Genomic DNA, 104,416 nt, shown 5'->3' on the forward strand with positions numbered 1-104,416 from the left:
TTCCTGCTCCTCTGATGCTGCTTGGCCTGCTGTGTTCATCCAGCTCTACACCTTGTTATCTCAGATTCTCCAGCATCTGCAGTTCCTACTATCAGCTGTTCTTTTGCTCTTTTAAACAAATATGGGAGATTCCAGCCTGTTTGCTGGTAGTATATTTGACTGTGAATGTATCACAATTGAATTGGGGTTAGAGCTGCTCATGATGACTCTCCAGAAACTTTCCATTGGAAATGTTGATGATGCTGGAAGTCTAAAACTAAAACAAATTGCTGGAGAAACTCAGATGGTCTGGCAGCATCCATAGTGGGATACAGAGTTCGAGTCCAATGACCCTTCTTCATATTGATGTATAGATGGCTCCAGGAGAGTTTCCAATTGAGATAACAGATTGTAGAGCTGGATGAACACAGCAGACCCAGCAGCATCATAGGAGCAGAAGGGTCTAGGCCCGAAACGTCAGCCTCTCTGCTCCTATGATGCTGCTTGGCCTGCTGTGTTCATCCAGCCCTGCACCTCTACACAATGGGAATTCACCTTTGGTGCTCTGATAGTTCGTATCTGTATTTTAATAGCCAACAGTATATTTGATATGTCAGTCCAGGGGAAACAACGGTATTTTCAGATTTTGACCCCTGAAAATATTACAACTCCTAATTACATTTGGCGTGCGTGGATGTAACTTAAATAAACAAGGGTGGTCGTGAAAATAACCCCGCCCTGATGTTGAGCAGCATTATCCTTCGGGCTTTAGCACAAAAACAGAAATTGCTGGAAAAGCTCAGCAGATCTGGCAGCATCTGTGAAGAAAACAAAAATCAGAGTTAACGTTTCGGGTCCGGTGACCCTTCCTTAGAACTGGACCCGAAAAGTTAACTCCGATTTTTTTTTTCTTCACACATGCTGCAAGACCTGCTGAGCTTTTCTAGCAACTTTGTTTTTGCTCCTCATTTACAGCATCCGCCGTTCTTTCGGGCTTTAGCACTTTCGGTGGTTTGGAGTGGGTCAGTTCCGATATATATGTCAGACTCGAAATCAGCTCTTCGCACACGCAACAAAGTGCTGCGTTGTAGCGTTCCCACTGAGTATCCTTTACATAAATAGAACTGGCAGCGGGGAGGGTTTTAGTTCCTTTCTGCCTCCGCGGCGCGGCTGGTCTTTGCAGACAAACAAGAAAATGAGGTGTTGTCATGTGTAGTGTATGTGAGTGTGAGTGACCTCAGTGTGTGCAGACAGGATACAATGCAGTGAGGGTGGAATGGGGATGGGAGAAGGGACGGTGCTCTCTGGGAGCGGTAATAAAAATGCAGCAGGAACTGGCCCTGCAGCGGCTCATGTTGCTGTTCACACGGTCCCGCCGCAGACCCGCAGTCGCCCGGAGCGAGTTGCTACTTTGCAGTCCGCGCCGCCGCCGCCGCCGCCGCCACTTTCCCACGCTCCCCACCAGCTGCGCGCGCGCGCGCGCACACACGGGCTTGCGTTCTCTCCCACACCGCGGCCGGCGGCGGCGCGCGCGCGTCCCCCCACCCACCCACCCTTGACGGGGGCGCGCGAGCTGTCAATCAGCGCCCCTGGTGGAGGGGGGCGGGATGGACAGGTCACTGAGGGCCGAGCTGGTAAGCGCGGTACCGTGGGAAAGCCAGTCAGTACAGCCCAGGCAAGCGAGCGGGCAGGATCTGCTGGCAGCCCCATTCATTCATATGTTACACCGCGACAACTGAGAGCAGCATGAAGAGGACTCACGACTACAGCTCGTCGGACAGCGAACTGGACGAAACGATCGAGGTGGAGAAGGAAAGCGCCGATGAAAATGGGTAAACCGTGGCCAGTAGAATTTCAGTGTGCAAATGTAATCTGCAGATTACAACTCTCATTGCAACTCTCGGAGCTGATAGCTAACAATGACAAAAGTCCTACTGCCGCTGCACATTCACTTCTAGGACTTGCATTTTGTTAAACAAACTTGGGTTTATGCACAGACAAAAAGTGAGGTTGCTGGAAAAGCTCAGCAGGGTCTGGCAGCATCTGAACTGTTCTGAGGAAGGGTTACACGACCCAAAACCCAAAACGTTAATTCTGATTTCTCTCCACAGATGCTGCCAGACCCTGCTGAGCTTTTCCAGCCCTTTCTATTTTTGCTTCTGATTTACAGCATTCACATTTCTTTCAGTTTTTACACATTTCCGATTGAAGTAAACTTTCTGTAGAACTTTCCGTTTTGTACCTGACTGCTGATCCCAATTTGTGGATTTCAGGAACTTCAACGCAGTCACAGGCTCCATGTCCCCCAGTCCATCCTCTCAGGTCCTGGCTAGGAAAAGGAGGAGAGGGGTAAGTTTGACGCAGCCCTGCTGAGAACTGTTTTGTTTTGTTGCGTGTAGCCTAAACGAAAATTGTTTCCCCTCACTTTGCCTGGCTCATTGCTCAGAGGAAATCTATTTCGTTTTAAACAGATCATCGAGAAGCGCCGCCGGGATCGTATTAACAACAGTTTGTCAGAACTACGCAGACTGGTTCCGAGTGCTTATGAGAAACAAGTATGAAAACAAGTCCTTAATTAAAACATAATTTGAACGTTGAGAAATAAACAGCTTGCTTAATTAAAAAAAAGTTCAAGTATTTATTAGAGTTAAGTAAATTTAAATCGCAATGAAGCCAACTCTATTCTATCAGAATGCAAATCACATTTTGTGTCGTGCTGGGACACAATTGACTGGGAAAGGTCGGTCTCACACGGGTCTTTAATTGTGATTCGTTGTTGCTGTTGGCAGGGCTCCGCCAAACTGGAAAAGGCAGAAATTTTGCAAATGACTGTTGATCACTTGAAGATGCTGCATGCGGCCAGTGGCAAAGGTAACATTTTGTTGGCATTTCTAGAATAGATCGCTTGGAAATGTCATTGGTTCGGATATACTTTATAAAAGTTAGGAGGTACATAAAAAGTGTAGGACCACTCCCCCACCAAATTATTAAAAGGCTTTAATTCTGAAATTGAAGTGCTGAGTGATCTGAAGAATCTAAAAATTTTAACCCTGTTTCTCTCTCTACAGATACTGCAAGGCCTACTGAGTTTCTGCAGCAATATCTGTGTTTGTTTTAGTTGATTTCTAAATTTGTTCCATCATGGCTTTTCAGTTGTGAAAATCTCAGGGAACAACATCATCCTAAGCCATGTCTCAGATCAATCATCTGTCAAAGATTCTTCAATATGGTATCTCACCATTGTGCAGTTTAGCTGTTGTGTAAACATTAATTGGTTTTACATTCCATAAAACATAGCAATGAACTTCCACTGTGTGTGATGACAAAGACTATTTTTAGATTGAGAAGATGGAAATGTTTAAAGTTTAATTTTATGTAATTAACCAAAGATAAATAAACCTCAGATCTAGAGGTTTATCTTTATGAGCTATCTCCATCACTGTAAGATGCCTTTAAAATCTTTCTGTTTGATCAAGCCCTCCTGGTAGCTATGTTTTTTGGTTCTGTGCCAGTTTTTATGTGTTTACTCTTGTGAAGACTTGCTACATTAAAGGCACTACATACATGCAGTTTGTTGCTCTAAGATGTTGCACAGAAGACCCCTTTTATAAGCTTGACATTTTTATAAAGTAGAACTTTGAAGGTTGCCTTAAACTGACTTCACAGTTGCTACAGTATTTGTAACTTTCAAATTAAATTTATTTTAATTTTATTTAATTTAATAGGTTATTTTGATGCTCAGGCTCTAGCTATGGACTACCGTAGCCTGGGATTTCGAGAATGCTTGGCTGAAGTGGCTCGGTATTTGAGTATTATCGAAGGCCTGGAGAACACTGACCCTCTCTGTGTGCGTCTGGTCTCTCACCTCAATAACTATGCATCTCAGAGGGAAGCTGCAAGTGCTGCAACCCCTAACATTGGACACCTTTCCTGGGGAACTGCCTTCAGCCAGCACCCACATCATCATTTGCACCCGATCCTCCTGCCACAGGCTGCCCACAGTAACAATAGTACTACTGCCTCGACGGAGCTGCACCATCAGAACAGGATTGGCACATCCTCGCATGCAGATACCTCTCCACTTAGAATGGCTCCTAATTGCAGTGTCGGTCCAGTCATCCCAGTGGTCACCTCCTCCACCAAACTGTCCCCACCTTTGTTCTCAATGTCATCCTTGTCTGCATTCCCTCTGTCTTTTAGCACTTTCCCCTTGATTTCTCCCAGCAGCTTCAGTTCATCAGCTCAGACTCCAACAAACAGCATTGGCAAGCCCTACAGACCTTGGGGGACAGAGATTGGGGCTTTCTAAAGACTCTTCTACAGGATTGTCATGCCTTATGAAATGCTGAATTCTCAGCTGAGCTGAGGTATTACCAACATAATTGCCATGGAATATTCAGGATGTGCTTCCAATCACTGCAGACAAATAATGTACAATGGCAAATCAATCTGAAATCCTGTGAATGTGGCTACATAATTGGCCTCTTTGGCTCAAAATTATACAACAATGTTCTTATATGAGCGGTCTGACTCTTTCATTCTTGAAATTGTCAGTATTCAGACAAAAAAAATTTCTAGAAGTTGATTTTATTAGTGAGACTAGTCAAAACAAGCAGTATGCCAGCTTGCTTCAAGGCTCCAGAGACCATTTCAGACAGTTTTATCAGTTTTCTAGGAGCTTTGAGTATAAAAGTTATTCATTTGTTTAAGAGATGTCTAATATAAAATTGGATTAAATTTATTTGTCTTAAATTCTTATTCTTTATTCCATAAAGGAATAAGCAGTGGTATGTTTAAAAAGCTGCATTTTTAAATTAATGCAGGTTGTGCTTAGATATGGTATAAAGTCTTCCTGTTACAAAGGCCTGTGTAAGTAATTGTGGCATTGTACACAGCCTGTGGTTAGGCAGTTAAATTTTCCATGTCTTTGTTATTTGGTTAGCTAAATATTGCCTGAAACTGTTAAGTTACTACCTTTCAACTGTTTCAAATGGAACAGATTTATTGTTAATCACAAGTGGCACCATCCATCTATTTATTTTGTGCTAACATCTGTGCCGTGCATGACTATCTACAAAGTCAACATTACATGCCTTATACTCGACAAAAAATATAAAAATAACAAGATCAACATGTAAAGACCAATACACTGGTGTCCCGAATTACTAAAAATGCCTAAATAGTGTAAATATCTTTTTCAGTGATATTTTATATTATTAATGTTGCTGAATGGAGCGATGACAAATCAGATTTCCAGCTTTTTTTTCAGCGAGTGTTAGATGCTAAAGATTTTTCAATGCTGAAACTGTTAATTTTTGCAAGGTAATAGCAGGTGCAGTGTTCAATTACTGTGTATTGGTTTGTGCTGACTTTACTAAACAGGAGAAGTAATAAACTATAAGTGCAATTGAGTATAATTCAATTACATGTGTTTTCTCTGAGAATTGTTGCTGTTTGTGATTTGCAATTATGTACAGTATTAAAGTTTATAGACTGGTTATTTAATGGTGATCTTCAGCAGTTTTCATCGTAATGCTGCAACTGTAATTTAAAAACATGTAGACAAAGGAACAGCTTATAATTCTTTTTATCTTTAATGAACAATGACCCTGTGGCCCTATAGAAATAAATTGCATTCATTTAGCTGCTATATTTTCCCTAGCACTGAGGAGTAAGTTCATACCAATGACAGAGTTGATACAGATTAGTTTGTATGCATAACAACATTTGGCAGTCAACAGCACACTGCTCTTTGGATTCAAATGTTTCCTGAACAGGGTTAAAATTCAGTATTGCATCTGCTGATGAACAGAATACTTAAGATGTGTAACCCACAAATGGGAATTTTGTGTGTGTGAGTGAATATCTGTCTAGATATTACCTCGTTTTTTGGAAATGGATGAGTATCTTTATCTATGTGCAACCTCTGCTCATGCTGGAGGTGGGCCTCTTGGGTATATTTCCATTTGAGCACTGGAGGAAGGTGCCCCAGCTTCTGCTGCCATCTAATGCTAGACAGTTGGTGGAGACTTTCTGCTTGAACCAGGGGAAAGGTGACCACTGAGTAGCCTGCAAAAACATCTTTATTGGATATTGATAAGGCCTGAGTAGGCTATGTTACAGGAGACCATGGCAGACCATGACCATTTTGATATTGTAATCCTGGACCCCAACATCCAGTGGTCATTCATGACCATCAGGAGTAATTATTGCCAGAGACTACATTTTCCTTAATCCAATTGACCGATGTCTGTCCCATACGGGTAGACATATTTGGAGTCCCTGGATTTAAGTCCTGAAGGATTAGACCATGCAAACATGCTTCTGGCCATGCCTGCCTGTTAGATACTTTCAAGTACTGTATGACATTTGGAATCTGTCTAACGTATGAGAGGTAAAGGTTTATTATACAGCATTTGAAAGTGTCTGTAGCAATTTTTAACTAAGAAGAGAAACCTTTCGCAATCTGAGGTCATCCCAAAGCAGTTTTCAAGCAAAGAATTTCACTTCTCATAGTCACTATTAGGAAACACAGCATCTAATTTGTAAACGTAAATGGCTCACAAATAGTTAAGTGATAAAATCAGCATCGTTTATTTACATAGTGCCCCTAATGCATTCAATTTTACACCAATCACTAAAAATTATACCATAGGTTTGCAAGACCAAATCAAAGCAATCAAACCTTGATTATGCCGTACTTAATGTACCATGTGCTGTTCTGGTCACCATATTGCAAAAGAGGATAGAGACATTGGAGAGATTGTAGAGAAGATTTATAATAATGACACTAGATATACATGAGCATATATATCCGGAAATAATTGACAGGCTGGGAATTATTTCTGCTGGAGGAGGTGACCTAATAGACATGTTTTAAAATTATAAAAGTTTTTGTTAGATTGAATACAGAGAAGTGTTCTTATTGCAAGTGGATTTAGGGATGAACAAATGCTGACCTATTAGCAATGATCCATCTCATGAAAAGGCAGGAAAGATTAATTTGATATAGACACCAAAAAATCAATAGGGAATTTGGAAGAAACCTCTATCCAAGAGTGGTGAGAGATTGAACCTTATTACCACTAGGAGTGGTTGAAAGGAATCATACCGATGCATTAAAGTGGAATCTAGACAAGCATCTGCAGGAGAAGGGAATGGAACATTACAATAGTGGATTTAGGTGGAAAAATATAGCGGGAGGCTTGACTGGTGTGTAAACAGAGGCATGGTCAGGTTGGGCTAACATCTGTTTCTGTGCTGCATATCATCTGTAATCAGGAAAGATATTGGAGAATGTGCATTAGAAACACATCTGGTAGATGGGTGAGTCAGGGAATCACAGAGAGTATGGTTCCATTGGAAACCCATTTCATGCAATACCGTTTGATCTGATTGTAACCTCAAATTCACTTTTCCTGCCTACCCCTGAAAACCTGTCACTCCATTGCCTGACAAGAATCTATCTACCTCTAACTTAAAAATCTTCAAAGACTTTGCTCCCATCATCTTTTCAGGAAGAGAATTCCAAAGACTGAATACCCTTCAAGAGTTAAAACTAGCCAAACCTGTTTTAAATGGGTAACTATGATTAATGATCCCTAGGTCTAAACTCTCCCATGAGAGGAAACATCCTTTCACATCTACCAAGACCTCTCAGGATTTTTAATGTTTCAATCAAGTCACCTCTTACTAATCTAAACTCCAGAGAATATAGACCTAGATTTCCAGGCAGCTTGCCTGACATTGGTACTGGAGAAGCAGGAACTTCAACTAAAGACTGGGAAAACCAAAGCCATTCAATCCACTAGGTACTGAACCTGCTCCTGTCTGATCTCCAATATTTAAGTTCTGATGCAGGGTCAGTATCTATAAAATAATCCTAGCAGGCCAAGCAGCATCAGAGGAGCAGGGCCCTCTGATGCTGCTTGGCCTGCTGTGTTCATCCAGCTCTACACCTTGTTATCTCACATTCTCCAGCATCTGCAGTTCCTACTACCTCTATAAGAACGTTAGTGCAGTTACTACACAAGGTAGCGTGCGCCCTCTGGTGGCCAAATCCATTTCTTTTCGCGTGAATAAACCTGTACTTTGCAATTGACGTCAGTGGGGATAGAAAACTTGCACCTGGGACTGTGCACAAGAAGAATTTGCATGGAATTACTTAGAATATGCAGCACAGAAACGGGCAATTCATCTTAAATAGTCTGTACTCCACACAAGCCTCCTCCTATTGTATCTACTTCATCTCAATAGTAATATGGTGCCGTTATTTAAGAAAGGCTGTAAGGAAAAGCCAGAGAGCTATAGACTTGTGAGCCTTACGTCAGTGATGGGTAAGTTGTTGGAGGGGATTCCGAGATTCCTCCGTCTGCTTCAATGGCCTTTGTTGTGGTCAGTGGGAAGAGGTCTGACATTCTGTCTGACACCCTGCCCATTGGCACCTTGAAAAATTTCTCTAGGAAATGGGGAGCTAACTTATTTTTTCTTCTGTGACATGAGTTAGAGAGGTGAGCACCCAAGTGTGACAGATCATGGCTTGCAACCAAACTTTAAATATAACACAAAAGCTTCGGAAGCCTGGAAATCCTAGCAGTAATAACTACTTAAGTTTCATTTGCCATCTGAATCACTGAGTAACATGCCCAGCATCTCGCATAAATAATGTGGTGAGGAATGATGCTATGGAATCCTCTCACCACCATCATTTAACTACAAATGAGTAAAATCCTGGTCAGTATGTATTTTGGATCCCGACTGTAGATTTTCCCATAAGTCATCTATCTGGCCAGTCTAAATTTTTCTCCTTACTGAAGGAGCAAAGGCCCCACCTGTTCATTCTTGCCCAGCAGTTATATTCTTTCTGTTGTAGTATCCAGGAGGCCCGGTTTAATTCCAGAGTTTTGCTCCAGAGGTATCCCCAAGCAGGTTGGTTAGAAAGTATCTCCTTATAAATCTTCGTTGTATTTCCACCACAACAGTAATATCCTTTCTATGACCTGGAGACCAGAACTTACACAGCTCTCTGAAGTGTATCTTAACTAGGATCCTACAGTCATAGAGTCATACATCACATAAACAGATCCTTTGGTCCATCTCATCCGTGTTGACCAAGATTTTTTTCTCTTTCTTTCACTTCTGCTCTTTCTTTTTCTTCCTTTCTCAGCAGCAGTGGTCCCCCAGAGTCTCGGCAGCAGCACGAGTGGTCCCCTACCTGGAGTTCAGCAGCAGTGGGAGTGGTCTCCTTTCCGATGTGGTTCCTGGGTGTGTTGGCAGCGGCGGGAATGGTCCCCTTTCCAGGGGGTTGACAGCGGAGAGTTCTTTGCTGAAATGGTCCTAGGAGGCGCGCAGACTCATTGGGGTGACAACGTCGGTGGAGGCAAGATGGTGCCGAAGAATGGTGACGCGGTTCCACTGGCGCGGCTCCAGGATATGGCTGGGCCTGGGTACCAGATATCGGAGGCAGTGGTGTTCCAGTGGTGGCAGTATGCGGGGACTTGGGGCACTTCACTGTTTGCCGACGGAGGGATGGACTTTGTGGCTTTGCTTTGCTGGCAGTGAGAACTCGGTGTGGAGGCAGGGGGAGTGATCTGGACGTTTCCTTTTCTTTTGGCTGTTTCTTTTATTTCTGCTTCTGTTTTTAATCCTGTCTTTTGTATACCAAAGATGGCACAGAGATTGGCTACTTTGTACACTTTTCACTGTACACCTGTATTCCTGTACTTGAGTACTCGTGACAATAAAATCCAAATGTAAATTTAAATCTAAATTAAATCTGAACCTAAATCTAAATTTAAGTTTCCCAAACTAAACTAGTCCCACTTGCCTGTGTTTGGCCCATATATCTCTAATCCTTTCCTATTCATGTACCTGTCCAATGTCTTTTAAGTGTTATAACTGTACCTACACGTATCACTTCCTCTGGCAGTTCATTCCACATACAAGCCACCCTCTGTGTGAAAAAGTTTCCCCTCGGGTCCCATTTAAATCTTTCTCCTCTCACCTTAAAATTATGCTGTCTAGTTTTGAACTTCCCTACCCTTTGCTATTCTCCTTATCTATACCCCTCATGATTTTAGAAACCTCTATAAGGTCACCCTTCAACATCCTGTGCTTCAGTGAAAAAAGAGTCCCAGCCTATCCAGCCTCTCCTTATAACTCAAACTCTCTATTCCCAGTAACATCCTGGTAAATCTTTTCCACACCCTCTCCAGTTTAATCATATATTTCCAATAGCAGGGTGACCAGAACTGTACACAATACTGCAAAAGTGACCTCACCAGTGACTTGTACAACGGAGACATGGCATCCTAACTCTTATATTCAGTGGTCTCAGCAACGAAGGCAAGCATGCTAAACACCTTCTTTACTGCCCTGTCTACCTGTGGCACAACTTTCAAGGAACTGTGTATCTGAACCCTTTGGTTTCTCTGTTCGGCAACACTCACCAGGACCCTACCATTAACTGTATAATCCTGCCCTTGTTCATCTTATTAAAATGCAACACCTCGCTTTGCATAAGTTTAACATACCTTCACTACTTTTTAATTCTGTCATCCGGGAATAAATTCCATTCCTTAGTTATAAGTTGCATTGTGGACCTCTGATGCTGCATTTAAGGATTTGCTCACTGAATACCATTCACTTCCTTCTCTTTTTAAGATACAGGTGATGTTTCAATTATTTCCCACCATAGTGTTCCACCTCATATTTAACAATGCTAATGTTCATCTACCCATCAATAGCCCAGTCTGCACATCTTTAAACATTATTTTGTATTACGTTATATTCTTCTTCCCTTGGCAGCTATGTGTACAAATTTGATCTACCTGCAAATTTTGACTTTCAGTTACTTGTTTCTAAGTGTAAATCATTGATGTACATTATGATTAACTGTGGTCCCCGCACTGATCCCTGTGGAACATTAGTTTCCACTGTCCTCAAATCTGAAGAACTACTCCTCACCACTACTACCACAAGCCAATTTAATAACCATTCCAATATTCCACATGTCCTAAACTTTGTCTTGAACCTACGGTGTGTTAGTAAAGCTCATGTCATAGAGTCATAGAGTTATACAGTGTGGAAACTGGCCCTTCGGTCCAACTAGTTCATGCCAACCAAATGTGACATCTGTGCATTCCCCAAATCTACTTTCTGGTACCTCTTCGAATAATTTTAATAAATTGATTAAAATGACTTAGTGGTTCAGAATCCATGTTTCCTTTTTTGTTCATTTTGTCTCTGGATTCTGTTCTGTGCTTTCTTCTCGTATAGATTCCAATATCTTTCCTACCATGCACAGTAAGTTGACTCATCTATTGTTCCCACATATTGTTCAATCTCTATTTTGGTACTTCGAATGAAAATAAGCTGTGCCTGAGAATTCTGGCATAATACCACCTCTGTGGAACTTGTGTACATGAGTAAATCAGTGACCATTTCCTCTCCGATGGAATTGGTTTTGGGTGAGTTTGCCATCTGGAGCTGGAGTTCAGCCTTTTGTACTTTTGCTCACTTGAAATTATTTTATTCCTTTCTGTCTCAACTCCATTAACATTCTTTTTAAGATCATTGTCTAGTCAATGGTTCTCCCACTCCTGGCAGGGACTGACGGGTGCTTTAGTAAAAATTGAAGTGAAGTTGTTATCCATATTCTGGTAAGTTTATTCATTAACACACTGAAGGCTTTGGGATCTTTAAACAGCTTTTCAGTGTTAATGAGATAAGAGGGTTGGCATGGTGACAGTGTGGTTAGGGTTGTTGGGTTGAAAGGTTGATTTAGGTCAGTTTGGTGGGGAGCTGGAGAGTTGGTATGAATGGGATGGCTTGCAGGACTTGGAGAATGGCTTTAATGCCTTGGGGTTGGGTTGGTTATAGGGTCGGGGAGTTGGTATAGTTGGAGAAGTTTGGAGGCGAAGTGGAGAGTTGGGGTGGGATTGGCATTGGGATGCCAGTTAAATAGTTACCCAGGAATTAGGACTGTTTTCTTATTTATCGAGCATTCACTAGGCAACTTGACAGTTAAGCTCTGAGGTCTCTAACTGTAGCTCAGTGTTGGATAGATTTTCAGAGGGTTCTGGATTTAGGATAAATACCCATCAGAAGTCTAAACTGTACTAAGAGTTGTCTGCAGCTGGTATTTGGATGTAATAGAATCTTTGGATAGTGATGCAGTCACCAACCCTTCTTTTAATATTTGTCAACAGGACCTACTAGTGTTAAATACTTATGGATTAACCACTAATAGGTCTGGCAGAAGAGACACATGAACTTGACAAACAAGAAAGAGTTTATTACACAACGGTCTGGATATTTTGATGGCCAGACAATTGGTGGGGCACCACAGATTATAGTTGTAGTCAGGACCCTGTGGAATCCCAGATGCAGTGAACTGGAACCTTCTGAAAGAATCAATTAAAAGGTAGAGAGTTCAGAAAGATCAGCTTCAGTTAAGGTAATTATTCCCGGGAAAGTTTAGATAATTAAAAACCACTCTCACTCCTGATTAATAGTTAACCTTACCCCACCAACTCACCTGTCCCACCCTGGACACCCACTCCCCAAAGTGATCCCTCACAGCCCCCACTCCTGGGCTAAAACCCCAAACCAATATATTTCCACCCACTCACTGGAACTTGAGACCAGCCCCTGCTGCTGGCTTGGACTCTCAAGACCCAACATTTCCCCTTGGCCAGGCCTTTCAATCCGTCCTTTGCTGGATCTGATGTTGGTCCCCCAATGGATCCAATACGCTCTTTCTACCCTCTGCTAGACCTGATATCTCCCCTCCTCCATTCCTGGACCTGATCGCAACCCCAATCCCGGCTGGAACCGACAGCCTGCTGAACATGAAAGATGCAATCTCCTATTCCAACCTGTCCTAAGCACGCCATCACTTAGCATCCTGGGCACCCTACCCACATGGCACACTAGCACCCTACAAACCTGGGAAATATCCACCTTACAGACTACTTACCTGTTATTCCAACCACTATGCACCCTACTTACCTAGCACCAACATTCCCTCTAAACTGCAGTGTCGATGATTGCACAATGTTCACACCATTTGCAACTCCTTAGTGTTATGGATCAGAGCAGACCAGAACCCCCTCAACATATTTTAAGAAGGTAGCCTAGCCCCTAACTTTTACTTATTTTAAAGGTAGATATGAAGTGGGTGTTTCAGGTATGATGCAACTGGTCAAACCACTCTACTTTAAGCAAAACAAAATTTATTTAAACTCTACAGTTGAAACATGAACTAAAGAAAGCAGAATTTAGAGTAGCTTAACTATTGGAAAATCTAACCGACCCTATCCAGCAACTTAACTAATTAACTGTTCCAATATGGTAACATCCCAAAAACACTCCCCTTGACAAAAAATTCAAACACACATTCTTACAGCAGAAGGGATGAATATCTAAAGAGAGATTTCAGAGAAAGTCAGAGGAATTCTTTACTGAAGCTTGCAACACTTCTGGTACTCAAAACATCTTGTGACTGCTACAGCTTAAAAAAAACTACAAAAAACCCGAACTGGCAGAACTGACCGCTCCCCTTCCTTTGTTAAACTGTTACTCCCTAGACTGTTTGGCATCGCTGCCTTTACACCCTCTCTTCAATAAAACCAAGGACAAAATAACCTTTTTAACATGACAGCATCATCACATCAGATACTGAAACAGTTCATGTCCAAATGCAGCAGACTCTAGAAAATATCCAGGCTTGAGGTGACAAGTGGCAAGTAACATTCAAGTCCGAACAAGAGGGAATCTAACCATTGCCCCTTGACATTCATAACATGAACATCACTGAATCCCCTCACTATCAAAATCCTTGTGTCAGCACTGACCAGAAACTGAACTGGCTAGGTATATAAATACTATGGTTACAAGAGGAGGTCAGAGGCTAGGAATCCCGCAGTGAGTAATACACCTCCTAACACCCCATCGCTTGTCTACTGCTTGCAAGGCACACATGGTGGGTGTGATGGAATACTCCCCACTTACTTGGATGACTGCAGCTGAAACAACACAGGATGCAGTGACAATATCCAGGACAGCCTGCTTGATTGGCACAAAATCCACGAACATTCACTTGGACCCATCACCAACATCCATCAACAGCCTTGTGTACCATATTCAAACTGCATAGCAGTCAGTCAGCAAGACTCCTTAGACAGCGCCTTCCAAATACATGATCACTACCATCTAGAAGGAGCAGCTACATATTAACACCATCATTGCCAAGTTCCTCTCCAAGCCACTCACCATCCAGGCTTGGAAATATATCACCGTGAAAATACGAGCCTTACTTCGATTGTGGGTAAAGTGTTGGAAAGGATTATAAGAGATAGGATTTATAATCATCTAGAAAGGAATAATTTGATTAGGGATAGTCAACACGGTTTTGTGAAGGGTAGGTCGTGCCTCACAAACCTTATTGAGTTCTTTGAGAAGGTGACCAAACAGGTGGATGAGGGTAAAGCGGTTGATGTGGTGTATATGGATTTCAGTAAAGCGTTTGATAAGGTTCCCCATGGTAGGCTATTGCAGAAAATACGGAGGCATGGGATTGAGGGTGATTTAGCGGTTTGGATCAGAAATTGGCTAGCTGTAAGAAGACAGAGGGTGGTGGTTGATGGGAAATGTTCATCCTGGAGTTCAGTTACTAGTGGTGTACCTCAAGGATCTGTTTTGGGGCCACTGCTGTTTGTCATTTTTATAAATGACCTGGATGAGGGCGTAGAAGGATGGGTTAGTAAATTTGCAGATGACACCAAAGTCGGTGGAGTTGTGGATAGTGCGGAAGGATGTTGCAGGTTACACAGGGACATAGATAAGCTGCAGAGCTGGGCTGAGAGGTGGCAAATGGAGCTTAATGCGGAAAAGTGTGAGGTGATTCACTTTGGAAGGAGTAACAGGAATACAGAGTACTGGGCTAATGGTAAGATTCTTGGTAGTGAGGATGAGCAGAGAGATCTCGGTGTCCATGTGCATAGATCACTGAAAATTGCCACCCAGGTTGATAGCGTTGTTAAGAAGGCGTATGGTATGTGAGGTTTTATTGGTAGAGGGATTGAGTTTCGGAGCCATGAGGTCATGTTGCAGCTGTACAAAACTCTGGTGCGGCCACACTTGGAGTATTGCGTACAGTCCTGGTCGCCGCATTATAGGAAGGATGTGAAAGCATTAGAAAGGGTGCAGAGGAGATTTACCAGGATGTTGCCTGGTATGGAGGGAAGGTCTTATGAGGAAAGGCTGAGGGACTTGAGGCTGTTTTCGTTAGAGAGAAGAAGGTTAAGAGGTGACTTAATAGAGACATACAAGATGATCAGAGGATTAGATAGGGTGGACAGTGGGAGCCTTTTTCCTCGGATGGTGATGGCTAGCATGAGGGGACATAGCTTTAAATTGAGGGGTGATAGATATAGGACAGATGTCAGAGGTAGGTTCTTTACTCAGAGAGTAGTAAGGGCGTGGAATGCCCTGCCTGCAAAAGTAGTAGACTCGCCAACGTTAAGGTCATTTAAATGGTCATTGGATAAACATATGGATGATAATGGAATAGTTTAGGTTAGATGGGCTTCAGATTGGTTTCACAGGTCAGCGCAACATCGAGGGCCGAAGGGCCTGTACTGCGCTGTAATGTTGTATGTTCTATGTTCTATGTTCCTTCAGCGTGACTGGGTAGAAATTCTGGAACTCCTCCTTAATGATATTGTGGATCTACATACACCACAGAATTGCGCTTCGGCCCATCAAGTCTGTACTACCAAAAATATACTACTTATTTTCACTTTCTCGCACTAGCCCTATAGCTTTGTTATGGCACTTCAAGGGCTCGTCCAAGTAATTTTTAAGGGTTGTGAGGTTTCCTGCTTCAACTACCCTCCCAGGCAATGCGTCCAGAGCCCCATCATCTTCCGAGTGCAAAAGGTTTTCCTCAAATCCCCTCTAAACCTCCTGTTTTCCATTTTAAAATTATGCTTCCTTGTTATTGACCTTTCAGCTAAGGGGAACAGCGGCTTTCTATTCACTCTGTCCATACCCATTATAATCTCATTCACCTCTATTAGGTCCCCTCCCAGCATTCTCTACCCCAAAGAAAGCAACTTGAGCTTATGCAGCCTCTCCTCATAACTGGAATGCTCCATCGCAGGTAACATCCTGGTGAATCTCCTTTGCACCACCTCCAGCCCAGTCACATCTGCCCGAGAGTGTGGTGACCAATCAAGACCAGTCAATTCTAAGAACGCGAGATAGTAGGAACTGCAGATGCTGGAGAATCCGAGACAACAAGGTGCAGGGCTGGATGAACACAGCAGGCCAAGCAGCATCATAGGAGCAACGATATGAGTATAGACGTTAATGTTACAACCTAAACTGTAGTGATTGTAACCAGGTGAACCGGGTGGATGTCATAGAATGTGAGTTAAAAGCCTAAAGGACTGTGGATGCTGTAAATCAGAGACAAAAATAGAAGTTGCGGGAAAAGCTCAGCAGGTCTGGCAGCATCTATGAAGAGAAATCAGAGTTAACGTTTCGGGTCTGGTGACCCTTCCATCAGAACTGATGGTTTATATGCAGAAGATAGGGTTGAGGTGGGGGTGTTAAGTGGGATGGAGCCCAAAGACAGAGAGGAGTAGTTGAACAGACAAAGGAATGGAAAACGATCTGGCTCGGAGTGTGAATAGCTGTTAATGGGGATTGTTAGTGACTAATAATGGATCATGTGTAATAGCAGACAATGTGATAACAAGGTAATAACAATATGAGCTCCCTGATTGGGGCTGTCAATCTAGTCCAATCAGGAAGCCCTGACTGACAGATAAAAGTATAAGCATCAGACATCCAGGTCACTCTGAGAGCTGGCTCTGAGGGAGCTGGATTGGTGTCAAGGACTTTCCACATATAAATAAAGGGTGTCTTCGTGACAGCATAATAGCTTCAATGGCATTATTTCACCAACATCCAAATCATTGTGTTCCATAAAGGACTTAGTCAGTTATACTGCACAAAGCAAAATGAAACAGGAGAATATAAGGCAATTTATGGACTTGCACATCCTACAGGGGAGAAGAATGTAAGTTTAACATTTTTGAATGGATCATGTGTTAATGAGCTATTAACACAAGGAAGGAAGCAGGAACATTACTTCACAATTGCAATCTGGTGTGTGTGTGTGTGGGGGAGGTAGTGCAGGGAGATTGCATCATTTTTGCTATTTCCCAAATGCTGAAGATGCATTAATTAATTAAGCAAAATACCAATGTGTTCTCAGCAACTGTTAATATGGATGTGATGAAGTAAAGTTAGATAAATTGGTAGTTTTAAATGAGTTTCTGCAAAATATTTTAGGCCCAACTGATTGTGAAGATCGCCAGCATTTCATTTTTTCCACACCGTGTCCACCTTCTAGAAATCTGGATAATCAGTTTTCCTCTGGGAGTGCTGTTTGGTTTTTGTTTTGTTGAGGAAGGGTGGTAGCAATGGGGGAATGACAGACAAACATGGGAGAATACAACATCAGAGAAATACGCTCAGTTGCCACTTCCCACCACCTAAAAGCATTGGCATTAATGTATGTTTCCATGGGAAGTTTGTAGGGTGTGATTTTCAAATGAAATCCCGACATTAACATTGACCTCTTGATGACTACTTTCTAAGGTCAACCTCTTTCTATTAACACATATCCTTCTCCGGGATAACAAGGTATAGAACCGGATGAACACAGCAGGCCAAGCAGCATCAGAGGAGCAGGAAGGCTGACGTTTCGGGCCTAGACCCTTCTTCAGTTGCTTTTTGGGACTGCAGCGTTTAAAAATAAGCAGCAATTTAAAGGGGCTCACATCATGAAATTGTTTTTGCCCGGTAAGGGAAGAATGCCAGGAGAGCAGCGGAGGTTCTATTGCACAAAATGAGGCAGCATGTTAGGTAGGGCACCCTGCTGCTTCTCTGCTGTCTGATGGGAGTCTGTACGATGGAACGACAAACTATGGCACTGCAGTGCACATCACAGGGAGTTTGAAGGAGCAGGACGAGACCTTCCTCAATGAGCTAAGGTTCGGATTAATGGACATTAAGAAAAACGAGGTTCAATCTCCAGGAGCCATGTTGCAGGCAGTTATTGAAGGGAAATGTGGGAAACAGCAGAAATGTCCAGCAGATTGAAAGCAAATAGCACAGTGCTACCTGACTGATATCTTTACTACTTATACCACTTTGCAAACTGGCATTGCCAAGCAGGTCTGAATGCTGCCTTGGGACAAGCATTGGTTCAAGGAGTCAGAGCTCAAGCCACCGCTCAGCAAAGTGGGACAAAGTGCTGCCTCCCTGTTGTTATTTACATTTGTTGTGGCAAGCAAGTGGTGCACAGTGTGGGCACTGCTCCCTGGGCATGGCTGACCATCATTTACTGAGGCCATCTAATACCCAGTCCACCTCACAACATTCTGTCAGAAAAAGAAGGTGGAAGGGGAAGGAAAGTTAGGTGCAATAAAGAGAAAGATTGGATAAACAGTCTGGATCTTTTTGATCTGCAATGAATGAATTTTTAGTGTATAACAGAGATTTGATAGTGGTAGCTGGAATGTCCAAATTTCTGACTTATTCCTCACTAAGGTCGTGGCAGGAGAAAGTTATGATCTTGAAATTGCCTCCTATTTAGTCATCAAACTTTTGGCGTATAACATGCCATGACTTGGCTCGACACTGCTATTGTGGTAGTTGAGACGCCCTGGTCCCAAATGTAGTAGCTAAAGGAGTAAGCGATAGTTGGAGATGGAACCCAGAGGGAGAGAAACATAGTTAGACAAAGGGATGGTAATGGTAAGCCAGGGAGAAAGAAAAGCTGATAATGGGGACCATAAGGAGGTGAAGATGGTTGGCTGGGCTGAAAGCAGGCCAAGTGATAGCAATGCCTAGGGTCTGGGGGTGAGTAACAGACACGGAAGAAAGTGTTCAGGTTCCAAAATTATTGAACTTGACGTTCAGTCTTAGAGGCTGCAAGATTGCCAGGTGGAAAATGAGTTGCTGTTCATTTAACTTGTGCTGAAGCTGGCCAGAGCACTACAGCAGGCCTGAGACAGAGGTGTCGGCCAGGTAACATGGTAGCGTTGAAGTGGCAAGCAACTAGAAGCTCGGGGTCATGTATGTGGACAGAATGTTGGTGTTCTGCAAAGCAGTTGCACAGTCTGCATTTCATCTTCCCAATGTAGTGGAGATCATATTGTGAGCAGTGAATGCAGTAGACTAGATTGAGCAAAGTGCAGACAAAGCGCTGCTTCACCTGGCAGGTGTGTCTGGGGCCTTGGATAGTGAGCAGGGAGGAGGTAAGCGGGCAGTTGTTACTCCTGTGATTGCATGGTAAGATGCTTTGGGAGCATGGAGAGGTATTGGGAATGGAGGAGGAGTGGAGGAGGATGTCCCAGATGAAATTGGCCCTGTGGAAGGTTCAAAAGGGAGGGTAATATATGTCTAGTGGTGGCATCCCACTGGAGGAGGCAGAAATGGTGGTTAATATCCTTTGGATGTGGATGCTGGTGGCGTAGAGAGGGACGATCAGGGGAACCTTATCACCATTGTAAGATGGAAGTAGTGAAGGTAAAAGTGTGGGGCATGTGTTCAGACCTGGCTGAGGACCCTGTCAATAGTGGTGGAGAATCCTCAGTTGAGGAAAAACATGGACATTTCTGGTGTCTCCTCATTGGAAGGTGGCATTGTCAGAACAGACGTGATAGAGACAGAGAAACTGGGAGAATGGATTGGAATCTTTACAGGAAGCTGGGTGTGAAAATGCTTAGTTCAGCTAACTGTGGGAATTGGTGGGTTTATAGTGGATATTGGTGGGTAGCCTATACCCAGAAATGGAAACAGAGATGTCGAGGAAGGGAAGGGAGGAGTCAGCGATGGACTAATTGAAGCTGAGAGTGGGGTGGAAATTGAAAGCGAAATTGATGCATTTTTCCAGTTCCAGATTACAGGGAGAAGCAGCACTGATGATGTCATCAATATTCTGGAGAAACTTTGCTGGGGAGGGACCCGAGTAGGATTGGAACAAGGAATGTTCCTCGTACTCCATAAAGAAACAGGCATAATTGGAGCCCATGTGGATACCCATGGCCACCCCTTTGACCTGAAGAAATTGAGAGCATTTAAAGGAGAAGTTGTTCAAAGTGAGGATGAGCTCGGCCAGGTGGAGAAGGATTGTGGTGTGTGGGGATGGTTTAGGCCTTTTTTTCCAGGCAGAATTGCAGAGCGCTGAGACCATCCTGATGGGGGATGGATGTGTAACGGGATTGCACATCCATGGTAAAGAGGAGGTGGCCGGACCCTGCAAACTGGAAATTTTAAAACTGACGTAAAGCATCAGAAGAATTGCAGATGTAAGTGGTGAGGGGCTGGATAAGGGGAGAAAAAAAATTGAGCCAAGGTAGGAAGAGATATATTCAGTGGGGCAAGCACAGGCAGAAACAATGGGTTTGCCTGGGCAGTCCTTTTGTGGAATTTGGGGAGAAGGTAGAAGCGGGTTGTATGGGGTCTCTGAGCTTGGAGGCTATGTGGAGATGAATTAGTGATCATTGTGGACTCAAGAGTGTGGTGTTCGATGATGGGGTCATAATCCAGGGGGAGATAGGAGAACGTTTTCAAGAGCTGGCACTCAGCCTCTGCAATGTAGAGGTGAGTATGCCAGACAACAGCAGCCCCACCCTTGTCACCCTTGACCTCTGTTACTTCTTTGCATTGAGCTCTTGTAATTGCCAATACCCAGAGGCACTCATGCTTAGGACATATAATCAGCAGGAAATCTGCTGCATGACACTATCATGCTATTTACATTTTTGACAAAGTTTCATTTTTGGTTGACATATATCTAGGGCAGAGAGGTGTTTTGCTACTCTCCTATTCCTACAATAAACTTGCATTACCAGGTGTTGTTGAGAAGGGGAAAATTTGAGATTCCTGTCCTTACACTGAGACTGACCTGATACCTGAGCGGGAATGTTTATTATTCACATTACATTTGAGGCATATAGACCAGTAATGTTCCCAGGTTTGTTTTGTGACATGCTAATAACCTTGGCTAGGACGTTAATGGCAGCACCACTTTTAGCCTTTTGTATTAGACAACAATCAAATTGGTCAAGGTTTCCACACTTGATTGTTGTTGAGGAAAGTGCATGAGATAACATCAGACAAAACAGCATTGCCTTTGCTTGTGCTACACTCTGTCACTGAATAGGCTATCGCAATCACTTTCTAGACATGTACCAAAGGAGATGAAGGCTGCTGCCCCTCAGCAGGCGAGCAGAGGGACGAACATGGGGAGGCATTGTTTACACAATTTGTTATAAATATTTCAGCTTGAATTCTAAAGACAAGGTTGCTGAGCAGGGAATATTGATAGGATAGGAGGTAACATTTGTGAGCCTTTTTGCCACTTCTTTCTTTATGCTATTACTGAAATAATAACTACTCGTGTAAGTTTTGTAAGTGAATAAGAACCACTTCCTTGGAACTAGGTTAATACAATTAAGCAGAACATATGAAATGGAAATACAATTTGAAGGAAGTGACATGGGTGTGGGAATCTGTGAGTGTCTGGTTCACGTAAACAGTCTGAACATGTAACGGGAAGTTTTGGTCACTTTTGAATGTATTGTCTTCGATCTGTATGTATGGTGCAAGTTTGAACATTATTTTATAAACCTTTAGAACTGCTTAGATCTACGCAAATTACACATTTGAACCTAAGTTAAAAATGAAATGAATAAACTTTCCCAATGCCTGATACCTCCTTCACTGGGTATCTGTGTTGCCGGTTTTGTTGAGCTCTATGATTTAGAGATGCATAAAGTTTGATCCCCATTCTGTGTTCGGTTAGCTGATCTTTTCTGATGTGCCCTTTTCCTGGATAGACACACAACATAGGGAGGTGGTGTGGGGGAACCTTCAGGAGTTCAGATATTTATTCACTGCCCATATCACCTCATGATGGAAAGCTTTGTGTCCATATAGGAAAAGGGCAGGATAACAGTCAGATTGGCTGCAATGATTGTAAACAGCCTGTTCTTGTTTACTATGAGTGGCTGTATCCATAAGATACTTGATAGAGGTCACCGTTGCCACGTGATAGAATGTGAGTGACCAACTTCAGGGAGTGGAAGAGGTAACTAAAGAAATGAGGAAACATTAATTTGTATACTCAGAAAATGCTCATAGGCTGTGACAGAGATTTCTATTCCAATGCCTTTGCTGCTTTTCCCATTCTTTTTCCAACCAAAGAATCTTCCTGTGAGATTCCCCTTTGCCCTAGCCACCTCTTTCTTTAGTTTCTCTCTCATCTCTCCTCTCTGAAAGCTCATCCACTTCACGTGACTTACCTCCTGCTCTTTTAACTTAATTCCACTAAATTATTTCACAGGACAAATGTCTGCACCACTTCTAACCTTGTTTTCCTGTCCTGAGCCATGTTCAAAAATTCTTGCTCATCTTGACATGTTTGACTTTATCTAGTTAGGTTTCTGTTCATGCCCAAGCATCAAAAAAGTTCCAATGAAGATTGAAAGTCATATTCTCTGTGATGTTTCCCCTGGTGCACTGTTCCTTTTTGCTGTCATAGAGTCATATAGCACAGAAACATGGCCTTTGCTCCAACCAATCTGTGCCGACTATAGCTATCTGTAACTTCTGACTGAGTTGACTACACCATTCTTTTCCAATGCCTTTCCTTTGTTGCACAGTTCAGTGGGACTGCCTGAGCTTTCTTCAATTTTTAACTAATCAATCGTTGCTAGAGAACACCCAGCAATCTCACTTTCTGTCTCAGCAGCATTCAGTCTAGAATTACCCAAAGATCTAGTTCAGAACCCACTTCTTCCTCATCCATTTGATGCCCCTTGGCAACATCGTCCACTGACATGGCATCAGCTTCCACATGTTCACTCTTGGCACCGAACTCTATCTCTCCACCAGCTTGCTCAATCCTGTTGCTGCATAGGTTGTGTTGCTCGACTGGATATCCAATATTGCGTTTTGGTTGAGTCACTATTTATTCGATTGGGAAAACCAGACTTATTAACTTCTGCTCCCACTGCAAATACCAAACTCAACCCAGTGATACAGCCCTCCTTTCCTGTTATTGCTTTGGGTTGAACCAGATTATTTGCAATTTTTGTATTAAATTTTACTTTGAGCTGGACTCCTGACCTCATATTTTCTTTATCTTGAAGACTATTTCCATCTCTATAAAGTCACCCAGCATGTTCTACCTCAGAGCTTCTTCTACTGAATTCCTCATTGTGTTATCGTCACTGCCAGGTTTGCCTGTTCCAATGCCCAGGTGGAGCCAAACATCCCTCACTGTCTGTAAACTTCCAAATCCGACTCCCTTTATGTAACTCTATACCCGGTCCCGCTCACGCATCAAACCCGACTTGCTGATCTATGTTGATTCCTGACCTTCTAACATTTCAAATTTTAAATGTTCAACCTTCTGAGCAAATATTTTCTTTGTCTCACGTTCATCCTGCCAGGAAACCAAACTCCCTTGACCCTCAAAAATTTTCCATTGCTTTGAATCCTGTCTCTTGAGTAGTAACTCTGCCTTTACCTGGTCAATGCAGCCACTTAAAATTCAAAATCATTCCCTAGTCCCACTTTCTTATACACCTCTGAAGCCCCTCCCCCATTAAAAATCCATCTACTTACCAAGGTTTTTGTCGTCTTCCTTAATATCTCTACCTTTCTATTATTTTCAGATAATGTTCTTGTGAAACACCTTGGAATTTTTTTTCTATGACAAATGTGCTACTAAATGTAAATTATTGTTGTTGAAAAGAACCAAAAAGAGTTTAGATAGTTCCTTTATTGTTTGGAGATATCTCTCTGTTGTACTAATCATATCTTGCTACATGTTTCTGTTTCTCCGTAAATCGTTGAATGCTGCAGTGCAGAAGATGTAGCACATCATTTGGCCCATCAAGCATTTCTCTTTTCAAGTCACATTCTAATTTCCTTTCAAAATAATTTATGGATTCTGGTGTTTATTATTTTTCAAACTCGAATAGACAACATGATGGGCTTGATTTCTGGTGATTGTACTCTGGTTAAGGGGCAGTTGTCAGTCTTATTGTATGCTATCCCACACCATGAGGAAAGAGAATTGTATTGATAAAAGGAAGACACAATAATTGAATCTGCCTTCTTGTTGTTAGCGCAATCCAGAACATGGGAAGCCCAATTGATTGGCAGCACATTCTCAAATATCCATTCCCTTTATCCAATAGCACACACAACCCAGAGTTACATGGGCTTCCAATCCCTGTTCTTGTATATTCTTGAAAGGGGAACATTTAAAACAAGTATCTCACCCAGTTTGCTGTCTTTTCTCCCATCCTGTTCACAATCTGAGCTAACGTCCAGGAGCTTACAGTTCTTGTATTGCATTCCTCCCTTTTAAGTCCATCCCTTATTTAAATGTCCAAGATACTCAGTATTCCCAAAGGATAGACAAGTAGGAGCAGGAGGTGGAGTTCCTTCATTGGTTAAGGATGACGTTAAGGCTGTATTAAGAAATGATATTGGCACCACAGACCAAAATACTGAATCATTCCGAGTGAAAATAAAAGGCAGGGCAAGAAATACCTCAGTAGGAGTAATTTACAGGTACACAGTACTTCCAAAGCAGGGCATAGTATAAACCAGGAAATAACGAGGTCATTTGAGAAGGGCACATTGGTAATTATGGATAATTTAAACATGCATATTGACTGGATTAGTCAACTTGGCAAAGGCAGCCTCAAAGAAAGGTTCATAGAGTGTATGAGGAATTGTTTTTTTCAAGTAACATGTCATGGAGCCAACTAGAAAACTGGCTATTTTAGATTTGGTGTTATGTAATAAGAAAGGATTGATAAATGGTCTTGTAGTTAAGGATCCTCTTGGAAGGAGTGACCACAACACGCTAGAGTTTCAAATTCAGATTGAATGAATGAAAACAGAGTTGCATACAAGAGTTTTAGGTTTGGGCAAAGGCCTGACGAAGGAATTGGTCCTGGTGGACTGGGCAAAAATACTAAAGGGCAGGACAGTTGAAGAGCTGTGGCAAATGCTAAGGGAGATACTAAACACCTCTCAATTAAAGTATATTCCTGAGAGGAAGAAGAATTGTAAAAAGGTGAAAAATCATCCATGGCTTAACAAGGAAGTCAAGGATAACATAAAGGCAAAAGCTAGGGCATATCATAGTGCAAACGTTCGTGGCAGTCTGGAGGATTGGGAGAACTTTAAACGTCAACAAAGCGTTACTAAAAATGAAAGAGTGAAGATGAACTATGAAAGGAAACTAGCAGAAAACACTTGCACTGATACCAAAAGCTTCTATAAGTATATAAAAAGGAAGAGAATAGTGAAAGTCAGAGATAGTAGGAACTGCCAATGCTGGAGTCTGAGATAACGAGGTGTAGAACTGGATGAACACAGCAGGCCAGGCAGCATCAGAGGAGCAGGAAAGCTGATGGTTTGGGTCTGGATCCTTCTTCAAAAATGGGAGAGGGGAAGGGGACTCTGAAAGAAATAGAGAGAAATAGAGCTCCCCTTCCCCATTTCTGAAGAAGGGTCCAGACCCGAAACGTCAGCTTTCCTGCTCCTCTGATTCTGCCTGGCCTGCTGTGTTCATCCAGCTCTACAGAATAGTGAAAGTAATGTGTTGGCCCTTTCGACGACTAAATTGCAAGTTAATAATGGGAAACTCAGAAATGGCAGAGGCACTAAACCAATATATGTCTGAATTTTCACAGTGGAATATAATAATTTCTTCCCAAAAACTGCAGTTACTGCAGAGAAGCTTGGTGAAATTACTGTAACTAGGGAGAGGGTATTAACTAAACCGATGGAATTAAAAGTTGATAAGTCCCTGGGGTCTGATGGCCTGCACCCTAGGGTATTAAAAGAGGTGGCAGCGGTGACAGTGGATGCATTAATTATAGTATTCAAAAATTCCCTGCATTCTGGAAAGGTAGCATTGGATTGGAAACATGCTGATGTGACACCCTTATACAAAAAAGGAGATGGGCAAAAAGTGGGAAACTGTAGACCAGATAGTTTAACATCTGCAGTGGGGAAGATGCTGGAGTCAATCATAAAGGAGGAGATAACTGAACACTTGGAAAAACAAATTGCAATTCACCAGTTTCATGATTTCATGCAGAGCAAGTTGTACTGGCCAAACTTGCTTGGAGTTCTTTGAGGATGTATCCAACAAAGTGGATAATGGGGATCTAGTGGATGTGGTATATCTAGACTTCCAGAAGGCATTTGTTAAGGCGCCACATAAAAAATTGAAGCAGAAGGTTAGATCCTAGGGGATTAAGGGTAGACTATTGGTTTGATTAGAGGATTGGCTGACTGACAGAAAGCAGAGTGTCGGGTTATATGGGTCGTTCTCTGAATGATGAACTGTAACTAGTGGGATGCTGCAGGGTTCAGTTCTTGGACCTCAAATATTTACAATTCACGTGGATGATCTGCAAGCAGGGACAGAGTGTGACATAGCAAAGTTTGCGGATGGTTAATAAGTGGAAAAGCAGACTGTGATGAGGGGATAAAGAGTTTAGAGATGGATATTGATAGACTTTGAGAATGGGTCAGAATCTGGCAGATGGATTTTAATGTGGACAAGTGCAAGATTGTCCATTTTGGCTGGCAAAATAAAGAGCAAGTTATTATTTAAATGAGAGTCAGATTCAAAGTGTGTCAGTGCAGAAGGATCTGGGTGCCTTTATACAGGAATCATAGAGAGTGGGTATGTTGGTGCAACACATAATAAGAAAAGCATATGAAATCCTGGAATTTATTGCAAAAGAACTGGATTGTAAAAGTAGAGAAGTGTTGTTACAATTATGTGAGGCATTGGTGAGACCACACCTGGAGGATTGTGTCCAGTTTTGGTCTCCATACTTGAAGAAGAACGTGGTGGATGTAGTTCAGAGGAGGTTCACCAGATTGATTCCAGGGATGAAAGACTGTTGTAGAAGCAGCTGTTGAATAGTTTGGACTTGTAATCACTAGAGTTCCGAAGAAATAGGGTGGATCTGATTGAGGTATATGAAATGATAAAGGAGATTGAAAAGGTGGATGTTGGCAGATGTTCCTACTTGTGGGACAGTCTAGAACAAGAGATCATAGAATTAGAATGGGAGGAGGTAGGTTCAAAACTGAGATAAGGAGAAACTAATTCTCCCAGAGGGTTGTGAATCTGTGGAACTCACTGGCCCAGAGTGCAGTGGAGGCAGAATCAATCATCAGATTCAAGAAAGAAATAGATATGTTTCTGATGAAAAGTGGGATAAAGGCTTATGGGGAGCAGGCAGGAAAGTTGAGACCAGGATAAGATCAGCCACGATCATGTTAAATGCCAGAGCAAGCTTGAAGGGCTGAGTTGCATATTCTCACTCTTAATTTCTGTGCTCCTATGTTATCCCTTTGAGGCTTCCTTGTCAACCATGACACTTCAGAACTGAAATAATATGCGCAGTCATTTTGTTTGGCCATAACAGTCCTCTTTTAAAAAAAAAACTATGTAAGAATTAAAAGTTCAATGTGTCCGTAGGTAATTGTGTGTAAAATCTAATCCACAGTCATGACACTTCACGTTAACTTTTCTTTACAATCTAAAATTGTTCGCCCAAATAATGCAGAATATTTTGTTACAAATGTGCATTTGCAGAATCAAATAGAAACTATTTACATAGCTCGCTTCTGCGGAAAGGCGGCCAACATCACTGAAGATCCATTGCACCCCAGTAATAATCTCCTACAACCTCTTCCGTCAGGCAGAAGATACAGAGGCCTGAACACACGCACAAACAGATTCAGGAGTAGGTTCTTTCCGGTCATTATCAGACTGTCGAATGGACTCTAGCTTCAAATAATGTAACCTGCAATGTAACCTGTATGCCTTTAAGTCTTTTTGATCTATACATCCTTTGTTTGCTGTGATCTGCCTGTATCGCTTTACACTGTTTTTCGGTAAAGTGACAATAAAATCAATCAATCAATCAATGAAACTTGACAGCAAAAGTTTTCTGTTGTAGAACTCACTCTTTTTTATTTCAATGGCCACCAGCAAAAATGTTACTTGTTCAGTTTTCTTGTGTGGTTCATTCTGGAGAATTTTATTACCTGCCTGTCAGAAAGTTGGCCTCTTAGACGTCGCCTGAAATCATGTTCACTCATACTTTCAAGTCATTTAACAGTCACTTATCCATGCAGTTAAAAGCGTTAATCCTACTCTCAACTGCAGGAAACTACAGGAAATTAAGCAGAACAGAAACATTGCATTGACAGTCACTTCCTGACCTTGAAAGGCTGAGTTACAAGATCTGGAGACATTTTCTGTTAAGTGTGTAATTAACCACTATGTTTGAAAGCAGTCTAGCTTAAGCTACAATTAAGTTCTTAAAGATTGAGTGCATCTTCTGCTTGTGTGGCTTGTATTAAAAATAATCTCCTGGAATTTCCGTCGAGGGTTCTCCAGATCTCTGGCTGTAACTTTAGTGGAGGATCAAGAGCATTTGATGGGAATTGTATCCCTTTATTTAAACGAATATAATTTCCTAGTCTATTTCACAAGTGTTGTATTTTCAATAACTAAACAAACAAGTTTTGAACCTCTTTATTTTCAAGATATTTGAGCAGGACATAGAAAATTTGGAGTTTGTTTAAAGTGCCTGTGTGTGAAGAGCTGTCAAGTTGAATAAATTACGAGTCATTGTGGTCTAGTAAGGTCTTTGAAAACAGTCCTTGTTGGAAGGGATGGCTTGAGTGGAATCCTGTGTCCTTTGGAAATAATGGGGGATGGGTATAGAGGCCAACCCTTTGTCCCAATTCTGAATGTGTCAGAGGTGTGCCGAAAGATGTTAAACTTGAAAGGGTTCAGAAAAGATATACAAGGATGTTGCTGAGATTGGAGGGTTTCAGCTATAGTGAGAGGCTGAATAGGCTGGGCCCTTTTTCCCTGGATGGTTGAAGGCTGTGGGGTGACCTTGTAGAGGGGCATGGATAGGGTGAACAGCCAAGGTCTTTTCCTCAGGGCAGGGGAGTCCAAAACTAGAAGGCATAGGTTTAAGGTGAGAGTGGAAAGATTTAAAAGGGACCTGAGGTGTAACTTTTTCATGCTGAGGTTGGTGCATCTATGGAATGAGCTGCCAGAGGAGGTGGCGCTGGTTGGTACAATTATAACATTTAGAAGGCATCTGGATGGGTACATGAATAGGAAGCGTTTAGAGGAATATGGGCCGAATGCTGAATCAGTTTAGAATATCTGGTCAGCATGGACAAGTTGGCCCAAAGGGTCTGTTTCTGTTCTGTATAACTCTATGACTCTATTTGAGAGACAGTTACCTAACAAGCCTACCTGTACTTGCTGTCCAATTACCGCAAAGGCACCTGAAATTGGATGCACTGTCTCAAGCAGCACGAGAGTTTTAAGTGCTCACAATTGTCAGGAAAGCAATTGCACTTCACAGGATTGCTTGAAGCTAAAGTGGTGAATTTCTTATCCCAGAGGATCCTTGATTGAGTGATGAAGAAGGGTCTCCCATCCTCCTGTAGCTGCCAGATGAAGCCTCCTATAGGAGGCCCATCCAAATTTGGGAAAATGCAGATGGGTTCTGGAAATTTAGTTGTCTTGGTTCGCAGTATCTGATGTGCAGGTTGCCAATTCCTTCAGCAGCCCATCTCTAGCAACAGTGAATGGAAGACTTTAACAGGAATATCTGATTTTTCAGGAAGCAGAAACAGAAGAACCTAGCGAACAGATATCTGGCAAATGACATTTAATGCAGAAAGGTAAAAAGCGATGCATTTTGATGGAGGAAGAAGATATATATTATCAAATGATATAACCTAAAAAAAATGCAGGTAAAGAAAGTCTTGGGCATAAAACTCCAACAGGCAGTGCAACACAGCCAATTCTCCATTGTAGAAGCAGTGGCGTGCAGGCACAGTTGGATGGTCCTACAAAGGACATGCCAATTATGATGGGGCATGAAGATTAATGTCCTGCAGGTGCCCAAACAGGTTGAAAGGGTATGATCTGGATGGGCAGATGCAACACTTGAATGTTAAAAATGGCAAACGAATGTACACTCCTAAGCCAAAAGTGTTATGAAATAAAATTGGCTCTATTCTGGGACTAAGAATTTACCTGATAATTGGCATCTGAGGTGATTGTGACTTATCTGCAGTCAGGGAAAGTCAATGGAAACACTGGGATGAACAGCTGGAGAAACTTGAAACTTTCTACTGACCACAGAAATGCTGAAAGATTGATTTAACCTTTAATCAGTATGGGTTACCATGCCACCTATTCCAAGAGCCGAGAAATCAAAGGAAGAGACAGACAGAATATCTGCACACAGAGAGAGGCATGAGGAGAAGGATGACTGTTTAAAGGCTTTACCCAATAGAGAGTCCCACATTACCAGAGCAGGGGCTGTGTCTTGGGAGACTTCACTTTAAGGAGAAGTAAATAAGGAGAAACTGCTTCTACCAGCAATGAAGAGCTAATTTCAAGGCACAGATTTAACTTTCTGCTAATATAAATAATCAGCAATAGTAGCACTCATCACTACAGACAACATGGGCATTCAACAGATCTGTACAGCTCAGCAGTGGTACCTTAGAATTCTTGAACCATTTGACCCTTCCCGTAGAAGGGAATGAGGATTACAAGCAAAAAAAAGGGCTTGTTATTCACTTGAGGTTTTAAAGCACTGTATTGACAAGGTTTAATTCCAAATTTTAGCTACATTTTACCGCTTTCCTTTATGCTATTTCTTGTGGCTGGATAGTTGCTTTAGGGTAGTCTCAGATGTATTCGGCAGTCAATGACTTAGTGACATGTGCAACACTGCAAATCTCTTCTGGCACGGGTAGTGTTGCCAGTTCAAGTTTTAGACTTGCTTCACTAAGATGAGCAGATTTTATAGAACATGAAACTGCAGATTTTTGTTTTTCCCGTTGCTTTAGGCTCACCTGCTTTGTTTATCCTCTTAGGATGAGCATCAATCCCTTGTATAGTCTGCGCTTTATGGCCAAGGGCTACATTTATGGGTCATAATCTTGAGCTACTTCCCTCAACAGTTCGAAGCTCATGATGTTGCTTGAAGCATGGTTACCAGCTAACATTTCACTTTCACTTGATGCTCTCCTTCTGCAGTCATCAAACTCACATTCACAAACTATCTCTCACCTCTATCACTACATCCACCTACTGTTTAGTGTGAAGTGACTTGTCATAATTATTTCCAAACATCTCTCAGCTTTATAGACTTGCTTTGTTTCTTTCCAGCTAAACGCTTGAGTTCAAAATGATGCAGCTTCTTGGAGTTAACGTGTTGCTTTCCACATGCTGGATGTTTTTCTTAAGTGGTGATCTGTGCAATATTTATAACCTATACACTGGCCTTGATATTTCTGCTGGTCCTTATGCAAATATTTCTTTCTTTTCCATTATATTGCTCTTGTTAGGCCTGGAATGTTTCTCAGTATAAAGCAAAGCCTCATCTTTTCTCCCACTGATACTCTGTATCTGATGGGTGACCACTTTAGAGCTTCCACACATTGATAGCTCTCTTTGCGAGTAAGTTTCTCCTCTCAAAGTAAGTGTGCTCTTATAAAATGAACTCTAATGCTTAAGACAATCCTGTTTCATTCATTTGCAGGATGTGGGTGTCACTGATCAGGCCAGTATTATTGCCCAAAGGGCAGTTAAGTGTCAACCACATTGCTGTGTGTCTGGAGTCACATGTTGACCAGACCAGGTAAGGATGGCAGTTTCCTTCCCTTAAAGGGTATTAGTGAAGCAGATGGATTTTTCCTGACAATCAACAATGGTTTCATGGTCATCATTAGACATTTATTGAATTCAAATTCCACCACCTGCCATGGCAGGATTCGAACCAGGACATTGCCAGGGTCTCTGGATTAATAATCTGGCAATAATACCAATAGGCCATCACTGTCTTTGACGAGATAATGTCCAATCTCTCAGGTTTCAGCTAGGTGTCTGTGCTCTCACATAATGCTTAATATTCTCCTTCTCCCAATGATGTCTGATGTTGAACAGATACCACTCATAAGTAATGTTAATAGAGGGTTCAAAATGCATCTTCAAGATTTCTCCAATCTGGCTATTCTGTTCCTCGGAGAGATCTAGAATGCCAACAGCTTGTAACACTCCTCAGTATTGATAACAGAGTTGCATCTTCTACTTGTGCAGAAATTTTATTCAATTCCCTAGCTACTTTATAGGTATGCCACTGAGACTGGTAGAAATTCCAAATCAATCGTCTATCATTTATATATCATCACATGTATATTTTCATTTCCACAGCACCAAAGACTGGAAATTTCACAAAAATTCTGATTCACCCAGTAGTTCAAAGCCACAGACTGTTGTTCTAATGCTTCCTTGTCGCTTCTTACAGTAGCTGTCTCTCTTACAGCTACAATTTCAGCTGGACATGTTTCATGTAACTGTTATTGTTTTGAAAGTGAAAGCATATTACAGTTGAGTTTATGTGACTATGGTACATCACAGATTTCCTTGAAAGCATGTGCTCACTTGTAAGAGCTTGGACTGCACTTCTATATGCAAAGGGCAGTCAAGGTCTGGAACTCTCTTCAACTAGTTGATGCTAGATCAGTTGTTAATTTTAAATCTAAGATAGACACATTTTTGTTAAGCAAAGGTATTAAGGGATATGGGTCATAGGCTGGTATACTGAGTTAAACACCAATCAGCCATGATCTTATCAAATGGAAAAACAGGGGTGGCACAGTAGCTCAGTGGTTAGCACTGCTGCCTCACAGCACCAGGGACCCAGGTTTGATTCCAGCCTTGGGCAACTGTCTGTGTGGAGTTTGTACATTCTCCCTGGGTGCTCTGCTTTCCCCCCCACAGTCCAAAAATGTGCAGGTTTGGTGGATTGGCCATGCTAAATTGCCCATAGTATCAAGGGATTTGCAGGTTACGTGGTTTAGCCATAGGAAAAGTAGAGGTACAGGGTAGGACTGTGAATCAGTGTGGTCTTGTTGGGCCGAATGGCCTGTGTCCACACTGTATAGATGTTATAAACAGGCTTGAGGGGCTGAATGGCCTACTCCTGTTCCTATATTCTATGCAATAATAGTGGTGCTGTCCCTGGAATTTGAATAGGTTGTCCAATCTAGGAGGTCTATGTAAATGGGGAGCCTGCTTATTTTTTGAGAATAGAATGAATTGAATTTCAGCAGCTGATTTACTAATTAAGTAATCATTTCTTTCATCCTGTATCAAAAACTCTGGAAGAATTGACTCTTCCCAGTGTACCCTTTCACAAATGTTGGTTGTTCTTTGGCACCCGGGGTGTAAATGTTTGAATTTTGGCAGCTTTTCAATCACAGTGACCATCATTGTGTGGCCTATCCAAACATTTCCTCACCAACAACAGTCTTGTGTAAAAGTAAAGTGTGCAAACTATGATGAACTTTCTCTCTGGTTCTCTGCAAAACCTGAGGCTTATTGCATTTTCATCCTTCTCAGCTTACAGTTTTTCATCTCTTAGCCTCTGTACTTAGTGATTTCTCAACGTTTGTGAATTCAACTTCTCTTTCAACTTGTGTTTTCTCTTCACTGCCCTCTTATCCTTCAGGGAAACACTCCAGGTAAACACTCCAACCCATATTCATCACCATCCCCTTTGATCTTTCCATCTGTCACATCCTCACTTCTTCCATTGTGTCAGTCACAGGTGATGTTACCTCTGATCATATTCTGGGCCACTCTTCAAAAATGTAAGAACATAACAGCTAGGAGCAGCAATAGGTAATTTAGCCCCTTCAGCCTACTCCGTCATTTGATATGATAGTGACTGATGTGATTTCGGCCTCAATTCCACTTTACTGCCCACTAACCCTTAACACATTGCTAATTAAAAATCTGTCTCTCTCCTCCTTACATTTACTCAATGTTCCAGCATCCATTGCACTCTAGGGTAGTGAATTCCACAGATTTGTGACTTTTTAGAGAAATAATGTCTCCTCAGCTCTGTTTTAATTCTGCTACCCCTTATCCTAAAACTATGCTTCTCGTTCCAGATTGCCCCACATAAGGAAACATCTTTTCTACATCTACTTTGTCAATCCCCTTTAGTATCTTATATGTCTCAGTTAGATCTCCTCTCATCCTTCTAAACTCCACACAGTATAGGCCTAAAACTGCTCAATCTCTCCTCCTAAGACAAACCCCTCATCTCTGGAGTCAGAGTGTAGCTGCTTCCGTGTTCCAGGCTTATTTCTGTGCCAGTACACCACAGGATCAGAGTTTTGTGTCCCATTGCTGCTGAATTTGGAGGCAGAGGTACGGCTGGAGTATCTGTAAAATTCCCCAGCTGGTCTTTCACCAGTCTCATATCTGTCCCCTTCTCTCTGTAATTTTATGTTGGGACAGTGGACGCTTCGGCCAGTCATCCTGCCATTTCCCCACTTAATGCCCTTACATAACTGATTAATGACTTACAGGCTATACACCATTCATCCTCAATTTTCAGGCAAGCAGGAGGGGTTCAGGGCTAGCAGGTAAGCTTGTGAAGTGACCCTACTCAGACCTTAGTCTGGAAAGTGGTAGGTTGGAGCCTTCACAAATGGTCTGCTTTCAACATTGAGTGCACCTGTAATGATCTGATCCCGTTGGATGCTCCTGCATCTCATGGTCTCTGCAGCATCTGCCAACCACTGAGCCTCACCCTGCTCCTCTGCCCTGAGACCCTACTTACCTGGTCATGCACTCTGAGAATGCTTGAAGTCCCGCTCCTGGCCACTGCAGCTTCTGCTGCTGCTGGGAGTTGAGATCTGCTGGTCAATCAGATTGGCTGATACCCTTCTGAGGGTAAGGGATGGGACACCCAACTCCAGCCCAATTAACATAACTTGGAGCATTAAATGATTGCAGGAAAGTGCCTGCCACTGACTCTTAAGTTCGAGGAAGGCAAATGCTACCATTCTAAAACTCCTAGCCCTAGACAACATTCAGCCTTGGGCTGGTAAATGGCAAGTAACATTTGTGCACTGCACAATTGCCAGACAATGACCATCTGCAACATGAGATAATCTAACCATCTCCTCTTGATATACAACATCATTACAAACACCAAATCTCCAATTGACAATATCCTGGAGTTACCATTGACCAGAAAATGAACTAGACCAGACATATAAATACAATGGCTATACAAACGGGTCAAAGACAAGGAATTCTGCAGTCAATAACTCACCTCCTGGCTATCTGTAGTCTGCCTGCCATCTACAAGACACAAGCCAGGAGTGGATGGAATACTTCCCATTTGCCTGAATGAATGCAGCTCTAACAACACTCAAGAAACTTGACACCAAGCTAGATATCACCTTCCAAACCCTCGACTAGCTTGATGGGAAAGGGTGGCAGACCATAGGCTACATTCTAAGTAAGCAAGTATATTCTAAGTCACAAGTTTTCTTTTTCTGCACTGTCACTATATCAAATTATGGGAACTCCTTTTCTAAAAGCATTACCCCACTTAGAGTCAAAGATTCATACATAGACTGCAATGGTCGAAGGCCACTCACCAGCACCTTGTCAATGGTGATTAGGGATGGTAGCAAAGTCACTCACATCTCACAAAATAAATGAAAAACGTCAGTAACCTCTGTACCTCTGAATATGGTAGCTCATTGACTCTTTCTGTACACAGCTATTATTGATCTTCAAGAGATGTGGAATAAAGGCAGACAAATTAAGGTTAAGTAAAGATCAGCCATGCTCTGGGTGAATGGTGGAGCAGCCATAGGGTTGTATGTCCTTGGACTACATTCAGCTGAACCATCAGGGAGTGCTTTGCTGATGCATTTGGAGAAGAAAACTGATTCCGTCTCCAGATGAAATACCTGTCATTGAAAACAGCCATGTCCAGAGCAGAATAAGGCAATGAACAGACTGTACATTTTACAGTTCACAGAACTCCATTCTTTATTATCACAGCTTGCTCACAATGACATACATGAAAATACCACTAATGAAGATTAGAATAAACAGGCAGCAACCTTCTTCGGTAATAACTTTAACAGCTGGAACTAATTGTCAGGTCGTGGGTGCTCTCAGTGACCTTACTTGGCACAACCCCACCCCCCTCCCCCACCCCCAAAAGACCAGTACAACGCCCTGCTCACAGATCAATGGGATTTGAACAGAGTAAAAAAATACCATGTTGCTTGAGAGTGAAGGGTCAAGGCCAGCATGTGTTGTGGAATACAGAACATGGAAGTTCTGGGTTGACGTGTATGCAGGAATCACTAGCACCATTGACTATCTGACCTTGATATTCCTTAGGTTCTCCCTTTATACTGATGAGTACAGAGCTTCTAAAGAACAGATTCAGCAACGTTAAATCAGTGAAAGAAGACAACATAAAAGAACCTGTTGCAGGACGTAGTAAGATATGAAACAGCTTGTATAATGAATGATTGTTAACAAAAAGTTGGTACTTATAAAACAAGACCCAAGTTGTGTTTCCACATCAAGCAAATCATTTTGCAAATTGATTGGTTCACTTTCCTTTGTGTATTTTTTGAACTAAAAGTTTGATTATATTAACTGACTTATTGATTTTATTTTAAACCATGTCTTATGACACTCATACTAATGTATCACTATCCAGAATATACGGGCGGAAGGCTTTGTTCAGGATGGCGAAATGCATTAAACATTATCTCTCAGCCGGAGATTCCCTCCCGAAGTTCCTTGTTCCTACGGACTTCTGTGGCATGTCTCTCCTGCGAAGATAAAACAAAGATAATAAGATATTTACAAAATCTGGTGCTGCAATGGTCTCATGGAAGTTCGCTGTGTGACTAATAATATGTGATTATGGTGTGATCTAATCATTCCTTGTTGAAAAGTCCAGGGCAGCAGACAATTCATCATTCTCTGCTGACCTCATCGTAAGAGGCAAACTGTGTTCCACGTCTAAGTAGACTCCGAGAAAAACAAAGCAAAGTAGATGTCAAACAAAACTAACCTGAAGCAAAGAATGATGAATACAGTCACCTCAATGGAAAATTCAAAACATTCAGTAATATTTAAGTTTGACCACTGTATTATCAGTAGCACTGCTAATATTGCTAATTTATATATCTATTAAATATTCAAAAGAATAGGTGGGTCACAATGTTCTATTTCGAAATGCATTGAGAACTCTGATTTAGACCTGCTTCCCTAGAAATTTCACAGTAAAAATGGTTCCAGATAGCCGCAATACCCAAAACACCTTTAGATGGCACAGTCAGAGAGGTTTTGAGAGGTTTGGTTAGTATTGTATGACGCTTCATCACAGAATGAAGGTAGTAGTGATTTTCGCAAATAGTGTAAAATGTACCACCCATGATATCTACATTTTCATTTCTGCTGTTGTGTACTGAGGCAGGAGCTCGTCTGATATAGCTCATTTTAGACTATTCCTCAAAATACATATCACCTCTAAGGAAAAGCATTAGTTCTTTATTATATCATCTTTTTTGGAAATAGAGGTGGTGATGTGGTCAATTTGCAACTGATAGATGACCATTTTCATCTCAAAATGGAGGGAGGGTCATATCTTGGCCAGCCCATTAATGCTGAGTCCTGCCTGATGCAATTTCTTGCAGCCTGTCCAGCTCAAATAGAAAGGAGGCTGCACAAATGAGGCATCTGTATTGGTTCAAACACAGGGAATGCCAGAGAAACTTCAGCAGGTCTGGCAGTATCTGTGGATGGAGAAACACAGTTAACATTTTGACTCTGGTATGAATTTTTTAGAACTGATGTAGGCTACTTATAGTTATGAAAGTGTGAAACATCCATAGTGTCTACTCTACACATCCACATCTAGCATAAGGCTGTAGCGTAACCTCAACAGCTGTCCTTTGAGGTTTGCTCTGAAAACAGCCTAAAGCTTTGTAGGGTGACTGGTCCACCACTTTCTTTACCCACTCTCCATAACGTGGTAGACACTGAAATCACCACCCTGTCTGCCATTTTAAAAAAAAACATCAATGGGAAATTGAATGTGTTAACAAGCCAATTGGCTCGAATATTATGCTGCCTGTGTCATAATGCCATTGGCATGCGCATTGGAGCAAAAGTGAGAAGAATGTTTTTTAAACAACTTTATTGAAAAGGTGTGAAGGAAATTTGTGGTGACCTGTGTGCATTGGGACACATATCCTGCCAAAAGTATTACCCACCCTTTGTATCTCTCTGCGTGGCCTCCAAACACCTTCCCTTTCCAAGTTCCCCTGCACCAATTAACTCTTCTTATTTGATGGCCTTTTTTTAAAACATTCATTGCTGTGCCATCTTGTAATGGCAGGGGCAAGGAATACACCCTTTTCTCCTCCCACCTGTTCACCTACTAAAATTCAGCCCTCACTTATTTATACCTCTATGTTCCTCCAGACACCCTTTCTTCTGCTCTGGCACTGATAGACAAATTTTCTGCTCCATGGCCCTGAAGAGTTGTTTCCAAAATGAGACATCACCTTCTTATCCCATCTTCAGTGTTTTGACAAAACCTCCCACTTCATCCACAGCTTTGACCACTCTCTTTACCACTTCCTGCTCTTTCCCAGAACTTTTCTATAAAGTGACTGTTATGTGGAAGGTACTATATCGTGGAAGTTGCTGAGTAAATTTGAAGGTGGACCATCTCTTGAGACCACACTAAGGAATGAAGAACCTCCTGAAATTTATAAGCACATGCTAATGGTGATAACAACATTGGAAGGATTATACTGCTGTTCAAAGATTTTAACGGTTTTTAAAATTATTGTGAAGTGTTTATGTTTAAATATGAGCAACGTTTTGACCAGACGGATAATTTTCAATTGCACCTGCTGGGTGATAATATGGGAGTGGATTGACTACCCATTATACAGCTCATCATAATGGGATGAAAATCACATTGGTTTGATAACAAGACAGTTGACATACTCTGCTATACTTATGCAGTGAAGATGAACATAACCCCTGAATGTTTGAAAGTCTAGATATTGCTGGCAATAAGGAAATCTCTGCTCAATATTTACCCTCTCGCGGAGACGTTCCATAAGAGCAGCTAAATGAGCCTCACGGTTTTCCTTGTTCAGTTCCATCTTTATGATCAGTTTCTCCTCTGCAGTTTTGCTGAAATTATTATTCTCTTCCACGGCCTTTTGCAAGACCTCTCGCTCGTGCTCTCTCTTCTCTGCAAGCTGCTTAAGTACCTGGGCCTCCTGAGACTGCAAACAACAGAATATATACAAAACTATAGCAGCTTTGTTTGACTGTGCGTTTACGAGTACATGTCATTAAAGCGATCCTGCGAAGAGCTATAAGATAAACAAGATTTAATTCTACTTTTCTATTAAAATGATCACTTCAAAATCAATGGGTGATTTACTGGATTTATTCAGTTTTCTGATCATATAGCTTGATTTTGAAGAAACATCAACATATCGATTAGAAGGCATTCATTTCATTACACTGCAGCTATTAACAGTTAATGTAAGACATTGTTATAGAGGTGAAGGCACATTCATTAACAGACATGCAAAAAAACAAAAGGAGTCTGATTAGGAGAACTGTCCTCTTAAATATACGAGCAATCAGAAATGTATAATCAGTAAATCCGTCTCCAAATAAACTGATTCAAATTCATCCATAATTACATGCATCTTACAATAAGGTGCTGGTGAAAATCCTTTTCGTTGGTTTATGACGAATTAAAAATAAACAAGCTTGTTAATCCCTTGTTTGGCAGTGACCACAACTACGCTCTTTATGAGAATAGAGAAAAGAAAAGCAAGAGACTAGATTTGCCAAAGCCAATTATATGGAATTTTTTTTTTAAAGAAAGCACCTTTCCTCGAGCCTGGATTAAATGGTTGGAGAACTGGTAAACAGAGCAATAATGTGAGGTATTTAAAACAGCAGTTGGCAATGTGAAAATCAAGAATATTTGAATAGGGAGTGACGAGGAATACTGTGAAGGGCCTAATAAGTAAGAAGAGTATCACAAAATAAATGGAAGGATGAATCAATATAAAGTATATAGGAAACTGTAAAACAGGAAAACTATAAAAGGAGAGAAAACAGAGAACAATAAAGCTCTTCTCCAGCAGAACATTACTAATATAAAGAGATAGTTGAGTAAAGGTAGAACTGATAAAAACAAAGGAAGCTGAGGGCTAACCTTATGGAATTTTATAAAGTCATGAGGGGCAGGGATAGGGTGATTAGCAAAGGTCTTTTTCTTAGGGTGGGGGAGTCCAAAATGAGAAGGCATAGTTTTAAGGTGAGAGGGGAAAGATTTAAAAAGGACTTGAGGGGTAACATTTTCACGCAGAGGGCGATGTGCGTATGGAATGAGCTGCCAGAGGAAGTGAAGAGGTGGGTAGAATAATAACATTTAAAAGGCATCTGGATGGATATATAAATAAGAAGGGTTTAGAGGGATATGGGCCAAATGGTGGCAAATGGGACTGGGTCAGATTGTGATGTCTGGTCGGCACAGATGAGTTGGACTGAAGGGTTTGTTGCCCAGGCTGTATGACTATGATTCTATAAGTGGGCAGTTTGTAATGGAGCATGAGAGAGTAGTGAAAATACTAAATAAAACTGGAGGCGAATTTCCTCAGAGATTCTCCAGTTGAGTCATGGAAACACCAGGAAAACAACATTTACACCAGTAAATATGACATTCCCTTTAAAAGGAAGTGAAGGATAAAGTGGGAAGCTATAGGCTAGTTTTTACTTCATTGCTCTCCAGTACAGTTGTAGGAAAATCATTGTCTTTGACTAAACAGAATTGAGTAACAGGAACTTAATTTCCTATCGATTCTTCCAATCCATGTAGAATGATACTTAGGGTCCCTGATGCAATTAGTAATGTTGTTAAATTGGTCAGAACACCTAAATGTTCTGCTTCTCTGCTTATGTAACAGATTAGTTGATCTTTATGGGGAGCTGAAAATTTTGTAAGAACAGTAGTATTATAAAAAGTTGAATTTCCAGCACTACGGGAGGGGTCCTTATTGTCATAAACCATGTGTTACAAATGAGTGGGTATTGAATCTGTATAAACAATGTATCATATTGAGGGGATACTGCATTCTTATTAACAATGTATCACATTGGGGAGCTATTGTAACATATGTTACAGTGAGTGGTATTGCAATTAGTATATGTTACAGCACAGGGTAGTTTATTCCTATGCTATCCTTCAACGATTCAAACTGTTCTTTAAAGTCAGACTGACAAATTATTGCAGTGTGTGAAGTTGCATGGGGTCCAGGGTGTACTAGCTAGATGGATAGAGAACTGGCTGGGCAACAGGAGACAGAGAGTTGTAGTGGAAGGGAGTTTCTCAAAATGGAGAACTGTGACCAGTGGTGTTCCACAGGGACCCGTGTTGGGACCACTGTTGTCTGTGATATACATAAATGATCTGGAGGAAGGTATAGATGGTCTGATTAGCAAGTTTGCAGATGACACTAAGATTGGTGGAGTAGCAGATAGTGAAGGGGACTGTTGGAGAATGCAGCAGAATATAGATAGATTGGAGAGTTGGGTGGAGAAATGGCAGATGGAGTTCAATCCAGGCAAATGTGAGGTGGTGCATTTTGGAAGATCCAGTTCAAGAGCGAACTATACAGTAAATGGAAAAGCCCTGGGGAAAATTGATGCACAGAGAGATCTGGGTGTTCAGGTCCATTGTACCCTGAAGGTGGCAACGCAGGTCGATAGAGTGGTCAAGAAGGCATACGGCATGCTTTCATTCATTGGACGGGGCATTGAATACAAGAGTTGGCAGGTCATGTTACAATTGTATAGGACTTTGGTTCGGCCACATTTGGAATGCTGCGTACAGTTCTGGTCGCCACATGACCAAAAGGATGTGGATGCTTTGGAGAGGGTGCAGAGGAGGTTGGTATGGAGGGCGCTAGCAATGAAGAGAGGTTGAGTAGATTAGGATTATTTACATTAGAAAGACAGAGGTTGGGGGGGACCTGATTGAGGTCTACAAAATCATGAGAGGTATAGACAAGCTGGATAGCAAGAAGCTTTTTCCCAGAGTGGGGGACTCAATTACTAGGGGGTCACGATTTCAGGGTGAGAGGGGAAAAGTTTAAGGGAGATATGCATGGAAAGTTCTTTACGCAGAGTGTGGTGGGTGCCTGGAATGCGTTGCCAGCGGAGGTGGTAGAGGCGGGCACGATAGCATCATTTAAGATGTATCTAGACAGATACATGAATGGGAAGGGAGCAAAGGGATACAGATCCTTGGAAAATAGGTGACAGGTTTAGATAGAGGATCTGGATCGGTGCAGGCTTGGAGGGCCGAAGGGCCTGTTCCTGTAATTTTCTTTGTTCTTTATCAATTTCTAATAAATGTGGAATCACATTACCAACAAGAGTTGAGTCGATTTTCAAGTATTCATGAAGGCTAATTACGAAATAAGCAGTCATTAAATTTCTACTTATCTAATGTGCCAAATTAGAAAGAAAACATTGTGAACCTAATCTAGTGAGATGATGAAGCCCTAACGTTTGACTGCTGCATTGTTCATGCTACTTGACTTCTGGTGCATTGTTATTTCTTTACTGTGCAGATTGAGCAAATGGAAACACTGACCACATGAGTTTCCTGAGAATAAAAGTGCTGGAGGAACTCTGTCAGCCTGGAAGCAGGAGTAATGTTTGGAGTCCAATATGGCTTTTTGAAGAGGAGTTACGCTTCTAGACCTGTTGAGTCAATCCAGCACTTCCTGCAAGGCAGTCGGTGCCTGATCAAGTGACTGGACCTCAGGCAGGTGCTCAGAACCCTGCTGCACTCTTCCTGTAAACTCCAACATCACTTGCCTTTGTGCTGGCTCCCCCAGTGATGCTGGTATTCTGGATCTACTCTTCTGGCACTCGTCATGCCTCCTCTGTAGTGCTGTTGTGCCCATCTAATTAGCTGGCATCTCCTGACAGGCAGAACTTCTGCCCTGGGTTCTCAAGTCCAAGGGAAGATTCATTTGCAATTTTGCTATTATCTGATTGGTCTGTTTCTCAGCAGACACTCCCCCTGCAAATGGTCTCTCACTGGCTTTCTAACTGGCAGGCGAGACCCCCCAATGCTTCAACAAGACTCTGCCTTTCAGGTTTTGTATTAGAGGGAGATGTCTGAAAAGCATGTAGGTTTACAAAGGTGTCAGGATATCAGTTTGGCCCATCTTCCTTAGGCTAGGGAGGTGGTAATTTCGCTAAGTTTTATAATTCTGATCACACAAGATATACAAAGCCCAAGTCTAAAGTTGCTACCAATATTTCACGATTGGATAGAGTTCCAAAACTTATTACCCAGGTGCACAGGTGAATAAAATTAATTTGGCTAGAACACCATGATACCAAGGAACACAAAATGTACTGCATGAATCAGATCCAATTTGGCAATAATTTAGCTCAATTTGAGCAGATATATTCTCGTATCTAAAGGTGAGTGCTAACCTAATCAGCCTGGTGGGAGGAGGGAGATTTCAGGTCTGAAGCTTGTCTTTTTACCTAGCCTGCATTTACGTTGCATGGAGTCAAGGGGGAGTTTGCAATAATGAGTTACATCCTGCTACAGTAAGCAAATGGAATATTAGCTTCGGCAGCATTGTACTGTCATTGATGGATCACAAAGTTATTGCTACAGACTTTTAAAATAAATCTTGGTTTGTGATTTCATTAACAGTGATCTGGCATAAAATATCACTGATATTGAAAGTTTGGTCACATCTCTTCAGGAATATTAAAACAAACTTTAATCTGTACAATCCTGAACATGTCGTGCAGACTCAATCTTGCCTATTATTTTATAAATGACAGTCATGTTGACAAAGTTCTTCATATTGCACTCATCAGGTCAAAGGCACGAATGCAAATTTCAAATGATCACAACATTTTCTAACATAGATGACAGGTGCTGGCAAGTCAAGTAAGACCTACTAGCCAATCAGCAGCCTTTTCTTTTGTCGTGTAAATTGTTGTGATTATTTGCAATTTAGCATTCTTGAGCTTAACCTGGTGAGTACAAGATGACGAGCTTCAGGAAAATTCTTTCCTTTCATCAATATTCAGTTATTCTTATTGGGCCTTCAGCAACAAACTTTGATGTACCAGTTTAGATTCAATTCATTCAATTATGTGTGATGCATTGTCCAATAACACATAGCTCTCAGTCAAAACAGTGAAAGTATGATATACAATATCTTCGCTAAAATTCATGTATATTGATACAAAATTCAAATTTGTGTTTTTGCTCTTAAATACACTATGAGCATAGACATTGCAATAATGAATGTGCCTGAATTATTCATAAGTAATAAGCAATCTTAGAATGGCAGAAAATTCTATTTTCTGAGACTTGGGTCTTTTCTCTTGGTTGTGTTGAAGATGCATTTAACTTAGCAGCCTCCAGTACCAAATAGAATTGAATATAAAAATTTTAGTGAAGATTTAAATAGCAATCAAAAACACTATAATCAGGAGGCAGCAAACAACTGAAAGAAAAAACCGAGAGAACTGCAAAAACAGAAATTGCTGGAAAATCTCGGCAGGTTTGGCAGATCTGTGAAGAGGAACCAGAGTTAATGTTTCGGGTCTGGTGGCCTTCAGAAACTTCTGTTTTTTAATCAACTGAAAGGCATGAGATTGGTACAAGCTTTTGCCTGAATACAGTGCATAATTTATCATTCAATACCTGAACTATGTACTTTAAATTATTTCTGCAGATTTTACAGAAAATATGGGGCTGATAGTTCGTAGTATTGCTGATATTGCTAAGTGATAGTATTAAATAATTCCATTAAAATGTGAGCTAATGGTGAACATATGTTTAAAAAATTCTCCTAAAGGCATTTTGTCAACTAAGAGGCAGTTTCAAGTTTCTGATGGTTGCTCAGAACCTCCCACAAATATCCATGTTAGAATCTGAGTAGTGAGTATTGGTGAACTGACAAACATAGGGACAATGATAGTTCAGGCCTCACCTGACATCCATATGCACATGGAAGTCAAATCTAATATTCCTATTGCTAACTGTGGCTGAGATTATCAAATTTTTCGCAGACCAGGGATTAAAGTCAAATGTCCTACGAGAGAATTAAAAAAGCCAAGTACCAATCATCAACGAAGCCCCTTCATTTCATTTTGCAAGTTGAATTGTATTTGGTATGATCCAAAGAATTATTTTTACCTTCCTCCTGTCTTCAGCGGCCTCGAGCTTCTTTTGGATCTCATCCAAAGAAAGGTCCTTCTTCTTTGGAGGTGACAGAGGACGATCCAGTGCTGGCACCGCTTCTGGTGAAGGTGGCTTCAAGATCACCTCAAAGGACTGACCCGAGGCTCGCTTGTTGATTTGTTTAACTTGCATGTCTGAAGAATATTTGATGTAATGCAAACATGTGCATTTTACAAACCATTGCATCAATTGGAAACAGTCAGAAAAATAGGCGCTTGCGGCTCTGCACGGTCAGAATGAATTGTGAACAACTAAAAACACTGTTTGATCTGAGAAAAAGTTTATGCCTTATTTTTTCCTGATGAGCACAAGTTGCTCTTAAACAGTTTTTGTTGAATTTAATGGTCATTCTCATCCCACATAGTAACATTTTCCAGGCTTTACTACATTACTATACTGAAAAGAGAAAGTGTTTTTCTTTTAGGACTATTACCTATACTAAATGACTACTTTTTGAGACCAAATTAATTATCAGGCTAATACTAATTTTAAGAAAAAAAAGATCCATCTGAACTACCATCAGCTACATAAAACACATCTATTATTGTAATTAGCTCTGTCACCTCTTTATAATTGTTATGAGCAATTGCTTCCTGTTAGACTGTGAGTTTAGATCGTCAAGAATGACTCACCATCGTAGTTATAGAACGTGGCAGCATGTGGTTCAGAATAGAAGCAGGAACATATCAGAGAGAGCATGGAGAGCTCCTTCATTTTTTCTTTGTATGCTGCAATAAATCAAAAGCAAACAGGATTAATTTTCACTCTCTTTACATAATGTTACACAGAAGGCTGACAAAAATACAGGTTGAACACAATGGAACTCAAAGCAAAGGGCAGACTAAGACAAAATTGTTTATCTGGGGTAGCACCTATAACAGCAATACAGCCTTGGACCTGAATTGGTAAGAACTTGTTTATAATTTGAAAGTTGGATTTTATTGCATTTAGGGAAATATCTCATACCTAAGCCTATTTTTAAAAAAAGGCAGAATATTTTAGTTGAAATAGTCAATTTATAATCAATAATATGAGAGAGAAATGCAAAACATGCAATCAAGATGGAGAATAGTCTCCAAAAGCAATGTTGCTTAACAGGGGACAACTTATTAAGTTGTCCCATTAAGTTGTAGGAAAGCAGCTGACTGACCGTCTATTATCACCTGTCAACGGCAATAGCACATCACAGGATGTGCACTGATACTGCAGTATGTTCCAACCATTCATAGAGTCATAGAGTTGTACAGCACAGAAACAGCCCCTTCAGTCCAACGTGTCCATGCCGACCAGATATCTGATCTAAATCTAGTCCCATTTGCCAGCATTTGGTCCTTTTCCCTCTAAACCCTTCCCATTCATATATCCATCCAGATGCCTTTTAAATGTTGTTTTAACTCAGTTTAAATAATCGATGGAGATCACTTTTGAAGTTGAAGGTCATGGCAACTATTCTCCAGTCCTTAAAAATCTACATGTACTAGCTCCAACTGCTATGCAACATGAAAGTAAATGATCAGCCTATAATGCTTGATCTCTGAGATTGGGGACTGACAGGGTTAACAAATGGGAGCTTCAATAAAATAAACAAATATTACAATGACCATTGTTACAACATCTCTTGGAAATAGATACCATTCTTAATGGATATGCAAACCTGTCCTTGTGCTCTCACACATCCTATATACGTGGGCAAATATTTCACTGAAATTCATTGAGGAACCATTCAAACTAAACCACACTTAAGAAATCAATGCAATGTGAACATTGAACCTTTATATAAATACATTTTGAAGAGAAATACTTGTGTTATCATTTCATTATTTAAATATTGGTTAGCCAGGACTTACGTTGTGAAGTTCTCTTGGGTTTTGGTGACAATTTATTGGAAAGCTGATAACACAGATGTTGATAATTTACATGAATATTGTCTCTCTGCTTCTAAGCTAATGTTTATATGAAGCTGTGCTCCACTATATTTCACAGTACAGTAAGAAAGGTTTAGTTTTACATTTGGCAATTTAGCTTCATCATCCACTACTGCACTGATAAATATTTGTCACTGCTAAAGAATTTAGTTTCCAGTAGTTAATTTTCATGATATTTGAAATAACTGCACAAAGGCTGGTATCCCATCACCAAGTCACCCTTTATTTATTTGTGCACAGTACACTGACTGTAGCCAGCCAGCTCAGAGTCAATCCCCTGAACTGCGGAGATTTTAATCTTCTGATTATATTGGTCAGCCAGGGCTTTTCTGATTGGGGTTGTTAACCTGGGCCAATCAAGAACCTTGTAGTTAATTAGGTCCACCTGGTTCCAATCACTACATCTATTTCCACCCCCTCCTCCGCCAACCACTTAGTCTGGGGATGGAGGCCTGGTCTTTTGCTTGTACCTTTTTTTGCAATGTTTTCATCCCAGGTCCGGTTCCTCTGACTCAGACTCAGACATGAGTGGTGTGTACCAGACTGTGGCCCATCTCTTGCACTTGAAACGTCTTGGGAGAGTTTCCTCCACTTCTTCTGGTGGTAATGGTATCAAGATTGCATCCATCTCAGACTCTGAGATTTGCTTGACACTAGATGGAGGAGGAGCACCTATGGTTTCTGCCGGTCATTCAGGGTGTTCTGAGGGACGAGGTATGTTTTGCTCTTGCTCTGTTTGTGAGGTAACAGCTTTTAGGTGATCCACATGTTTGTTCTGGACTGGTATCACCTACCTAAACTCTGTAAGTCACAGGACCTGACTTCACATCAACATTGTCACATACCATTTCCGTGGTTCTGGCACTGAACTTCATCCCGGGAATTAAACTGTCTCTCTCTCACTTAGAGGAGACCTGTGGCCAGCATTGGTGTTCCTGCTGCCATTTCTCCCCTCTTCCCAGGTCTGGGAATATCAGGTTTAACCTGGTGTGGAGTATTCTCCCCATCAGCAACTCTGCTGGAGCTAGCCCTGTTGTTGCGTGTGGGTGGTCCTATTATTGAACAGGAACTGAGACAGTCTGGTCTCAATTGATGCTGTAGGCTGCTTCTTTAAGGCTGCCTTCAACATTTGAAATGCTCTTTCTGCTAGACCATTGGATGACGGATGGTAAAGAGATGTCCTTACGTGCCGAATGCCGTTGGACTATCGGAAATATTGAATTTCCTGCTGGTAAATGATGTCCCATTGTCCATGACCAATAATTCCTGGAGCCTGTGTTTCGCAAATGATGCTTGCAGCTTCTCAATCGTCATCCCTGAGTTTGCTGAACAAACTTTATGCACGTCCAACCACTTTGAATGGGTGTCCACTATAACCAGGAACATTAGCCCTTGAAAGGACTGGCATAGTCAACATGCAACAGAGTCCAGGATTTTCCTGGCCATTCCAATGAATGGGGGGCAGGGCGGTGCTGCTGTTGGCAATTTTTGTCCTTGTTGGCACTCTGGGTACTGCCCCACCAATGCAGTTATTTTGGCATCCAACCCTGGCCACCAGACATAGCTTCTTGCCAGCATCTTCATCTTGGAAACACCTGGATGACGCTGGTGGAGTTTGGCCAGTATCTGGCAGTGACCTTTACTCGGGGCAATCACCCTTGCTCCCCACAGTAATATGTCATCCTCCAGCGATCTGGTCTCACTGGGTCCAAAAAGGTTTAAATCGTGGGTGCGATGGCCCTTCTGTTTCTCCCACTACCACCAGCTGTTTCAGTTTCACTAGGATCGGATCCTTTTGCGTCCACAGTCGGATATTGTTTGTGGTGATTGGAAGGGTGTCCAGAAAGTTTAAAACCAAAATGGACTGTTCCAGGGGAGGAACCACCGGTGAAGTATCTGCCAGTGGGAGGTGGCTCAAGGCATGCACATTAGCTACTTGGCTTCCTGGCTGGTGTTCTAGCTTGTACTTGCATGCGCTGAGAATAAGAGCCCAGCGCTGAATTCTATTGGAAGCTATGGGTGGCACTGCCTTATCTTCCATCAGTAGCCCTAGCAGGGGTTTGTGCTCTGTCATTATGACAAATTCCCATCTGTAAAGGTACTGGTGGAACTTCCTCACGTCAAAGATGACCACCGAAGCTTCCTTCTCTATCTGGGCATATTTGCATTCGGTATCAGCCAAAGTCCAGGAAGCATACGCTATCGGGTGTCCCTTTCCATTGGACCACCAGTGAGCCAACACTTCCCCGATACCATATGGGGAAGCATCGCATGTCAGCATGACTTCTTGCTTCAGATTAAAGTGGGCCAACACCTTAGATGATGATAGCTGCTTTTTCACTCCCTTAAAGGCTGGTTCTTGGCTACACAACCATTTCCAAGCCTGACATTTTTTCAATAGCAGGTGTGAAGGTGCTGAGATGAAGGCCGGGTTATGAATGAATATTTGTTAATAATTCACTAATCCAACAAAAGACCTAAGCTCCGGTACAGACATGGGGGCCAGGGCACCTTTGATCACGCTCACTTTCTCTTCCAACGTGTGTGACCTGGTTTCGTCGACTCTGTAACCCATGTAGGTCATTTGGGGTGCCTAGAACACATGTTTTCCCCTCTAAAAAGTGTTTGCCCACCTGGGAGAAAGATTTAAGCACAATTCCAAGTTTTCCAGGTGCCCTTTATTGGTCTTCCCTCTTATTGGTACATCATCCAGATAAATGGCAACCTGGGGTAGCCCTTGTAAAATGTTCTCCATGTTCCGCTGGAAAAGAATGCAGGCTGATGATACCCCAATAGCAGACTTGTATATTGGTATAAACCCTGATGGTATTAATTGTAGTGTACTTCTGGGACTCCTCATCCAGTTGCAATTGCAGGTAGGCGTGGCTCATGTCCAGCTTCATAATGGACAGACCCTGCCAACACTGTGTACAAGTCCTCTATGCGAGGGATCAGGTATTTATCCAGCTGTGAGAAGCGGTTTACCGTTTGCTTAAAATCCCTATAAAGGCGAACAGAGCCGTCGGACTTTACAATCGGTACAACTGGAGCTGCCCATTCTGCAAATCGCACTGGTTTGATGATTTCTTCACTTTCCAGCTCCTGATTTCCCTCTCTACTTTTGCTGACAAGGCAAATAGTACTAGGCAGGCCTTACAAATCTTGGAATTGTGTCCTTGACAACATGTAAAATGGATTTGGTCCCCTTTGATAGTCCCAAGCCCTTCTTAAACTCCTGGGTATTTTACTGGGACTTCACTGAGGCAGCCATTTTCCAATGTGAAGCCAATCGAGGTGAACCTTTCTCAACCAATTCCACCCCAATCAGATTGGGCCTGAGCCTTTTACTACCATCAGTAGTAACTGCACCAACTGTTTCTCATGGGAGACTGGAACCAAAGTCGTACCCTTAATCTGCAACGGTTCCGCAGTGTATGTTCTCAGTCTGGCTGAGGTCTTGTGCAAACTTAAAGGTTGGAGTCCTGAGTGAATCTTGTTAAAGATGATTCTGCAACCACAGATACAGGTGCACTGGTATCAACCCCATGGGAACTAGGTGACCATTAAACAAAACAATGATTTTAACTGATTCTAATTTGGGTGTCACTAAGCAATTTACTGGCCGATGAGTTTTCTCCCTCAAGTCAGGCCTTGTAGGACAAATAGAGGCATGATGTCAGAAATGCTTACCCCCAACTCCAAGATGACAGTTGTAAGTGAATGTTCTTCAGGCATGGCCTGTTTTCTCCTGTCGTCAGTGAAATAACTGCACAGAGGCCGGTATGCCATCACCAAGTCACCCTTTATTTATTGGGGCACAGTACACTGGCTGTGGCCAGCCAGCTCGGAGTCAGTCCTCAACTGAGGAGATTCTAATCTCCTGGTTAGATTGGTCAGCCAAGGCTTTTCCTGATTGATTGGGGTTGTTAACCTGGGCCAAGGGCTTCGTAGTCTAAGAGGATCACCTGGTTCCAATCACTACAGTATTATAACTGGTTTAACGTTATTTTAATGTGCAGTAGTGGATTGAAAAATACTTCATTCTTGCAATTTGTTTGTCCCTTTTCTGCTTCCTGGTTAATTTTCACTTGTCCATCATCAGCTACTTTAGGTTCTTTTCTTAATGTGCAGGATTTAGATTTTCTCATTCAGAAGGCTCATTTGTACAACCCTTGAACCCACAAGTTTCTGAAATTCTAATCTGATCTATGTTTAAACGCAACCTACATTGCCCAATGTTCCTAATGACTCAGAAAGGCTGCTTTACTTTCCTGACCATCTGTTTGGAGGTTTTTAAGATGGTCTGTGAAATGGTGGCTCAGTGGTTTGCACTGCTGCCTCACAGTGCCAGGGACCTGGGTTCGATTCCAGCCTTGGGTGACTGGTCTGTGTGAAATTTGCATGCTTTCTCCTTGTGTCTGTACGGGTTTCTTCTGGGTGTCCTGGTTTCCTCCCACAGTCACAAAGATGTGCAGGTTAAGTGGATTGGCAATGCTAACTTCTCTGGAGTTTCAGGGATGCCTAGGCTAGGTGGATTAGCCAGGGTAAATCAAGGTTATGGAGACGGGTTGGGTGTGGATGGGATGCTCTTCAGAGAGTTGTTGTGGACTTGCTGGGCTGACTGGCTTGATTCTGCACTATAGGGATTCTGTGATACAAGATCAGTCTCAATATCGAGCCCGGAATGGCATACTGTGTGAATTTCAGTGCAAATCTCATCAGTGTACAAAAGTAACAAAGTTTACCCTTATTTAAAAGTGTAGTGAATGTGGGAAATATTACATAAACTCTACAACTCAGAGCAAAAACTGACACATTTCTTTAAGTGCCCTGTCAGATGAGACAGGTATTAAGGATAATCTGTTGCAGAGCTATTCTGTGACTGAGACAGTCGCAATTGGTTATCTATTTATGAGAACTGCGCAGATAAAAATAGAATGGGAGCCTAATCCTTACACACTTCCAAACTTTAATTTACAATAAGATAGAGGTAAAGTGGTTACTGAACCATACGGTTACTCTTGTATTAGGGAGAGATGACTGGTGGTGTTTTAACCTGAGGGTCACCATGCCTCAGGCAAAACAAGACAACGAGTAGGGAAGTCCAGTGTGGTAATCTCAACCTGTGCAGGAATTGAACCCATATTGTAGGTGTCATGCACCAGCTGTCCAGCCAACTGAGCTAAACAACCAGCATCAGAGGAGCAGGAAAGTTGATGTTTCGGGCCGGGACCGTTCTTCAGAAATGGGGGGAAGGTGAAAGGAGCTCAGAAATAAATAGAAAGAGGAGGGGTGGGGCTGGGGAAGGTAGGTGGGATGGTGATAGGCGAGTGCAGGTAGGCAGTGGTGGGGATTGCTTAGTGGGATGGGTGGGGCGGATTGATGGGCCTCCTCCAGTGTCACAATGATGGCACCTGCAAACTGGAGGAGCAGCACCTCATATTCCGCCTTGGGAGCCTACAGCCCAATGGCCTAATCATGGATTTTACCAGTTTCAAGATCTCCCCACCTCCGGCCTCATCCCATGGCCAACCCTCCCTCTCATCCCCGCCTCCTTGACCGGACACAACCTGTCCATCTTCTGTCCCACCTATCCACCCCACCCTTCCCAATGACCAATCCTCACCACTCCCTACCTGCACTCACCTATCACCATCCCACCTATTCTTCTCCAACCCCACCCCTCCTCTCTCTATTTATTTCCCAGCTCCCTTCCCCCTCCCCATTTCTGAAGAAGGGTCCTGACCCGAAACTTCAACTTTCCTGCTCCTCTGATGCAGCCTGGACTGCTGTGTTCCTCCAGCTCTACAGTTTGTTATCTCTGACTCCAGCATCTGCAGTTCTTACTATCTCTGAGCTAACCAACCCCCTTGATTTACAGAGACACATATTACAAGCACATACTTCCAAATCCAAACACCACAGTTTCAGTCTGATCCTATATACAGGAACATGAGTGGATGCTTGGTTAATCCTCAATGCGTAAATACAACTAAACTTTCAATTAGTACACCATTAGCAGATTCCCATCTAATGAGCAAAAGACTCTAGCATCGGCAGTTCTTAGATCACAGAATCCTTACAGTGTAGAAACAGGCCATTTGGCCTAACAGATCCACACCGCCCCTCCAAAGAGCATCCCATCCAGACCCATTCCCTTACCACTGCATTTTCTCATGTCTAACCCATCTAACCTAAACATCCCTGGCACAATGGGCAACTTAGCATGGCCAATCCACCTACCCTACACATCTTTGGACTGTGGGAAGAAACCAGAGCACCCGGAGGAAACCCACACAGACACAGGGAGAATGTGCAAACTCACACAGGCAATTGCCCAAGGCTGGAATCGAATGCGGGTCCCTGCTGTTGTGAGGCAGCAGTGCTAACCACTGAGCCACCATGCCGGTAGTTCTTACTAGCTTTGAAAAAAAAGGCACTGTTTATACATCATGAGGAGAGGGTGCTGAGTGGTCAAGGATTCATTGGCAGAGTGAGTAAAGAAATCAACGTAGTGTATTTGGATTTCCAAAAGGCATTTACTGAGGTATCTCATAAAAGGTTACTGTACAAGACATGAACTATACCTATGTAAATATTATATATTAGCAGGAATAGAGGATTGTCCAATATACCAGAAAAAGAGAGTTGGGATAAAATGGTAAATTTACGTTGGTAATTGTAACTAGTGGAGTGCCATAGGAATCAGTTCTGGGTCTTCAACTATTTACCATCTATATAAATGACTTTGATGAAGGGGCTGAATATATCGTAGTCAAATTTGCTGGCGATACAAAGATAGATAGGAAAGCTGGTCATGAATGAAGATATGAAAAGTCTGTGTTGTGTCAGAGCTGTTCTCAATTTACAAACTAGTTGATCAGCCAAAGGTTTTGGCAACATTTCAACAAACACAGCATGATTCCATTCACAAAGCGTATTGCTAAAAAAAAACTCTCAGCTGCTGTACTCATGACAATGATATATTTGCTTTCACAGACAGCTCTGAACTCGTCATTAGAAAATTCACCTTCATTATCAACCAAATGGTTCACTGTTCTCCCAAGTCTTGCCGTATCAATTTATTCATTATTTATCTGTAATAACTTCCCTGTCCTTAGGATATCTGAAGCACAAAGGGATTTAGGAGTATTAGTTCAAGATTCTCTTAAGGTTAATGAGCAAGTTCAGTTGCCAGTTAGGAAGGCAAATGCAGTGTTAGCATTCATTTCAAGACAGTTAGAATACAAGAGCAGGGATGTGCTGCTGAGGCTGTATAAGGCTCTAGTCAGACTGCACTTGGAATATTGTGAGCTGTTTCGATCCCTGTATATAGGGAAAGTTGGAAGGGGTCCAGAGGAGCTTTCCACGAATGATCTCAGGGATGAAAGTCTTGCCGCATGAGGAGAGGTCGAGGACTCTGAGTCTGTATTTGAATGAGTTTAGAAGGATGAGGTAGGATCTGATTGAAACTGGGATCTGATTGAAACTTACAAAAACTTACAGAGCTGGGCAGAGTGGATGTGGAAACAATGTTTCTACTGGGAGAGACTAGGATCTGAGGGTACAGCCTCAGAGTGAAGGGCTGACCTGTTAGAACTGAGACGAGGACGCATTTGTTCAGCCAGTGGGTGGTCAATCTGTAGAACTATTGCCACGGAGGGCTGTGGAAGCAAAGTCATTGAGCCTATTTAAGACAGAGATAGGTTCATGATTAGTAAGGGGACCCAGTATTACAGGGAGAAGGCTGGAGAATGGAGTTGAGAAACATATCAAACATGACAGAATGGTGGAGCAGACTCGATGGGTCGAATGGCCTAATTCTGTACGTACATCCTATGGTATTATATGTTATTGCAGAAAGATTAATTCTTAAAGTCAAGTCAATAAAATGGAGGGAGAAAACGTTTCTTTATCCAATACCTTTGGATCCATGGCAATGATGTTGTTAAACACAAACGGAAGATTTACAACAGGACAAGGAGTGTCCTTTGATCCAAATTTCAAAATTCTGCTCAATTTTTTCATGTTAGTCTCATATAACCGTTGCCAACCATACCTGCATCTTCTATCAATACAGTTTACAATTAGGGTGAGCAAATTCTCTATATAGGTTTGAAACAAATCTCTTTCCTCTTGTCCTCATTACCTGACGCACTGGTACTTGGCTAATGTTTTGGGCTCGCGTTTTGAGAAACATTGGGCTGAATCCTACTATAACTTTGGCTAAGTGACATTTTGTCGAGTTTCATGGCAGATTTCTTTCCATGACATCCAGCAAGTGTTCTCATATGATCATCCCAAACTCACGTCATTAATGACTTCCTAAGGATGCCCCTCTCATCCCATGCTAACCCACTTCTTTCATTCACCACAGTCGGAAGCCCTCAATGCTGCTGGGATATCCTGGGACACCCTGGGATCCCCAGCATTGGTGCCATCTTTAAAAGGCAATTGTGCACCCAGTTGGGAGCTGTCAGTATGGAACTGCCCTGCATGGTTCATGACATTACACCCAGAAATGGAAAAAAAACACAGGAGAAATTGGTACCTCGCTTTTCAATCAGGAACCTGGAGGGCTGTCCTCTTCTCCCAGGGCTAGCAAAGGAGACCATGCTATCAGACTCTGCTAGCCTGGTCTGAGGTTGCTAGTCAGGTCATCGCAGTCTGAGCTATCTGGAGGAACGCCCAGCAATGCAGGAAGGAGGTCATTCACTTTCTCTGCTCCACCAGGATAAGTGTGACCAGTTTCTCTGTAACCGCAAACTCACTCTATCTCCGTTACTATGCCCACCTTCCCGTAAATGCTCATGTTCTACCACTCTTATTATTGCATATGATACCTTTCCTCACTCGCTCTCACCCATCCAACCTCCCCTCACTACTAACCATGCATGCTGCCTACTCAGTCAGAATACCTTACCATTTTACCACCAGCTGAGCCAGCACTAACAGCTGTGCCACTCACTCTGACCTTACTCAATCTCTCTTTCAATCAAAATGGTCCATAATAGGCCAGAAAATACCGAGACAGGTGACAGGGTGATTGACATTTGGCTCCTCGGCATGGATAAGGAGACAACCCTGACACTGATTACCATGGGTGTCTGACTGACTGTGCCCACGCCCCTGGACTGATATTGGAGCTGCCAGGGCCTGCTGACTGAAGGGCTTGATTCTGAGACACAGCCATTAATTGAAGTGCTGTTTGCCTTTGTTTGTTGGCATACGGTACAGATGTGAGTTTGCTGTAGCATAGTGCCATACAGTAGCATGTCCACCCCCTTGACTGATTGCTGCTGAGTGCTGTGCCTGGCTTTGTGCCTGTGCTAAAAGACAAGGCAAACAGAAGGACAGTCAGCCTTTGCGCTCAGGCTGAAGGGCAAAGCGCAAAAAGGCATGGCATGGCAAAATAAGCCAAGGATGTTGTGAATATCCCAGACAGGCTCAAAATGAGTGAGAGCAAGCAGCCTGGTCCAGTTGGGTGCCTGTTCCTGTGTACAAAGTATCCTTGTAGCAGCATCACAGTGGTAGGTATTGGTATGCTACAAAGTACGGAATTTTATTGTCAGTGTGTTGGAGATATGCCATAATGGTGCAGAGAGGGTTGCATGTGTTGTATGTCAGTGTCTTTCGATATGGGGTGCATGCAGTCAATGCCCATGTAGTGTGCTCTGAGTGTTGGTGCTGGGTGTCTGTGATGGAGATCCGGAGGAATTAGTGGCGAGCTGGAGTGAACGGGTAACTGCCCTGATTTTCAAGTTAGGAATGTTCAGCATCTAGTTAGTGTTCAGCGGGTGTTAGAATGGTTGACTGCAGATTAAATGAGATCAGATTAAGTAATAATGAGGATAATCATGAACAATAAATTCCTGCCAGTAGACCTCCCATTGCTCAGGAGTGCTAATCATGACTTGACATCTGGAATTTATTTGGAAAATGCAACTTTTTTGTCCCAATATCAAGAAAAGCCTTGCCTGACTTCTCATGTAATTTTCCCAAATTTCTTGCCATAGTCACTTTGTTCAGGGCCTAGGAAGATTTGTTATGGGGAGATAATAATGTCCTGACTGGGTAAACTCTGCTTTTGACTTCCTTAGTTATTCACATCAATGTCTGCTTGGTTGGAGAGATGGTCCTCTTCCACCCATCTTTGTGAGCTCATCTCACTCCAACCTCTCTCTTCTATCCAGCAGGAGGAGCTCCAGGTTAAAATGAGTATTGGGAGCAGCGTTGCCAGGTCTCCTTGCCATCGCTACAGTTGTTTCAGCGACAAGAAGCTTCTAACCAATTTGCCCTATCAGAAACCTCTCTTTGACAGTATGGATGTGCCCTCCCTCTCTAATTGGTCGGCTAATCTGCTGGTGGCATGCTGTCTATTATTAAATTGTTTTCCCAACCAAAAAACGGTCAATGCTGAAAATCAAGAAGGTGCCGCTTACTATGACATCAGTTACCCACTGCGCAAAATTACACAGTAAGTTAAAATCAGCCCTATTCAACATGTTATCATTTAAGTGTAAGCCGTTGAAAGAGAGATAGAGGAGCAACTTTCAACTTCAGGTGTAAAACAGTTCTAATTTGGTTTGCACTGTGTTAAGAGCATCTGAAATAGTAGCAGGAATAAATCATATAATCAATCAATTCAGCTCCACTATTCATTAAAATCTTGGCTGATCTTGACCTGCAACTCCACATTCACGCCCCTATACAAATACCACTTGGTTTTCTCCATGTTCAAAGACACTGACTTGTTTAACCTGAACCCCATGTACAAAATTATTTATAACTCAGGGAGAGTTAGGATTAATAGAGCTGATAAGTTAGGAAAATATCATGCAATTCAAATTAAAAAGTGTGGCGGCCATTCAAGGGAAATTTAATAAGAAGAGAGATCAAGAGAAAGAGACAGCTTGTGGAGAACATTAAGAAGCCTGTTAACCCATCAGCCCCCATTACAAAGATTAAATGGGCAGAACTTGGATTGGAACACATGGCAAAACATCTCATCTCTCTCTCTCTGACTTTAGTTTGCAGTGCACCTGCAGCTGTTAACCTTCCAAGCCTATTCCTGTTGACTTCACCTTCCTACCACCAAGCCTGAGGACCCTGCCAGTAGATCAGCTGTCACTACCTCTCTATAGATGTCCTTCCAGCATGGCCATTCTTTTGTGACCAAGGCCTTTGCCACCCATAACCTTTGGATGATTACACTGGCATTATGACCTTAATGGAAACCCTTCCCCCTGACTGAAGCCTCCCCACCTGGTTACATGTTTTATCATTTGTCCCATCAAGTCTGCCACAGTAGCACAGTGGTGCTTATCATCAGTTCACAACTTTGGCTAAAACTCTACTTCCCTGTGGTAGTCTTCTCCATTGAGCATCTCACTTTGTTTCATCCCTCTCATCTCCTTTCTAAATGATCATTCTGTACTCACCCCATCCTCCATAACAATGTTATGATTAGATATCTTCACTGCTTTTCTCCTTCAGTCTTTGCACCGAAGGACTCCTCATTCTTGTGATTTCAATCTCCACCTGAACTCATTATTCTTTCTGTTCCCTGAATTTGCTATCTTTGTTTCCTCTTTAAATCTCCTACTGCATCTAAATTTCAATTACAAATAAAGGTCATTCCTGAACACTTCCTTGTATTACCATTTATGCACATTTCCCTTCCATGTCCCAACCGTACCACCTTCTGTGTTTGTTCCTGGAAGTAAAAAAACATCTGCCACCTCATTTACAAGTACACTTTCAAAGTGCTAGATGCCCAGCCTTTGGATCTCCATTCTGCAAACATTTCTGCAGCTATTGATCTTTTCAACCATGCCTTCATCTTCATCTTTGATGTTTTCCTCCCTAAAGAGACTATACTTTTTAATCACCCTGCCTGTACCTTAATAAAGCCCTTGCTTCTACTCCTTATAGGTTAAAGCATGCAGATATAAAAGGTGTGGTAGACAATTGGTCATCCACTACCAGTTTAGCTGGACCACTTAAAACAGTTACTGGATCTTCCTGTTGACTGGTAAAACTGCTCACTGTTCCAAAGCCATCCCAGAATATAACAATAACCTTTGGCTTTTTTACGCTACTGTCTTCTGTCTTCTTACACTTCCTCCCATGTCTTCTTCACCTCCAACAACAAATGTGAAGAGCTCATGAAATGCTTTGTCACTGATCTTGAGTTAATCTGACCATCTGCCATGTTCCTTTCTTGTACTTTTCTATCCACGCAAATTTTTTTTTAGATCTCTCCAATCCCAGAGCTAAACACATGTTGAGGTTGTACAGGATGTCAGTGGGACCTCTTCTGCAGTACTGTGCGTAGTTCTGGTCGCCCTGCTATAGGAAGGATATTATTATATTGGAGTGGGCTCAGAAAACATTTACCAGGATGTTGCCATGAATGGAAGGTTTGAGTTATAAAAATAGGCTGGATAGGCTGGGATTGTTTCAGTCTAGGAGGTTGAGGGATTAACTTACAGAGGTTTATAAAATCATGAGGGGCATTGATAAGGTGAATAGCATAGGTCTTTTCCCTAGGCTGGGGGAGTTCAAAACTATGAGGCTATTTTTAAGGTGAGAGAAGAAAGTTTTAAAAAGGACATGAAGGGCATTTTTTTTTACACAGATACTGGTTTGTGTGTGGAATGAACTTCCAGAGGAGGTGGTGAATGTAGGTACAGTTACAACATTTAAAAGACATTTGGATACATACATGAATAAGAATGTTTGGAGGGACATGGGCCAAATGCAGGCAGGTGGGACTAGTTTAGTTTGGGAACATGGTTAATGTGGAGTAGTTGGACTGAAGGATCTGTTTCCAAGCTGCTCTCAACGTATCATCTGAAAGCACAGTGTTAGGTTTTACACAAGTATGCTGATGACCCCCAAACTCTGACTTCCTGCCATCCCTCTTGACCGGTGCTAAATTATCAGTCTTCTAATCCAGTATCCAGTACTTGAGTAAAAATGTTCTCCCTGTAAACCAGAGGAAGGCTTTGTTTTCAGTCCCCACTCCAAACTCTATTCATTAGCTACTTGTCCCTTCCTGAGCTCATCCGTTGCTGAAACCTTTATTCATACCTTCATTAGCTCTACCCTTGGCAATTCCAATGCATTTTTGTCTGGTCTTGCACATTCTACCCTCTGCAAAACTGAGGCCATCCAAAACTCTGTGCCCCTGTATTTTTGTCACAGCAAGCCCTGCTCTCCTATGACCTCTATTGACTCAAGTTCAAGCAATATCTTGTTTTAAAATTTCCAATCTTGGTTTCAAATTCCTCTGTGACTTCACCTTTCTGTATTTTTCTCCAGCCCTACAACCTTCCAAGATATCTGTGTTCCTCTAATTCTGGCCTCTAGTGTAGCTCTAATTTAGATCACTCCATCACTGCTGGCTGTGCCTTCAGCTATCCTTGATACAGGCTGCGGATTATTCTCCATAAATCTCTTCACATCTCCACCTTGCTTTCCTCCTTTATGACAATCCTCAAAATATGCTAACTCTTTGATTAATCTTTTGGTCATCAGACCAAATACGTGGTGCTACACTTTATTTTACAATGCACCTTGGGATATTGCATTACATTCCTGACATTATATAAAGACAAATTGTCAGTGTTATCAGATGCTCTGTTAAATCTACAGAAGTGTAAGAACAGCCCAGCAACTGACCATCTTGAATAAATGAATTTAAGATGGTGATGCATGAGATATTTTCAAGGAAAGTTTTCCCTCAGTGCCACATTTACTCCTGAGGGTCAGGATTACAGTCAGTCTTCAAGAAGGTAAATCCAAGTTTTAGGTTACTTTTTACCACTACTCTTCTCATATGAAGCATTTTGAGATAGATAATGTTTCAGCAGAAGACAAAATGTGGCCCAAATGATGATGCAAAACCCAAAAGATGGTTACCATGGGCACCCTCTGATGCCAATGGAGGGAATTCCGGTTAAAAAGGCCATGAAAAATGTACGTGACTATTAGAGAGTGGAGAGGGGTGAGAGGTGGGTGGGTGAGGGGAGAATATGAGGAGGTCATGAGGTGGGAAAACAGAAAAATCTACAAGAAAACCTTGAAGATGCCTAATGCACTTGCTATAAATGTTGATGGAACATTTGAAAATCTGTCTGAATGTTCCAGAAGAAAGAACACCAGAACATGATGTGGCACCGATTTCTATATTGTGTTATGTCTGTAATAAAGCTCCTATTTGATCTGAGAGAGAACTTCAGACTCAAACTCAGGACTAATTAGAGCAAAAGCTGGGCCTTAAACTAGGATTCTCGTGGAAATGATTTCTGCTAGTTTTTCCTCTCTTCTGTTGTATCACCAACTCTAAAACTTATAGCAAGTAATTCATTTTGAGAAACTGTAGTTTTTGTTTTTAATACCATACTTGAAGGAACACTTGATGTGCCCATCACTCCCCATCTGAAGTGCTGTTTTTTGGCCTTCATCTTGATCTTATTTTTAACTAAATTACACCATGTTCCCTTGTTTGCCTTAACTTCCATAAAATCTGAAGGACAGAAGTATCTTATTCTCATCAACCAGTTCACGCCTATTCTAATGCCTCACTAATCTTTTAGCATTAATTGCTTGGCTACTAGGTCTCTGCATCCCTCTATTTCCTGCTCCATCATGTAATGCGCCCAACTGCTTTTTAAATGCAGCAATTATTTTCTATTCATTCATGGGATGTAGGTGTCACTAGGTGGGCCAATATTTGTTGTCCATTCCTAGGTTCTATTGAGAAGGTGCTGGTGAGCTGTTCTGTTGAACCACTACCAGTCCATTGGATGTAGCTACCTCATAAGACTGTTAGGGAGGGAGTTCCAGGATTCTGACCCAGTGACACTGAAGGAATAGTAATGTATTTCCAAGTCTGGATGGTATGTCGCTTGGAGGGGAATCTGCTGGTGGTGGTACTCCCATGTATCAGCTGTCTTTGTCCTACTCTTTGTGGGTTTGGAAGGTCTTGACTCGGGAGCATTGGTCAACTCCTGCACTGCATCTCATATATGCCAAATATTCGTGTTACTGAGTGTCGGTGATGGAGGGCATGAGTCTTTGTGGATGTGGTACCAGTTAAGAAGGACGATTCACCTTGGATGGCGTCAGGCTTTTTGAATGTTTCTGGAGCGGCACACATCCAGGCAAGTGAGGAGTATTCCATCACACTCCTCACCTCATTCTTATAGATAGTGGATAGACTTTGGAGAATCAGAAGGTGATTGTCATCCACTTCGTGTTCCAGCAAGCTGCACAATCCCAGCACTCTCTGTGAACAAATCCTTCCTAAATTCTTCATTCTTCACTGTTAGTGGCCATTTTTTTTTAATTGAAACCCTTGTCTTCTGGATTCACTCACAACTTGAGCCTTGGGAAGAAGTTCAACAGTAACAATAGAGAATCAGCAGCCCATTTTACATCTCTCCCGATCTTTATTTCCATTTATGCGAATTAGTCTCAAAGAATTCCGTTTCTTTGGCATGTGACCTTGCGTTTAATTGTTATTAAATTAATCCAGTTTCTTCTGCAATGTTTCACCTGCTTCATCAGTTTCACCTGCTTACCAATTTCATGCCATGTGTGGATTTGACAAACTTTTTGAATGCACATTGTTGCTCCACTTAGAAGTTGTAGCCATCCCTGCACTGATTGAGGAATTAACATTTCATCCACTTCCTGCTCACTGCTATTCCCGCCACAAAAATGAGCTCCCTCACCTTGTTGAGGCACACAGTTGGGAGGAAAGTTTTCCACTTCCATGGGGCTTGATGGTGGCCAGGGCTCACACCCTCTGCTGGGATTGGCTATTGAATCTTCAAACCAGAACTCTTGGACCTTGTGAAGTTAATGAGCTGTTCCATGGATTCCTCTTCTGATTGCCTAAGCAGTCTGTTTCATGTATAAATGAGACTATTATTTACTTTTGGTCTTTGGAGTACTGATGAAGAGATCTATAATTTTCCTGATAAGTCTGATTCTGGGCCTGGCCAAATTCACCACTATCAGATCCAGTCTGTGAAGAAGTCTCAAACTATTCTGTACTTAGGCTAAACCATGTATTTGGCGTCATTGGAACACAAATTAAAGTATTTTGCATCTCAGTTGCTGAAATAAGCGAAGGGACACGTGTGAATAACAGGTAGAAGCTTGTGAAGGCTATGAGATTTTGGAAGAATCAGCAATATGACTGATGTTACACTAATTATTCAGCCACTTTCAATAGGTCACCTTTCATAGCACATTGCCATATGCAGGCATGTGTTTTTGTGGTTTACACACGCAGTGAAGAAACTACAGACAGCAGCAGAGACAAATTCTATTTGCAGTTAATAGAATTGACATAAGATCAACCATTGTTTGAGTTTGAACTCATGAAAGGATGAAAAGAAAGGATAATTATCTGACTGTGTAAAGATTATGGTTCATATCCTGAATGCAGCAGCTTTAGACTGACCACAATCCTTTCTGCTCAAAAAAGAGACCTGTACATATACTATACTTAAATAAAAGAAAAACAAAGAACTATGGATGCTGGAAATCTAAAACCACAACAGAAATTGCTTGAGAAACTCAGCTGGTCTGGCAGCACCTGTAGAGACACAGCAGAGTTCATCTTCCTGAAGAGGGGCCACTGAACCCGAAACATTAACTCTGCTTTGTTTCCACAAATGCTGCCAGTCCTGCTGAGTTTCTCCAGCAATTTCTGATTAGTTTCATATACCGTACTTGTTCAGCTTCACCCAGTCTTCATACTAAGCAAATGGCTTTCCCTAATGGGGAATCTACAATCAATTGCCAGCAATTTTCCACCTTCTTAATATGTGGGAATTGAGAGTTTGGATGACATTTTGTTTTAACTTATGGCCTTACAGTAAAGACATTAATCATCGTGTATGTACAAAGAACAAAGAACAATACAGCACAAGAACAGGCCCTTCGGTCTGCCAAACCTGTGACGCCACATTTTGCCCTTCCGTACTAAAACTCTCTTCCCTTCCAATTCCTGTATTCATCCAAATGCTTCTTGAATGCTGCTATTATGTCGGCTTCCACAACCTCCTCTGGCAATAAATTCCAAGCATTCACCACCACTTTGTGTGAAAAAATTGCCTCACACATCTTTTTTAAACTTTCCCCCTTTTGTACCAGTCTGCCATGAGGGACCCTTTCAAAAGCTTTACTGAAGTCCATGTGGACGACATCAACCACTTTTCCCTCATCAATCATCTTCATCACCTCCTCAAAAAACTCAATCAAATTACTGAGGCACGATCTCCCCCATGTTTATTGGAAACAAATCTTGAAAGTTGGCATTACAATGAAACTAACTTCATTTAAACTATTTCCAAACAGAACCTCTATTATCAGGGATTCAACATAGCTAGAACTGCCTTCTATGGAAAATTTCACAAAGCATCAGCATATCTGATACTCTCCTGAGGCTAATTCAAGATTCCCAGATTGACCCACTCTGATAAAGGAATTACAATTTTGATTGGTTCTGCAACAGATCCGAAGTAATGTTGCCTCCAATGTTGGACTATTGTGCAATTAACTGCTTCCATATCATAGCTCCACAAAAGCTTGGCATTATCATTGATCAGACCTCCATTTCTAACTTGGATGGTTATCAGGACACAAATGATCTTTGAGATGGATTGGAAGGATTTAACTCTGGGTTTTCACCTTCAGGTTAGTGGCTCCTTGGGCAAAGGTGACAACCCAGGGTGTTGCCACAAAGCCTTTCATAGTGATTGAGAAAATCTGGAGATGTGGACCCCTTTATCTACTTTAGTTACAACTGTTAGCTAGCTGTCAATACACAGCATGGATATTGCTTAAGCAATACATCATGACAGAGTAAGCACTTTGTATGAGCCCTTAGAGGTGACTTCTGGAAATCGGATGGTTAAATTTTGTTTGAAGTACAAATGTAGCAATGAGAATTGGACTGGGGAGGGTTGAAGTTGTTGATTTTCATTGCCACTGGGCCCTCTTTTCTCGTGGCACTCATATCAGAGACAAAAGGTCTTAAACATTTGTTAAGGCCCCTACTTGGGTGAGCAGGTCATGATTCTTGATCTGCTCATGGCTTCTCCCAACTGGGGCAATCTAACAAAAATCTCTAATGGCTAGAATGCAGTCATTGATGTTTGATGCCCAGTCTTTGTTTTATTCTAATTGGTTGATAGCTATCAGACTGCTAAAGAGATAGTATGAACTCCGATGCTGGAGTCTGAGATAACACAATGTGGAGCTGGAGGAACGCAGCAGGCCAGGCAGCATCAGAGGAGCAGGAAAGCTGACTTGTTGGGTCGGGACCCTTCTTCAGACTGCTAAAGGCACAATAATAACTTTGTTGCTTTCACTGCAGTGGATGGGACTAAATCGCAAATTTCATTGGGTTGAAATCAATGGAGTCAGAAGTGGCAGGTATCGGCTCAAACAGTCTGATTACTGATGTTCTCATCAGACTCTTGGCAATGTTCTCTAATTTGATACGGTTCCAGATGGGACACCTAGAGTGATATATATAGTGATAGTTATACTGAGGTCAGCAAGCTGGACCTCGTAGAATATGAGTTCCCTGATTGGACCGGATTAACAGCCCCAATTAGCAAGCCCTGGCTGACAGATAAAAATAGAAGTATCAGACATCCTGTTCTCTCCGAGAGCTGGCTCTGAGGAAGTTGGACTTGCCACGTGTAAATAAAGGGTGGCTTGGTGACGTGATACCGGCCTCTGTGGAGTTATTTCAATACCCAAACTGTAAAGCTTCAAATGTTGGGGATGAATTTTTGGTTCCCCTTCTTTATTCACCTGCCCTTCAAACAAGGTTAATTTAAAAACATACTTCCCTGGTGGGTACTTTTCTCCCAGACTCAAATGAACTTCTGTTTTAAAAGGAGCCAATTTAAGTTGGCGTTCTTGACTTAACGTTATTAATGATTAAATACAAGAAGAAATAATAACACAATATACATTCTTACAGATTAGAAATAAGAAGGGAATTCAAGCAAATAAAAGTAGCAGAAGAAATGTATTCAATCACAACTGTAACCTCATGCTGCATCATATTCCTCATACCATTACCACAAAGCTGGGGATCAAACCTGATTCGATGAAGGGTGCAGAATAGCATCAGGAATAGCATGCACCGTATGTAAAAAATGAGATCTCAACCTGTGAAGTTACAACACGGGGCGATTTGTGAGCCAAATAGCAGAAGCAGCATGTGACTGACAGAGAAAAGAAATCCCACAATCAACAGATCAGATCACAGCTCTGCAGTCTTGGCACATCCAGCTGTGAATGGGGTGGACGATTAAGCAATTAACTGAAAGGGATAACGTCTCCACAAATATTCCCATCTATGGTAGGGACCTCAGCACAGGTTAAAGTATTTGCAACCATCTTAAGACACTACCCTAAGGAGCTCCTATGTAATGCCCTGGAGTTGAGATGTTTGACCTCTAACAACTATAAACCTTTCTGCCGGGTGTAACTCAAAGTAATGAAGAGTTTTCCATGTGATTCCCAATAACTACAGTTTTGCTAAGGCTCCATAATGTCATATTTAAATGTTGCATTGATGTTAGGGGCATTTGATCATATTTGAAGCCTGAAATGCCATGCGATGATACACTTCAGCCTCTTATGTGGTTCCCAGCATTGTAGATGCCAGTATTCAGCCAATCTAGTTCACTCCATGTGACAGAGAAATGAATGAAGCACCAGATACAGAAAAGACCACGCCATTCTTTGTACCGAAGACATTTGCTCTGCAACTACTTGCGAAGCTGTTCCAGGAGATCCACAGCTCTCTGCTCCAGAGCTAGCCACATCCCTAACTAAGCTCTTTTGGCATGCTATAACACTGGCATTTACTTAACAATGTGAAAAAATGCCAACATTGGTTCCGACCAGCAAAAACAGGACAAATTCAATCTGACCACTGACTGCTTTATCAGTCTGCCCTCTTTTAGCTGTAAATGATGAAGGCTTCACTGATGATGCTAAACAATACTTACTGAGCAATAATCTGCTCAACCATGCTCAGTTTGGGTTCCATTGGGACGATGCTGCTTCTTATCTCCTTGGTCCAAACATGATCAAATGCCTGTGACATTGACATTTACACTGCATTATAAATAACCTTGCCTCCATGATAAAGTTAAAAGTGGGAATGTTTGGTGATATTTCACAATGCTCAGTGGCATTCAACACCCCTCAATGTTAAGACTGTCCATTCTGACAGGCAACAAGACCTGACAAGATTCTGGTTTGGGATGATAAGTGGTAAATAACATTTGTGTTACACAAGTGCCAAGTAATTAACATCGTCCATCAGAGATAGGCTGTCATTGATGTTCAGTAACATTATCATCACTGAATGTTCGCCATCAATATCCTCGGGTTATCATTGATCAGAAACTTAGCTGGATATTGTGGCTCCAAAAGGTGATCAAAAACTGAGAATTTTGTGGTGGAGATAACTCACCTCCTGCCTCACAGAAGCTTTTGAAATGCCTTCATTGCTAATGCCCATTGCAAAAGAAAATGATAGATTACCACAAAATAGGATGTGTTTATTAGGGAAAAAAGAGGAAACATGACAGTAAATGTATATACATACCTACATTTTCAATTACACAATTAGATTGCTAAGTTCTATAATATTTTAAATTTTAATTGTGGTACTTTTTACTGATCATAGATGTAGAATTATTGATATTGTAGTAATTAATTTCTTTATAGGTATACTAAGAATGTTTAATCAACTTATGCTTACATAAACTGAGATATTTGCTGAGGCCTGTTTTGAGGCACCCAGACTAGATGCCAGAAACTGCATGCCTGAGATTTGTCTGCAGTTGAGCCTCAGATTTTATCAGCATATTTCTTGTGAGCTACAGATGCCAATTGTTTGTCTGGGTGCAACTTGCCAGGTTAGAAAGACCCAGATTGGCTTGGAGTGATGCTGTCAGTGGAGTTCAGGTAAGTTCAGGGGGTTTGGGAAAGACCAACAGAAATGGCTCAGGGCAACAGGAGTAGCCTGCAGTAGGTGCTTTGGAGCTGGGACATGTATATGAAAAATGTAAGATTATTTGTTTGTCAGAGGATCCTTGAGATGGATCCTTAAAAGGGAGTTTATCTTGCCATCACAACATGAGAGGGAGCCAGTGTCTGTTTAATACAGCCTCCATGGATATCTCTGAACCAACATGGGATACATTTCAGGCACCTGAGGTATGAGGACACAGTCCCCAAAATTGGGCATTTTTGTCCCTCCTTCACACATGTAAATGGGCACAGTCAGAGGTCCCATTTCTCCCACTCAGTACAGTTTAGACCGTAAATGGATTAGTATTGAATACAGCAACGTATATTTTTCTCTAATTATTTCATTGAAGTGAGGAGAAAATGTAAAAATATTGAACACTGATGCAGATACTACCAGATGTATTCTTGCATGCTCACACAGACACTGAACTGTACAAATGCACCTGCCACACAATGACTTGTATATTTGTTTGTGTTGTGCAAATTTCCTTCTTGCTTGGCTTTAAAAATGAAGGAGGACACAGTTTGATTAGATTGCACATTCACACATTTCTCTTTTGAGAAATTCTGGGAACATATATACTCATCTTATGTGGTGCAATTAAGCAGAAACCTGTCAGGTTCAGGTGGATAAAATCATTTATCGAAATGCAGGCTCTTCGAAAAGCTATTAAGAGATTCTAGACAGGTTTAATGTGAAACTACTAAAACACAGTTATATTTAATAATTATTGAAACACTTCACTGACATGTAATGTGTTTGTAATTTAGAAATTCTTATAACAGTTCAGTTCTTGGTATTTGGTTTAATGACCAGCAGAAGAGACCCCAGAGACTTGAAAACTCTGAATAGACTAACATGGTCTTACATTTAGGGTTTTGTATTGCATAATTAATGGTGTCATAATTTAACTGTCATATTATATTGACTTCTGCTATATAGCTGTTTATGATATATGCATATAATCCCTCAATGCCATCGCTGAGGCTCAATTTTTAACGAAGAAGGGTTCCCAGCACAATATGCAAAACCACAAGACCTAGTTTGACAAAAAGTATACTGCTATATCTACAGATTTACAAATAAAACTACTTGTTAAAAAGTTATCCTTTAGTGGCGCAATGTTTGCTTGGAAATTAATAACAATTTAATGTGCTTCAAGTAATTCCTATGGAAACTCTTCAGTAATTTGTAATGAAGAGACAGCTTGTGATTTTTAAATTTTGTTAATTGTTGAATAATTTGTGTCATTCAGCTGTTGGCTTCATAAAACTTTTCCTTCTTTGTTACTTCTCAATTCTTTTTTCCCCTCTATTTCCCCTTTTGTGCTTAATTTAATGGAAATTCACCCCATTGCTTTCTCTAGTTATTTCTAAATGTCATTGTTTCTGGAGATAGAGTTTTTCACCAAGAACTCCCTCCCCTGTTACATTTTACATACTGTTGACAACTTGTACTTGTGACAGGCAATTTTTCAAGCTGAAGGATAAGGGATAATGTCCAAATAATAATCAAGTTTTCTCATTCCAGCAGTCCCTGTGTCTACCTTTATTATTGAAAGTCAATGTTATAATGTGAACTTTGCTTAAAGATTTTGCACTAAACCTGTGATCTGAAATAAAGTCAGGAGAGGGAGTGGGATTGGTGGAATAGGGAATACACTCCTGGCCATTCTGCCTATTACAACATTGTTTGTTGGGGAAATGATTTGTAAATCTTCACTTTATAGAACTCGAGGCATAGTCTGAGAATTAGGAGCAGGCCATTCAGGAGAGATGTTAGGAAGCACTTCTACACTCAAAGGGTAGTAGATGTTTGGAATTCTCTTCCACCAAAGGCAGTTAATGCTAGCTCAGTTGTTAATTTTAAATCTTAGATAGATAACTTTTTTGTTGAGGAACGATATTAATGGATATGGGCCAAAGGCAGCTACTTGGAGTTAGGCCACAGATCAGCCACTGAATGGTGGAACAGGCTTGAAGGGCTGCATGGCCTACTCCTGTTCTTATGTACATCCACACACACGCATTCAAAGAGCTCCATATCCAAACAGAAGCATTCACTTGAATGAGATTAATAATGGTTGATAGAAATATAGTAATGCTGCAAAATTATGTAGCCACTTCAGTAAACTGAGATTTTAAAGTATTTTGCTGAGGACAGATTTGTTCATTGGAACGAACTTAAACATTGTGAATAATTCTTGAGAAGATGAAGTGAAATTGTGAACAAGAGCAAAATGGCATTTAGACTCAACTTCTGCGAGCTACAAACAAATTGCCAATAGTCATCTGGGGCCTCTTTCTTTATAATTCTGCTACTGTTTCATGGGCAATAGGAACATTTTCATATTTACTTCATTTCAGGAATGTAAGGAAACACAATTTGTTCAAACATGAAAATATGAGACAGTTGTTAAATCAGTAGACTCAAGATGGGCAGGAGGAGACAATGTAATTTTTTTGCATGTAGATGTGTATGTGTAAGTGCAAAGAAATAGCACCAAGATTAATTATTGTTTTGATCCTTTCAGTACAAGAAAGCTTGGAAATGTTTGATTAGGATTAATGACGTAATAATTTGCCTCAGTACTTGAAATCATGGAAAAGTAGGATTACACTGAATATTAATATCTGTTGGGATATTCATTAACAGTAGGACTGGTTGTTGAGAAGAGGATTAGCTAAAATATATTATCTATTTTTCATTATATATAATAAAACAGTCATAGAGAATGATTGTAGATTGTAGTTTGAAGTCTATAAGAGAAAATCCTTGGAGTCCAATATAAAGGTTTGAATGAAAAACATTTGTCAAGAGTAAATGATAGAAACCCAAACCAATGAGAATTTAATGAAAAATAAGCTTTCAAAAAGAAAACCTAATTCAATTCTTTGATCATGTAGCTGAATGGGTAGATAATGGTACTGTGATGGATGCGAGATAACTTGAATTTCAGTTGGTTTTGTTAAGATGCTTCACATTAAATTTGCAGCTGGAGTGAAAATTTATGGTAATAAGGGAAAATATGGTAATTGGACAGAAAATAGGAAAGAGTGCATCAAGTATATTGGCCTCATCACATTGTAAGCCAATTTCAAGAGTGAATATGTAGATTCAGAGAATTTAAGTCGAATAAAATGGTGGCACTACACTGTAATTATATTAATGGGTTCTCTAATGAATAATTATACAAAGCTCTTTAAACCTATTGATGCAAAGCCACAAGGGCAATGGAAAATATACAAAAATTGTAGTTTCTTTGTTTTGCGAGGGTAAACAGTCCTGATTATTGAACAAGTCTGTAGGTGGTCTGCTTAATGCCCTATACCAATATGGTTTTGAGACAGTAGCTACAGGCCTACACTTATATACAAAGAACTTTCTCTTCTTCCTTCCAAGATTAAAATATAAAATTAAATTGGAGAGAAATAGTATGTAGAGGAGTGCATGGTTTAAAGTGTCCCATGAGATAACCTCAATAATTTTTGATTATTGGAAAATAGGAAACTTAAAAAAAAACTCCCAAGAAATGCCCTCGAGTTTTTAATGGGTCGAAAGTTGTTGGCATCAGTTTTCCATTGATAATTCTACACCACCATCTGTAGCGATCAGTTTTATTAACTGGCCCAGAGATCTTCTTAGTAACTGTTCCTCACATCAGAACTCTTTCAACCCATGAGTGGAAGGTATCTGCTGTTTAATTTCAGGGAATCAGCTGTTGTTTGTTTGTCAAACTGAACAAGCATTTGGGGGCAAATGAAAACAGAAGTAACTGGAGAAACTCAGCAGGTCTGGAATCATCTGTGAAGAGAGAAAACAGCATTTGTGTGTTGAGTCCAATTACCCTTCTTCAGAATTTTGGTGCTTTCGATTTTGTGCCAGATTTATCATATCAGGCTCAGCTGCTTTCTGTTCACTTGCAGTCATTTTGGAGATTCTATCTGCTGTTACAACCCTCCTCATATTTCCTAAATAAACTGTTCAGAGTTGTTACTGTACACTTCTGGAACAGATGGGACTTGAACCCAGGTCTTCTGGTCCAGAGGTAGGGACTCTACCACTGTGGAACAAGGGTCCTTTTTAATCAGCTGTTTGCTGTGGGATGTTAGGAAATGTCATGCAGCCATCAGGTTGCATTGGAAATGGCGGCTGTAGGAGACCTGGAGTTGCAACAATAATAAAGCACCATTTTTCAAAGAAATGTGTTTAACTCACCCGAGGCGAGCAGCAGCCATACACCAAGGAGAGATTGCAAAGTCCCAAGGGTAGTAATTGAAATCCACTGTATGGAGGCAGCTGCACAGGTTACCTGCAGGAGATTGACCAGTAGGGCATAGGTCCAGTGTTGTAAAACATTCAATAATTGGATATGATCTGGAAAGGTGAGTGATAAACAACCCCTAGATAATGGCCTCCCTCAGTATCATGCACAAAGGCTGAGCAGACTGGGTGCACGGAGTTCTAACATTACCACAGCAAGTTCCCAGTTGTATCATTGGGGACTAAAATCGGTGTGATCCTTACACAGGATCATATGGTGCAGAAAAGGTCCTTTGGCCCATTGAGTCTACATCGAAACATGAGAAACACCTGACCTTCAACTTAATCCCATTTACCATCCCCTGACCCGTAGTCTTCAATGTTATGATGTACCAAGTGCTCATCCAGGGGCTTTTTAAAAAGGTGTGAGGTAACTCGCCTCTACCACCCTCTGAGGCAGCACATTCCAGACTGTCAACACTCTCATGGTAAAAAATTTTTTTCTCACATCCCCTCAGCACTACCTGGCCCTCACTTGAACATATTTCCCTCCTGATTGATCCTTCAACTAAGGGGAACAGCTGCTTCTTATCCACTCCGTCCATGCCCTCATCATCTTGTATCAGATCATCCTTCAGTCTTCGCTGTTCCAACGAAAACAACTCAAGCCTATCCAATCTTTCCTCATAATGTAAAATTTCCATCTCAGGCAGCATCCTGGTGAATCTCCTTTGCAGTGAATCGCCTGGAGATGGGGCACAATTGATAAGGCAGTATTGAAGGGTGATTGAAGAAAGTAACAGCTCATGTCAATGTTAAGCTGCAATAGGCAAGAGAGGCCAGTTGACTTGTACATCATTCTCTCATCACCCTGCAGGAGAAGGGGGCTCACAGTAGACATCAAATAGGTGGTGATGTGGCAGACCTGTTTAAGCTTTAATCTCTGAAGTATTTGGTGCAGATCAATGCAAGGGAGCCATCACAGCTGTCATAGATGATGAAACTGAAACTGTGAAGAGCAGTCTCATTTTATTGCACTCTCCTTAAGTGAAAGGTATGGAGGAGACTCCTACCTAATGCACACTGTGGCTCCTCAATCACTGTTGTTACCTACTGGGTTGGTTGTGTGGTCGGACCTGCTGAGGAGTGGGAGCCCTTGTGCTCATCACCATATTTGTGTATTTCCCACAGGGGAAACCAGGTGGAGTTGAATGTCCCACCATAGTTGTTGCTGAACTTCTGAATGGATGCGAGTCGTGGGGAGAAGATAGAAGATACCATAGAGTGAACATATCCACACAATGTCCCAATGCAGACACACTCAACTCAGCGGTACTGACCTTACCTTAGAATCAGGAGCACTGAATGAGCAGGAGGAAGGAGAAGAATAAGACAGAGTCAACCTTTCACAGACCCCTTCAGAGGATGGAGGTCAGAACCAGCAATGCTCCACTGGGGTGAAGAAACTGGGGTTTAGGTGACATGCATAGAGAAGTTTCCACTGAAGAATCAAAGGTCAATGAGTTACCAATTGTCAGAGGCTGCTGAAGTATTGCAGAGACATGGGCAGGCAGTGGAGGAGTCCATAAAGTGTTATGATGTAGGGATTTGAACACATTAGATCCTGCACTAAGAGAGTGGCCAAGGTCTTGAAGACACGTACACAGTATTGCTCGAAGCAGGAGCAGCACAGTAACAATATACAGAAAGAATAAGATGCTCTCTACCTTTGCTGCTTAGTATCATTGACGGCACAGAGTAGATGCTAGCTGGTATCCTCACTGATGGTTTTATCCAGTATGCAAGGACTGTGGCACCTAATAAGCTTGCGGTGCAGCTACCCCTTGTGGGTGAGGTGGGGCACTGGTATCATTCCTCATCTCCATGGGCCCTGTGACCAAGGAATAGTCCAGCAGCAAGGTCCTGGGACCGACAGCAGTGCTGCAATGATACAGATACAGCAGCCTTTGGTGGAGTTCAAAGTATAGAAAGTACTTGAGTATAGAAAGCTACAAGTATCTAAGACATGAGCAAAGACAAGGGAGCACAGAGTCCCCACCTCATCTTCAGCCAGAGGAGGGCAACTCTGGATGAGAAGGCTAGGTACCATGCTGTTACTGCATTATGTTATCATCTGGAGGAAGATCTCTAAATTTGTTGGACTAATTATTTCTCCCATATTAATTACAATTGTTTATAAAATCAATCAGATCTTTGTGTTGTTGAGTGGGACAGTTAATTGGCAGTGGAAACCTGAATTGAATTGTTTTTGTGTGGTCATTGGATGATGTGGATGTATGTGCCAGTTTGGCAAATTTTCTCTCTCTGATGGGAGTTGAGTTACAGATTCATCTGTTACAGGAGCTGAGAGCTGCTCAAGTGAAACATTAGTGAATCAGCATGAATCTTGTCAGCATGCCAACTGGCTGATTCCTCTCCTCCCTAACCTCCTTTGGGAAAAAGTGGTGTTCCAGGTCCTCCTTACCCAGGAACAGCCCTTTTTTTTCGTTATAGTTATGTTACTCTTGACTGACCCGTACTGGAGAGCACCACCTAATTGGTCAAGGCAACAGAAACACGACTTCAAGATGGCAGTGGTCTGTTCAATGCAGGCAGTGTTCATTTGGTTCTCGTGTCTCTCTGCATGTTGGATGGGTGTCAGAAACCACCTGTTCAGAAGGTGAGATAAGAGACCATGGTGTTAGCGACAACGTACTGGCATGGACAGAGGATTGGCTGACTGGCAGAAGGCACAGAGGGAGGATAAAGAGGTTTTTTCAGGATGGTAGCCAGTGACTATTGGAGTTCCACAGCAGTCAGTGTTGGGACCACAAATATTTATGTTATGCATTAACCTGGGTGTGGCTGGTAGGGGTGCAGCTTCTCTGGCATTTGCAGAATGAAGGAACCATCCAAGAACCAGCTCTCCTGGACCTGAATGTAGACCTGCAAGATGGGTATCCTTTGTTTCCACTATTGACCAACTAATAATGAGGTGGACATGAGCAGAAGCCTTTCCTATTCAGAAATCTGGCGAATTGATTGCCACATGGAATTATGAACTGAGGGCATCGTTGCTAAGTTTGCAGATGACACAAAGATAGGTGGAGGGACAGATAGTGTTAAGAAAGTGGGAAGGCTGTAGAAGGAGTTGGACAGGCTTGGAAAGTGAGCAAAAAAGTGACAGATGGAATGCAATGTGGGAACATGTGAGAATTTGCACTTTGGTTGGAAGAATAGAAGCACAGATTATTTTCTAAATGGGGAAAAGCTTTGGAAATCTGAAGCACTAAGGGACTTGGGAGTTGCAGTTCAGTATTGTCCTAAGGTTAACACTCAGTTGGCAGATAGGAAGGAGAAAGAAATGTTAGCATTCACTTCAAGAGGGCGAGAACACAAGAGTAGTGATGTACTGTGAGACTGTATAAGGCTCTAGTCAGACCATATTTGAAATATTGTGAGCAGTTTCCGGCTCCGTTCTAAGGAAGGATGTGCTGCGTTGGATGGGATCCAGTGGAGGTTTACCAGAATGATCCTGGGGATGAAGGGCTTGTCATATGAGGAATGGTTGAATACTCTGGGTTTGTACTTGGTGGAGTTTATAAGGATGAGGAGGGATCTGATTGAAACTTACAGAATAGTTTAGAGGCCTGATGAGTGGATGTGGAGAAGGTGTTTCCACTAGTAGGAGAGAGTAGGACCCAGTGCAAAGCCTCAGAGTGAAGAGATGACCCTTTAGAGCTGAGGAGGAATTTCTTCAGCCAGAGAACAATGAATCAATGGAACTCACTGCTGCAGAAGGCTGTGGAGGCCTACTCATTGAATATGTTTAAGATAGAGGTAGATAATTTCTTGATTAGAAAGGGGATCAAGGGTTTCAGGGTGAAAGAAGGAGAATGGGGTTCAGACACATATCAGCCATGATCGAATGGCAGAACAGACGTGATGGGCCAAGTGGCTTAATTCACCTCCTGTATCTTACAGTCTAATGGTCTTACGATAACTCTTATCCCCCAAAAGTCACCATGGAGCCTGGGTGTGGCTGGTAGGGGTGCAGCTTCTCTGGCATTTGCAGAATGAAGGAATCATCCAAGAACCAGCTCTCCTGGACCTGAATGTAGACCTGCAAGATGGGTATCCTTTGTTTCCACTATTGACCAACTAATAATGAGGTGGACATGAGCAGAAGCCTTTCCTATTCAGAAATCTGGCGAATTGATCTGACTATGCGAGCGCAGTCAATGATCCCTTGGATTTGAGGGAATCTACCAATAGTTGTAAGCCACAGTTCCCTCTCTGGCCTGTGCTGGCCTTCTGTCTTAAAGGCACTACTCTCCAGAATAGGGCTTCTGTGCATGGAGTACAGGATATAAGATTGTTGAGTTATAAATATGGATTGCCACATGGAATTATGATATTGTGGCTATAATAGAAACCTGGTTCAAGGAACACCAGCACTGGGTGTTACATGTTTCTGGATATAAGATGTTCAGAAAAGCTAGGGGCAAAAAGGCAGAGTGGTTGGGGTATGGGCAGATCATTGCAGTGCTGGAGGAAAAGCCTGTCTCAGAGGGTCCAAGGACAGATTGATTTGGCTAGAGGTAAGGAGATTGGTGTAGTCTATTGGCCGCCAATCAGGGGGATGGATGTACAGAAATAGATCTGCAAGGAAATTACACAGAAGTACAAGCTATTTGGAGTCACAGAGTCATACAATGTAGAAACAGGCCCTTTGACCCACCATGTCAATGCTGACCAACAAACACCAAACTACACTAATCCCATTTACCTGCACTTTGTCCATGGCCTACTATGTGCTGGCATTTTAAGTCCTCATCAGGCTACTTAAATATTGTGAGTGTACAGGCCTCCACCATCCTGTCAGGCAGGACGTTCCAGATTTCTACCATTCTCTGGATGAAGAAACTTTTTCTTCAGAGCTCCTGTAAACGGTGTACTCCTCACCTTAAATTTATGCCTTCTTGTCTTAGACACATCTGCAATGGGAACAGATTCTCACGATCTACTCTGTCAATGCCAAAAGTACAGTTCAGAACCAGGCTGAATGCAGGAGCTTCTGAAGAGAGGTGAGAAAGCAAATAAGGAAAGCAAAGTGGGATTATGAAAAGAGACTGGCTGCTAACATGCTTGGGAGCTCTGTGGTCTTCTTTAGCCACAAAAACAGTAAAACAGTGGCAAAAGGAAGAATAGGGCTGATTAGGGACTAAAAAATACATGAAAGCAGAGGGCACGTTTGAGGTAATAAACTGATATATTTTGTCTTTATCAAGAAAACAGATGCTACATAGGCTCCGATGGCAAAGTTCAGTCACTGGAAGGGTTCAAAATGATATGGAGGAGATACTGGATACGCTGTTGATATTTAATTGACAAGAAACCAGACCAGACGACATGGGAATTCCAGAGCTAATGGCCTTAATTTATTAATCTTTCTTGGTGCTAGAGGACTTGAGAATTGCAAATATTAATCCTTTGTTCAAAAAAAAAAGCTGTAAGGATAAACCCACTGATGACAGAATGGTCAGTTTCACTTCAGTAGTGGAGAATCCTCTTGAAACAATCATTCCGAGATAGAAGTAATAGCAACATGGACAAATTTCTGAAGAAGGGTCTAGGCCCGAAACATCAGCCTACCTTCTCCTCTGATGCTGCTTGGCCTGCTGTGTTCATCCAGCTCTACACCTTGTTATCTCATGGACAAATGTGTGTTCATTGAGGAGAACCAGCATGGGTTTCCTCAGGGAAAAAATGTGTTTGGCTAACTTGGAGTTTTTTTAAGAAGTAATGAAGAGGTTTGATGAGTGTATGTTTTTGGTGTCATGTACATGGACATCCAAAACAGCATTTGATACAGTGCCACATAACAGACTTACGAGCAAACTTAGATCTCTTGGAATGAAAGAAACAGTGGCAACATGGATTAAAAAATGGCTGAGTGATAAGAAACTGAGAGTCATAGACTTATAGAGTCATGGAGTTGTACACCATGGAAACACCTTCGGTCCAACTCATCCATGCCAAGCAGATATTATAAATTAATCTAGTTCCATTTGACAACATTTGGCCCATATTGCAAGAGTGATGGTTAATGGATATTTTACGGGCTAAAAGAAGGTTTATAGTGGAGATCTTCAGGGGTCAGTAATGGGACAATTGCTTTTCTTGATCCATATTAAGTGAAATGGGCAGATAGAGACCAACATGGAGAAATGTGATATTATACATTTTGGTAAGAAGAACATGGAGAAACAGCATAAAACAAAAGCAACTATAAATTATATACAGGAGCAGAAAGAACTGGATGTATATATGCATAAGTCATTAAGATGCCCAAGCAGTTGGAGAATGCAATTAAGAAGGTATCCAGTATCCTAGGTATTACTAGTAGGAGCACAGAGCACAAGAGGATGGAAGTTATGCTAAATGTAGTTAAAGCTTTAGCTGGAGTAATGTGTACAGTTCTGAGTATCACACATCAGTCTGTGAACAAATTGGAAAGTGTGCAGACAAGATTTCCAAGAATAGTTCCAATGATTCAGATTGAGGGGGGATCTTATAGAAACATATAAAATTATGAAGGGAATAGTAAGATAGATGTAGAGAGGATGTTTCCACTGGCAGGTGAAGCTAGGACAAGAGGGTATAGCCTCAAGATTAGAGGGAGCAGATTTAGGACTGAATTGAGAAGGAACTTCTTCACCCAGAGGGTTGTTAACCTATGGAATTCCTTGCCCAGTGAAGTAGTTGACGCTACTTCAGTAAACGTTTTTAAAGATAAGGTAGATATTTTTTTGAACAATAAAGGAATTAAGGGATACGGTGAGAACGCGGGTAAGTGGATCTGAGTCCATGAAAAGATCAGCCATGAACTTATTGAATGGCGGAGCAGGCTCGAAGGGCCGGACGGCCTACTCCTGCTCCTAGTTCTTATGTTCTTAGATAGATAGAATGGATAAAATGGAACTGTTTTCCTTGGAGACAGGAAGGCAAAGAGAAGATTTGATAGGAGTTTTCTATCAGATTGCTACCTTGGAGTACATGACCCCAAAGTTTGACAGCAACTTTTCTGGGGGTCATGATTCTCAGTTTGGGAAGCCCTGAAGTAGATCAGTAACTACCAATTGACATAGATAACATAGTCAGTCAACAGCCCTGATACATTTAACATAGAAACATACACAACATAGATGGGATTAGTGTAGTTTGGTGTTTATTGGTCAGCATTGACATGGTGGGTCAAAGGGCCTGTTTCTACATTGTATGACAATGTGACTCAAGCAATGTTATAAAGATTTTTGAACAGGCTGAGAAATTGAAACTAACTTATTAGTTTATTTGAGAGATGTAAAGTTAAAAAAAAATCTGTTGAATTAGTTATAAGTCTATTTTATAGCATTTCATGTTGAGTGTGATTGCATTTCCTATCACCGGTGACAGACATTACGTAAGTTATTTCAGTCTTTGATTTAAAAATGATGTGATCAATACTTTTAAACATGTAAATGTGTGAGAACGTGGCATAGTGGACATGTCTAGTTTAACAACATACCAGTAGTGGCCATATTTCTGACAGCAGTATGAAATAATCCTGGCTATTTTCACTGCGTTAAAAAGACCCTGACTTTAAGATGCTTACCTTCCACTGATGTGATAAATCTTAACATAATGCAATTGAATTCCTTCTCTAACCAGTTTGCAAGTTTTGTAAAGGCCATTATGGATTTTTCCGAGTATATAAATTGTCACAGAAAGCAACAAACCTTCCTAGTGTAAGCTTTTGGAACAAAATGTACTAATTTAGGTGCAATATCATTATGTAGAGATTGAAAAAGTCATTCCTTGGGTCAAAACAGATAGGTCAGCTCAAGCCCTGCTATTTGATGCAGTTAAGATGCAAAATAGCTACAAATGTCTTTAAGACAATAAGCCTATTGCAAGGTAGTTTCTTAATCAACATTGACTGAATAAATAAGGGTAAGAGTATAACATGTAAAAAAACTACCAGCGCACACAATATTTATTCTCTTTTTTTGGTTCAAAATAATGTCTGGAAAATTTACGCAATATTCAGTGCTTTTAAACAATTACCATCATTTCACATTGAAAATGTAACATTGTTTAAATCTTTATTGATCAAAATTTGGAAGAAATCCAGTTATCCATAGTTTCTTGCTTTATACTAGTCAGTTTTCACTTTACAAGTGGGCCATAAGAATTTTACTTGCTGGTATAACAAGTTTTATTGTTGCAGATTTATATCCTGCACAGTGGCAAGCTCATTTCAAGTAGAGTCATAAACTGAACTGCAATGTGCTGAGTTTTTTTGAAACCAATATTTGTAACTTAACGATTTTCAAGTGGTGGATTTTTTTGGGAGTATGCATCCCTCTCCCCTCTGGTGAAAAGGTCAGTTGGAACCTTGCTGACTTTAAACCTGACTTCCCGCAGGCTTAATGCATAGCAGTTGGCCTTAATTAATTGAGTGGGGCTTCCTCTCAAGGATGGATAGTCTCACGCTTGAGTTACAGAGCTATAGAGTCATACAGCACAGAAACAGACCTTTCGGTCCAACTCATCCATGTCGAACAAGTTTCCCAAACTAAACTAGACCCACCTGCCTGCATTTGGCCCATTTCCCTTCAAAACCTTCCTATTCATGTACCTATCTTTTAAATGTCATAACTGTACGTGTACCTACCACTTCCTCTGGCGGTTCATTCCGCACAGAAACCACCCTCTGAGTCAAAAATTTGCCCCTCAGCTCTCTTTAAAACCTTTCTTCTCTCACCTTAAAAATATGCCTCTTAGTTTTGAACTGCCCCACTATTCACCTTATCTATGCCCCTCATAATGTTATAAACCTTTATAAGGTCACATTACCAACAGCTCTATTAACACAGCAGTGCCAGAAGACAGTAGTGGCCACTGTTGGGCCTACAGGCAGTGCTTGGAAGGAAGAAGATGTCCCCTGGACTTAAAGTTAAGTCCAGATGTTTTGGTCAGGCAGAGTTTGCAGACCCCAGCAAGGCAGGAGAGAGGGCGGAGGTCAGGTTTTAGAGGCTAGGGGAGAAGCACAAAGTGCGTTTACCATGTTGGACTATGCCTGATAAGCACAGTGAAACCCAAAGGAGGTAACCCACTCCTTCCTCACCCTTGCTACACTCAGCTGGGGAAGCCAGAACCGTGAAATATGCTGGGCTGGTCATGCTCTTTCTCCCTTCCTCAGCAGCACATCAAAGGCAGAATGAAGTCCTTAAATGGCCACCAACTGAACAGTTAACAACCTCAATAGGCTTCAGGGCAGATAGGCTTCCCTCACCCTGCTGTAATGTGGTGACAGAGTGGAGATGAGGCAGGATGCAGGAAGGGGAAGGGTGGTGCTGAGTCAATGGGTTGGCTGCTCAATTTTTTTTCCATGCCCTCTCCAGTGGAGGATGTAAAATCCAGTTGTAAATATTCAACACTAATTCAGAACATGGCTGGGTAGAACCACTAAATTTTTCTTGGAAAATCCAGAGGAAAAGAAATGGAAAACAACGGCCTTTGACAGAAGAGAAAACGTTGAGAGGCTCTGATCAATATTAATCTTTTCTTAAATTCACAACATAAACAATAATCTTTTCATATTCACGTGTAAAACATCTACCGCATTTGTGCAAATAGCGATCATAATTTCACTTCAAAGTAGATCACTACATGTAAGTGACTTACAGATGGTTTCAATAGATAAGACATTACATAAAAAAAAGCAACTGAAAGAGCCCTCTTGTGGTGCAGTGGTAGTGGCCCTACCCATGGAATGCATGGCCTAGGTTCAAGTTCTATCTGCTCCAAAGGTGTGTAATAATATCTCTGAACAGGTTGATTAGAAAACTAGGTTAAATAAAATATAACTGCTTGATTTAGTCCTCTCACTCACCTTTGATAGCTTGCACTGCCCTTAACAGATTTTGTATATGAATTAATCAATTGAAAAACATAGGTGATTTACTGGTGGTAGTTAATAGATGAAAAAAAGATACATGGGTGATTTGGTGATGGGAAAAAAAGACATCCAGTTGTGTGTAAGAGCACCTCTGGACATAAAAAATATTGTGAGGCTCTTATGGCACAGTTGTAGTGTCACTATCTCTGAACCAGGAGACCTATGTTCAAGTCCCACCTGCTCCAGAGATGTGTAATAACATTTCTGAACAAGTAGATTGGCAAATATTAAACAAGAACTGTTTTCTCTTCTTTTGAGCATTTCAATTTAAATGGAATTGTAGGTGGTTAATTAGAGGTCTTAAAAATCATTAGAAACTCATTTGGAATGACTGGTAGAATTTGAAGCACTTTATTAGACTCATTGGAGTCAGAAGTGAATGTAGAATAAGAATTTTAGAAGGAAACTGTAGAGATAAATTGAAGAATAGTGATGACAGCTTCAGGAAGGTTAGGAACGGCAACCTCAGGAGGTATAAATAAGCACCCTCAGGAAGGATAGTGATGAGCATCTTGGGAAAGATAATAATGACAGCGTCAACAATGATAAAGATGTTAAGTTCCAGGAAGGATAGCGGAGATCTCCTGTAAAAACAATAAAAATAGCAGTTTTGGGATAGATGTTGATGGCATTGTACAGAAAAGATAGATACAGTTGTGTCCAGAAAGGAGAGAACAGATTAGAGATGAAATCAAGTATCAATGAAATGACCATGAGATTATTCAATCTGATTTAAAATCAAGACAGGAGCATTATATGATTAAAGTAGCTATAGTGTTTTATAACTTAATATGGTGAATATTTCAGTATACCTTTACCCATGAAATAAAATAAACTACTTCCAAAGACAACTTCAGTTTTGGTGCTTATATTAGAAAAGAATCAACATTATCATAACATTTCCCCACTACAGCACAGGCTATATGTGAAAACATTTAGAGAGTAATATTCTGGCTAAAAGTGACTAAGATTTCTACTGGAACAAAGAGGTTCAATAGATTAGAAGAGCATGATATGACTTTCTGATGAATAGGTTCAAAATTGTAATAAAGTTTGCACACTCTATGAGCATAGCTAAAATTTCAAAAGAATTGTATAGAAAAAGTAAGGAATTTATTGCATAATTGGACAAATATAGAGGTACAAATATCAAGGTCCAAATATAAAACATGAAAAATATAGAGCAGTAAGAAGCTTGTGTGATAATCAGTTTTTTGTCTTCTATTCCAACAAGGAATCTATACTTCCTTGATTCTTCCCAGACCTAAATAGGATTCAAAATCAAGTACTTGGAGAAGAGTCCCAGGACAACATCCTGAAATTTATACACCATTACTTTTTCCATGGTAATTATTAATGCTTTGCATTTACAATGATCATTTTGACAATGGCCTTACTCTGATACAGGACCTGTGTTATAGTTGGACCATGATTGTCCTCAATGCCAAAAGATTTCTGTCAAGATTTCTGATAAATGTAGTCAATATTGTAAGAACCATCAAATTTCTTTTTTTTTTAAATCATTAAGTCATGCATTTTTATTGATCTTTTCCCCTCTTGAAAGTATCAGATAATGAGAATAAAATGAGATACCATTACTTAGTTATCAGCAAAGGTCACAGTGTAGTTTCCCACTATTTTTGTTACTTGGAAAGCATTAGGAAATCAGGAAACTATTACTATGAAATATAATATACTGCAGCAATGTGACCGACATAACAAAATGACAATTCTTAATCACAGCAGTATTTCTGTATTTCACACTGTTTTCCTCATTGTGAACACTTTAATTATTTGAACCATCAATTTCACATATTGATAGCAGATTTGGAGTTGACAAAGCTCTTCAAAACCTTTTTTTTGTCAAATGACAGTCCATTTTGGCATTTCTTTCCTGTTCATGGTTTCCTGCACAACAGAACCATTTTGAATCAAAATGGTGGATAATGGAAAAGATTGCAATATTTAAGGCTTGGCAGCACCACACTGTAATGTGTTGATTCAGGGAACCTCGGGGGAGTTGACTTTACTTTTCCATTTTGTTTCACCTGAATGTAATGTGTTGTAGAAGTGTGTGATCTGTGAACTTACCTCATGGGGAAATTGCAGGTGCAAGGCTGAATCTTGCCACCTTGAGACACAGCACGTATAAACAGTGACTTGCTGTTCCACAAGCCTGCTCCTTTGTACTTAGCTCCAAATAGACAAAATAAAAGCTAAAATTCAAAAAAATATCTACAGCATTAGACACATTAAAAAAAATCATTTTATCCTTTTTAAAATAAAAATCCTGCTTTTTTTCTTCATATTGATTGTGAGCTTCACTGGTTGAACCAACATTTATTGTCCATTGTTAGGTTCCCTTGAGAGGGTGGTGGTGAGTTGGCTTCTTGAACCACTGCAGTCCAGTTGGTGTGTGTAGACCCATAATACTGTCAGGAGGGAGTTTCAGGATTTTGACCCAGTGACACTGAAGGTAGTGGTTGATGCTTGTTGTCTCTCTGTTGGTTGGGCGTAGGAACCCACCACTCTTTATATTAGAGCCTCAGCATGCTATGTGACCATGGACACAGTCTCATAGCCTAACTCCCTTCTGTTTAATTGCTCATGCATATGCATATGCATTTTCTGACAGATGATCACAATAGGGTTGTCAATTCTGTTTAGATATCATCCAAGAGGTTTGATCACATGATCTCTTACAACTGCCTCACCATTTTCCTATGCCAGTTAGAAAGCAGCCACTTTGTTACCTTGACATAATTAATGGCTGACAGCCTTTATTGTCCCTCATCTATAACCAATAAACAAAAACTTTTGACGAAAATTTAAAAAAACCCAGCATTTTTAAATGCTTCTATCATTCTCTCCTTAATTTTTGCAGCAGTTGTCAGGAGATTAATCTCGAGTTTCTGCAGACTCCAAGAAAATCCTGTATCTGAAATTGCTAGCAGGAAACCTGGAAACACCGAAGCTTACAACAATAGACCAACTGCGGTAATCCTACTGTCATATCACAGCACAGACCAGGGTTTGGTACTTGGATCTTTCTGATCATGTGATACTGAATCAAACTGTGGAATGCACTTACAGCAAGCTATAACATCGGTATATATTTTACCAAAATCATTTTAATGATGAAGTAAATGGAAGGTGCAAATAGATGCAAGTCTTTTTAAATATAAAAGAACACAACTTTTTTTTAGTATAAAACAAATTAGAATTCACCTTTGTACCAAAATGATTATATTAGTTCTTACATATAAAATATCAGTGAATTTCCTGATAGTTGTGATAACTTGCCTTGTACTAGGAGGTTTGATCAGTTTTCACAGGACAGGATGGGGATGGGTGACAATCACAGATAGATGACCTGCAAGTTCCTGTAATATATTTTCTATGAGCATCTTCTCTCACAGACAATGGCACATCACAGAATTGAACTTCAAGCTGAATGATTTGCTTAAAATTTGCATTTTTAATATTGCTGCAATTATCTTTATGTGGTTTTCAAAGTTTGAAGAAGAGGTTATGGCTATTGGATTGCCACGCAGTTGTAAATTAAATACATTCAGTTGTTAGATGCTCTGAGTCATTCCCGCATGTAAGCGCTTGGTATGTGTAGAATGCCACTCACATGACCTCAAAGTTCTGCTCCAGACTGAATAATATTCACAGTCCATCCTGCCACATAGTCATCAGCAGAAAAGAGCCTTCTTAATGTTAGACTAGATGGAATTCAACCCAAACAAATAATTTTCTCAATGGATACTTTCAGTGCAGAGCTTGGAAACATATCAGTAAGTCACAGATGCACTCTGTATGGTTGTAAAATTGTGGGAAAATCTCTCTTGTGACCTACATTTAGAAAATTTCAGTAGCATGAATACCCAGTCAGTCAAAATTTAGCCTAAAATCTCAATTTCCAGGCAAGCTCCAGCTAGAAATTCTAAACTATGAAGAGTTATGAAGGGATTGAAACCCCCCCTGCTTTAATGCACTCATTAAAATTCAAATTTATTCAGCAATTAAGTATAGACTAAATTTCCGTAGCTTGTTGAATTGGAAGCAACTCTGTTTTTCTTTAGACATCCAATACTCTTGCAGCCCCCAATGACAGTCACCCTCCTGAAAGCTAGCTCAAACTCAATTATGTAGTATTCTGTTCAATTTCAGCTATATTTGTTTCCTTCCTTTCCACACCTCCACTGTGGCTGAATACTCAGTTGCGTCATTGTTACCACTAGTTTTGCCTTTTTCAATCTTTTTGCTGGCAATCTCCCAAGCTTTATCCTGTATAAACTTCAATTCCTGTAGATTTTTGCCATCCACCTCCCCACCACTAATGCCACTCACTTATCACCCTGGCTAAGCTCCACTGGCTTCTTATTTCTTGGCATATTTATTTCAAAATTAGCATTCTCATCTACTATAACCCCTAGAACATCACTGCAACTACCTTTGTCACTCCAGTCAGCTTATTGATAATCTAACCAACTGAATATTCTCACTTGTCTTCATTGGAAGAACCTTTATTCTACTCCTCCCCACACTTCAGAAATTGCATTCAAAGTTATTTGCCTTAATACATTTCTTCCTACTTTTAAAAAGTCACCTATTGCATCAGTCATACCTTTCAACAAGAACCCCAACCCCTTGCTTGCTCACTCCCACCCCGCATGTCCCTTATTTCTTAACTGTACTGTTCCTGCTTGAGGTTAACAACAATTTGCTATTCCAAAACCTTCAATTCTCATTAAAAGTGACTGAGCTGAAACATTCTTTCTTCACAGTTGCTGCCTGACTCCCTGAATATTTTCAGCATTTTTGTTTTTATTTTAGATTTCCAGCACCTACAGTGTTTTGCTTTTGTTCTCAACAAATGTAGTTCTTGTTGCATTGTATTTAACAGTCAGGGAACATATTTTACTGTTATTGCATTACTTTCAATATATTAATGCTTTACTCCTGTCAACAATTTCCTTCAGTGAAATTTGTGACAGAATTATTTTCATGGAGAACATCAAATAAATTTGAACTTGCTTTAAAAAGGCAGAAATATTCTCTTAAACATTTAATTTCTCTTGATATTGCACATCACTGTACATTCCACTCAAGTGAGTGGCTTTTGCATTATTCACAAGAACTAAACCTATTGTTTCATATGTATATTGTTCACTTATAAAATGCCTTACAACAGAATTGTATTTCAGTCATTTACTAACATAATTTTAAATATTATCATAAGAATGATTTTAGCAATTTTTTACAAGATATCACCAGAAGATAAATTCATAATTAAATATTCATTGTACTACTGAGCATAGTTTTATGGCAAAGTGCACAAGAACAGGGGAAGTTAGAGACAAGATTCTTTGGAAGTGTTTGAGAGAACGTGGAAGGCTTATTTTAAATTCATTCTCAGGATTTGGACTTTGTTGCCAAGGCTAACAGTTTTGCTAATTTTGTTTTTCTGAGAATGTAGTGGAATCACCTATGGTGGTTTGCTGCTATTAATTATCTTGTTAAATATCCTCAGAGGGCTGTGATGAGCCAGCCATATTGGAAGGGAAGTATATTGGCTGGGAATACAGTTTAACAGTATATTGCAGATACAAGTTTGTATATGTCAGAACATATTAATACCCAAGCAATAAAATAGTAAGAGCAATGATCATTCTGTGGCAAACTATAGATAGTTCTCAAAGACTTATTTTTACACCATCTAATGTGTTTAGACATTTACTGATCGATGACAGTTCTGTATGCTATCACATAAAATAATTTCATGCTATTTATTTATTATGAGTTAAAGTTCCAAAAGAGAAATGGATTTCTGGGGTAATATTTCTGATCTACCGTTAATTCTTTCTTTCTGAGCTGCAATAATTAACGTAATTGAAATGAGAGCAATGCAGATGGAATCTCATCTTCCCCTGAAATATTAGTATTCATGATATGCAAATAACTAAAATAAATTACCCCAATATTAATTTTGTTTTGAGTAAACATAAACAAATGTGTTGATAATATTTTGATAATAAAGAAAATGGGGATTTGAATGGTGAGAATTAAATTGAAATAAGGCCACGTTTTAATCATGTGCTTAAACACAACAACCTCTATTCAAGGTCGTACAGATTAAAAAGAAAACGTCAAATGGGCAAGAATTTGGTTAGAAATTTTCTTTAAGAGATTTGAAAAAAATTAGATTCCAATATATAGTGGCTAAGGAATTGACTTACAGCTACAATTTGTAGGTTTTAGTCCAAGAACTGTCAATTACTTGACTTGCTATCCCCAACCAGGCAGTACGAAGAAAGAGCACCATGTGGAAGCATGGTGTCCTGTCTTGAATGGGAGGAGGGTTAATTTGAGCCTGTCCTGTTTATCATGACTAGCACTGTCTGGTGGCTGGTCATGGAATGACATGGGCAGTGATTTTTGAAAAGTCAATAACCAAGATCACTTTTGCCTTCTCAATTAACTGAAAAAGCTTGGATGGTTTATGGCTTGCAAGAAAAAAAGTCAATAAAATATTGAAAGTATATATGAAATTGTATAAGTGGCATTTTATATGCTCTTATGTTAATAGTATATATATATGTACACACACACTTTGATTCCATTTCATGAGCCAATTTATTATAAAGTCTTGTATTTTTATCTGTGCTTTTTATTAATAAGAGTACAATAGTAACTATTTTGGATTTTTATATTTATTCTGAGATTAAACTGTAAAAAATACAATAATAAAGTGGCAGAAGAGAATTAGCTACTTTTCTGGAAAACAAAATCTTCAGAATATCTGCAGCTTCAATAAAGAAATGAGTTGGTAAAATTAAAGCTGAATAATACAAATATTCTTAAAGAACAAAGGTATTGCAATAAGGGAAATTGGAGAAGGTTTAATTCCTGTCTAATTGTGCCCAACATGATAACATAAACAATATGATGATTTGGTTATATAACCGTGCAATTGCTTTCATCCTAGACAGCACCTGAGACTTGTTTTGGCTGTCCAAATACAAAGCACGTCTGGTATTTCTGTTGCCTTGAGCTTTGGTTCACATTGGTGGCCTTCTTCAGCTACTGCTCATAGCAGCCTTATCTTTTGCCAAAACAGCAGGTTGCCATACATGAATTGCTTATTAATCAATTGAAGAGCTTCCCATGGCAACAGCATTCTTAATAGGGCTTTCTGCAGTGATCAGTCTCTCACAACTACAAATTATCAATACTGATTACCGGATTGGTGCAGTGGGGAGGGATCATTGTTGTAGGCACTGCAGGGCTGGCTTTTCTCCCAGAGTTTAGTCTCAATGTATATGCATACAGCTCCATTTCAGATTAAGAACCCAGCCCTTCCCACCTTGTTATTTGCCGTTGACTGCACACGTAATTTACATACAGATTTCCTCTTTTCCTCAACAAGCCTAAATGGAGACATCTGTCTCTGAAGAGAGAACTAATTTCAGTGATGTGTTCATATTATTGAAAATCCCAGATGGTAACAGGACAGAACCTTCTAATTAGCATCTGGTAGTTTTCTGAAACAATGTCTTGCTGCATCATTCCTTCTTTGAGTTCTAAGCCATTGTTGAGTGTGAATAACAAATATTGCAGCTATTGGATAGTTTGATTTTTGTTTTTTTATATAATTTCTCACTTATTACGAGGTGGGCTACTGTAATTTTGCAGACACTTGTTCATCTACATTAATCTGACATATTTAATATTGTTAGTTTTTTTTATTTTTGTAATATCTGCAATTTCTACAATATTGATCTTCATATCTCCCACAGGAATTTCAGCCAATTAACATGAAAATGGATAAATTTTGAATGGTATCTCAATGCTGAAAGAGAAGCCACATGGGTGGGGTCTGCCTGCATTGTGTTGTGTTCTGTTCTGTCAAAAAAAAACGTAGCAAGCACACCACTGCAAAATACCCAAATGTACCTTTATTCTCGGAAGATGTTAAGGATTTTACAACCATTAAGGAATGAAATACAAACCAATCTCATAGAACAATAAAGCAAACATTGCACTAGATTGCTTTCTTTTGTTACATCGATATTTTATATCTAATCGAATCTTTAAAACTTTAAATGTTTCCTTTTTACGTGACAGCCTTTTTCACCTACAATTATAACATTTACCACAAATTAAGAATAATAAAGCTAATGATAATAATTTTCAAGGTGCTGCTGTCATATCTGGGCATTTTTGAATGCACTGTACTAATAGAACAGGAACATTCGAGGAAATGCTGTAAAATGACTTTTCATTTAGCGACTAGCAGATTTAGTGAGTTACATGAGTTCTTTTTGTTTTAGAAATAAGCCACCATAAAAAGATTTGATTATTTTTTAAAAAAATCTACATAGTTGAAGACACAAAATTTTCTGCTGAGAGAAATTAAAGACGGGTATGACAAAAAGTAAGGAATTCTTACCGATTGCTGTTTTAGACATGGTGGAGGTTGCAAATGTTCAGAAGCTGGGAGGGAAAAGGGTCCAGCTACAGCAGCGTACAGAGATGACTGAATAAGGCACTGAGTCAGCAGTGTGGAGCTCTGGAAGGGAAAGAATACAGGCTGACTTCTATGAATAATAATCATCTGCCAAGCAAAGCAGATTGGCTGAACAGATCCCTTGACATGACTGGTGCATTCTCTGGATCTCCAGGTATTAAATATTGATCCACCAATGATGCTAAAGCACAAAGTGCCAGTATGCAGTTTGAAAATGCTAATAAATATTGAGCCACCCCTCTTTATTCCAGTGGCACATTCCATGCAAGATGTTCAATGTCTGGTATCAAGAATTGATGTTTTGGAAACAGTACATTTTATAATTGCTGAAAATTCTTACGAGATAGTTTTTGGCGCCGTCATTAGGCGCTGTCCGTGGTGCTGAACCTCAATTTTTGAAAATGGGACGTTTTCAATACATTTGCTGCAATGTTCCAACACTTAAAGGGGGAGGGGGAGAGACAGCCGCGCCCTTACATCCATTAAATTCTGCCTGAAAGCAAACTCCAAAGAAACACTTCGAGTTTCAATTAATCCATTGTGAGTACAGCCACAGTTGCTATGTAGTCTTTAGTTGTAACAAATGCCCTGGTTTTGCGGACTAACCGGCAGTGTTGGCATATGCTTGAAGTAAGGCTTTCATTCAGCTAATGCACTTTTATCATTAAAAGTGGTGTCAACAGACTGAAAACACAGAGGAATGATCAAGCAAGCCTCAAGGGTGCTGGCAGGTGGAAAATGGAAATTCATGGCAAATTCTGAACAGCAGTGTTGTGTGTAACGATTGGCAGCGTATGTGGAGACACTTCCCCTTCGTTTCTGCTCATTTGTTTCACTGTTTCTAGCTTTTCCTACTAATGAAGGCAGGGGGCTACAACTGCAGCCAGCTTTTTTTTTGTTTTTGCAGTTGTTTTTCCATAACATCGTGGAAAGCATGCATTATTTTCTGTTTGAGACCTTATCTATTGTAAGCAGCGCATATAATTTATTTGGCCCTGGGTTTGTTAGTGTGTCCAAATATCTTGCAGGGTGACTGAACTCACCATCACCACCACTGCCGTCACTACAACAAAGTTGTTTGCTTTCCTTACTACAAAAGCTGCTTTCATTTCGACAGTGAGCGCTGTTGAAGATGATTATTCAAAGTCCACTTAACTCTCTATTGTAATTGACGCAGCATAAGACCAGTAAATGTCATTCTTCCAGTCCAACCAGAATCAATCCGAACTGGAGTCCTAGAAATTCCGTTCATATTTTATGAAATATAACTGCAACCTCAATAGGTTTAAATATTAGGCTGCATTTATTTCTTAACATATCTGCCCAAATGCAAATAGAAAATGTCACAATTCTAGGACCTGACTACTCAAAGCTAACTGCACTGAAAATTAGTTTAACGTCTTGCTATTGCGCTAAAGCATTTAAGAAGAACTTGTTCTAGATGGTTTACAGATACTATACATTAAATGATTACTTATTACCAAAATTAACATTACAATTAGTATTTCCGTTAAAAAGCTAAATAAAACATATGCCAGTCAACTATGGCACAAGTAGAAGTAACAGGCAGTGCTAGCATTTAAAAAATGGTGTTTTAGCTGCAGTGCTGCTGTTTGTGGGTGGAGTACAGGGATTGCAGTCTTGGTTAAGAGAACCAGGAGCACTAAATGCTGCTGTGTGTTTCTGATGTGCCCGTGAATCTGTGCCTTACGGGCTTTGTGATCCATAGTTCTGTATAAGGAATTATTTCCTGTCTGTCAAACCATAAAGCTAACCTTGGGAATTAATCATGGTTTTAAAACTTTGAAATAAATGCAGAAACTAAATTATTTGCAATATTGAATGTATATGTTCATACAAAATAAATCTACATGCAGTGATGCATTTGTGCTAATGACTTTCATTAAACCAATGGATGTTGCATTTTTGACTCCCTATCTCACTATATGCTTGTCTAACATAATGTAATCGCTAATATATTGAGTTTATTTAACTTCAATTTAAGATTTTTTCAGGGATGACTTGTTCATGTCATTTATAATTGAGATAATGTTCGAATTGATATTTAAACTAATAGTAAAATTGAAACGTATTTCACTAGATATTGGAAAGGTAGCATATTATGATTAATTAATAAAATATTTATTATTTTTCCAAATAGTGACGGTTAAACCCATGAATTGTCTTCACTAAAGCACATTGTCATATTCTAATGTAATTTACAGCAAAACTGATATGTCTTAATTCAGAAGAAAAGATGGCTGTTAAATGTTTTTGATATAACTGGGAAAAAGATGCAAATTTGATAAATTTGAAGTAAAAACAAAAAAAAAGGAATATTTGGGTGTGGCCCTCTTCAGGAAATGTTAGATATAAGTTGAACTGGATTTTTTTGCATTAAATGAGCAGTTAATTGTGCCACTGTACATTTCAAGTATTTTGAAACTGGAATTTCATTTCTCATTATTATTGGGTGCTATGATTACCCTTATAGATTAAAACAAAATTAACCATAGTGTGCACATATCTTTTCATGACATATTCGACTGGATGACGTATTGGTGACGGTGTTAGCTTATGTGATTTGATAAATATGCAGAGCAGACAAATCATGATGACAAACAGTATGCTCCAGTGGTACCATTTTGGAGCTCAAATCTCCAGTTAACACTTTCTTAAGGCCACCCAACTGCACATGAATTCAACAGCAGGGAGAAACCCTCCACCATCACCATTTAAAAAGATCATCAACAACTTGCAGGCTTATTGCTGATTAATTTCACATTGTGGCTTTGATTATACAAAGTATTTCTTGCTTTGCATATCTTTGTTTATGGTTGAAATTTTTCGCAGAGTAACATGGCAGAAGAAGTTTTTCTGCTGACTTAAAATTCTGCAGCAAACAATCTCTCCCAGACATGGATGCACCAATAGTTACTAACCTTGTAATACAGCCCGACTTGGAGAATCAATAGAGGGCATGCAAAGCAGGACAATCAGCTGGAAGAGAGAGTGAGAGAAAGAAAAAGGGATGTATGATATGCATCTATGGTATCAAACAGGAACTCTCCAAGCTGAACCTCAACAAGGAGGAACCTGTGAGCCATCTATGCTTCAACAAGAATGTTCTCACTGAAGTCTACCAACTGCTGCAGCCACATGTGCAACCTCAAAGCAGGACAAGGAAGGCATTACCAATGGGTGTGAAGGTGACTCTGATAGTGAAGTTTTCTGTGTCTGGGTCTCCTTAGATTACAATTGGGGATATTTTCAACATCCTGATCTTTGCTGTCCACTATATTATAAAGTAGGTCTCTGAGGTTCTCTACTCATTGTCTCTTGCCAGAGACAAGCAGATGGAGCGTGCTTATGGATTTTCCAGAATAGTAGATTTTCCAGGTGGAGGATGCCATTGACTTCCTAGCTGCATGGCTGCATGGCTGATATTGGGACTGAAAGGACTCTATCCCCTTGATGTCCAACTGTTGTGTGACAGTGAGTCATTCAGGCCGATGTCATTCCTTCTGTGACATTTTGGAGTGACATCATTCATGTTGTAGCAAAGGCATTTGACCCATCATGGCAAAACCAAAAATGGCTGTTAGTAATATCAGCAGGTCAGATGAAAGTCACTAATGAAACTGGTGCACTTATTTAGTACTTGTTTTCCATGTGCCTTAACCTGTCTTTGTGCTCCAATGCAGTGTGACCGCAGTTCTTCAGCTTGTCGGAAGGCCTTTGAGCTTAAGTGGACTAGACTGCAGATGGCCTTGAAATTTAACATCAACTAGCTTTGGACTCAGATAGTACAAATGCAGATTACCGACATTGGTGGTAGCTGTTTGGGCTAGCTTCTGAAATGTGACGGTAACGGCTCTGGTTGAATGGCAAGGATGGAAGAATGAATTGCAGTCTTTCTAAGAGGAAACAACATGTTTATGCTCCGTGGACCCACTGCCACTTTTCCACACTATGTCTCAGTGATTCAAGTAATCTGTTGAAGTATATGTTGCTGTTATGCCATGACATCCTGCAAGGCCATTTGTGAACATTGTCCACAGCCATGATGACAACAGTCTGAAACTGCAAGGTACAAGTTCACTTTGCAGGGTAGTAATCTGACATCGCACTGCAGTGTTCACGTGATGATCATTAGCTGGTGTATCATCGTTGAATTCACAAGTGTATAAGTGGAACAAAAAGAAAAATAGCTGGAAAAATTCTGGCAGCATCTGTGGAGAGAAAGCAGAGTTAACATTTTGGGTCCAGTGACCCTTCTTCAGACCCATTCTAAGAAGTGTTACTTGACCCAAAACATTGTTCAGCACCATTCGTGACTCCTTAGATACTGAAGCAATCTATGATTAACTACAGCAAGAAGTGGACAAAATCCAGGCTTGGGCTGACAATTGGCAAGTAACACGCACACTACACCAGTGTTAGGTAATGATCCTTTCCAAGAAGAGAGAACCTAATCATCATTTGACATTCAATGGTTTCACTATCACTGAATTCCTCAAGACAACATCCATCAACACAGCAGAATTCTACTCTAACTCAATCTGCTACATCAATCTGCCTGGTATGTCCCCCATTCAACCATTACCATCAAGCCAGGGGATCAACACTGGTTCAATGAGGAGTGCAGGAGGACATTCCAGGAATAGCACCAGGCATACCTAAAAATGAGGTGTCAACCTGGTGAAACTTCCAAACCACCTCATGAATGTCTAGTCTTGAGTCGCTAATTCTATTCCAAGTCCACCTCATTTAGTACAGTGACAATTACAGTGATAATGTCATGCAACACAATGTGAGGTATTATCAATGTGAAGATGAGACTTCAGCTTCACTAATATTGTGAGATGGTCACTCTTATTGATACTGCCATGGGCACATATACCTCTGGCAGGCAAATTGGTGAAGATGAGGTCAAGTATGTTTTTCTTTCTTGGTGATTTGCTCGCCACCTACTTGCATGTCAAGCAGCATAAGCAGCAAGTGATGGACAGAGCTAACCAATTCCTCTCTGCAGTCCTGCCATATCTAGTTCTGAATGGTGGTGGGCAGTTAAATAAGTCACTAAAGGAGGAAGCTACACAAACATCTGCATCCTCAATGATGGATGAGCCAAGGACTTTAGAGCAAAAGGTAAAGCTGAAGTATTTTCAGCAATCTTCAGCTAGGAGTGTAAGGTGGATGATCCATCTCGGCCTCCACCAGTGGTCTCCAGCATCACAGATAACCATCTTTAGCCAATTCAATTTTACTTCACATGATATCAAGATGGGTACTGCAAAGGCTGTGGGCCCTCAGAACATTCTGGCAATAGAATTGAACACTTGTGCTCCAGAATTTGTTGCTCTCCCAGTGAAGCTTTTCCAGTACAGCTAAAACATTTACCTGACAATATTTAAAATTGTCTGGGTATGTCCTGTACACTAAAAGTATGACGCATCCAACATGACCAATTATTTCCTATCTGTCTGCTCTCGATCATCAGTAAAGTGATGCAAGTTATTCTTGCCAGTGCTATCAAGTAGGAATAGGCTGAGCATTCCACTCAGTACCCTGTACCCACTTTCTCCCCATACCCTTTGGTCCTTATAGCACTTAGAAATATACCTAACTCCTTCAGTGTTTTGGCCTCAACCACTTTCTGTGGTAGAGAATTCCACAGGCTCACCACATTCTGGTGAAGACATTTCTCCCCATTTCAGTTCTAAATGGCCTACCCTACTTCCATAAATTGTGACCGCTGGTTATGAACTTGCTGGTTGTTGTGACCATCTTTCCTGTGCTTACCCTGTGTAGTCCTGTTAGAATTTTGTACGTTTCTCTGAGATCCCCTTCATTCTTCTGAACTCTAGTGAATATACTCCTAACCAATCCAGTCTCTCTTCATACATCAGTCCTGCCACCTCAGGTATCAGTCTGATAAACCTTCTTCACACTCTTTCAGTAGCCAGAACATTCTTCTTCAGTTAAGGAGACCAAACTGCACACAACATTCCAGCAGTGGTCTGACTTTATACATTTGCTCCTATACTCGAATCCACTTATTATGAAAACCGACATATTATTTGTCTTCTGTTGTGCCTTCATGTTAACTTTCAGTGAATAGTACACAAGGATAAGCAGGTCTCATTGCACCTCCAAACATGGCAAACGAGCTGCATTGCAGAGGTGGGTTGATCGTGACTGCCTTTGACATCAAGGCTGCATTTGACTGATTGTATTATCAAGGAACTCTAGCAAAACTGGAGTCAATGGGAATGAGAGGGATACCTCCCCACTGGTTGGAGTCACACTTGGCACTTGTGACCATTTCCAACAAGGAAGAACCTAACCACTGCCCCTTGACATTTAATGGCACTGGATCCCTCACTATCAACATCCTGGGGCTTACCATTGACCAGAAACTGAACTGGACTAGTTATATAAATAATATGGCTACAAGAGCAGGTCAGATGCTAGGAATCTTGCAGCGAGTTACTCACGTCCTGACACACCAAAACATGTCCGCATCCACAAGGCACAAGTCAGGAGTGTGATGGAATACTCCCCACTTGCCTGGATGAGTGCAGCACCAACAACACTCAAGAAGATTGACACTATCCAGGACAAAACAGCCCATCTGATTGGCACCACATCCACAAACATTCACTCTCACACCACCATTGATGCTTGGTAGCAGCAGTGTGCACCATCTACAAGATTCACTGCAGAAATTCACCAAAGATCCTCAGACAGCACCTTCTAAAACCGCAACCACTTCCATCTAGAAAGACAAGGTCAGCAGATGCATCAGAACACCACTACCCGCAAGTTCTCCTCCAAGCCACTCATCATCCTGATTTGGAATTTTATTGCTCTTGCTTCAGTGTCATTGGGTCAAAATTTTGGAACTCCCTCCTTAACACCAAATGGGCTACAGTAGTTCAAGAAGGCAGCTCATCCCTGCTTTCTCAAGACCAGCTGGCAATGGGCAATACCTGCTGGCCCGGCCAGTGATGCCCACATCCCATCAGTGAATGAAAGAAATATCTTAGTGTCATCATCATGATTTGCTTACCATCTTGTTTTGTGTCTTCTGCTAACTTTGCAATACTCCATTCACTTCAGTATTCAAAGTTATTAATATGTATTGTAAATAAATGTGGCACCAGCACTGAATCCTGTGACACTCCATTAGTTATAGGTTGCCATCCTAAAAATGCACCCCTTATCCAAACGCCCTGCCTTCTATTAGTTAGCCAATCTATCCATTCTAACATACAATGCCCAAAACCAGGGGCTCTTACCTTATTAACTAGCATTATATGCTGTACCTTACTGAATGCCTTGACATTATGAATTGCTGTTTGAATTTTATTCAATGACTGAAAATGATTAAACGAAAAACCACACAACTGAGGATCTGCACAGTGAACTAACCACAGGACAAGCAACTAAACAAAATCATGTTCGGGTTAGGCAGCTATCACTATGTCCATTTAATGTGTCAAAATTTTCTAAAATGAATCTTTTTCACAGAGTAAGCTTTTCCTGTGTTTTTTTTGTCTTAGAGATAGCTATAAAACTAAAAAGAAACAAATTGCTAGATATCTGACATTGTACATATCACTTGAGAAGGGATTGTTTATTTGTGAAGAGTACTTATTAGAACTGAATTCATTGCCCTGTGCAAAAGCCTCTTATTGCCAATGCACTTTCATTACTACACAGATTGCATTAGCCTTCTCACGCTGCACCTTAGCATCCTGCTTGTAATCTCTTTGGCCTGCCACATTTCCGACCCGTCATTTTGTGTTGGTCTATACTCTGCATTCAATGCAGTTGTTTCCTGTGGGACATTAAGTTTGAGTCTGAGAAGGGGGAGGAGTAGTACTGGCTGGAATGCATTCACCAATATATTAATTTTAATTACTGTTTCCGTGGCTACCACAGGCCAAAATCTGCTAACTTCAAACAAAGCAAACTGATATAATTGTACTTAATTCTGGTTTCATTTTTGATACTTTTAGTTTTTTACACATTCCTTCCTTACACTAGATTTTCTCTCCTTTTGAGCTCTTCTCAGACTTCTATCTCCTGGGTTTGGGAAGATGAGCGACAGTTAGTGTGTTGCTAGCTCACGGCCTGTCCTGTTCCTGAGCAGCTGCTGGGAATGCTGTAAAATTGACCAGAACAGCATCTTCATCGCTGTATGACAAACAAGATCTAATATTTGCATGTTCCATAATTTCATAAACTTGCATCACTGACTAGCAGAAAATCGGTTTCAAAAAAAGCTTCAATGTTTTATTTTGTACTATTCCTGTCCTAAACTCTGTGTTGATTACATTTCGCTTCCAGTAGATAAAAGGAAATTACTGTTCTGTTTTTCCTCACTCAACTATTTGAAGAAAGACATTTGTTCTCAATGAAAAATTAAATTATAGTACAGGAATAGAAAAGTATGTCCAAAATAATTTGGAGTTTATTTTGTGGTATTAACTGATGCTTTGACTGAATAAAACATCACTTTCAGAGCACAGATGGGCTAAAATAATCAAGAAGCAGATTTAGCCCTTAAAATGATTGAGTTGGCAGCTATTGAGTACATTGAATGTGGGCTTAGTTAATCTATTGAAAAGTGCATGAATGGATTCCTGATTTAAGAGGACATAGGGAATATGGGATTTCTGCACAATAACAAGGATCTGCAAACATCACAAATACATTGTGTCCATAGACCAGACAGAATAAATGGTTGGATAAGCTACCTGACCTTTCTTTTACAATATCCTCTTATGTTTTTCATTTAATCTGGGCACTCCTTTCCGTCCATGTCCATCCTATTTACTAATCTTGACTCCTCACTCTTCACCTTGTCTGGTAGCAGCTTTTACCTCCCTAGCTTGCTATTGACCTGTCCTTCTATATCTAGTCTCTTTGCTCTGTACTGCAATATCTGTCATAAATTTTACTCCTTTCTGTTCACCTTATCTTATTTTGAGTCACAGTTCTCAGGATGAATTCCCTTTCATCTAATGTCAACTTTTTTTCACAACAATAAAATGGAAATAGGGGCCTGACACCAAATACAACACAGAATTGCATGGTTATTTTAGGATAGTGCTGATAAATTACTATTCCATAAATTGATACAATGCTCAACATAAAATATATGGTTTTAATGTCAACACGTCTGTATTTAATGTTGACGTTGGGTTGGCTAAATTATTCTGTTTGTTATTAGAACTATGAATGCAGAAATTCTGAAAAAAATGTAGAAACATTACAAATGCTTAATAGAATGGATTTCACATAAGACATGTCTGATGAGAATAGTTAGTGGGTGGCTAGTTAAATGCTCTGCTTCTCCTCTAGTCCCTCCCACCATCATCATGCCCTATTTTTGGGTAGCCAAGTTGTCTCATTTACTCAGGTAGATATATCATTATTATATGTCATTTATTGTGTTTTAGTCTAAGTGGGGCACTGATGGCAATTTACTTTGGCTCTGATCAGTAAAGGGCAGGAGTAGTATGTGCAAAGTTCATCAATTCAAGATTTTATGGATGCGTTGGGAGTGTGTGGACTCTGTTTCGCCAGATGACCTCCCTTCCCATTGTTCGGAGATATGCCTTTAAAAAGGATTTGATCTGTCATGTTTCTTTTGAAAGCAGGTGTTATAAACTTTGAGACGAACTGTCTGCTTTAAGCTCAGCAGTGTAGCTAGCTCTGACTTTTTTTCAGAAGTTGGAACAATAGCAGCAGCATGAAGGGCTGGGCCAAGCTCCCAGAGAACCAGGGTTTAAGTTTAACTTTCAGTAGCTGTTAGGGTTTGGAAGCTGCTATACATCTCCTCCTGCTGCAGCAAAATGTTTCCGTTCTCTCTCTCTGTCTGTCTGTCTGTCTCTCTCTCTCTCGCTCTCAGGGAGTTTTCTCTTGATGTTCTTTTCTTCTGGACTGGAGAATTGCATGTGAGACAATCTATTTTACTGAATTTGCCTCTGCCAAGGTGCGTTCATAGGATATTACTATTTTGGAACAGCTAATCAGTGGTAGTTAAATAATCTATTATTTTGTGAAGTTTTCTAACATAGTTAAGTTTTTCTAATGTTTTATCCTTTTGTTTGCATTTGAACTATAGTGTAGGAATAAGGTGTGTTTTGCTTCAAACTTGGGATTGTTTGACTAATTAAATTGCATCTGGAACATAAAAATAAGAAAATGTTGGGATGTAGGCTATCTTTTTAATATATTTTGAGGGGGTTTGGTCTGGTCCATAACACCATCCAACCCTTTGACTTACATCGGTGCTAGCAAATGCCTCTGGATCCTGCAATGTTGACTTGTCCAAAAACCCTCAATTTCTTGGATACTTCTCATATAATCCTGGTGCATTAGGAACTTCATGTACAGACAACCTATCTAACATCATTCCTTATCAACTCTTTAAACGCTTTAAATGCCTCAGTTATCTCTTCATTAACTACAATCTGGATAGCATCTCCTACCCTGGTAAAGGCAGGTGTAAAATATTCATTTAGTACCTCATCCATGCTGCTGACTCCTTGAGTGAGTCCTTTTCTGACCTTTAATTGGTTCCTTTCCACTTTTTTCCACGTTTTCCCAATTTTTCCTAGGTAAGCCTAGGTAAGACTTTTAAATTCCATTTTCTATCAGCTGCCAGTCCCTGCTAATACTATCTCTTCTTTTCTGTGAATTCCTTTTTTGATTCCCATCTGAAGCTTCTATATTCAGACTGTTTCTCAAATGTATTCTTTACCTGATGCCTATCATAAGCATACTTTATCCATTGCATTTTAATTCTCATCTCTTTCATCATCTAGGGAGCTCTGAATTTGCTTGACCAACCTTTCCTCTTTGAGGGAATGTACCTTGCTTGTTTCTAAACTATTCCATCCTTGGAGTCAGTCCATTTTTTAGTTATAATTTTGCCTGTTAATGTTTGACCCCCATTTTCCTAGGGCATTTGATTTCCCAGTGTTCATTTATTCTTATTCTGGATTGTTTCTTGAGCATTTCCATGGGCGGCATGGTGGCTCAGTGGTTAGCACTGCTGCCTCACAGTGCCAGGGACCTGGGTTTGATTCCACCCTCAGGCGACTGTCTGTGTAGAGTTTGCACACTCTCCCTCTGTCTGCATGGATTTTCTCCGGGTGCTCCAGTTTCCTCCCACAGTCCAAAGATGTGCAGGCTAGGTGGATTGGCCATGCTAAATTGCCTGTAGTGTCCAGGGGTGTGTAAATTAGGTGGTCTAGATATGGAAAATGCCAGGTTACAGGGAAAGGGTAGGGGAATGCTCTTTGGAGGGCAGTGTGGACTTGTTGGGCCGAATGGCCTGTTTCCACACTATAGGGATTTGATGAAGATTTCTATGAACTTAAACCTTATGATACAATGAACACTGTCATCTATATGTTTCCGCTACTGATATTTTAACTACTTGGCACAACTCATTGCCAAGAACCAGGTCTATTAATGCTTCCTCTTACGTTGGACAGGAAATATACTCCAGTGGAAAATTCTGCTGAACACACTGTTGGAACATTTGCCCTTCTCTAGAGAGGGTCTTTTCGACTAGACCGGTTAATGTAATTGCAGTTCTTTGTTCCTTAGCTCTAGCCGAATCAATTCTGCCTTTGACCCCTCTTACAATTCCTCTATTTTGTCCACTGCATTGTTCTCTTTAACTGATGTTGTTATCCTCCTCCTTCCCATTCTCCTCTATCTTTTCTGCACACCTTGTATTCAGGAATATTTGATACTCAGTCTCACCCTTCTTTGATTCAGGACTTTGTCATGACCAGGGTATTATTCTTCCACTGGGCTATCTGTGCCAGCAATTCACCAGTCTTCATTAACTCACTTAATTGCTCATATACATGAACTCTAATCCTAATTTAAAATTTATTACTTGCCCTCTAGTGCCGTACCCACTTAATACCTTACTATTTCCGACTCTACTGCTATCCCTGCCACTGAGTATTCTGCACACAGTTGTATTCCTCTAGTTTTACTGTCTGGTTCCCATGCTTTGCATCTTAGTTTAATCTCACTGCCTCCATTAGCACAAGCAATAATCCCTCAAGGCAACTGGCTCTAGCTCTCTCTAGCAATTCACCAGGTCCCATCACCCTCAGCCTGAACCTCAATGTCCTAGAATTATAAAGCTCTCCCTCCTACATCATATTTATAGCTACATATTCATTCGCTTTATCCTTCTGTTCTAAAACTTGTACTTGGTATAGGGAGTAACTCAGAGATTGCTACTTTTGAGATTCTGCTTGATAATTTTTGACCTAACTCCCTAAATTCTGACTGCAGAACTGTATGCCTCATTCTATTTATGTTATTGGTACTATTATGGACTGTGACCACTGGGCGGTCACTCATTCCCCTCAGCTGCTCAATGATGTCCTTGACCCTGGCATCACAGAGGCAATATACCATCGTGGAATCATGTCTGATGCTGCAAAAATACCTGCCTGTTCCTCAATTGATCTCCTATCAGTATCACTCTTCCAGTCTTCCTTGTATCCCCATGTACACTTGGGCTACCCAACATCAGCATGCATTGATATAGTGCTTTAAAAATAGTAAGACACTCCAAGGCACTTCAAATTAGTGTAATGAAGCAGGATTTGACCCTGAGTTTCAAGTGAATATTAGGGCAGAAGAGTAGTAGGAAGAATATGAAATAAGCAATGGAAAGTAAAGAGTCAGGGAGGTTAAGAAAGGGAATTTCAGAGCTAAGGGCCTTGGAATCTGAAGGCATGGTCACCAATGGTGGACCAATTAAAACGTAGGATGCTCCAGAGACTAATTAGAAAAGTGCAGATATTTTGGGGGAAGGAGAATTGAGGAAGTTACAAAGAGGGGGAAGGGTGACACCATAGACGGATTTGAAAACAGGGAATAGGGCAAAAAGTAACCATAGTGTGAGTTGATTACATTATCTACTCAGCCTTTCACTCACAGCATTTTGTGGCCCGATGTTCTTTACAAATTCATTGGCTCCATAAATCATTGGTTCTCTGTCATTTATCCTGTATCTTGTGATGTCTCCTTTCTTTTTCAGTTTACGTGGAGCTTTTATCATGCTTTGTTTGAGAAAGAAATGCTGGTAAGGTTGAGATACCAGAAAAGCTTTTAGATTTTTTTTAATAGTCGAGGGAGTAATGAAAAGAAAGTCTCTTTAATTCTAAGATAACAAGGTGTAGAGCTGGATGA

At 40.8% G+C, this 104,416-nt stretch overlaps 2 protein-coding genes across 2 annotated transcripts; one reads left to right on the forward strand and one right to left on the reverse strand.

The window, feature by feature from the left end:
• The first annotated feature begins 1,658 nt into the window (after positions 1-1,658).
• hey1 (hes-related family bHLH transcription factor with YRPW motif 1) lies at positions 1,659-5,391 on the forward strand. The gene is made up of 5 exons (XM_020515972.2): positions 1,659-1,811; positions 2,253-2,328; positions 2,451-2,534; positions 2,769-2,850; positions 3,705-5,391. The coding sequence occupies exons 1-5, from the start codon at positions 1,726-1,728 to the stop codon at positions 4,286-4,288; spliced, it is 912 nt and encodes a 303-aa protein (XP_020371561.1). The 5' UTR covers positions 1,659-1,725; the 3' UTR covers positions 4,289-5,391.
• Positions 5,392-36,210: 30,819 nt separating this feature from the next.
• stmn2b (stathmin 2b) lies at positions 36,211-91,247 on the reverse strand. The gene is made up of 5 exons (XM_048595884.1): positions 91,091-91,247; positions 45,980-46,075; positions 45,303-45,481; positions 39,127-39,318; positions 36,211-36,837 (listed from the first exon to the last, which is right to left on the reverse strand). The coding sequence occupies exons 1-5, from the start codon at positions 91,107-91,109 to the stop codon at positions 36,778-36,780; spliced, it is 546 nt and encodes a 181-aa protein (XP_048451841.1). The 5' UTR covers positions 91,110-91,247; the 3' UTR covers positions 36,211-36,777.
• Between the last annotated feature and the right edge of the window lie 13,169 nt (positions 91,248-104,416).

This window comes from Rhincodon typus, chromosome 4, assembly GCF_021869965.1.
Source record: "Rhincodon typus isolate 14 chromosome 4, sRhiTyp1.1, whole genome shotgun sequence".
Taxonomy (NCBI): Eukaryota; Metazoa; Chordata; class Chondrichthyes; order Orectolobiformes; family Rhincodontidae; genus Rhincodon; species Rhincodon typus.

Coding starts and splice junctions, on each gene's coding strand:
- stmn2b (XM_048595884.1), bottom strand. Junction 45,482..45,979: donor CACGTTCTATAACTACGATG/GTGAGTCATTCT, acceptor AATATTCTTCAG/ACATGCAAGTTAAACAAATC. Junction 36,838..39,126: donor TGGAACGTCTCCGCGAGAGG/GTAAATATTGAG, acceptor TTATCTTCGCAG/GAGAGACATGCCACAGAAGT.
- hey1 (XM_020515972.2), top strand. CDS start 1,726: ATGAAGAGGACTCACGACTACAGCTCGTCGGACAGCGAACTGGACGAA. Junction 2,535..2,768: donor CGAGTGCTTATGAGAAACAA/GTATGAAAACAA, acceptor TGCTGTTGGCAG/GGCTCCGCCAAACTGGAAAA. Junction 2,851..3,704: donor GCATGCGGCCAGTGGCAAAG/GTAACATTTTGT, acceptor TTAATTTAATAG/GTTATTTTGATGCTCAGGCT.